This window comes from Acipenser ruthenus, chromosome 2, assembly GCF_902713425.1.
Source record: "Acipenser ruthenus chromosome 2, fAciRut3.2 maternal haplotype, whole genome shotgun sequence".
NCBI lineage: Eukaryota > Metazoa > Chordata > Actinopteri > Acipenseriformes > Acipenseridae > Acipenser > Acipenser ruthenus.
Genome location: NC_081190.1, coordinates 66,276,284 through 66,381,398, shown reverse-complemented (window position 1 = coordinate 66,381,398; position 105,115 = coordinate 66,276,284). Strand labels below are relative to the sequence as shown.

The following is a 105,115-nucleotide window of genomic DNA, read 5'->3' as shown; positions in this document are numbered from 1 at the left end:
TTATTCAGCAGGTTTCATTTGACTTTATGAAGCAAAATTTGTTAATTCTATAGGGTGATGCAAAACTTTTGAATAGCTGTAGATTACTGCGTACACTCATATGAACACATGTTCATTTTTACTGTTGCTCAGTAAACCTCTGTTTATGTCATCAGTTTATTCTGTTTGTTTGGGTTACTGTTTGCAAAACAAATGTGAATTTTATTGTTCATAAATACTGTTCACAATAAAAAGATGTTTGTTATATTGTGTACATACAGTTTGAGTAACTGATTACAGTGACACATACACAAAAAAAATGATGGACAATAAAATAAACATTAATTTAATAGTAACAAAATAAACTAGTACTGTAATCAATAACACCATCTGCATGCAACATAACAAGCTAAGACTCGTTTTGTAAACACATACACATGAGTTATGAAAAATAAACATATTAGATAGGTAAAAAATAACAACAAATCTGTCTTGCAGTGAAGATAGTCAGTTATACAGAAGCCATGACAGTTCTGCACAAGCAGGACTTACAGTCGCACGCAAAGTTCCAAGCAGTATTTATATCATATGTAATAAACTATAACATCAAAAATATGGGTCAACTATATATATATATATATATATATATATATATATATATATATATATATATATATTAGCTCAAAGAGCCAGCTGCCCTATATTATATTATATATAATATATTATATATCTCACCATACAGTACAGACCATCGTAAATCAAAGCTATGTGTTTTTGGGGTTTTTTTTGCCAGTAATTGTGTACAGTTATAATTTAGCTAAATACAGTGAATTAGCAGTACAGCTATGGCCAAAAGTTTTGCATCTCCCTATATAAATTAAATCATTTTGCTTCATAGAGTCGAATGAAGCCTGCTAACATTGAATTACATACCTTTTTGTAGTTTTCCATACTTAATGAAGAACTGACAATAATTTAAAAAATTGACATTTTCGAAATCCAACATGAAATACTGTACTATTATTATGGCTTCAGGTAGACTTTTGCGATATCGTTCTGTAGTTTCTTTGATTATATGATGTTAAATAAAACATCTAAATTATGTTAATCTATTTATTTATTTATTTATTTATTTTTATGTCTCAATCAAAAAAAAAAAAAAAACAAGTAGGGGATGCAAAACTTTTGGCCATAGATGTACCTGAAACTCCTCGCGCAGACCGGGCTGTTCGACCGAACAAGCACAACACGTTCAACGGCAGGAAGGTGGAACAGCTTCGCCAAATCAGGTTGTCCAGTTCTCTTCAGTCTGTTCAGGCTCTCGAAATTATGCCTTTAGTATTGCATCTCCCAGCAGAGAAATCACATGACCTTAACACTGACCTATTATTGCCAGAGTGCTCGCTTTGCATCCCGCCACCAGATAGACAATCTGTCAGCTGTGATTTGCAAATTTGGATTTTGATTGACAGATTAAAGTGAGCTCAGAAAAAACTCAGGGCTGGGACCCTCCTGGACCCCCCTGAGTGTATTTCAGTTTTTCCAATTTTAGAAAATATAGACGATCCCTAACCCAGTGTACGTGAGAGGGCGGGACAGCTTGCGTCCAAACCATTACAATCAGGCAAAGGCCCGGGTGTCAGATTGTAACTTCGTTAAGAGAGTGGCACTGGGCACAACTCCAAAGAGAGCTATTAGTAGGGAAGGATCAGTGGGTACTTCCAGACCTGTACAGAGTGTCTCAAAAACAGAAGACCAGAATAGAACCAGCCTGTCACAGACTCAATACATATGTTTGAGTTAGGCAGGTTCTCGTCTGCACCTGTCACATGGTGATGGATGACCTCGACAGAGAAGCAGGTGGTTCGGAATTTACCTGAACAGGATTTTTGTAAAAAAAAAAACAGAGAAGCAAAAACTGAAGACAGTTTCTGTCCTTACATTATATTCTGCACTATATATATATATATATATATATATATATATATATATATATATATATATATATATATATATATATATATAATATATATATATATATATATATATATATATATATATATATATATATTATATATATATATATATATATATATATATACACACGCACACACACACACACACACACACACACGTCTGCACCTGTCACACACCCAGGAAGAATTTAGGCAATCTGAGAATTTAGGCAATTTATACAGATGTAACCAGTGTACGATTTTGAATTGTATTAGCCCATTTTGGGCATGTATTCTACTAAGAATGGATTCCCACACTTCATCTGGAAGCTCAAGGCCTATATCCTGCTCCCATGCAGTTTTTATTGATAATAGGGATGGGCAATGAAGACTGGATAATACCATACATTTTTTATATGATACCTCTACAGCTGGGATTGAAATTAAGCAAAGGATCATTATGGGATTCAGGGGGGAGGAGGAGAAACGTGGAGGTCATATTTCACGGATATTTCACGGATTTGAAGGTAAAGAAAAAAATGAGTTTGTGATAAATTACATTTTGAAAGGGTTGTTCAAATGAAGCAAAGGTACCTTCAATGTATAGGTCTTTGAGACAACGAGCCCCATCAAGATACCAGATTTAAAGGCTTTATTTTCAAGAGAGGGTGGAAATAAATGATTGGCTTTAGTTGTTGCAGACATTGAAAGTCATGGCAGACAGAAGTTCCTTCAAAATTGAATCCAGGTTCGAAGTGATTAACAAGTGCGTTAGTGCTCTACTGAGCGTGAGTGGACAGCAGATGAGGGATGTCTCGCTACCACCAAACTAATTTTTGTGGTGTGAGCGTGTAACCTCAAGGATCCTTGTGCCTAATGAAGGCATGGGAGGGATCTACCACATTGAGTAGGTAGAACTTGGTAAATGTATGCGGAGTAGCCCAGCTAGCCACAGTACAGATATCAGTCAATGAGGCACCTCTAAAGAGGGTCAGATGCAGCACTCTTGTCCTATCCACATAACATCTCAATGTCTGAACTGGGCAGAAGAAATTCAATCTCCAATCCTCCTCCGAAGAAAAAGGAGGGGGATGGAAAGCCTCTAGTTCCACTGATCGATTCAAGTGGAAAGCCGTAACCACCTTGGGGAGGAAAGCGGGGTTCATGTGTAACGACACCGTTTCCATTATCCTGCACCTGCATACAGGAACTGTGCACTGACAGAGCCTGTAGCTCACTAACCCACTTAAAGGAAGTGATGGCTTATAGAAAGAACTGTCAGCCCTTGTCTCTTAACCTTCTCTAAGAAGGCCGGGAGCAACAGTATTAGCGGGAATGCGTATAAGTGCACTCTGGGCCACTCGTGCGCTAGGGAGGGAGAACCACAAGGGGCAATGAGTCATTTCTGCCGTGGCAAAGAGATCGACTTGGGCCCTTCCATACCAATCTGAAATGCACTCTACCACCTGGGGGTGGAGTCGCCATTCTGACGGGTGAGTACCCTTCCTGGAGAGGAGGTCCGTCTCCCTGTCAGCCGATGGTGTCTATCGCGTTTGGGGTGTAGCCGAAAGGTATTGAGCCACGATTGGATGTTTCTGACACACCATTTAGTCTGTGGATCCCTGTTGAAATAGGGCTAGACAGCAGTGAATAGCGGCAACTCTGTGGTCTGACGGTTAGGCTCGCATTGTAAGGGAATCCAGCCGGAGACCCAAATAAACCGTACTTTGCACCGGTATTAATTGGCTCTTGACCTTGTTGAGGGAGAGAGGTGGGGGGGGGGGGGGGGGGGGGTAATTGAAGGAAATAACTTTTTGGCAACTAATGCAAGTTTCAATGTTTGGGGGGTTTGACATCCAAGGTTTCTATAATGAGTTATCTTTTACATACAGGAAAGTGGAGTCAGTGGTGAACAATATATGGCTTCATTAAATCATGTTATGCCATACGTCTGAGAAAATGCTTACAGATAAGTCTTCTATTAATGATGGATGACCTCGACAGAGAAGCAGGTGGTTCGGAACTTACCTGAACAGGATTTTTGTAAAAAAAACAGAGAAGCAAAAACTGAAGACAGTTTCTGTCCTTACATTATATTCTGCACTTTATATATATATATATATATATATATATATATATATATATATATATATATATATATATACACACACACACACACACACACACATATATATATACACACACAGTGCTTAAAGAAAGTCTACACCCCCTTGAACTTTTTCCGCATTTTGTTGTGTCAGTGCCTCAGAGTTTCAAATGATTGCATTTAAATGAGGTTTTTTTTTCCACTTATCCTCACACCATACTCCACACTGTTAAGGGGAAAAAAGTTTTTATTGAGAAAAAAATTATATATTAAAAATACAAAACTGAAAGATCATAACTGGATAAGTCTCCACCCCCCTGAGTTAATACTTGGTGGAAACACCTTTGGCAGCAATTACAGCTGTGAGTCTGTTGGGATAGGTCTCTACCAACTTTGCACACCTAGATTTGGCAATATTTGACCAGTCTTCTTTACAAAACTGTTCAAACTCTGTCAAGTCCCTTGGGGAGCATTGATGGACAGCAATCTTCAAGTTATGCCACAAATTTTCAATTGGATTTAGGTCGGGGCTCTGACTGGGCCACTCAGGGACATTTACCTTTTTGTTCCTTAGCCACTCCAGTGTAGCTTTGGCTGTGTGCTTTGGGCCGTTGTCATGCTGAAAGGTGAACTTCTGTCCCAGTTTCAGCTTTTTTGCAGAGGGCAGCAGTTTTTCCTAAAGGACTTCTCTGTACTTTGCTCCATTCATTTTCCCTTCTATCCTGACAAGTGCCCCAGTCCCTGCCGATGAGAAACATCCCCATAACATGATGCTGCCACCACCATGCTTCACAGTAGGGATGGTGTTCTTTGGGTGATGCGCTGTGTTGGGTTTGCACCAAACATAACGCTTTGCATTTAGGCCAAAAAGTTCCATTTTTGTTTCATCAGACCATAAAACATTTTGCAACATGGCTACAGAGTGTTTTTTTGCATACTTCAAACGGGATTCAAGGTGGGCTTTCTTGAGTAATGGCTTCCTTCTTGCCACCCTACCATACAGGCCAGATTTTGGCGTGCTGGGATATTGTTGTTACATGCACGCTTTGACCAGTCTTGGCCATAAAAGCCTGTAGCTCTTGCAAAGTTGCCATTGGCCTCTTGGTAGCCTCTCTGATCAGTCTCCTTCTTGCTCGGTCATCCAGTTTGGAGGGACGGCCTGATCTAGGCAGGGTCTTGGTGGTGCCATACACGTTCCTCTTCTTAATAATCGTCTTGACCGTGCTCCAAGGGATATTCAAGGCCTTTGATATTTTTTTATACCCATCCCCTGACCTGTGTCTTTCAACAACTTTGTCCCGGAGTTCCTTCTTGAGTCTTTGCTTTGAAATGCACTACCCAGCAGAGGGAACCTACAGGAACTGCTGAATATATCCGGAAATCATGTGAATCACTACAATTTGACACAGGTGGAAGCCACTTAACTTGGTGTGTGGTTTTAAGGCGATTGGTTACACCTGAGCTAATTTAAGATTGCTATTACAAGGGGGGTGGACACTTATCCAACCAAGCTATTTCAGTTTTTATTTTTAATTAATTTTCTACAAATTTCTAGAATATTTTTTTTCACTTGGAAGTTGTGGGGTAGGATGTGTAGATAAATGAAAAAATAAATAAATAAATAAATAAAAATATTTTAATGCATTTTAATTCCAGGCTATAAGGCAACAAAATGTGAACATTTTGAAAGGGGTGTAGACTTTCTATAGGTAATGTGTATATATATATATATATATATATATATATATATATATATATATATATATATATATATATATATATATAAAGAGTACGTGCAAATCTGACAATGGCCTCAGTGAGTACAAGGCCCTCTGGAGCTGGTTTACTTGGTGGCCTAGGCATTGTGTGTTTGAAGACAAATATGATTATAAAGAAGAAAAAAAAAACAAAGATAAATGGCAAATCTAAAGCAGCAATGTTTAACCGATTGATCTTGACTTATTAGGAAGAGAGTTCTGTAATAATTGTGGAGGATTGCAAAAGATTACGTAATAGTAAGGCGCTCCCTAGTGTCTCTTGCCCTCCTGTTTTTGTTGATTTTTTGTTAATTTAATATAAAACTTCTACCCCAAGAGGGGTTTACTCTGGCTCGACAGCGCCCTGTGCCCAGAAATGCCAGTTCCCTGTGTAAATAAATATTACGTTGTGAGACATATTAACCCGATACCTGGACTCTGTCATATTTGTTATTATTATTATTAGTTTATTTAGCAGATGCCTTTAGCCAAGGCAACTTACAGAAACTAGGGTGTGTGAACTATGTCACTTACAACGTCTCACCCGAAAGACGGAGGTTAAGTGGCTTGCTCAAGGTCTCACAGGGAGTGAGGGGATTTGAACCGGGGACCTCGTTACAAGCCCTTTTCTTTAACCACTGGACCACACAGCCACCTATGAATTGTTGAATACTCAGCTCCATCACTCTTGCACCTCCCACAAGGACATTAAAATAATAACTACATACCACAATTAAGTGTATTTATTTCTAAAATAATGTTTTTGTTTCATACAGCAACATACGTTCCACATTGTTACTGCACTGTACCCAATAAGTTCCCGTGGTGGGATGTTCACTATAATGGAGAATGTTCATTAAAAATAAAAATAAAAGGTCACAAAAAAACACATGCACACAGTAATAAGTATTCCACATTCTGCCCTTGTTCTGTTCAAAATCACAACATGGAGATATGTGGCAGGACGCAACAAAGATGCTTGAGTGTGCACGTTTTCTTTAACGTTCATCAAAATTGGGCCCGGTGTGTTCAGCTCCAGTTCCTGCGAGAACTACATGATCCATGACTTGAAAATGCACATGAGGTAGTTTAGGTGTAATGTTTCACAAGGCATTTGCATTGCGTTTAATAACAAAGGCACTTCTAGAATTACATTGTGTGCCTATATATACCTCCAAGCATTGAGTAATCTGTTCTAGAATGAAGCTAGCAAAGCTTGTATTCCACTCAATTTAATATCCGTCTTACAGCCATTGCGAATGACCTGGGCCTTGAGAAAGCTGATCACACCCATAACAAGTTTTTAAACCTGCACTTTAAAAAGAGCATCTGTAATATACGATCAGAAAGGACGATAAAAAAAATAAAAAAAAGTGCTCTCCTGACAAGTAAAACTACATTACATAATTTATTTGTCTTTTGTTTAAATATGACAATAAAAGCACAAGTAATACAATTCATTTTAACAAGTTGTACAAACAAAATCAAACAACTTTTTGCTAGCAATTTCAAATTTGTATTATTTTGGTACGTCCAAGTACTCAAGTATACAGCAACTATATAAACGATACATGCCCTGTTTAGTTTTGGGATTCCTCGTAGTGGGCGTATCCACTGGCATAGGTTCTCCCCAGATTAAGATCAGAGAAAGGTTCAGAGGCCTCAGTGTCAGACTCCTTATCATCTTCTTCCTCATCTTCATCATCATCATCATCGTCTTCGTCGTCTCCATACTCCTCGTCATCGTAATCCTCATCCCCTCCAGCCCCGCCTCCTGATGCCAGGTTCTTCCAGTAGGCATCATAACCTGAGGCACCATCTCCGTCATCCGCCCCACTCTGTCGTCCGAACTTCAGAGAGCGAGCTTTAGAGGGAATAAAAATAATATAAAAAAGGAGTAAGATATTGAGTAACAGTGTTATTACTGGACAACACTGGAGCTTAAGTAAGAAAATCAAAGGATTACAGCTGGGTACCAAACATTAAGACAATAACTCAAAGTGTACTGTCTCTATGCAGCTGTAGCTTCAAAAGTAACATGACCTCAATATATTAGGTTAGAGGTAAATGTCATGGTCAGCACACATTAAACAGTCAATGTTCATATAACACTGCTAATATGAAGTCATTATCTCAAATGGTTTCTGCGATACAAGGTATCTACACTGTGGCAGCAGCAGCTTTGCAAAAAACTAAAAATATAAAGCTGCCAGCTTAAATAGTTAATGAGATATTTGCTATTTGCAGTCATCATACAAACATCCTCTCACAAGGACAGAATGCTATTCACTCACTGGACATGCTGAGATCCTTGGTTTCCTGTGTTTCGTGCCCACACTTGGGGCAGGGTGGTTCTTTTCCCTTCTCTTGTTTAAACACTTTGCTGCGGATATGATCACCACAATAGCAAGCCTGCAGATAAAAGAAAAGAAAAAAGAAAAACAAAATCTTTCAATGTGGTTTAGACAGATCCTTGGCAAGATACTGATAAACACACTAATGCCAGCAATAACATGTTCCATATACAGTACATAATGCAAGTTTTAAAATGAAGGCTTACCAAAAATGGAGAAATACTACTGTAAATTACTTAAAGCACGGGTCTCCAATCTTGTGTTTTTTTGTTTTTTTAATTACAGTGAACATCTTAACCTCAGGAGATGAAAGTGAGGAGAAGTAAAAAAAAAAAAAAAAAAAAAAGGCTAAACAAAGTGGCAGGAATCTGGGATCCACTGCTGTGTTGGATTTTTTGCTCAGGAACCCAAATTGAATTAAGATTACACCTGAAATTAGAATGTATACCAAATAAGTGAACTTCAACTGATGGTTTCACAAACCCAGAGATGCCTATACTTGAGTGAACAAAACAGCACCTGCCAAGCAAAATGAGGTAAATATATATATATATTTTTTTTGGACGGTACAAAAACTTGATCTAAGTATGCAGTCAAATAAAAGTTGAGGTAAAATATATATTTAGTTTCAAGTTAAATATATTTACCTGTGCACAACGGCTGAAATAAATGTTGTACAGCATGTACTGTCTTTTAATGTTCTTGTTCCTTTGGATCTCAAATGCAACTTCAGCTTACATCAGAAAGTCACTCCCTTTTAATTGTTAAAGGTCAAAAAAGAACTATGTACACTTTCAGTTGTTCTTGTTAATTTCTATTTTTGTGACACCTTCCTTTCCCTCTTGGTTTTTTTTAGCTTTAATAATAACAAAATAATAATAATAATAATAATAATAATAATAATAATAATAATAATAATAATAATAATAATAATAATACCTAAACATTGAATCTACAAAAGAAGCCAGGGGTAAGCATGCGGACCAATAAAAAAAATGCAGACTTAGTTATTGTTGTATAAGACGTAAGCGTACTGTTAGTATATTTCTAACAGGAAAGCATTTATAATAAAAGCCACGACGGTGCTCACGGTTTGAAGGGGAGCGATACTTATGGATTATTCCAGGAGAGTGGGGGTCTACAGGCTTTGTCAACAATGCACGTGATCATCCCCCCCCCGTGTGTAGGCATTTTTGTACATTTCGCCACAATTCTGTTTTAAATCCTCCGTGTCTTAACCTTAATACATCTTTAAATGCCGCTAACAAGCCTACATCCTGATTGTAATCTCGTTTCCAATAGAAATGTAAGAATGTGTTGTCACTCACTAGTTGGGGTGGGTTTAAAGTATTGAGAACTAATCAATGTTAGATACAAGTCAGGAAGGCGGGACATTACCCACATTGGGACATTACCCACATTGGGAAATGTATATATTATTATTTTTGTAGTAGGTTTTATTTTTTTAAATGGGAAAAGGGTAAAGTCAACGTGAATAGATGAACCATTTCCACAGTTTTTACGGTGTTTTGCGGTGTTTATTGGCTATCCACCGATTTATTTAATTTTTGTATCAGAGATTTTTTTATCAGTAATGTACAAATTATATATATATATATATATATATATATATATATATGGCAAACAGAATTAGTAAAGGATCGGTCTTATTGCTTAAAACAAACACTTATTAAAACAGGTTATTTAAGAGCAGAGAAGAGTTCTTTATTTTTTAAAAAGGCATAGCAAAACCATAAAAAAATATATTTTAATACCAAGATGTAAGTTATTGGATTTCTCTCTACAGTTCATGTGACATTACACAAGTAAGCTTCCAATGTTGTTACTAATGATTATTACAGAGTTTGTACAAAAAAACATTTCTTTACTAAACTAAAAAAAAAAAACAGTATCTGTTCACAAAAAATATCTTCCTAAGAAACTTTGCTAAGGCTGCAAGTATCATTGCATAGTTCAGAAGCATGTCTGCAGTAGAAAAAAGCAAGGGCAAAAGGGCTGTGAAGATGGTAATTGACAGTAAGGTAGAAAATGAAGGAATGTTCTTGCATGAGGCTGGGCAAGAAAGCTGACTAGTACTAAGATTTGTTTTGTACAGGACGTGAATAACAAAGGTGGTCATATGAAAATGACCTTTTCCTTCACTTTGTTCATAGGAACACAAGGTAGTAGGGATGGGAATTTTAAACGTATAAACTCCAAAGAAGTGGTTAAACGTTGAATAATATGCTAGACGTATAATCGATCATGTGACAAATTTCACCAAAACACATATTTAATGTATTCATTTTAGTAATTTATCATCATATACAGCAGTCCGTTGCGTATCCGACTTCTGTACTGCCACAGTAAGGGCGGATATTATAAAAAGGAATGGGTTGGGCAATTGCCTCCATCTAGCTTTTGTAATTGGTGCAAGAGAAAGACACTGGGGTGGGTTTTATTCTCGGTCAATCTGGCGCTTCATTGGTGCACTCTGTTTTTTTGCTGTAGTAGGCGTGGTGTGGTACCAGCTCCACGGTGTAATAAAGTTAATGACAAGCATTTTTTCTGAAGTTTGTTATGTATTTTTAATAAAATGGCATATATAAACAAAGGAATGAAGCAAAGCCACATTTGGAAGTATTTTGAGGAACCGGACGAGAAAACCGTGGTATGTAAAAACAGTAAATATGCCAAATAAAATTGTCATACCACAAAAACACGTTCAGTGCTTCACCATTTGAAAGGAAAACATTCAGAAATTACTGTGGATGGACTTTAAAGAGGAATTTTTTTTTTTCAATATTAATTCAAAGAACGCATACGTGTAAATATATTATAGGCTTCAATTTACCAGTACAGTTTTACGCAAATTGTTTGTTTAAAAAAAAAAAAACCTTGATATTGTCAACAGAAGGGGATATTTAAAAAAATAAATAAAAAAAAAGTTGCAAAAAAAAAGTACAATAAGGAACGGACAGACAAGTACCTCCAGATATCCCCAGACTTGGAAAATGCAGTTTAGAAAAAAACTTCAACCAATTTTACGCTTTTTTTTTGACAGGGACCTATGTGACCTTAAAGCTTGTTAGATTGACCTGTCACTCTTTAAGAGATAATAACAATGGCTTAAATAAATTAAATATATTTAAAAAATAATAATAATAATATATAACATTGGAATCTGCATTTGATAGATTCTGTACATATGCAGCTGTGTTTTATTATTATTATTATAGGTTTTGTTCGTTTGATATAATAATATAATAAAATGTAAAAAAAAGTTTAGTTTAGTTTATTTTATTCACTTTGTTCCCACAGGGTCAGCACAGGTACATCTAAATAGTGCAGTACAAATAACAAAAGAAACATTTACGAAGATAAAAATAATACAAATGTTTTTTTTTTTGGTTTTTTTGTCTATTGATTTTTTAGTATACATGCAGGACAGATGCTATAAGACTGTTATATTAAAAAATATATATTATTAAAAATGTGTACGGATTAATCTACTGGTTAATCAACTAATCCACATAAATGAACGGATCAAAAATTGGAATGGAGTGACAGCCCTAATTTCAATTTATACTTTGGTGTGTATGTTTGTATTTAAGTCTTTACGATGCTGAAGCGTTATTTGCTTAGAAATGCTAACCAGGGCTGTCAATATACATCATAATATAATATAAATAGTGTGTGTGTATGTAGATATGGTTTAAATGCGGACACCTGCATAGCATTTAAACATTCATAAAAATGTACCAAAAGCATATCCTTAGAACACAGCATTAACTGTTGTAATTACGGTATTTGCAGTGTGGCATAACATGAAACGGTATCAATACCATAATGTAATGTACCTAAACTGCTGTACACCGCAAAACTGGACTCGCCCCTCTTCAGGTACAATAGGTACTTTTCTCTTACCTTACAGCGCAGACAAGAATGTTGCCCAAGGCGGTTACAGGAAATGCCTGTCATGAAGAAAATAACACCATGCACCTATTAAAGTTATTGCCATCCTTATCAAGCTAACACAAGTTAAACTCTTTCAGCTCCTCAGTTGTCAGACCAGGGTGTAAAAGTGAGGTTACGGCTAGCCTGCCAACACCCACACCCATAATACATCTTCTAGTTCACATCTTCAATATATCTTCATATCTATTTTATTATTAGTTGTATTTATTTAATCACATACACTTAAATGTTTCTGCTTCCAGAACCTGGCAGCTGGCTTGATGCTCGAACTGATCATCTTCGCACAGGAAGTTGTCGCAGAAAGAGCAGCGGAATATTCTTCCTCCTGTAGAGCATAAACAGATGCTAACGACAGTAACACATATTGGTTTCAATGCACCACACTGAAAAGAATCAACACTAAGCTATTCTCTACTGTAAGATCATTCTACTACATTTGACAGCAGTTTAAAATCTCTTGGATACAGGGCCATAACCAGAGCTGACATTCTACCAAGGTCAAACTTAGGTTTCAAGTCAGTGGTTTCTCTACCAGTCTACAGGCCCGGCGGCCTGACGGGTCAAAAAAGGCAGCCGCCGGGCCTACAAAATGGAAAAAAAAAAAATCATAATTGCGTGTGTGAAGTTAGTTTTCAGGTTTGTTTAAGCGGAACAGCCTCTGCAAGGCTCCTGCGTCGCCTCGCCTCTCCTCTCCACCCCCTACGTAACGCGACGCATTTGGTGATTACATCATGTGAATGACCCTGTGGTTGTACTGAAATATGATTGGCTGTAAAATTACGGCCGGTCTACTCATAGCCATCACCCACCATGGCTTCACATAAGGCTAGACTTAATCAGGCATGAACATAATAACAGTGTGTCAAAACAAAAACCAAGTCAAGCTGCAGAACCCATTTGCTGGATTATTAACCTCAGACTCCAGAAATGACATTGCGCAACTCCATTCAAAGCTTAAGAAAACAAAACAATAAAACTGTGTAGCATCTGTATCATGATGTCAAGTTTTCAAACTTTGTATATGAAATTCAAAACAAAACAATCAATGTTTGTCTTTCAATTAAATATACTTGAACATTTTGAAAGTAAAACACCCATCTGATTTACCATGCTCCCAGACTCCTCTTTCACATTCAATACAATCTGCATCTACAAGGGGGCAGATGCAGGCGTGTGTGCCAAGACATTTCTTTCCATGGCACACCCATGCCTCACAGAAGTCACAGACTGCCCCCTGGTGGGAAAAAAAGAGGATTTATAAGAAATTACCATTAAAAGATACATCACTTAACAAACCACTATAAACAACATTAACTTTACCCAAATAATAATAATAATAATAATAATAATAATAAAGGTGATTTTTTGGTTTGGTTTCATTTGCTAGTGTGGATACATCTGTTTAAAATATTTGTAGCATTGAAAATAATTATGCAATACAACACAAAAAAAAAATCCCCACAGCCACAATTTTCCTAAGGGGTTGAATTAATGTAACAAACATGAAGTTTGAATTTCAAACGGTTTCTTATATGTGCGCAGGGTTTACAACAAATGTAGCTTCAAAATGATTCATTATTAAACTTAAAATTAAGAAAATCATAAAATACAGCTGCGTACAAATGAGGACACCATCTAAAAAATGTGTGCTCCATTGTTGGCATGACCAGAGAAACACACTTTTCAGTGTTGTAAGTTGCCATGCAATTATGTAAACACATTCAAAGGTATTCATGTTTAGGTATTCGGTGAGATGGGATGAGGTTAAAAAAAAACAACAAAAAAACACATGGATGCAAATGAGCCCGGCTTTCTTGCATACAACCCCAACTGTGAAATGTACCCACTGGGCAATCACATGCACGACTGGAGTTTTTGAAAACTACACATGGAGTATAGGCAGATTAAAAAAATAAATAAAAAAGGGTTTTCAATAACATCAAAATACAATAATAAATAACCAATTTCTAAAGTCTTTCGGAGCTAAACCAATCAATATGTAGTGATGCCAGAACACTTACCACCATTGCTAGACCAGTGCTGTGTATCCCGGGGTGTCTTATCACACAATCGGAAGATTTCATCATGCATTTAGTTTTTCCTTTAAAAAAAAAAAAAAAAAAAAAACAACAACAATCAGAATACTGATTGTAGCATGTGCAAGCGACTAAAACTGAATTGAAACCAAATCATAAAATCAAATATCATAAAAGCACAGAAAGACTGCAACAAAGTTTGGTCAGACCCCTTTTCTCCCAGGACAGTAATTATCATCCTACAAGTCTTGAGCTACTTCTGGACTCAAAGTACTACATTTAATCAATTATACTGTAAATTAGAAACCGGACTTCATAATTCTTAAAAGCTAGCAGACAACATACATGTAAAGTGTTATTGAACAAGATGTAGAATGTTCAGTCAAACTCATTACTTACTGTTTCTTCCTATTGTGTGGGGTATATTCCTGCGATATGCTTTTATTTAAATATTTGCTAACTGAATACTTGGTGAAAAGAGAAATGTTGGAGTGTTCCTAACTACTAGTTTTAAAATGTGTCCAGCATTAAGGTAACATAATATTTTACTACCGGAGCTTTGCAGACCTAATTTATACAGAACCTTCAATGTACTTAATGGAATACAGTACATCTTGTATTAGCCTAAAAAATATTATAATAATCTTATAATAATCTTATAATAATAAGAAAAATATCAAAACACAGTAGCCAGTAATGTGTTTTGTTGTAAACTCTACAGCATATACAGTAACATTTTAAATGTACGCGTATGCTTGAACCTGTAAATCTATTTTTGCAGGTGCATTCATTACCGACAGGCCTCGTTGGTTATTTAAGTGACGTTTGTTATTTGACAACATATTAATTTCTGAATTGCTTCAAATAGTTTTCATGGGTAGTAGCAGATAATTAAACATTACGGTATCATTCTAATGGGTGGTACTGATTTTGTGCCACTGCAGGTGAAGTTAATGAGCTTTGCTGGATGAATTTAAATACTGTAAAGCCATAAATATTTGCAAGCCTTTTATTATGCGTTTTTCACTATGAAAATAAATAAATAAAACTGTAAACATTTTTGACACGAATATCGGCACTAACAATACATACTTCGTATATTGCAACAGGTCGGCAACATTTCTGGAGCAATATAATTTTTTTACGGATGTGATTCACCAAATATTTTGGTCGCAAATATTTATGGCTTTACAGTATCCGATTTATAATTACTTTCTTGTTCAAAGTATATGTAAATCACTGACTTATGAGAAATGTGTGAGAGAATGGATGATGTTAAATGTATATTTGTCTAGTTTGTGTTTCCTGGGTCCCTCTTGAAAACAAGCTAGCTGTGCCAAATTAATGAGGTTTTCTTGGTGTGTGTAGATTTAAAAATATAAATATACATACATAATGTAATTTCTGAACACCAGAAGATTAAAAGAAAATGGTTTACTTACCACACTGGGCACAGATTGGTAACTTCTGTACCGAGCTACAGAAGTAGCAAAAGGCTCTGTTTTTCTGCCGTCTTATTGTCAATGGAAGAAAGAAACAAGATAACAGTACAATAAGGAACGGACAGACAAATACCTCCAGATATCCCCAGACTTGGAAAATGCAGTTTAGAAAAAAACTTCAACCAATTTTACGCTTTTTTTTTTTTTGTCAGGGACCTATGTGACCTTAAAGCTTGTTAGATTGACCTGTCACTCTTCAAGAGATAATAACAATGGCTTAAATAAATTATATTATATATATATATATATATATATATATAATTAGAATTTTTATTTTTGATCAGTTAATTTATGGGCATTAGCTGATTAAAATCAGTAGATTAATCCGTGCACATTTTTAATAAAGGTAGCAACATTATAGTGGCTGTCCGGCATAGTAATACTAAAAAAAAAATCAATAGAATCTAAAAAAAATAAATAAAAAATAAGCCCAATGGGAATTCAGTCTTTTTTTAAAAACTTTGTATTATTTTTATTTTTGAAAATGTAACACATTTTCACAGAACAACCATTCTTTTGGGAAACCTGAAAACACAAGACAGCTGAGCTGGGTTTCCAACATCGGTTGTTTAATCTACCATTATAGCTAATTACTTGGCTTCCTTCTGTATTTCTGCATCTAGCAGAACCTGAGGCACCGAAGAGATTCAGCCGTTCTGAATCTTTACAGGTACCCGAGTATACTGTGGCCATTGACAAGTGACTGCTTAACATGCTGTCGCAGTCAGAAATCAGAGAAAGTAATTCTTGAGTATTGAGGGTAAAGACCATTGCACACTGGATCTGATCATGCATCCAATTTCAATGTGCCTCTAAGAAAAAGAAAAACGATCATCTACATTCCCTATCTATTGCACCTTGCACATTGAGTCCATAATTGTCGTACGACAGTGATGCGTCAATTTTGGAATCGAAACAAGTTTGATTTGATCGGATTTGACGTGCGTTAAATTACACTGACCAATGAAAAACGACTGGGAAGACACATGGATTCTTGCAGTTTCCTGAACAAAATGGAAAAACTAATTGTGTGTCACCAAACAAAAATTACTTTGATAAATCCAACAAAGACTGGAAAAAAAAAAGAAAACATATGGGAAGACATTGTTGTGGACTTGGGCATGAATGATAGGTATTATAAAACATAAAATTTGATAGTATACATAAACATGTGGATTTTGCGCAGTATAGATTATTATAAGCATATACTTTTTTATTTCAATTGTAGTTGAGGAAGCAAAGAAACAATGGCGTAACCTGCAAGACACATATCAGAGAAAGAAGCGTGACAGGGCAAGAGTGGTCAGAGCTTAAAAGTCTTAAGAGGGGCAGTAAATGAAAGTGATGGAATTTCTGGCTCCATACACAGAGAGTAGAAGGTCATTATGGTATTTTCGGCAGCTCATTGCTAGCTTCCCAACTTTTAGATACATTTATCACAGGAGCGAGTGTTAGAAATAAAATATTATACAGTTGAAGTCAAATGTTTACATACCCCAATGGAAATGTATAATTTCTCAGAAACAAAAAATTATAGGAAAAATCTTTTGTAGCAAAAGTTTTGCTTTTGTGGATGAGAAAAAAAAAAAGTTACAATTACAATTATTTATTTCAGCAATTTTTTTTCAAAACTCCAGAAATGCTAATTCAAAAGTATTCATACCCTGACAAGGAAAATGAAATGAATAGCTAGTTGAGGTACCTTTAGCAATAATAACCTCTTTTAAATGATTAGGATATTTGTTAATGAGCTTTTGGCATGATTCTTCAGTGATTTTTGGCCATTCATCAACACAAAATTGTTCCAGTTCATTCAAATTCTGAGGACTTCTCTTGTGCACAGCCTTCTTCAACTCATACCAAAGATTCTCAATTGGATTTAGATTGGGACTTTGACTATGCCATTCCAGAACCTTGATTTTATTCTTCTTTAACCATTCTGAAGTAGATTTTGATGTGTGCTTTGGATCGTTGTTGTGTTGGAGCATCCAGTTGAGCTTTAAACCAAGTTTTGTAGTGGAGGGTTTCAGATGATTGGCCAGTATCTTTTGGTATGCTATGGAATCCATTTGACCATGTATTGGAACTAAATTTCCTGTGCCATTAGAAGAAAAACAGCCCCACAGAAGGATATTACCACCACCATGCTTGACAGTAGGTATGGTGTTCTTTTCTTTGTACGCCTCACCAGACTTTCTCCAAATGTAACAACTATCAGCGTGACCAAATAGCTCGATTTTTGTTTCATCACTCCACAAAACCTTTGACCAAAACTCATATCCATCATTCAAATGTTGTTTTACAAACTTTAAGCGATTGTCCTTGTGACGTTTTCCCAAGAGTGTTTTTTTCCTTGGCCTGCGACCATTGCGACCTTCACCATGCAATACTCGACCTATGTTTGAAATGGAAACCCCAGTCCCACACATGCAGTCAATTCACTTTGAATATCTTTGGCTGTTAATCTCAGATTGTTATTAACCTCACAGTTCTTCTACTTGTTCTTGGTGAATGAACCTTCTTTATTCCAGACTGCGGGAGCGTTGTGACAGTACCACAAGTCTTGTGCTTCTTGATAAAAGAAACAACAGTTGAAACTGGGATACTCAAATGCTTGGAAATCATCTTGGATCCTTCTCCAGCTTTATGACAATAAATAATTTTCTGCCTAAGGTCTTCAGATAGCTCTTTACTTTTTCCCATATTGACTTATTGGTAATGACAGCAATCATCCTATGCCTAACCCTTTTATACTCTAAGAATATTCACCTACAATCTGGCATTTTCTAGACTTTTCTAGAATTAGGTTCTGCATTATCATATTGAAATTTCTAGCACCTTGTAGACAATACTATCATAGCATAACAGGTATGAATACTTTTGAATTAGCATTTTTGGAGTTTTGCAAAAAAAAATAAAATAAATAAAAAAATAAATGCTGAAATAAATAATTGTAGACTATTTCGTAACGTTTTTTCCTCATCCACAAAAGCAAAACTTTTGCTACAAAAGATTTTTCCTAAAATTATTTGTTTGAGAAATTTCTAGAAATTGTAAATTTCCACTGGGATATGTAAAATTGTGACTATTACTGTATACACACACACACAAGCATAACAACTTTCTTGTAAGTCCATTATTTGTTTGTAGTTGTTCTAGTGTTATGCATACAAGGATAGAAAATGCTTTGAAAGGGAGACAAATAATAATGAAACATACCTTTGGCACTTGTCACATTCCTGTAATGGAAAATAATAGCCTTTAGTCAATTAAATGTACACATTTCAGTAACACCAAGCACAAAAAAGTGATTATTTTACCAGATTCTGCTTGGTACACACCCCTGATTTAAAGTAAAATTCCTCCCATTTTGTTTATAAATATGAAAAATACATTTCAGTTAGGGGTGTTTTTTTGTTTGCATTTACAAAATGTGCACACTTATTTTTGCCTTGCTGCTTCTAGATACATTTGGAAGCAAAATCCACACAAATATGAACTTTTAAATTTTTATTTTTAAAATAAATGCAGAAAAGAATGGCCAAATCAAAACATTTTTGCCTTCAAGATGAACGGGATTTAAATCTAGATTAAGGTGTTGCAATTACAAAATAAACAGTGCATACTAGTAGAAACGTTGTCATCACAAAAACAACAATAGATAGATTGACTAGCCAATTTAACGTTTTAGTAAAGTAATAGAAATATTTATAGATATATATCTATCTCTGTATCCGATTTACATTCTTGCCTCCATCATACACTAACTTACTCATATATTTAGCGTAAATGAGTGAGTGGAAGGTTTTTCTTAACAAATAGTAGCATTTCTGCTTTTTCGCACATTAGCCTGTTTCTCTTCTCGTCCACGATATGCGAAGCTGCACTGAACAGCCGTTCACTGTCAACACTACTGCAGGGGGCAGGGGGCAGGGGGCAGGGAAACTTCCGTGCAGATTCAGCTAGAATGGGAAAACGACCCTTCTTTGAAGTATGGGTTCGCTCACGTACTTTTGTTTCTGAAGCATAACACTACTGCTTATAGCATCAGTTACTACCCCACCGGTACTTTCTTCCAATATCTCATCATACATCGAACACAGGTTGTGGCTGGGTTTTGTAGTGCCGTCATCTGCTTCCTTTGGTTTCTTCGAAGCAGGCTCCGTTGAGGTCTGTTCCGTTTCATTCCCCTTGGCTTGCATGTTTTCCAGGTGTGTCACCAGCATTTGTGTAGCCAGCAGCTTTATGTCATTACCAGTGAAGTACCTGTCCTTGTATCTTGGGTCCAGCAGGGTTGCAACGCAGTAGAGAGGTTCTGTTTCAATTTTCTGAAAGCGTGATTCCAAGGCTTCCAGCAAAGTGTGTTTCATAGTCTTTATTCCTTGGTCAAAAGCCTTTTTAAAGCTACAATGGAAGGGATGACCTCAGAAGCAGAGGCCAAGGATGAACTCAGTTCACGAGTTAGTTCTTCAAATGGTGCTAGAACTATCACTATTTTTTCCATCATCCCCCACTGCTGTACGGCGAGAGTTGTGGGGATTTCATGGTCAGCAGCATATGCTCCAAGCGCACGCTTCTGCTCCCAAAGGCTTTGCAGCATGTATTAAGTGCTGTTGCATCTTGTCTGTACGTCCTGCTGTAACCTCTTTGAAGGCATTCCGAGCAACGCCTGCACCCTTTGAAGACGAGAATACGCCAACGGAGAATGTTTAAAGTACCCAACAATTTTTCGTGACACTGCCAGTAAATCGGACACACTGCGCTGTGATAACAGTCCTTCGTTCACAACAAGCTGGAATGTATGTGCTACACAAGGTAAACTTGGTAAACTGAACTCTTGCATTGCCTTTGCTATGTTTCTTGCATTATCCCTGATAACAGCATGAACTTTTTCCTTCAGAATTTTCCATGCGGCAAACATATTTTCAAATGCTATTGAAATAGCCTCAGCTGTATGGGAAGTGCTGAACTCCTGTGCCTGTAGTACTGCCTTACGTAAATTGAAATTCACGTCTATCCATTGTGCAGTTAAACTCAGCATTGACATTGGCGACACATCAGAGCTCCAAATATCCGTCGTAAAGCTCTGTGCTGATACATGATCATCTTCAACCAGTGTCTGTGTTTGTTTTAAAAAACACTGTTGAGCTCAGGAAGTGAAGTCTCAGACATAAACTTTCTACTGGGCACTGTGTAATGAGGCGCCAGGCATTCAATGAGACGGCAAAATCCAGTATCTTGTACAACGGAAAATGACTATAAATTCCATTAAAGGGTTTGTAATTTCTTTAGCCCTGGCATCCCCACTTGCCAATTTTTGTGTACATTTAAGTGTTTCATGTAGGCGCGGCTTTTTCCTCCCCCTCCTTCTTTTCCGTAGTCTTTAAGTAGTTCTTGTATTCAGGGACATGGCGTGTCTCGAGGTGATGGATTAAGTTTGTTGTGTTGAAATCTTTACTGCTGTTGCCACCACGTGAAATATTTGCACCACATAGCTTGCAATCAGCTGTTTTGGAGTTCTTTACAGGCACTTTAAAAAAAAAATCCAAACTGTATTCCTTAGACATACTTACAACTGACAGAGAGCGCACCTTACACACTATAGCGAATATATTCGTGTCTCACGGTTTATACGTCACTGCATAAATATCGGTAAACATTATCGGCTATAAATAGCCGATAATGTTATTTCCCCCTTTATCGGTGCCGATCCGATAACCAACCGATGTATCGGTGCACCCCTAATTTCAGTGTGTACATGTAGATACTTTACGGGTAAACATACCATTGAAGCATTGGAAGGATGTTTTGCTAAGTCAACTTGGTCCCGGTTTGCTCGCATTTGTTTCTCTCGCTCTTTGCGGTTTTCTGCCTTTTTACGAGCACCAGTCTTCTTCTTCGGCATTTTTAAATCTGGTCTGACGAATGCAGCGATCAAAACTGCAAAGACAGAAACCACAACGGACATATTAAACAACAATATACGAACAAACAAACAAACAATTTCAATAGGTAAAAAATAAATATATAATAATAATAATAAAAAAAAAACTTACAATAAGGGCCCCCATGTTATGTTTTTCAATAGAAACATTTAAATTGGCAAGCCATTTTGGGTATGGACACCCTAAAATTGTCTACTCTGCCTCTGGAACAATGCCATAACTGTGATATGAGAGATATAGAAGAATATTCTCCGACACTTTAACTCATAAATAAATGAGGGGGGGTGGGGGGAGTAAAACAAAATATCATAGCCGTGTAACAAATTTTTATTTATTTTTTGTTCCTGGGTAGTAAGTGTTATTTCCTAATTGCTTATGCCTCAAAAGTATAGAAAATGGCTATTATTCCCCACAAACTTTGCTTTTGTGACCAGGACAGTGATATTTTGAAATTTACCTATTTTCCAGAACATTCCAGATAGATTCAGCGCTGAGTAAACTTGGGAGTAACTTCTAGAACTTTCTAGAACTTTCCAGTAATATAAATAGTAGTATAAATACAGGGGCCTTAAGCCCACCAGTTCAGTTTAGTTCCACCTGCCTAAGTGGATACATATCTGCATTTTTCTGAGACGGCATCAAGTGGCTGCAAGCATCCGGCAGACGCATTTTGCTATGTCTGCGGCCAATTTATCAAGACAAGAGCGAAAAAGTACTCCGTGGAAGCATCTGCTAAGATGTGTGAGGCCTACAAGGCATATTTCGGCATGCCTGTCGGGGATCAAAACAAACCCTGGGCACCTCATTTCACCTGCAAGCACTGCAAAAAAACTCTGGAAGGTAAGGGACAATTGTTGCTCGGAATTTTATGTTATAAAATTTGTTAAAATTTTTAAAATTGTAAAAGTTTTTAATTTTAAAATGTTTTACAATTTTCAATGTTACTGAAAAAATATATCATATATGAAAAATGTTGCGAGAATCTCTTACACATTAGTCATGGGTGAAATAAATGTATTTTTGTAGGATGGTACAGAGGGGAAAAGAGAGCCATGAAGTTCGCTATCCCAAGAATCGCCTGTAACCAGAATGAGTGGCGCCTCTTCATTGACAGCTCATCCACGAGCCTCAAAGCCGTGCTGCTCCATAATGGTAACAAGTACCTGTCTCTTCCCCTGGCTCACTCGGTGCACCTCAAAAGAGGATTACAACAGCATCAAGACCTTGCTGGACGCCTTGAAGTATGATGAGTACGGCTGGGAGGTCATAGGAGACTTCACAATGGTGGCATTCCTGATGGGTCTCCAAGGCGGTTTTACCAAGTTTCCCTGCTATCTTTGCCTTTGGGACAGCAGGGACACCAAGATGCACTACCACAGGCGGGACTGGCCACAGCGGACCGAGTTCTCTGTGGGGAGGAACAACGTCAAGTGGGAGCCACTGGTGGACCCCCGGAAGGTGCTGATGCCACCACTGCACATCAAATTGGGCCTTATGAAACAATTTGTCAGAGCTCTAGATAAGGAGTCGGCAGCCTTCAAGTACCTTCAAGACTTCTTCCCTAAGCTGTCTGAGACAAAGGTCAAAGCCGGTGTCTTCGTCAGACTACAGATAAAGAAGATCCTGGAGTGCAATGAATTCCCCAAGAAGCTCACTAGTAAGGAGAAAGCGGCTTGGAACAGCTTTGTCGCAGTGGTTCGGGGCTTCCTGGGCAATCACAATGCCGAAAACTATGTGGAGCTGGTTGAGACTCTGGTGAAGAACTACGGCACAATGGGCTGTAGGATGTCCCTCAAAGTCCATATCCTTGATGCTCATCTTGATAAATTCAAGGAAACATGGGAGCGTACTCAGAGGAGCAAGGCGAGCGCTTCCACCAGGATATACTGGACTTTGAACGCTGCTACCAAGGACAGTATAACGAGAACATGATGGGAGACTACATTTGGGGGCTGATTCGTGAAAGTGATTTACAGTATAATCGTAAATCTCGAAAAACTACTCACTTCTAAATCTTTTGTAGTCATTTTTGTATTACTTTAGTATAAATACATGTTAATTTGGATTCATATGTTGTTTTTTTTCACAAATTCGCCCGTTTTCTCATTGGAAATAGGTACATTTCAAAATATCACTGTCCTGGTCACAAAAGCAAAGTTTGTGGGGATTAATAGCCATTTTCTATACTTTTGAGGCATAAACAATTAGGAAATAACACTTACTACCCAGGAACAAAAATTGTGTTACATAGCGTTATGATACTCTTGGTAAAGAACGCTGTGTGTCAACTGGAAAGATGGTTCTCTGATACACATTAAATAAGGGGATTAAAATGTACCTGAGGCTAAACATGAAATCAAATGTTGGAATGTCAATAGTGAAGGGTCATGATTTATCACACTGCATATACAGTGCTTCCCCATGTATCTGAATCACCACAGGCCTTATGGAATCAAGTTTGCGTAGCATTTGAAATGAGAAATTGCCTGAATTCAGGGCTTGAATTTTCCAAGCTGCTCCCACATATGTGCAACTTTCAGTACGGGAAAATACGGTATTTTTCCCGCTCCCCTATTTTTCAGACAATTTAGAATGCCTAATTTAAACACATACATTACTCCAAGCAGTCCTGGCTTAAGCATTGTTTTGGCAGAAGCCGTCAAGACTCTGTCAATCGCACTAAGAGGAAAGTAAACTATTTAAGACCCTTGTGCTATTTTGCAAGAGCTGAGTTCGGGATTTGCAGTGTGGAGTAGTGGTTAGGGCTCTGGACTCTTAACCGGAGGGTTGTGGGTCCAATCCCAGGTGGGGGACACTGCTGCTGTACCCTTGAGCAAGGTACTTTACCTAGATTGCTCCAGTAATAACTCAACTGTATAAATGGGTAATTGTATGTAAAAATAATGTGTAAAAAATAATGTAATTGTATTTAAGAATAATGTGATATCGCCCTGGATAAGGGCATCTGCTAATAAATAAATAATAATTAGTTTTTTTGGGTGAAAAAAGCCTGGTTCTAGGGAGTGGAGTAGCCTTTTTGTTAAGAAAAAACAGAAGAAAATTAAATGTTTGCCTGTCTTTAAAGTTTTGGGTTATTTGCAACCTTGGTCACTACCTTACTGCATACATGCCAACAGTCCATATATGGTTGGGACAGTCCCGATTTCCTATCATATGTCCCATGTCCCGATGCATAGGAAGAAAGTCCCGATATTTACACAGAAAAAAATGAATTTATTCTGCACAGCAGAGTTAGTGAAAACCACACGCTGTGTTCTTCTGCTGATCACTAACTTACAGGTATACAAAGGTAAGAATGCTTCACTGTGTCTATGTTTACTGTTATGCTGGTCGTGTGTTGTTGTGTTGAGGTGATACGTCTATTATTATGATAGAGTGTTTTTTTGCGTATGACCCCTCCCATGTGTATGATGCGTAAACCCCACCACCCCCGGACAAGCGTCCCGCTGAACAGTTTACAAATATGTCAATGTACATTTTCAGCAACTTATTTAGGAACACTTATGATTATAAATTTAAATTGGAATGCAGCAGCCCCAACTACCCCAAGCGGTACACTATTAAAATGAATTGACACCTATATTGCTTTGACAAATTAAAGAAACGTCCTAACCAAGTTAAATGATTATTGGATTAGCGTGTATCTAGTAACACCAAGAGAGATGTACAGTACTATGTAGAACATATGGACGCTCTAAGTATTGAGCATATAGACGTTTTTAAAATTAATTTAAGTTTTTGATTCTGGAGATTAACGGTTAAGCAAATTGCTCAGGCTGAAACATTGCACGTTTTTAAGTGTGTACATTACACCATGAAACACACACAAACACATGTGTCTGTCAGTATTCTTAAATCTTTGGAAGCGGTTCCAACCAGCCACGTACTGCTGTATCTAATCCAGGCACTATAAATGAACACTATCATTTCGCACAATGCACGTTTTAATTTTTAAACCGAAAAACCGCGTTGACACTTTACATTAATAGTAAAAATAACATTGACACCTGATAACGAGATTTTGAGACTAAAATGCACAAAAATGAATAATACAACGAACACACACCTGCTTCAGCTTCCCTTCCTCTTCAGTGTTGGAAACAGGAAATTGCTATCTGTGTCCATCCAATTGATCAGCCTCCCCGCCTCACTAACTCATAGCACGGATTATTTAGTTCCGAACTAACCTAATGCTAACATTTCTAAAGTACCGCTGTCACGTCAATTTATGCTACCTATCAAGTGTTCATATTATGCGTACTGCGCATGCCCAGACTGTTTTCACCTTGCTCTGCACATGACCAGTTTTTTTTTTCCCCTCAAGACCGAGGTCGTTCATCAAAAACTGCTCCTTTTTTTTTTTTTTTGGATGAGAAAGTATGTGTTTTGTAAAGTTATATTTTACTCCACATGTAATAATTAGTTTTATATTAAATACAGACAACTGGTGTTAACGAACGGTAAAGTGTACTATAGAGCTAGGCACATTTATTTAAATATAAAAAGCAAAAGATAAAAAGGCAACTATATGTTGACTGCAAATTTTTTACATGGAAGCGTTTTCTACACCTTTGAAAATTGTTTTGTAAAGGTATTATTATTATTATTATTATTATTATTATTATTATTATTATTATTATTATTATAGCTATTTCCAGGTGTGAATTCAAATTCTGTTGTTGATTAGTTTAAAAATAAGTCATGTTAATTATATTCCATTATTTTAGTTCTGCTATATATTTTTTAGAATCTTTTCAAAGTACTCTCTATATAACCACCAAGATGGTTTAACTTCTGCATGTCATATTTTGCTACCGGTAGCAAATTTTGATGCAAATTGATGTAACACAGGTGTAGTGTTAAAAAGTGGTACACTGTCAGATTTTGGTACAGGTGCAATCAATTGCAATCTGATGGGTGTTTTCCTATTGTCAAACAGAAGTACATTTACCATTAATTATACATTATTTTTTTTACAAACTTAAACTGGAAAAGACTGGAAAATATGATCAATTCAATTTAAAAAGATGTAATAGACTGAAAACTGCACAACATACCAAATATGAATGGGCGCTTCCCTGCTTTCTTAGCAGAAGTTGTTTAGGCCTGCGCTAGCAAGCGCGGTGTGCTGCGTACCACTTTTTAGAGCGTACCTGAAAATAACACTACACCAGTAGTATAATTATATAATTCAGCCTAAATTCACTACTGTTGTCAGTGGGTGACTGATTGAATACTGTACTGTTTAATAGTTTAATTGGTTAAATGGTTAAATCCCATGTACAGGAAACAAAGTAACCGCTGATACTATTCCAGGACAACACTAGGGTGAAATGGATACACTGTTTGAAAATAAAGGAATGTATAAATGTATATATTGTATTATAAATTGCAATTACATTTCACTAATAACACTTACCTCGGATACAAACCAGCAAAGAAGCAGAAACAGGATACTTATTTGTACAGTGTAGGCTGTCCTACATTGTGAATACACTAACTGCAATACAAATATATAGCAACTGAATTAACTTCATCAGGATTCCCAGACAGGGCCTATACTTTTGATAACCCATTCACACTGCAACACGTATCAGCTGCTGAATGACTGATATTACTGATTACCTTTTTATTTCTATAGGTTACCAGTGCAGGGTTGCATTCATATTCTATAGCCTACTGCACAGCACCTAATACGGATTGCTATTCCAACTGTATAAGATTATTTATTCATCAGAATGTTGTTTTCCACCATTGGTTACCAATGCCATTGTACTCCAGGGGATGTCGCTGCATACCCACCGTTCATTCACAGTTTCTAGCCTAAGAATTTGTACAGAGACACCAGAGCAGTCTTGACAACAGCATCGACATCATGAAGCCCCTCCTGCAGCCACCAGTCCATAAACAACATTTCGTCTAGCAACCAGACTTGAATTCACGGGAGACCCGGCAGCAGCACCCAATCAATTAAGGATAACACTGGCCCGAGATTCCTCGTTGGAGCAGCGATCTGCCTTCTTCTTAATCGCCGGAAGAGAAAAAAAACCTTGAATACAGAGGGGAGGCTGGAGGCAGTCGAGTAGCGCTAAGGCTAGCAGACGGGAACATTAAGAAACCTCAGAACTATGGCAATGTCCCTAATCCAAGCCTGCCGCAGTCTGGCTCTCTCAACATGGCTGTTTTCCTTTTGTTTCGTGCATTTGCTCTGCCTAGACTTCACGGTGGCCGAGAAAGAAGAATGGTATACAGCTTTTGTGAATATTACTTATGTGGATCCCGTGAATTCAGAGATCAGAACAGAGAAAACGGAGTGCGGTCGGTACGGGGAACACTCTTTGAAACAGGATACTAAGGGGGTGGTGGTGATGCCTTCATCTACCCAAGACAGACTTGCTTGCGACCCCAACACTAAATTTGCAGTCCCTGCCAATGCCAAAAGCTGGGTAGCTCTTATACCCAAAGGGAACTGTACCTACAAGGACAAAATCCGCCATGCTACCAGTCAAAATGCGTCTGCAGTGGTCATCTTTAATGTGGGCTCCAGCAATGTGAACGAGACTATTACTATGCCACATGCAGGTAAGGACCGCGCCGCTGTTTATATTTTTTTCCAAAAATATGTTACACAAAACATTACACTTCTGCTCGCTATTATTCCACAGCATCCCGCGATTTATTGTCTACTCTTAAATGAACCAGGTGCACAAACGCACGCAATGATTAATAGTATGCACACTGTATATTAAAACTCAAAGAGAAGAAAGTGCTTGTCAAGTAATAGTAAAACAAGTTTTCATCTGAGGAATATGGGCACTTTGGTTTAAAATCTACGGGGGAAGTTTTTGATCCATGATTTAGTAGGCTGCTGTAGCAGAGAGAACACCATACATTTTCTAAATATGTAGGCCGCCTGTACATTACAAAAAAAACAAAAACACTTAAAATGAGTTACAAAGATTCTGCCATTTACTCGAGTTTATTATCATAAAAGTGACTCGCATGATCAATGTTATTATGGAAATACAGTACTGCAGAAGAAAAAGACTGGCTTCACATATGATGGATATTTTTAATTATACTTACTGTATTCCTGTGCAAAACAAATGCCATCCCTTTAAATTTACGAAATACCATTGCCAATCAAACCATATATTTATCCTTACCCGAGAAGTGATACCCAAATAAAAAAAAAAAAAACATGTTTCCACTCTTATTGGCATTCATGTTACCCCTTCTATTACGGTTGCTTTTTCTGATGGGTTTCAAATACAACATTGCAGGTTAAAAGTTAAAACTCCTGCTTTTTGGTACCTGTTTTTTCTGATGGTATCAGTCACATGGTCTTAGACCAGTGAATCTGCCACAGTCAGGAATACATTATTGAGCTGTTGCTTCCTGGCAGGGTACCTACTTTTCTTGAGTATTTAAAATATCTGCATTTAATAAAACACATTGAAAAACACATTTATTTTCAGCACTAGCGTCATCACTGGTAAACTGGTTAAGGTACTTGACTTACTTTGAAAGGCCTTTGATGAAACCTGTGATGAAATAGGGAGGTCTGCACTAAAAATATCACCATTTCATGATTACCTCTTGGTTCCAAAGCACTCGGGAAGGTATAATACTAGCAGCCATTAATTACTCACTGCTCTTGCCAACGCCATACTTATCTACTGCAATTTCTCATAGAAAGCCTTTTATCCTGGGGTCTGGATGAAATCACTTTACAACAAGTTTCTTTCTGTACTGTATATCTAATGTAATGGACTCCACACAAATGATCTAAATAGGTTATTATTGTAAGTTAAGCATGTTTTTGAAGTTTATAGATAACTGTATAGATTCTGGCTGCATATATAACATTCCTGCCTGTCCACTTTTCCAATAGTAAAGTTGCAAGTTATTGAGAGTGCAACTATCTGAGAGTATACCTGTGTGCTCATTTTGTAGAATAATGTGCTGCTTGTTACTATACGTTGGACACGTCTGCAGACTTGATCCTTCATGACCTGCTTGCGACCAGATATGTTTTGCTTTCCAGAGGAGACTGTCATGATGAACACGTTGGTCAATGTAGCGACTACTTTTGAGGGACAAGCTGGTTGCTTGGGGACCCTCATACCCCTTGTGCAGTCACTAGGGTCCTTTGGCTTCCCTGTGATTGTTGCTGAACAGTTGTACACAACTCTCAAACAGCTTATGTAGGTCTACTGTAGTCCACATACATGGTTGACTAGGGGATTTTCTCATTTTACTTATTCTAAGTGGTTTGGTCTGTCATCATTCAGGCATTCAACATGCATGTAGACAAGCAGACTTTTCTGACAGGTGTGGTAGAAGGATCATAGATCACAGCACGTGTTGTGCTGTATGGTGTACAATGAGGGCTTTGTTTCTCTTGCTGTAAAACAGTGGTTATCACAGCTGTGTCCTTAGTTATTGAATGGAGCAGTCCAGAGCCTTGTTCCATCCAGGTATTTGGTTACATACTTTAATTGAAAAACTAGGTGTTCAATTTATTAATTAAGTACCTGGTTGGAACAAGATCTTAAATTGGAATGAATTCAAAAGCCACAAGTGAGTGCTGCTGCACTAAAGCAGTGGTGCAGAGTAAAGGCCATTTTATCCCAGATGTTTGTTACAACCAGACCCTTATATATTGCAATTGAACCAATTACTTCTCTATTTGTGTATTAATCCATTAAGTATCTAATTTGTATTATTTAAAACCTGATGGGAAATGGACCTTGAAGACTGCAGTTGTGCACTTCTGCTTTAAAGTGATCAGTAGTAGGGTCTGTAAGGCAGTTTTTTCCAAAAGTGAAGAATCAGAGGGAAGAACAAAACGTGATACTGCAACCGTGAAAAATCTGTATTCTGTCTTTCCTTTCACCAAATATTCACTGGACATGAGCGAGGGCTGCAAGGAGGAAGAAACCTTGTGAATTGATAATAGGAGAGATGTGCTTTGTGACTTAGATGAGAAAGGAGATTCCCCTTGGCTTGCGGAGAGCCGCACTCGTGGAGGTGAGACAGAACCGATCGGCCTCCAAAGCTAGGAAGCAACTGATACTTCCCCCAAGGGGAATCTACAGGTGAGAAAATGGGAAGATGATCAGTTTCTCAGTCTAGTGTTTTAGGTTTCATTCTCTAAGGCAGTACTAGTACTGTGGAATGTGCAATGAAAGTCGGAGGAGGGTCACATTTGTATCCAATTGCGTATCATGTAGAGATTCCAATCTAGCTGTGGGCGTTTAGAAGACTGAGATATATTGCAGGAAGCCATTCAACTTTTACAAGTATATATATAGTGTTTTAAATTATTTTTTGTTTTATTATTAGTTTTACTTGTTTAGTTGTAGTTTTATATTGTTTTTAGCGAAAGCTAAACATGGAAACGTACGTGGTCTTTCTGTAATGAGCAACGGGAGTGAAGTTGGTTCGGAGGATTTCGATACCAGCGACAGTGATGCTGACTAATCACTCAGTGAGGATGTGGAGCCAAGAACAGTACAAACGGTACAAACAAAAGAGCATGCAGCTACTTTACAGGTAAGCCAGCTGCAAACGGGACGCTATTTGGTTTGAAATGGCAGTGTTGTGACAAAATACTATCAAAACACAGCACTGGGTACAAGGCAATAGAGCAGGCGTCTGCGGCAGCCAGATCCATCACAATGCCTGCGCAAAGTAGCCCTGTACACGCATTTGTGCCTATCCCTCCAACACAAGCGAAGCAGAGACCGCAAAAAAAGGTGCAGGGTCTGAAAATGAAAACAAAAGAAAAGACACAAGAAAAATGTGCAGTGGATGCAAAGGCAGCCCCGGGTTCTGTTGTATTGAACATTTCAATAAATGGCACAGAGCAAGTCGATAATGGTACACGTTTTGATGTTGTTTGATTTTTATTTGATAATTACTGTTCACTGATTATTATTATTATTATTATTATTATTATTATTATTATTATTATTATTATTATTATTATTATTATAAGCAGCGTTTTTGTTTTCATTGTTCAAAAAAAATAAGGTATTTTTATCTCTCTATTGAACATGGGTATGTAGTACAGGAGCATAAAGGGTTAATGAAAAACACAGTTTAGGTCATTTATTTGTGTTTTATTCATCATATTAACATTATATAGCAATTGCAGTTTTGAAAACATTATTATTATTATTTTCAAAATCTGGTACCTGTGAAGGGGTTTCAGTTTTACATCTGGGGTTGAAGAGGTTAATCGTGGAATCTTCAGATAGATATTTTAGACCGTGAAAAAAGTGAATGAGCCCTGTGAAGCAATACACAGCCAGAACTCACTTTTGATTAAATGCTGGTTAACATTACTTTTGGCTGCAGAGGTTGCTGCCCCATATGGAATGATTAGTGGGTATAGGATATGAAGTCATCGTAGAACAGAGAAAGCTAACTCAGGTGTGTGCAATTCATATTGACCGACGCCTGGGACAACAAGATTTGTGTGAGGGACAAGAGTTTTGCTGTCATACTTTGCCCGTTCGACAAACAGTTTTTATTTATTTATTTTTCCTATGTTTGTTCTGTTGCTAGAAAAACACTCCAGGTATATTTCTAGAGAGCCACGTACGTTTCTGAAAACTGAATTGTGGAAGACTAGCACCTTCACTCAATCAAACATTTTAAAAAGTGTTTACATCCCATCCCTATCACTTCTGATTGGCTAGCTGTGGAAAAAGCTGATCTTCTATTGGTTACAAAGAAACCCAGAAATGACTGCCAGGAGAGCCTCTGGCAAGGCATGGACTAATCCTTTAAACTTAAGGTATTATTTACGTTTTTTTGAAAATGAGCAAATAAGTTATACTGCTTTCTTAATACATGAACCTGACATTTAAATGCAGCAATCTAGTAAAGTTACAAAAAAAACCCCACCATAGTCGCCATGGCATTGGCAGATTAGAAAAAAACGCGTTGTGTAATTTATAAAATTAATTCTACTTTGTGGTCAGGTGTGTTGTTGGGGTGTTTACTGTTTAGACGCATTCCAAGAGAAACTTTCCTAGGCAAAAAATGTAATAATGTTTTGTCTTTTCGATTTTAGTGTTGCTATCCTAGTTTGCCATTTACCGTATTTCCATATTTGGTAGATTTAAACGGTATATTAACACTAGAACCGCCGCGGTTATACACATACCTAAAACTGCCGCTGGCAGTCATTATGACGGTTACATTTTAAACAACATTAATATTAAAATGAAAGACAAACTATCGGATATAACTCAAAAGTTTTATTCAAGTACATCATATCAAACATCTGCCCAGCCAAAATGCCATATTTAAATAAACAATTAAACATAAAAGGGTTTATTTTCTAACTTACCACATATAAAGCACTACTTCGAAAAATGAAAAACTATAATAAAATAAACATTTCAAAAGAAACTAGTGTGTAAACAGGTATATGTACATACAAAACTGTAAAAATGAAAGTAGTTTTTAATTTTAAAATGAAAGTAACATGTTTTCTTGTGTGTGTGTGGCAAAGTGGTTGCTGATTATGTACAGGTGCAGAGGTGATGCAGTGCAGGAATAAACAGACAGAGATTTGTAATCTGGTATGGAAAAAGATCGGTTTTATTTTAGTTAGAATCCAGGTCTGGTGACCAAATAATAAACTCTGGTTATACACAGTGATGCGTAAAACACGGAGAACTGTAACAGGGATTGCAGCCCTAAACAATAAACACAGTATCTCTCCCACAATGTACAACCACGGTCACCAGTCCTGGGTGCGTGCTGTAGTGCTCATGGTGGGTGCTACAGTTTAAAGAGTTACAAATAGTGCAGTGCTGTTCCGGGTTCAGTGCTGGCTCTTGGCGACAGCTCCGGTATGTTTTAGCCGTCTATAAACACTGCAGCTTCTACCTCGTTTACCTTCCAGGTCAATACATTCCCGCACCGGAGTCTTGCCTTTTTCCAGGCTGACTGACTTCCCGACCCAGGGAATGAACTGTCAGGCCAACCCGTCCAAAGCCTTTCCCTTTCACTACTTAGTGCCCTCACAGGTCGAGAGGGAGATTTACAACCAGAACTCATTATATTTCCGTTACAGTGTGTCACTCTGTGCAGCACAGAATCCAGGTTGAGCTGCTGCAGCCTGCTGCTTTGCAGTTTTCTGATCGAAATGTTTCTGCTGAAGCACTGTGGCTAGGATGAAATCTCTCCTACTGATACTTTCCCTGGTGCATTCTTTGTACAAAATGAAGGAATTGATGGCTGCCAGGTCCAGTAGAGATAACAACAGGCTTGTATGTAAAAATAAAATAGAATATTGTAGGTTATATTCAAAGTAAAAACATGTATTGTAAAAGGCAGTCAAAATTACAGCTTTGGCATTTCTAGGTGGGTGGGATTATAACTTCCTTATTTTCATGATCCTGCCTTTCGAATGCCGTCAGAGTATTTAATACTTATATTTAGGAAAAGTCATAAACGGACAACCGCATATCTTTCAGACACGCAGAGTAATTTAACCATCAAAATGACTGCTGTGGCAGTTGAGCAATGATTTTGTATCTGTGAAGCAACAAACTAAAACACCTGTACATCAGGAGTTGAATTCAGCTTATAGACAAAGAGTGGGAAAAACACAGGCAGAAGCTATTTTTGTATTTGAATAATTCTAAGTATTGCTTATTATAGTTGTACTCGTAGCATGTTACTTAAATTTAATAGAAAATTTGTTCCAAACTGCACTAAAAGGAACATTTCCTTAAAGTATATTATACATTTGTTGAGGTGAGGTGGGGTCACAAGGAACCTTTTGTGTATCTTGAAGAATTTAGTGAACCAGTCAAGCTAAAAGGCAAGATCCGCCCCTGTTAATCACTAATTGATTGATTGTGTTCACTGTTAAATAAAATCCTGCATATTCTACTTTTTTGTATGTGTGTTTTGTGTGACTGGGAGGGGGCAAGTAGATTTTTAAGAAGGACAAGTAGATTAGCATTTTGTAGACTAGAATTTTGTCGCTTGGACAAGAAGTTTTTTTAAAAAAAATTGCACACCCCTGAAACTGTGGTAGAGAGAGCGAGGAGACACAAGGTGAAAATCCTGCCCTGAAGAATGATCCGAAAGGTGAAATTGAGATGTCCCAGGAGTGAAAGAAGGTGCCATTATGAACTAGTGCGGCTGGTCTGGCGGATTTGAATGAGGGAGAGAATGTGTTCCAGTTTATCAGGAGGGAGGCATGCTTCGAAGCGGAGAGGGCCCAAGGTTATCCTGGTCAAGGTGGAGGCAAAATAATGATTTAATTCCGCTGATAAAAACCCTGTATCATATAGCAATATTTTATTTTAGAATCTTGAGTTATCAATCTCAAAATCACAGTACCAATGCTGTAAACTGACAATAAAAAAATGTTGTAAAACTAGCTTGAAAAGTAGTGAAGGCAGCCCAGCCTGTTGCTTAGGAGGAGTGGGTGGATGGAGCGATGGCAACGGCCATATAGTCTTGAGCTGAAGTGAGGAGATTGGAAAGGGATGGAAAAGGTCAGCTGAGGGAACCAGACGTATTGTTGCCGAAGGTTGGAGAACGTAATAGGAGTGAGTACAGCGGATGTGAAGAATTTGCGTGAATTGCGAAATCGATGAATTTAAGTTGAATATGAGATTGCTGAATTGTGTAGGTTATCTTATGCGTGAACAGAGAAAGACAGAATGAAATCCTGGTTGCAGGGTGCAGGGCAGATCCGATTTTGCGTGTGGAAAGCAGACCGGCTGGTTGTGAAGGAGGCGTGAGGAGATGGAGCAAGGGCAGCGGCCATGTAATCTTGAGCGAGCGTGAGGAGATTGCGAAAGGACGAATTGTCAAATATCGGATTGCTGAATTGCGTAAATGATCTTTTGCGTGAACAAGGAAAGACAGAATTAAATCCTGCTTTGGGGGGGGGGGGGGTGCAGGGCAGATGTGAAGCCAAGAGGAGCCCTTGCTCCTGCCCACCGAACCACACACAAGGTTACAATAAGGTGACAAGTTTATACTTTTACACGGAGCAGACCATTGACTTAACTCGTGACGCAAAAAAACACATTCCTTCCTTGGAGTAAGTAGCGGGGTTCCGAAAAATATAGCGTTAGTGTGACAGTGTGGTGACTAGTGTGATAATAATAACAATAATAACAATAAACACACTGTTGTTATTCCAAAAGTTAAATTTACACAAAAATAAATCAAGTCACCCCTATACCAGCAGTGGTATAGGGGAATTACAATACGATGGGTTGCAGTCCCAAACAAAACGACACTCCTTCACCACGATCCTCCGTGCATGAAACTGTGCTCTGTATTCCAGGTGAAAATAGTGCAAGTGTCCGTGCTGTGCTGTGCTGTGCAGTACGGCTGTGATCTGTGCTGAGCTGGCTCCATGGCTGCAGCTCTGGATCTCCTCCTTACTCCTCTGCAACAGACAAAAACAAACAGAGACAAGACAAAAACGTACATGCTCCGGCTGGCAATTGCGTCCCCTTTGTACTACCTGACTCCTGCCTGCAATCCCGGCGCCAGGGTTTCTCCAATTGCTGCCTGCCCCGTAGCTGATCGCAAGGGAGTCATTTCATGCAGCTATGCGCTTCCACCAAGATGTCTGACATCCGGTTTCTGCCTGCTGTCGAGTTAACCTGTCTAGGGGGAAGCATACCACCAACATTACACAATGCCGTTTCTGGTCGGGAGGGAGATTTACAGCTTAGATTCCTTCTCTCTCTCTCTGTCACAGTTACACGTCCCCACGTGTTGCTAGAACTGTTTAAATAACGTACCTGTAATTTTTCTTTTCAATGTTAACATCCTGACCGCTTTTTACACTTATAACTTTAAAGTCTGTTTCAAAGCTCTTTTTAAAATGTCTGCTCTAGTGCACTGATAGTATAAGAATTATACATTGTAATAAAATACACAAACTGCGAAACAGTAGGAAAGCCTATAGTAAAGGTATATCACATTGGTACACCGCTGATATGCTAACATCTAACACCTTGCAAACATTAGTGTTGTTTTAACATTATTATTATTATTATTATTATTATTATTATTATTATCGATAACTAAACTAAATGTACGCGTATAATGCTACAAACATTTGTGAAACTAAAAATTGAGGGATGACCTACTGTACGTACGTGCACAGAATTGCCATACTATATGCAAAATGAATATCATTTATATATGACATTTTCCAGCAGAAAGACATTGTCAGTACAAAATCTATTTTCCATGCTGGGGAAGAAAATTGAAAAAGCTCAGCCACGGGCACGCCCCCGTTAAATCTCACTCTGCTAACATACTTTGTAAAAAATATTTTCTAAATAAAATGAAGGCAAGAGAAAGGCAGACAAAAATCAAGGACATCCTAGCGACTAAATAATTATAGACCGTTTTGTACCGCGTGGTGGCAGGTGACTTCTGAGTCACGAGGCACAATTACAAACCCGTTTCATCTAATCAATCTGCCATGCAAAAAAAAGAGCTTCATTAATGTATTTTTTGATTTCTTCTAGCACAGTAAAGGAAATGGATGAAATCAGGTAATTCTGTATGGTTTTTGACATCCTAGTAAATACGGTTACTTATTTCCATTTGAGCAGCAAGTAACTCCTTTCTGTAAGTTCACTATGTCCTGCGGAATTTTGTATTTTGCATAAAACAGCTGCATTTAAATATATTGTGTGGAAACTCCCAAATATATATATGGGACAAACTCCCAAATATATATATGGGAGTTTGTAATGGAGCCTTGCCTCCTCCGAAGAGCCAGAACTGCTGTTGTTATAGGGATGTTGAATCTAGGAGTTTCATTGCAGGGTTTATTTGGGATTAAGAATAATGGAATAATCTTTACATATCAGAATAAAGCTACACTACCCATATAAACGTTCACACCTTATACAATGCTGATTACTGCCCATTTCTGTATTGTTTATTTATTTACGGCGGTAAGATCACTGCTTATTGCAATATCACAGAAGATATAGGCCTAAATCCTAGTAAAAAATGTAACTCAATAAGCCTATTAATTTATATGTTACTTTCACAACAAGAAAAGCTGCCTTTCCCTCATCTGTACAATTGATTACCTATCAATGGCAGTTAACTTCCTCATTGGGTGATTCGAAGAAAATGAACCTGTCAGACAAGGCACTGATATTTTATACTGCCATACAGCTGATCTTTCCTCAGCCTCTACTTTAAGAGCTACTGATGTGCTCACAAGTTTAATCAGAGGTTAGATCATGCCAAGGACTACAGTTCACAGCAGTGATGATGCATGTCTAAAGAAACAAGAAAAGTCAAATCAAAATATTATTTTAAAAGGACTTTTCAACCACCTACTAAAAGAGCAACTTTTGGACTTTAAATAGTCTGTAGCTACAGTAATTGATCTATGTACATGTGCTAACTATACAAAAATAAACAGGTTGATAAAGGGGTTAGTTAAAAAGTGTGCAGTTAAAGAAGTTTGACAGTTACAGTATTACAGATGAAAGAAAGGTAAGACAAATAATTGGCCCACCTACCCAAGACTCCGCCCCTGCTGGGTTCGATAATCTGGAATGCACATGGAGTATTCTATCCTTTACAGATTAGCAATACCCTAGAATCTAGAATGACACAAAGGTTCTACCTCGAAGCTTGGTCTGTTGAATCATTTATGCCAACATTTTTTTTTTTTTTTGTAAAGAATAACATAGAACCTCCCAAACTTTAAAAGTACACAAGATACATGGAGTCCTTATGCAGTGTTGCAGAATAAAATATATTATATGGACGAGTTGGTACAGCTGTTGATGTTTATGCTGCGTGACTTTGTATTTCCTTTTCCCTGCTGTTATCAATTGATACGATACCCAGTTCAACCTTGAGACTGTTTCCTTAGAGATGGGCATTTTGAAGATCTCCATAGAAACACTATACTTGAATCGTGTGTTTTTAAGTATTGCTTAACATTGTCCAGCACACTGCAAACATTTTCTCCATCCTTGTTTTTTTTTTTTTTTTTATGCCCTGTTGCAAATGAAAACCCCAGGGTGAAATGGGAGTTGTGTGTATCCACTGCCAAAAGGGAGAGACACAGGAAAGCTGACAGCTGGCAGGGCTACACACAGGCACCCGATATTTTTTTTTTTAAATACTTTACCTACAAAAAATGTTCTTGTTGTAATTAAATGTGGCCGCTCCTACAGTACCAGCAACAGTAATAAAGTAGTGTGGGGTAGAGCAGAGGAAATCATGTGACTGTTCTGGTGATAGTACACTAGTTGTTTACACTCCACTTTGTGTAGACGAGCCAAAGACAAAAATGCTAAATAAAACTGTGGGAGAAAACACAGCTATAGAACAAGTTTACATTGAATCACAACCAATTCTCAGCTGCAATTCCCTGTAAACTAAACACAGCTGGCAGCGTGTCACAGCTGGACTGTCCAGCTCTCCTGCAGCCGCACAACGTGTCCAAGAAGCCAGTGACGGTATGTTGACCCTGTTACTGTACATCCTGATATAGAGGCACCTGGACATGCTGGACATTGGTCACAAATTGGCTTGAATTTTGTTTTTGTTGTTGTGTTAATTCAAACTCTATTCCCCAAAATGTTAAATGTTTCTTTCCCTAAGAGGAATGTGTGCTAGAAATGATCGATTTCAAGATACGCTATGCTTTATTTAGATAAAACATTCATCACTGAAAATGCTATAGTATGACCTTGAACTTTTAAGTAATGTTTTCTGTATTTGTTAATTCGGTGCCTGTTGGTCCCTATTTAGCAACGTTTGCAAACCTCGAAGGCAATCGTAAAACATTTTTGTGGACAGTTCGCGCACCAGAATCAGGCACACGTGTGGGCAAACAGACTTTGCTTACCTATGTGATTTAGCAAACATGTTTTAGTGTCCACCCGACAAGTCAGCATTAGCGCTGGGCATGGGCTGAACTTTAGGGGAGTGTCCTCATTTACATACAAATGTAGCGATTTAGCAAACCATCAACAGTGTTAGCGTTTACGTATCAATTGACATGTGAGAACCAGGTCTAAACTGTGCGCAAATTACATGTTCGACTAAATGCTGCTGAAACTACCAGGGAAACAGGCAAAGAAAAGAGAAAGAGGGAAAAAGAGAAGTAAAATAAATATGGAGTGCGCACTGGATTTCTACATGGCCAGACAAAGAGAGAGGAGGAGGAGGAGACGTCCCCAAATATTTAGAAGTCATCTGTCTTTTCTGAGCCTGTCTGACACACAATGTATACAGCAATTGATATATACTGTGCAGGGTTTTTAGCAGCCATGAGGATTTGCAGAGAGCTGTTTCCTTGACAGTGGATCTATTGCTTAATATTATAAGAGATTAAAAAAGTTTGTCTCCACTAGCCCCTTATTTATTGAATCTTGAAGTCAGCAATTTGTCTTAAATATAGTACATTTCAAATGCATTAAAAAAAGGAAATTACAATGCTGTAAAGTGTAACCAGAATGCTATCCCCTTTTATACATTCTCCTGAAAATACACAGCTACAGAACCAACAGGCTTCTGATGGTACTGTACATTTACTGTAATCAACAACTACAGTAACATGTTTGTAATTGCCTGCCTTGTATCCTATGCATACACAATAATCTGTTGCATAGATGCTTCATTCTTTCATTACAAATGAATGGGATGAGCATGTTTTATCTGACAGTGTATATGTATGTGTACACATTTTCTGCTGTGTAATGAAGTATAGATCAGTATAGTGTTCTGTTATTTGAAACTTTAACCTTGTTGTTTCTTGTCAAACACTGGCACAGCAACTTAAAGCTTATAAATGTGACTGAACAATCTGGCGTGTTTTATTTTGCCAGTAGTAGTGGTTATACCAGCAGGTTATATAACTCTACCATTTGTTGTTATGGCAAGTGTACATTACTGAGTTTTATTTTTCATGTATATACAGCTTGATACTACAAAATCTCTTACTTCTAAATTGCTGGGTTCTTATTTATCTATTTATTTATTTACCTTTATTTAACCAGCAAAGGCCCATTTAGATTAAAATCTGCTTTCAAGGGAGACCTGGCATACAATACAAAAAAAAAATAATAATAATGAAATCAGCTACAATATATGTATAAAAATATCACTTGTCTATCTAGCTGTCTATCAATCGATATGAAGATGGACCTTTTGTGGTCTTGAAAACTATATATATTTTTTTACATATTTAGCTAATACTATTAAAAATTGTTTTTTTATTTGGGCTGCTCCAGAGAGTTGATTGCAGATTAATTTTTTTAATTTAATCTAATTTAATAAAAAATAAAATCAACCAATAGGAGGTCAGCATTTTCTCCACAGCAGTCCAATCATAAGTGAGTGGCTGGACATAAACAGTTGACGGTCTTGAGTAGGTTTAACCAATGGGAGAGTCCATGAGCTGCCCCTTGTTATGCAGGTGTCGAATCATGAGTGAGCAGAGGCGGGACATACACCGTTGAAGGTATTCCCCATTTCAGTTGAATGTCTTGTGAGTTTAACCAATGGGAAAGTCAAAGATCTGCCCTGGTTTTGCAGCTGTCCAATCATTAGTGAGCAGAGGCGGGACATATATATGATAGGGTGCACAGTGTAAGAATAGCTGACTTTTGCACGATATTGCTAATATTATACTGTAACACTCAACATTTTTTGGACAAACCCGGATTGATGATCAACTGGATAAGCAGAAGCGTAGGGACAATACATCACAATGAGCAAGTAATAAAAAATCCTGAGGTTCTTAAACACTCGATTAATTTTGAGTACGAAGCTGTAATGGTAGATTAAACAACCGACGATGGAAAGGCAGCTCAGCAGTGGCCCGAAAGAACAGCTGTTCTGTGAAAATGTGTTACATTTGCTAAAAAAAAAAAAATAATAAAAATGCTTTAAAAAGAGCCAAATTCCCATTGGGCTTTATTTTTTATTTTATTTTTTTAGATTCTATTGATTTTTTAGTATTACTATGCAGGACACCAACTATAAGATTGTTACCTTTATTACAAATGTGTACGGATTCATCTATTGATCTAATCAACCAATGCTCATAAATTAACCAATCAAAATTTGTAATCGAGTGACAGCCCTATTGTTTATACATATTACAGTATGTGGATCAACACGACTTCATGCATGGTTAAGAAAAGGTCTTTTTGCGTCATTTGTCGCATATTGGTCCCACCTACAAAATCCAAGTGCTGTTTGCTGCTGACAATTACATTGTGGTGTACAGTTTGAGTTAATTACTACTGTCAACCTGGTGCATTGAGTCTGATGTTCGCTTTTATAATGTTATGCTCTTGTTGCAAGGATGTATTAAAAAACAGCAAGGCAGAATTGGAAACCAAACAATGTGACCCTCAATGCTAAAACTATAACTTTTGGAAGAAGAAAGTTTGCAGAATCAATGTATTTGTAATTAGATTGAAAATGCAGTAAACCTCTAAATTGTATATGAGTATTACTGTATTATAGTGGTGCTGTACTTAATCTGAAACAAATACCGTCTCCCAGGAGAAACAATTTACCGTGAAAAATAATGTTAAATAATCCAATAAAAGTTCAATTTAGTGGGTGGTTTTAAAATTATAATTTTGAATGATGCTCCTATATTCCTGCACATCTAGTACAGTATGCTCTAGCAGGGTTGCTGAATGTTCACGCCCACTCTCGTGTGCTACAGTACCAAATTCGACTGTGTGTGTGTATTCTACACGTCATGTTGGTAAATTACATTACTAATGCTAACTAAGATTTTTTTTTAAATAAACAAATAAATAAATAAACTTTTCCTAAATTACCAAAAATATTTAATGAAACAAAATAAAATCACTCAAAACGAGAGGCATATTTTACATTATCCCAATAAACAAACAGTGCTGTGTCTAAGATGTCCTCTTTACAACACACAGTAATGCTCACACAGGATTTCTCACCCTCTCTTTTAGTATTAAAAACTATAGTAGTCCAGAAAATGAAAAGTACAGTGATCTTAATAATAGGGTATGTGTGGTACTGTACTGTAGCTTACAGTAAGTGCCCTGCTTCTTGTACATTTATAACAACTGTCAATCGCTGAGTAATTGTGACATTTTAGCAGAGTCTATAACAACTGGCTGTGGTATACTGTAGTAAATAAATACACAGTACTCTGCCCTAGCATGCCAATTCAGACATAGAGTATACTATAATTTTTGTTTTAGTTTCATAATTTGGATTTAATTGTCTTTACTTGTAAAGTCCCCTGCTTAGTTATACTGCCAAAAAAAAACTTTGGAAAATCCATAAACCAACATGGACAAATCATTTGATCAATGGACAAATCATTGTCATTTAGCTGCAGTTTGTTTTTGTATTGCTTGCTGACTGTAATGCTATTACGGTCCCTTCTGTACCTAGTCTAATCTACTGTACCTAGCCTTGTTTTGTGCAAAGATTGGCTTTTTTAAATACTTACCAGACTAGGTTACAAATGTCTGTTAGAAACTGCAACCTCCACAGTGCACCTGACTGAACTCCAAGAACCTGTGTGTGATAACCTTTTCTAAACAAGTGATTTATTGCCCACTGTTCTGGACGTTGCTATTCAGTTTATTCAGAACTAAATATCTTACTATTCAAATTTTTATTTTGTTAAGTTTCCTTATTTGACGGCAAAATCTGAGCCTAGTGCATTATCTTTAGCTGTAGTTAAGAAATGACATATACAATAACCCGGGAGTACACACTGGAAATAGACAGAACTGATCTTGGGTTTAATAATTCATATACATTTTAACCTGTCTGTTACGTGTAGTTCATCCATGTTGTGGTAAACCGTGAATATAAAATAGTGCAGCACAGCAATATTGTACTGTTTTAAACACATAAATATACTGTATAAAGACACACTTGTCATTTACTTCTCCAATCAACTGAACAAAGAGTGTTCTGAGAGGGACGTGACGATTGGGTATTATTTTACAGAGGTAAAACTCGACTGGGGATCTTTGCGACTTGCCAGCGCATCTTTGATGAACTACTGTACAGTACGAAGCCATTTGGATAATGCCTATATCAAGAGGCATTTATATTCAGTTGTTGAGCTTCTTCTGCTGTTTGTTCTGCACATGTGCTCTTTTGGCTCCCATCCAACAAAAGACACAGCTCAGCAGTAAATGAGTAATCTGTTTAAAAAAAAAAAAAAAAGATCTACGTTGAAAATGTGTGCTAGTTTATAATAAATTGGAAAGATTTGTTTTAAAAATATATGTACTCTATGGGCCCGATTTTCCCTTCTCTGCAAGTGCAGTGTAACATGCGCTATGACGGAAAATACAATAATACGGTCTGCCAGCACTTGCCCACATTCGCCTGACGTGCCTAATTCTCCCCTGAGGGGTTTGCACATGGGCAAGAGTTGTGCGCCTGGCAGTGTTTGCCTGTGGTCTAATGAGGCAAAGTGGGAGGAGTTTGAGGTATCATTTGCCAAAAGCTGTAAAGCTAACTGCAGCACTAGTTTTTATGCGAGAGGTACATTCCTGACCAACTGCAGACATTGCAGGCATGAGTCAGTCATGTTTTTCAAGATGTTTACATTAAGTGAATGGTGCATTGTTAAAATTGGCCGGTGATTATATACGTTTCCCTGAAACTAGATACCAGCAACAGCAAAATAGGTATATTTCTTTAATATTGCTGGTTTTCCAACCTTTTTCAATGTACGGACCACCTTGGTGTTTGGATTTTTTCCACCTACCACTTGCCATGCATTTTTTCACAACAGCATTTTGAAACTAATTTGTATGTGTATATGTATATGTATAAGTACATGTAGAAAGTAAAGGATGTATATAACTAACTTGCGTACTAAATTACCTCAATATGTTAGTTGTAAAATCAGGATGTAAGCTTTTTCTTATCAGTGGATATACCGATGTGGGCAGTTTCTTAAGTCCGGCCAAGGCCTGACTTCATGCAATTAATTTTGAGAAAGTGCTTACAGTCGAAGTTTCTTATTAATTAAAAAGTAACTGCGGCTGGATAGAAGGGACACTCGGAAGCTTTATCTATTAGTTGTCAAGGTCTGTTGAAGGAAGGTTTTTTGGGGTAGAGAGAAGCCAAGTTTGTTAAACACACTTATAAATGAAAAGAGACAAGTTTATTAAATACACACTGAAAAGTATGTTTTACTGGTAAGAAGGAAATATGTTTTAGACCAAGGCTGGAGTAGTTAAACAGAACAGGTGTTATATATTAAAAACATCTCTGTCTAAAAGCTGTCAAAACAGACCAAATATTTAGATTTAATTAAGTCTTCTGGCGCACAAAGCAGAGAAAAAGTTCTATAAAAGTTGAGGCAAGACTACAGTCAAGTCTCATTCTGCTTAGTAGCACAAGCTGTTTGGTCCATTCTCTGAAGATCTCTGAAAACTGGTTGCTGTTTGGTCGTATTCAGAAGCCTCTGCCTTTTGAAGAGTTGTTGTCTGTACTTATATTGTACACAAAACTTCCATATATTGGGAGGTAAGCATAATCTTGAATTTATATCTCACTTCTATTGAAGCATTGCTATAGGGATAGGAATTATATTTTAGCTTTAGAGAGCGACATATTAGGGGTTTTTAGCGGTGGGCATTTATTAGCGTTTTGCATGTCTAGCCCAAGGGCAAAATATGTTATTGTGGCGACCGCCACATAAATGATGTTAAAAATACATCATCATCTGTTCTTTAATTAGAATGGATTATACCTGGCCAGGTTAGAATAAATTGTTCATTTCTGCCTTGTTTATTAGCCTATCTCCCGTTTGGCTTAGTTGTCCAGGCTTGGGGGGGATTCATCGGGGTTCATTTTATTTCTTTTTTCTATGTGAAGGCTCTTATATTCTGCCAGCTACGGTAATTGTTTTAATTCAAGCCACCTGGTTTCATTGATAAAAGAGCGTATTGTGGGAAATGAGGGGATGGCCTGAAAGGAGAGCTGAGTGTCGTTTGCAGATTTGTTGCGGTTTCTTTTTTGCTTTTTAAATTATTTAAGCCTATCTAGAAACGATGTAACATTTTTTTTATGTAGTGTCACTGAGCTAATTGTCGCGAATACAGCTTTGGAATACCGTTCGTTTTATATGGATTATTTGAAACTGAAGAAAACAGATCGATTTACGTCCCAGGAACAACGCGCAGCCGGTCCTCGGACACACGGCAGGAAGGGGTGAGACGGTCTGTTAAAACTTTTCCTTTTTTGTGCTGGACAATGCTGGATTACAATTGTTTTTTTTTCTTCATAGTACTATGAGTGTTTATTTTGATACTTTATTTTTCTCTGGAATATGTTTTTTTGCAAGTTTGTTTGTTTTGAAGCACGTTTGACTTTGTTTTTTGGATTGGCTTTGTTTGGTTTGTCTTTCTGCAATAAGGAACTTTATAACCGCATTGATTTACATGGACTGGTTAATTTTGGTTAATACTACTTCATTGTGTTTCAAGCTGTTTTTGCGAATCGGTTTTACCAGTAATACCCAGGGTTAACAGGGTCATTTTGACTGTTTACTGTATTACTTGTTGTTTCACTGCCAAAATATTTATATCAGTGTATACACTATGCATTCTATTGTGCTATGAGGTTTCTTAGAGCAATGTTTAAGGTATATTTTGCTTCCTTTGTATCGACATTGTACTGTTCTACAGTTTTTTGCCACTATAAAAAGGTTACTGAAGATTATGACACTCTTACCCACGAACTTTTGGTCCCATTATTTGCTGTCAATCAGTCTTTAATTATCTGTTTTTGAAAACAGTTAGTCTTGGCTTGTGTCTTAAAAGTCTGGTTGTTACAGAATTGGTGGCCCGTACGGGGACCTGGGTTACGTTTAGAGTGGTGTGTTATTGTTTACAGACTTTTTTAATTGGGATTTAAAAAAAAAAAAAAAAAAAAAGTAAAATGTCTGTATTAGGAAGTGAAACATTAACTCTTGAGCATTTTGATTTTGCTGCGGCTCCGTTTGTAACCAGACGTGAACCAGTGTCGGAACTGATTGATTCCCTAGATGAGCTTTACTTAGATAATTTAGAACGAGCAGAAGGAGAGTTGGAAGATAACCTGTCCCAATTGGAAAATGAAGGGGTGTTAGATCAGGCCCTTAATTTATCAGTTGATGTAGATCAAGTGCGGGAGAAGCTTGATGATTTAAGCAAACATTTTAAGGAGTCCCAGGAAAGTCAGATTAATAGAGAAGAGTCATTAAGAGGCTATATAGATCAGAGATTTGAGAATGTAGAGAATTATGTAAAATCTGCCCTTGCTAAGCTGGAGAGGTCTGTGGTGAAATGTTTGCGTCGTAGAGAAGAAATATGGCAGGAGGAAATGAAGCAATTAAAGAGACAGGCTAGTACACCCTGCGTGTCATTTGGATCATCGTTAGCATTTCCTCGAACCCAGCCGGTGGCTTCACATGCCAGAGAGGAGGAACGTCAATCTACGTCATCGATAGTACAAAGAGAGAACACCAGTATGATGGCTGGTAAGCTCCCTATTCGAATTAATTTCCCAGAGTTCGGTGAGAAGACTGAAGAGAAAGATGCGATTGGATACATTGAAAGGTGTGAAGAGTTTTTAGCTCTGCGTCCTTTGTCAGATCTTGAAATAATTGCTACCCTCTCTTCGGTTCTTAAGGGTCCAGCCAAGAGTTGGTGGTTGGCCGAACGTCAGACCATAAAGAATTGGGGTCAGTTTAAAACTATGTTCCTGAGAGCATTTCTACCTGCCGATTTTCAAACCATGATTGAAGACAAGCTCCGTGACAGAGTGCAAGCGCCAGGGGAAAGCATACAAGACTTTGCCTACGATTATCGCGCTCTCTGTATAAAGTGGAAGGCGGATATGGAAGAAACAGAAGTAATACGCAGGATATTAAATAATTGCAATCCAAAGATGGCCAGCTCACTGCGTGGTACTGTCACTTCTGTTGCTGAGCTCGTAAAAGTTGGAACAATGGTAGAGAGAGAGTGGTCGTTTCAAAAGGAATATTGGGTTAAAGTCAACAACCAGTCAACTGAACGTTCAGACAAGAGGGGAGCTAAAGGTTTTATGAAAAAGCAAACTGAAATAGGAGTGATACCTGTTGCTTTATCACGAGGCCCATGTTCAGATAAAGCCATCGTGTCTGTCTGTATGGACAGAGAACAATGTTCTTCTGATATACCTGCCACTCTGGATGAAATTGCAGAGGCTCAGGCACGTGATATTTCTATCAACACGTTGCTAAAGGAAGGACAGTCACGACAAGGTGGGAAACAAGAACGCATTTCCTTTGTGGAGACTCAAGGACTAGTATATAGGAAAGCACCCATGGGTGATGGTGGAGTGCGATACCAGCTGGTGGTACCAACTTCGATGAGGCCAGCATTTCTGCAGTATTACCATGATAATCCACTCGGAGGACATCTAGGACGGATGAAAACTTTACTCCGCATTCTGAAAGTGGCGTGGTGGCCGTCTGTGCGCAGCGACACCTGGAAGCATTTAAAACAATGCATGATTTGTCAGGAATATAAGCCGTCCAATGTGAAGCCGGCTGGGTTGCTTCAATCTACCCATGTTTCGGAGCCTGCAGAAATGATGGGCGTTGATTTGATGGGTCCATTCCCAAGAAGCAAAAAAGGCAATACGTTTCTTCTAGTAGTCATTGACTATTATTCGAGGTGGGTGGAAATGTTTGCTTTGAAGGACAGTAAAACCATGAAAATTGCTCGCATTCTTATTAATGAAATTTTTACGAGATGGGGAACACCTCGTTTTTTGGTTTCTGATCGGGGACCTCAATTCACAAGTCAGCTTCTAGTTGATGTCTGTAGGACCTGGAGGGTTATTAAAAAGTTGACCACAGCTTACCATCCTCAAACCAACCTTACGGAACGGGCTAACCGCACAATCAAGAGTATGATCGCCTCCTATGTAGGGGAAAACCATCAATGTTGGGATGAGTTCCTGTCAGAATTCCGTTTTGCTATTAACTCCGCCAAACAGGAAACCACGGGTTACTCTCCAGCTGAGCTTGCGGTCGGGCGTTGTCTTAAAGGGCCTCTTGACCGTCTCATTTCTGTGCCGCCTTTGCCTGGTTCAAAACAGTATTCTGTTTTGGAGCGCCAGCATCAATTAGCAGAAGAGGTGAGAAAGCATGTGCAGGGAGCTCAGGCCAAGCAGGCTAAATACTACAATGTTAATAGGAAGCAGACAAGTTATCAGGACAATGATTATGTCTGGGTTAGAGCACACCCGCAGTCAGAAGCAGCAAGTAAATTTTCAGCTAAACTGGCACCTAGATGATTGGGCCCAGTTAAGATAATAAAAAAATTGGGCCCAGTAAACTATGAAATACAGTGGATGAACCCAACTCAGAAGGTTGATGTGGTGAATGTGGTTAATTTAAAACCATATTTCGGGGCAGATCCCTCTGTACCCCCGGTGGGGGGGGGGGGACTATGTGGCGACCGCCACATAAATGATGTTAAAAATACATCATCATCTGTTCTTTAATTAGAATGGATTATACCTGGCCAGGTTAGAATAAATTGTTCATTTCTGCCTTGTTTATTAGCCTATCTCCCGTTTGGCTTAGTTGTCCAGGCTTGGGGGGGATTCATTGGGGTTCATTTTATTTCTTTTTTCTATGTGAAGGCTCTTATATTCTGCCAGCTACGGTAATTGTTTTAATTCAAGCCACCTGGTTTCATTGATAAAAGAGCGTATTGTGGGAAATGAGGGGATGGCCTGAAAGGAGAGCTGAGTGTCGTTTGCAGATTTGTTGCGGTTTCTTTTTTGCTTTTTAAATTATTTAAGCCTATCTAGAAACGATGTAACATTTTTTTTATGTAGTGTCACTGAGCTAATTGTCGCGAATACAGCTTTGGAATACCGTTCGTTTTATATGGATTATTTGAAACTGAAGAAAACAGATCGATTTACGTCCCAGGAACAACGCGCAGCCGGTCCTCGGACACACGGCAGGAAGGGGTGAGACGGTCTGTTAAAACTTTTCCTTTTTTGTGCTGGACAATGCTGGATTACAATTGTTTTTTTTTCTTCATAGTACTATGAGTGTTTATTCTGATACTTTATTTTTCTCTGGAATATGTTTTTTTGCAAGTTTGTTTTGTTTTGAAGCACGTTTGACTTTGTTTTTTGGATTGGCTTTGTTTGGTTTGTCTTTCTGCAATAAGGAACTTTATAACCGCATTGATTTACATGGACTGGTTAATTTTGGTTAATACTACTTCATTGTGTTTCAAGCTGTTTTTGCGAATCGGTTTTACCAGTAATACCCAGGGTTAACAGGGTCATTTTGACTGTTTACTGTATTACTTGTTGTTTCACTGCCAAAATATTTATATCAGTGTATACACTATGCATTCTATTGTGCTATGAGGTTTCTTAGAGCAATGTTTAAGGTATATTTTGCTTCCTTTGTATCGACATTGTACTGTTCTACAGTTTTTTGCCACTATAAAAAGGTTACTGAAGATTATGACACTCTTACCCACGAACTTTTGGTCCCATTATTTGCTGTCAATCAGTCTTTAATTATCTGTTTTTGAAAACAGTTAGTCTTGGCTTGTGTCTTAAAAGTCTGGTTGTTACATTATAACCATAATTATTTGAAGTATTAACGCTGTTAAGTTTGTACAAGGTACTGGACCTCCCAGATTGCCTATTAGCTGGGATCTGACGTGGTCTGTAACCTCTCGATCCATTTTTAAGCATTTAATAAACCAAAGGAGTACTCATTATGCTCTGAATCGTTGAAACTTCAAATTGAATGGGTCTGTGTGATTATTCTTGATTAAAGGCTGTCTAAGGCATCACACTGTAAGCCAGTACACAAACTATGCACTTCAGGGTTTGAACCATCTATATATCTCCCTGTTAGCCTCCTCTGGGTTCTCAAGAACCAAAGTAGAGCTCAAAGTGGCATACTACTCGTGGATGTTTGTTAGACATTAGTGAAAACAGATTAAATGCCATTATTCAACAGGAGACTGACTGATATTCCAAATGATCCAGTAGCAGCTCCAGCAAGTGCCAGAAATGTACGCAACATTATTGCCGATCACTTTGAAAATTAATATTGATATCTTTTGCTTAACAATTGAAAATCAAGGGTGGGTTCATTCTTGTTAAATATATATAAAATGTGAAACTTTAAACATACAAACAAGTATTGAAACAAAGATGTAATGCAATTGTACTGCACTGTATGCAACGCTAAGATGCATACAGTGCAGTACTAGTTATTAAATGATGCACTGTTAAGTTTATTTTTTTTTGGCTTTTTTAATTGATGAAGCAGCACTGTTTAATACTTTTCTTTTAAATTTGAATTAATACAACTAATTTGTAAAAGCCAATGCAGCTGGAACTATTGTCTATGGTACGGCAACACACACACACACACAACAGGTAAACAAGCAATGGTGGAATACAGCAGGGAGGGAATAACACACAGCATGCAAACAGACAGGGAATACAGTACATAACACAAATGCACAGATCGCTACTATATCTATATTTGATGTATTTTGACAGTGCATTTACATTTGCTGAACCAATTGTTTAGAAATTTTGAAAAACTAAATAGTTTCTAGCAGTTTAACTAAAAACAAAACACTAAAATTATTAATGGAATAAAATGTTGCAAACAAAGGTTATTTCGAAACTAAACCTGTGTATCTTTCTTTATTTATCGGTGTTGAGCATGTAGGGAAAAAATCTATTGTAAAAAAGATATTTTAAAGTGTGTCTTTTTTATCACTGAAATGGATGCAGCAGTGTTTATTAACAATATTAGCATTTTTTTTTTTTTTTCAAACATTTTATAGGCCACTAAATCCACATTAATCCACGATTAATGTGGATCACGGACCACGCATAGCAAAAACACAACCTTTTTTGTATCACGTCACGCGTGATGTTTCAAAAGGGATACAGTTCTCGGCCTGTATCCTACAGGTCTGTAGGATTCAACTTGACTTAACTTGTAGGTTGTAAGATTCAACTTGACTGTTTATGTAACACAGGCATGGATCTATTACAATTTTGTACTTGTCATAAATTACTTTAAATACTATTGAAAGTTTTTTTGTTTTGTTTGTTTGTTTTAATAAATATATCATTGAGGTTTTATAGGAAACCACCATGAACACACATACATATATATATATATATATATATATATATATATATATATATATATATATATTTATATATATATATATAATGTGTATATATATATATATATATATATATATATATATATATATATATATATATATATATATATATATATATATATATATATAATTAGCCCAAATATGAGGCAATGTTTTTATTTTTTTATGAAAATAAGATTTGAAAATACAAGTCAAGGCTGTTGCGAAAGTGCGTATTGTGTACAGTATACAGTAGTGAAAATGGATAGAACTAACTGCAGTGATCATGTGGAAAAGAGTGGATTGAAAAGGGGTCAAGTATCAAAGGGATTACAAAGAAGTTATGATGCAATTTTTAAGATCGTGGTTATCAGAAAAGCTGATTCATCCAGCAATTGTCGTGCTGCTGAAAAATTTGTGTCACCTAAAACAACACAGACGGGGACAAAAAAACTGCTATTGAACACCCTCTCAGAGGAAATCGTTCTGTGGGCTGTGGGTTGTCTGTGTTTCTTAATTTCCTTGCTTACCCAACGAGTAAGCAAGTTATAGTATTTGTTACATTACTATTCTTGACAGAAACTTACAGTCATAATATCGGCACTAACCCTTTCAGGACCAAGCATTTTTCAGTGGGTTGCTCCCCCAGGACCAGGCACTTTTTGGCTGTAGTTATGACCCTAGAGACCTTACAATACTTCCTGAAAGTTCTGTTGAAATATATTGATGTTTGGGCAGATTACAAGACGCTGTTTCACCTGAGTGATTGCAATGACATAATACAGATTTATTCTCAGGGTCTTTATAAACAATAATGGACACTACTCTCGATTTTATTTTCTCAAAATAAATATTTATAAATAAAATAAGTTACTAATTTCATCATTATCACTAATAAGGAAAAAAAATGTACCTGATACATTTAGTTCATGAAATAGTATATGCTTATATCCACTCGTTTCTTGATATTTATAAATGTTGTAAAAACATGTATATTAAAACACATGAGACAGAATAAATGTTCTAATATAAGTATAAGTCAAATATATCAGATTTACAGTGTTCCCCCTTTTTTATTTGCTCTAAACAAGTTCCTGCTGTCACAGACGTTTCTGGCACGTCACTTTTGTGCTGTTAGTCATTAGATCCTTTTGCATGGAAGGCCTCGGTTGCAAGGGTGCGCGGTTCTTTGATGAACCCAGATTCAGTTAAAATGTGTTTGCCCACTGACGATGTGAATGGGAATGTAGAGATGGGAGCCCAGCTAACAAGATTTAAGTTTTTGCAGGTATCAGGCTTTTAAAGACTTGTCGCCCACACCTGTGAGCAGAAACTGACCCAAGACTGTCACAGCTACTGGAAGCAGGCCGACCTTTGGGACACAAATTGAACATTTGTGAAACTGCTACAAATATTGTAGTGACTGTAATGTATTTTAAAAGAATTAGGATTCTATATTCCTGTTTATTATCGTTTGACAATAGAAAAATGTTGTTAGTGAATGTGTAAGGTCAGGCCGACCTGCTGAAAGTTCCAAACCTCCCTTATCAGGCTTTTTTAATTCGGCTCAGAACCTCAAACATTCCGATCCAGCGAGAATGCAAACTCTATAGAGCACAGTTATTATGAGAAACAATTGAACTAAAATAGGTTTGTGGTTCTACTATAGTCAGTAAGTAAAGTTAAACGGTTATACAAATACAATAATTATTGTTGAAAGAACATATTACAGTTAAAAATGAGAGAACTAACTGACACTGTCAGAATATTGTAATAATTGTACTGTGTTTTAAAGAATATAAAACCAGCATAAATAATATTGCAGCAAATTGTGAACAGGTTACAATGCTTTGAACTAAGAAAACTGAACTGAAAGTGTTAATGTTAGGAAAAAAGCTTGTCTGTTTGCTCTCAGGTTATTAAACAGCAACTATGTACATTGCAGTATGTTTCATATTATTTTTATTCATAAAACAAAATAACCTTTTACATAAAATCAAATATATTAATTTCCGCAGAATTAAGGTAAAATGATCTGCAGAATTTGAAAAAAAGTCCCTGCAGATTCTGTCTGGACCTGCTAAATGGAAGGTGCTTTAAGAAAGACAGGAGTATGTACCTCATTATATTAAGAAAATAATGAGAACTTAGTTATACAAATTAGGATGTAAGCATTTTTGCTTATCCGAAAAGATACCAGTTTGAGGCTCTCTTGAATCCGGCCAAAAAATGACTTCATGCTGTGAATTTGGAAAAGTACTTATAGTAGAGTTTCATATTAATTAGAAAAACTAGCCTTGGCAGGTAAACAGGGTGTCTGAAAACTGCTTGTGCAGGAGATTTTTTAGAAACAGAGAGAAGTCAGGCTTAGTCCAAGCATGGTACAGTTAATATGATACTTTTATATTTACCATGTGCATTATAGCCTGAATTTAAATGAAAATAACCGGACTGGCCACTGTATGCTTAGTGGTTTTATTCAAAGGCTCAGTAATAAACCCCTACAGTCTTTGTCCAAAAACACATCTATACATGAAGCAAATCTAACCTATTTAACCTCTCTCTCTCTCTCTCTCTCTCTCTCTCTCTCTCTCTCTCTCTCTCTCTCTCTCTCTCTCTCTTCAATTCAAATTGGCTTTATTGGCATGACAATAAAAAGAATTGTTGCCACATACATGGCATATCCGACTAAAATATATAAAGACAAAGAAAACGTGTGTGTGTATATATATATGTGTGTGTGTGTGTGTGTGTGTGTGTGTATATATATATATATATATATATATATATATATATATATATACACACTGTATATATAGGGAGAGAGAGCCCCATGTTTTTCGCAAATACGAAATAACGCGAAATGTAACATATAAAACAACATGCAAATATAAAAAGAAATAGCACGAACAATTATTATAAAACAGAGTGACATTTTTAAATTGTGAGGTTTATACAGAAAATACTTTAAATAAATACTTGCAATCGTAGTTATCAAGGCTTAGCTGTTACCATAGACACGGTCTGAAGGGAAACGGAAGCTCGGACTAGCACTTTCGCAGATGTATAATTTGAAGCGAGTCGTCTGGGAATTAAAATTGTGATGGAAGAGAAGAGACGTGTGTTTCTAAAATGGCTAAAACACGCATAACAATTAAACGGGATGTATGCAGCTGATGATGACAAAATAAGGATGTGCAGATTTTGCAACTGTTGGCTGGAATGGGAGTGGAAAGATACCGTTGTTGGCATCATTAGCTGTTTATTGCTTTTGGCTTGTTGCTTGTACAGTTTTGTATTAGTATGCTAATTATTTGTTTTATTTCAAGTTGTGCAAACTTTGCACTGGAGCAAATGCTGTTTTGGTTTTGAATGGATTTGAATGAATGAATCTGCTTTGCTTAGTGTTTAAATACTGAGAAACCCCAAGCTTGTTGTATACTGCTTCAGTGCAATGGAATTGAAATACAAATCCTATCTTTTTTTTATGGGTAGATTGCTGTATGTGTAATTATTATGACAGCCCCACAATAGTAGGGCAGTGTAAATATATATTTTTATTTTATCTTGTTGTATTTTTATAGAGGGTATGGGCAGTATTCACTGTAAATAGGCAGTTGATTAAAAAGAGTGGGGGACTGTATATTACCGTTGCTGCTGCTAATGAGAAATTATGGTAACTAAATTATTTTTCAGTGGAGGTCTGTTTGTCAAAATGTTAAAAAAAAAAAAGAAAAAAATCAGATAATGTTTAATAAAAAATATGTATGTAGTTAAAACATGATGTATACTGTACCATTATTGATATAGGCCTACATCTATTTGAGTTGTTTTATTAATGTGTATCTGTAATAAAACGACATTTGTGAAAAATAAAATGAAAAATTATAAAATAAAAATAAAGAATTTGGGTAATTTCACAGGGCTAAATAAAGGCACCTTAGAAGGCCTTTATTAGCATACATGTGAAACTTTTAAATCACTTTACTATTGAAGTGTGGCCTTCATGGCTGTGTATACTTTGGTTAAGTGTTAGCTTTTTAAGGGATTAAAAACTCTGGTCAGTGGTTCATGCCTTTGTAATTAGCGGACCTCATATGCACGGTTGGCGATTGTTTTTAATAGATATATATATATATATATTTTTTTTAAATCAGATTTTTTTTCCTCCAAATTATAGATAATGAATAGCACCATAGTTGTAGCTCTCCCTCCCAAATACTGTTGAACATTCTTAGGTTGTTGCAAATGGTGGTTTGTGAATAGTTACATACCAAACCAAATTACGCAATCTTAAATTAATACATAAATATAGCAACGTATTTATCATTGTGGCATCCTGTAAACTATAATATGTTTTGCCTTAGAAAAAGGCTTTCTGGAGTTTCATCACGGCCATTATTATTATATCATTCACATCATTATTGCATCACGCATTGTCATGTTAACTACATTTTAATGTGCATAAAATGAAAATCCTCTTTCACACTTAACTAGGTCTTGTCTTTTACACTCAGAATGATACATCCTTTATCAGTGTCATGTTTTCAATGATGATTTTTTTTTTTTTTTTAATAAATTTAGTCGTTGCCAATTATTTTTATTATTATCACCCCAATTTGGAAATGGCCAATTATTTTTAGGCTCAGCTCACCGCTACCACCCCTGCGCTGACTCGGGAGGGTGAAGACGAACACACACTGTCCTCCGAAGCGTGTGCCGTCAGCCGACCGCTTTTTTTTACACCATGTAGCCACCCAAGAGCTGCAGCGTCGGAGGACAACACAGCTCTCGGGCAGCTTACAGGCAAGCCCGCAGGTGCCTGGCCAGACTACAGGGGTCGCCGGTGCGTGGTGAGCCGAGGACACCTTGGCCGACCTAACCCTCCCTCCCGGGCGGCAAAGGAATAGCCTGGACTCGAACTCGACAATGATTATTTTATATATACAGTGGATTTCCGTTTATCTGCGTGCTGGGGGGGGGGATAGATCCACAGATGTGTGAAATCCGCAGATAAATGAGGTGTAATGGCGTGTGACTAGAATGCATGATAAAATACAGAAATTAGTAATGTACACCAAATTAGCGTTTACTGGAGATGTATGCAATACAATATATTACAAAGACAGAAGAATGTTTTAAAATGTTTACTTTGACAATGTTACTCCTAGCAAAATCAAAACCCCCAACCCCATTTCTCTAGCTTTTTCTGTTACCAAATAAAATAATAATAATAATAATAATACAAAATAAATAAAAAATACTTCAAAGCTACAACATCAGAAGACATTTTATGACGGAAATAAGCTATTCAGTCCATCAAAGTTCACAATTTTCCTAAAAACTAAGCGGGACATGTATGACGATCGACCAACGTAGCGCTAAATTGTGGAGTGTTAAGTAGCGCTCGGCCGCAGAACACATTTTATCCCATGCCGAATGTATTAACTGGCCCAAAATTAATGAGGCACGGCGTAAGATTGGCGCATTTAAATGCAAAAATTCCGCTGCACTGGTGCTCTGAAACCCTCAAAATGGGTTACGGTAGCACAGACTAATAGACTAATCTGAAAAATAGCACCTCCCCTCCTAATGGGCTACCTCAATTGAACAATAGGTAGGTCATTTGGAGAGCCAATGACCCTCTTGACTTTATATTATATTATTATTATACGACTGATAAAACCAGATATACATAATGAAAAGTATATAATGAACCAAGTTTATTAGATGACCAATACAAACAATTGTACATAATGAAATAGCCGGTATCGAGCTATAATTTCATCCTCAGGGAGATCAAAAAAGGTAATGCAGACTTCTCAGTACTTCCTCTATTCCTGGGTTGTTCAGGAATAGAGAGCAAGACTCTCCGTCGTAAGAAATGCCACTGAAAATTCAGGAAATCATGAATTTCACGGAATTGTGTATTTGACTGCCTATCGTGAAAAACATGCATTTTCCTTGCAGTATTTTACATCACTGTACTCTTCACCTCACCTGTTCATGTCATGCTTTTATCAAGTAGAAGGAGCGCTACAGTAGCTGTACACGGTCCAACATCAATGCTGTGCATTTGGTTACTACGGCAACGGGGTCAAACAAATACCGGCTTCATGATTGGTGAATTTCTCATACTGGACAATGACATTTCTACATACAACTAATGTACAGTGTGTGTATAAAGAAAAACACAAAAGCTTCGGTTTTGTCATTTGAGGTTTACAGTTAACGTTACTTCCGTTTTTAATATTTTGGGATTGGAGGCAGCAAAATATTCTATGGGAATTACACGGTCATTTTAAATAATGTGTCAAAAAGGTGTCAAAAAGGTTTAAAGGTTTACAAAACTCGAAAATGTTGTTGAATTTGTCATTCAGAGTTGTTTTTAAAAAAAAAACTATTATCTGCTTTTTATACATAGCCTTCTAATACATAAAACAAGCTGTTATTAGACTATATTACATTTTTAAGAATTTTTAAAAACGGAATACTTTAGTTACGTTTTATATTAGGCTAGCTATCTGATTGAGTATCAATAAAAACATGAATATATTCATAAATGTATTTTATATTTATATCTTGTTAAAAATGTACATTGATTTAAATGGCGTCATTAGGAGGAGATAATGGCCTAATAATCATGAACAACGGGATCTCCCAGATACTTGTAACTCTTTTAACTAGGGGTTTCAACATAATGCTGGAGTAAATCACATACACAAAAAATAGAGAAACACCTTTAAGCGCTACCTTTCCTTTTTTTGTTGTTGTTCAAACACAGCTCCCCTCGTGTATTCACAACTATACTGCATGTATTGTGCATCACAGTTCACACGGAAGGAGGGTTCTGAACATAAACAAGGCTCTGCTAGCCTCTCTTGCCTATAACGGTAATCACAGCGTTATAATACTCGGCAAAAAAAGTTTAGCACCACATTTTTTCCTTGCATAATAGGTTTGTTGGTACATGACCAAGGTAGTCCTGGCTGAATTTTTTTTCAATGTGAACGCCCTTCATTTATCAACATCTGTGGTTGGTACATTCAAGTTAATTTAAGTTCTTACATCTAATAACCACTGGTGCTAAACTTTTTTTTTGTTGTTGAGTGTATACGAAGATCTACAATGTACTGCCTGCTTCTTTCAATTGCCATATACTACTGAGCGCAGCCTCAGCACTGCGTGGAATACATGCATGTTTTGTTTTATCACTGGGCCCCACAGTGGGGTACTGTCTGGTAGTAGTTTGTTGCATGTTCAGGTTTAAGTAAATTGAAAGACCCTCAACATTTTTGAATACAGCCCCTAGTAGAGTTAATTTATTTGACCTGCCTGGTACTGTAGCAAACATGCCTTTAGAATGCTCCTAAATAGACTTGCAGTTGAAGTGAGTCACAACCCCTCCCCCTCCCCCCAATAAATAGGTAAGTTAGGTAGGTTAACCACAAACCAGTTCACTTGGTGATACGGCGTGCTACATATTGTACCACATGTGAGGGTGGTGGTTTTTCAAGCCTTTGTCTACACGCCGGCAGTATGAATCACAGATTGATGTCAGGCAGTTTTTGTTCAGTTTTTTTTTTTTTTTTTTCTATTTAGGATTATTTATCTCCAAGGAAAGGCCAACTGTCACTGCACTTACTGTAGCATTGTCAACAGTTGATGTCAAACTTGAGGTCTACAGTTTGACAGATATGTCAACTTCATTCATTTATGTATTTTCAACAAATTGTCTTTTTTTTTAACAATTATTTGTATTCATTTTCCAATTACTCCCAATTTTTGGAATGTCCAATTATTATTCAACCTGGCTCACCGCTGCAACCCCCAAACTAACTCGTGAGAGAGGAAGGTGAACACTCGCGTCCTCCAAAACGAGTGCCGTCAGCCGTCTGCTTTTTTTTGTTCTGCAAGCCCGCCATGCAGCCATATTCAAAACTTACAGCGTCGGAGGACCACGCAGTTCTGAATTGCGTACAGGCCGGCCTGCAGGCGCCCGGCCAGCCACAGGGGTCGCTGGTGTGCGGTGAGCCAAGGACTCCCCAGCCAACCTAACCCCTACCCTGCCTGGTCAGTGCGTGGCCAATTGTGTGGCTCCCCTGGGAACTCCTGTCCACAGTCGGCAGTGGCATAGCTTGGATTCAAACCGGCGATTTCCAAGTTATAGGGCGCATCCTGCACTCTGGACGGAGTGCCTTTACCGGATGTGCCACTCTGGAGCCCAACAAATTGTCTTATGGTCAAAATGCAGCAGTTTTTTCTTTTGTTTGGTCACATTCTATCGCCTGATTAAGTGATTGTGTTTATTATAATTTTTTAATGGAAACAATGTGGGGTAACAGAATCTTATTTCTAAGTAACCAGCTTAAAACCAAGGGGGCCAGGCTGTGAAATCCATGTTACAGAAAGTTAATGAGGTTGGTGTTGAGCTACTGTACCTCAAGTGGCAAAACAGCAAATCTGGCCTGCGTTCTCCCCTCCTCTGTACTTTATCAGGTAGCACTTCAGTCATCAGCACTGTCATGCACAACTTAATGAGCACCCAAAAAAAAAATCCTCCTGTTCTCCCCAGGCTTTGTGAAATGTACAGCACAAGAATAATTGAATGATCTACAAAGACTTAAATGTAAAGCCAGGCATGAAATACATATAACCAACAATATACAATTATTTGTCTATTTACTGTACTCCAAATCTACTGGCATGATTTTTTCCCCCTGAAAGACAAAAGAACAATTACAGTTCTTAAACTAAAAAGAAACAACTACAGCATTTTACACGCCCCTCAATTTAAATGTCTTAGTGGTCAGTCAGAAATTTGACAATATAATTTAATATATTTTATTTTTTTTAGAGGTTGTTACAAAAGAAAATGTTACCTTCAGGCTGGTGGACAAAAAAGACACAGCTTCTAATAATTAACCCAAGTACTGGGGTCTACCCTACTGTGTGTATCAGAAGTTAGGTGCTTGTACCGCTTTCTATCTCCTATTTATGACTGGAGCAGACCTAACAAGGCGCCAATTGAAGGTTTTTCAGCAAAAAATCTCTGGTATTTGACCTTGTTTAAGAGAACAGAAAGCCAATTTCGCTTGAAGGATTTACCCAGCAGCATCTGAAATGATTTAGTGTCTTTCAATTTATTCAGAGCTTGTTGCATCTTCTATCTGTCATAATACGCACAGAACACTTTGTTTCAAGTGAGCCTGGTAATGTAAATCAACCAAGTCTTGCTGTGTTTGCCATCCTGTGTTTACCAGGTTTCCGTGATCACATGACCTCAAAACCATGTCCTTATGGTCCGTCTCTCTTGTGTGCTTTTATTTAATATCCCGGCAACAGGGATATACTGGAGTCTGCCATACATAAATACTTTTGTCCATCTGTACAGTACAGTATGTCACACTTATATTTTTGCCTAGATTTGGAGGACCGCTTATTAATTGTGATGAAACTTGGTATTAACACTTTTTATTAAGTTATTGAAAGTATCAGATTTTGGGGATATATATAGTGGTGTGCCACATTTTACGTTATTCCACATGCGCTAAATCAGTCATTTCTTTATTATTTATTTATTTATTTATTTACATTTAACAGGATAGCAATCTTGAGGTAAAGGTACAGTACATATGAGGGCGTACTGTACAAAGCTGTACAAAACTAAGGAGAAACAAAATTATTACAACAGGCAAAGATTTTGCTACGAAAGTACAGTATAAGTGCAACAAAGCTGATCACTATTGGGGCACCACACTACTGTGCTAACAGTCCCATCTTCTCCATAGGTCTGTGCTGCACAGAATGTTAGGGAAATCTGACTAAAATAACCTCTGCTTTTCATAGGGTCCCACTGGGCAGATGCCTCATTCTCCTTGTTTGCAGTCCATTTGGGGATCATTGTTTTAAAGGGATTACTTCAACAGGATTTGCAGTTTGAGCAAAGTCAAGAGCTTGTTCCTGAAGCACCATTCATATTGCATCGCAAGTCTGAAAAAAAACATCCATCTCTGCTTTTAACTGATCCTACATTTGTATACACTGCTACGGTGCCTATGGTCTGTGTATAGCCCCAATTTGTTCTTATTTTAATAAATAAATGATCGAATTAGATAAGATTTGTAAGGAAGTGTGTCTTTTTAAATAATAGAATTCTGTAATGTCTCCTTCTTGTAACAAGAGTCCTGCCTGTCAAACCTTTATTACTGCTGTATGCACAGTAATAAAGGGGATGATTTACTACAGTGACGGTCTGTATTACTGGCTCCATTTCTCCTATTGTTTGTGCCGAATGAGTTGTCTGTGGTGTGTGGTTGGAGGGATTGCTTCGGGGACCCTGCTCGGCGCTTTGTAAGGGTATCAGGATTAGTGTCTGCCAGCTGTGTTTTAAATATAGAATCAGAATATGGTGTCACAGACACTTTGTCTGATTTAGCTGGTTCCACCCAAGTTCAGCTGAAGTCTGGATAGAGAGAATATGTTAATATTCACAGGTTTTTCAGTACAGCCATTTTACCAAGGCTTTCTGACACTTGTTCAGTAACCAGGCTGCTTAAAGGACAGTAGGTTGCATAAAATGTGCTACACATGTACAATATATTTACATTTAATAGCATTTCTAAATGCTTAATAATCAACTAAAGAAAAGATCTGCATTTTTTTCCACGGCAGTCTAATCATAAGTGAGCGGAGGCGGGACATAAACAGTTGAAGGTATTCTCTGCCTCAGCTGATGGTGTTGAGTAAGTGTAACCAATGGGAGAGTCAAAGATCTGCCCTGGTTTTGCAGCTGCCCAATCATAAGTCAGCAGAGGTGGGACATAAATATGCTAGGCCCTAAGCGGTGTAACAATAGCTGAATTTTGCACATTGTTAATTGCACAATTTTGTTATAGAGCGTTATTGAGAATTATATTGAGAAGTAATATTTAGATGTATTTTTACAAATTAAAAAACAAATGTCGTCAGACAACGGAGGCATCGTAGTCGATTTGGTTATGAATCAATTTTCAAGAACGTTTCAGAAAAAAATGGAGATTGTTAAAAAAGGGAAGTATATACCACAAATACCCGAACCGACACAGGAAGAGAAAGGATATTGTAGCAATCTTGGTTCCCGCAGACAGGCACATCACACTGGGCGAGGCAATCCACACACAGGCGGAGGGCAGGCGCGAACCCGGGACCTCTCGCACTAAAGCATAGCACAGATACCGCTGTACAAAAGAGTCGGCTCCTTTGCAAGGAGCGTATATCGGGCTTATGTCTTTGTGTGTGATTACGTCACCTACCAGCCCTACTGCTGCCTTCCCCCGTGCACGCTACACTCTCCCCTGCCAGCCTCAAGTCCGCCCCGGACTTGCTCACCAGTCTACAGTCCGACGAGTGCGTACCGGGGTACCTGCGTCCACTTCTGACACCAATGTAGCGATCTTGGTTCCCGCAGACAGGCGCATCACACTGGGCGAGGCAAACCCGGGACCTCTCACACTAAAGCATATCGCCGATACCGCTGTACAAAAGAGCCGGCTCCTTTGCAAGGAGCGTATATCGGGCTTATGTCTTTGTGTGTGATTACGTCACCTACCAGCCCTACTGCTGCCTTCCCCCGTGCACGCTACAATATATATACTTGCCACTTCCAACATTCAAATTATGAACGGTATCCGTGGCTTACCGGTAGCTGTCAATTAAAAAAAGAATACTGCTGGAACAGTCTTTTGTTCAGTACAGAAATGGCTACGGCAATCTAGGATGCCTGTTGAAGTCAGCACAAAAACATGAGCGTTCCCAACGTCACTTGCGAGCCACTGTAACACTCAAAACTTTTGGACAAACCCGGACTGATGTTCAAATGGATGAGCAGAAGTGTAGGGATACAATACATCACAATGAGCAAGCAAGAACTGGCTTTCAGAGGGCACGATAAGGCACCAGTTCCTCAAATAGAGGTAATTATGTGGAATTACATTATCTGATACTTTCTATGACAGCAAGTTAAGCAATCACTTGTCAATAGCCACAGTATTCTCGGGTACCTGTACAAGATTCAGAACGACTTAATCTCTTCTGTGTCTCAGGTTTTGCTAGATGCAATAAAAAAGAGAAGCACAGGAAGCCAGGTACGTAGCTGTAATGGTAATCGCAGCTCAGCTGTCTTATGTTTTCAGGTATGTGACTGACAGTGACCCGAATGAATGGTTGTTCTGTGAAAATGTGTTACATTTACTAAAAAAAAATAATAATAAAAATGCTTTTAAAAAGACTAAATTCCCTTTGAGCTTATTTTGTTTTAGATTCTATTGATTTTTTAGTATTACTATGCAGGACAGCCACTATAAGATCATTACCTTTTATTAAAAATGTGGATGACGATTAATCAATTAATGCCCATAAATTAACCGATCAAAAATTTGAATCGAGTATATCGGTCATTTACCATTTATAATGTATCTGTTTGTATTATCTATATTGTGTGCATCTTCCATTTTATTTTTCTAAAACTGTTTTAACAGTCATGGTAATGAGTAAAAAAGATGTACTATATTGACAGCCCTGTAATATGACTGTATGTATTGTAACAGCACAATTATGAGTAACAGCGAAGACCATTGAAATATCATATAGGACAAATGACCTACAGCAGATGTCTTTGGATTGCATGGTTAATCCCCGGACAGGTTGGACTTTGACCACAGGGGTGGGAGGTAACTGTCTCCGTGCCTAGAAAATGGAGGTGCAGTAATGCTTCTCATTTGAAACAGAACTACCCTGAGGTGGTTTCTGTTTCAGATCAATCATTCTTAGAAAGCAATAGTAGGAAGTCTGCATGCAGTGCATTTTGTCCTCTTAAGTTGTTATTATTATTATTATTATTATTATTATTATTATTATTATTATTATTATTATTATTTATTTCTTAGCTGACACCCTTATCCAGGGCGACTTACAATTGTTACAAGATATCACATTATTTTTACATACAATTACCCATTTATACAGTTGGGTTTTTACTGGAGCAATCTAGGTGAGGTACCTTGCTCAAGGGTACAGCAGCAGTGTCCCCCCCTCCTGGGATTGAACCCACAACCCTCCGGTCAAGAGTCCAGAGCCCTAACCACTACTCCACACTGCTGCCCACTGGCATGCACTGTAGTAAACAAATACACCACTTTCTTTTTGCTGGCTTGTACTGTATTTAAATTACCTTGGAACAGTATACTGTGTGTTCACAATACCTTGTTACGTTTCATCTTGAGGGGAGTCTCCATCCTCCAACAAAATGGTTGCCCGTCTCCTGGTGCCTGCATTTGCCGGGTTTCATATTTAAACTGTAAACCATTTTGTCAAGACGATAAAGCTACTCTTTACCAAAACATTCACAAATAAATACAGTAAATGTGTTTTTTTTTTTTTTTCTTTGGTACCATTTCCCTTCGAGTAAACCCAGGTTCACTGGTTTGAATACTTAAGTATGTATTTAATGGGAAGCAACAGTAGTAGGGTTGTTTTACAGTGTATGCCATTTTTCTCGTTTCAATGCACAATTTAAGGTTTGTTGGGTAAGGCAGGAGAGGAGTGCCTGCTGTCAATGTACCTTTGTGATTCAACAGCATACCCAGCCTATACAGCTTACTCTCAATATGTAAATCATTTTAAGCCTGTAAAATATAATGCAGAAGAAAATTACATTTCTACTGTTCACTCAAAAACTGATTGAACCTGAACTGCAGGAATTTAAGTACAGAGAGTCTACTCACTAGGCACTTGTTGCTTGACTCTGGACTCTTGACCGGAGGGTCGTGGGTTCAATCCCCGATGGGGACACTGCTGCTGTACCTACTTTACCTAGATTGCTCCAGTAAAAACCCAACTGTATAAATGGGTAATTGTATGTAAAAATAATGTGATATCTTGTAACCATTGTAAGTCGCCCTGGATAAGGGTGTCTGCTAAGAAATAAATAATAATAATAATAATTTTTGTATTACAGTGAAATTAACCAGATTTTTTTTTTCTTCTCCATAGGTACAGGAAACATTGTGGCGATCATGATTCCTGAACCCAAGGGAAGGGAGATAATGATCCTGCTTGAGAAGAATGTGACTGTAATGATGTACATTAGCATCGGGACTCGGAATCTCCAGAAATATGTCAGCCGAACCTCTGTGGTTTTTGTGTCCATCTCGTTCATTGTGCTCATGATCATCTCGCTAGCCTGGCTTGTCTTCTACTACATCCAGAGGTTTAGATATGCCAATGCACGAGACAGGAACCAGGTAAGAATTGCATTATTTAGTCTTTTAATATTTAAAATGTACCCGAATACCAATAAATGACAGCATTTGTTAAAACACAATTACAATGCAATACAACTGCCACCTTCTTTACATTATTCAAATGTTATGCATTAAAAACATTTCTTGCACAGAAACATCACAATATTTAGAAAGTGAAGACACTGGTAGTCGCTGTACAGTCTCAACTCGAAATATATATATATATATATATATATATTTAGATTTACTGTACATTAGTGCAGTCCATATTCATCTGGAGTGGAGTACTGTAATATAGGCAATGTACAGTATTTAAGGGTGCTGTCTTGAACTCATTTGTCCAGCTAGCTCAGCAGTCACTAGCACATTACCAGCCAACTTCTTTAGGACCAACAGCAATATACAATAGACATATAGGTAAGGGACTCTACATTTTGGCTAAGCACATTAATGCCCCTTTTAAAGTTCTCCTAAAATAATAATTCAGTGTGAAGATCAAATGTTGGGCTTCTATATTTGCAATGCCTTGAGAGTAACACTGCCTGGCCAGGTATCGGAGCCCCTTAACACTAGAAGGAACGGAGATATACTTATACCTAGAAGCCCCACAGCAGTCTTTCTGACGGCTGTATTCAAAACACTGTAAATAGTATAACGAAAGGAGAAACAGTCGGATGTAATTTTATTTTTTTATTTTGTTTTATTGAGTACGTCACATAAACATCTGAACAACCAAAATTATATATATATATATATATATATATATATATATATATTATATAATGAAGAATTATTTTACAAATCAAAACAAGAAAGTGTAAATAAATAAACATCTGAACAGACATTGGTTTGCAACATACATATTTATAAAACTGAAACGATAGCAATACATTTGAGTTTTCAAAAGCAATTGGTTTATTAACTGAACAACATAGATAAATAAACTTAGAAGAAACCATGTTACAGATGCGCACAGCACAAGAAGTTATAAAAAAAGTCTAACTTCTTTTTCTTTTTTTAGACAAAAGGGTATTCCTTTACCTTGAGTCTAAGAATGTTCACAATCAACACAGATAATGCGGTTGCCCACACCGTCTTTCTGCACAGGGCACAGCTGTGTGAAGTTTTATTTTTATTGCACTTGCCAACCTGGCATTGGCGTCTCTTGTGGCTCTCAGTGGGGTTACCAACTTCAGCTGTGGGTACATGCTTGGCAGTCTCCCTCTGTTCCAAATGCTTCTTGCGAAGTTCCTGTGCTAACTGTAAAGTATATTCTGTCCTTGGTAAATTATTCTATGTGCATTCTTTGTAAAGTACCCAGGAGTTGATGGCTGCTCGGTCCAATACATTGTAAAACACCTGAACAGGCCACCGTCGGGAGCCAGCTTTCATGGAATACTTCTGTGCCATCTGATCTGATCCAAAACTCCATATTTTGTTGTGTTGTAATGTGAGAATATTTAATACATACCGACAGAAAGGTACACGAACGCACAGCCCCATATGTGTTACATGACTGGAGAAAATTGCATTTTAAAACCAAAAACCGCCAAAATGACTGCCGCGGGGCTTCTTGTGTTAAGTGTTTGTGAAGCTGGAGCCAGTTTGACCTTCTGGGTTGTGGCAGCAAGTGAAGCCCTGCTTGATTTCACAGTGCATGATGGACTGCCAGGTTCTAGTGAGCTTGACCTTTTCTCTGGTGGTCATCAGATTTCTGGTTCAAGGGTAGGAGTGCTGTAACAGAAAAGCTCTGTAACCAAGCTTTGACGTGCAAGTCTCTGCTTTCTGGTTGCCTTCTAGTTTAGCTGAGGTCAAAGCTGTTCACAAAAAACAACAGAACATCCCTTTGAACAATATGTAGCCTGTCCTCACTTACAGTACAGTGCTTTTAAACAGAACTGTGTTTTCCACCAATGTCTAAAGTTAAAATTGAACCCATTTAGCAAATACTACATACAGTATTACTACCTAATACAATATGTTCTGTGGTAGTTAATAGTATTTTTGCCACTTCTACTGTTTGGAATATTCTAGTATTTTCTATATGGGAAGCAACAGTAGTGCGGTTATTTTTATATGCCATTTTTCAGTACAATAGTTTCAAACAAAACTGTATTTTCTATCAAGACAACAAACTTATATTAAAGATGCTTCCTTGACAGAGATATTTCCTTTTCTTCTCATTCTTGTTGCATAGCAACAACCTTTTTAATGCTTTTCTCATACAAAACATATTTGATGTTGGCTCTTCAAAAACCATAAACAATTATGACATTGTGATGTGCTGTATAAGTTAGTTCTGAGTTATTTCAGAAGTTAGAACGCTGGGATGCAGTGCAGGAGGTCACAGGCTAAAATCAAAGCGTGTGAACTCCCGAGGAAATATTTTACTGGAACAGCCCCTTGATTTTTCCCAAGGGAAATGGGGACAACAAATTATATATCACTAAAGATAAGTTTATAATGTGGAAATATGGGAAAAATCAGATCATTAGTTGTTCACTGACTGCTGTTGATGACGATAGTATTAAAATGCCAAAAAAACCCCATTTTAGGACACTTGTAAGCTGTGGGTTTCTAAAATCAAAAGTGCAATAGTCGGCTATGGAGATTGAAGTGATTCATTATCCTTTACCCAATTTCACCCAATATTAACCTCCCCTGAGTTCAGAGGGTGGTTTGGGTACACTGCCTTCCAAGTCTATCATGTTTTTTTTTTCCATTAGGGTGAGATTTCCTAAATTAAGTAACAGTACTAGCAATACAACACAATTCACTAATCTTTTATTGTCTAGAAACATTCAGAAGCACTTTACCCAGCAAAATCAATGAAAACAATCATCTGTCTAATTGGAAGGCAGATAAAGAGCATCTTGATGTGGGTACTTTTCCTAACTAAGTTGTTGTTATTGTTGTTCACTTTGTATATCATCTTCTGTTTCGGTCATCATATCCTGATAGCTTTTTAAACTCAAAGTGTAAAGTGGCTTCAGTTGAGCTGTTATGTCTAGTCTATAAAAGGTTAGGGATTCAATCCATCTCTTCTTCACTTGCAAACAAGCTTGGGAATCTGACACTGAGAGTGGCAGCCTATTGTAAACACTGTACAGTAATTCGGCATTACTACAGAAGTAGGCATGGATAAAGGATTTGCACTGGCATAACATTGAATTCAATAACTTCACTTCTCTACTGCTAGAATGAAGGACACCAGTGTTTTTCTTTAAACTGATTTTACTGATTTTAATGCAGTCCTTATCTAAATGCCAGTATTCTAGTGTTGTAATGTTCTGGGAGTTCAACAGTGTGGAATTCATGTCTTTTCAGAGGCGACTTGGAGATGCAGCAAAAAAAGCCATCAGTAAACTTCAAGTCCGAACCATTAGGAAGGGGGACAAGGTAAAATACCACTTCTCTGATCAGTACTGTATTTTTCTGCTGTGTTTATTGGCACACAAGTAGATGTGACCTTGCCGTTAACCCTGGTAGCTCAGTAAAAAATCTCATATTAAAAAATTTGTGTGACCTTGCTTGGTAAAAGTAACGCTAGAGCATTTTGTTTTGTTTTTCTTCAGGAAACAGAACAACATTATGATAACTGTGCAGTTTGCATTGAAGGGTACAAACCAAATGATGTGGTCCGAATTTTACCATGTCGGTAAGAAATTTGCTTAAGATTTGATCATTGTTTAGTTACTATTTCCAGTTATTATAACACCTTTTCATTTAAGTGTTATGTGGTCTGGTATTAAGTGTAAATGATGAGCACAGTTAAGGTCTTCACACACCGGATACGATGTGATTTGTCCTGCGACACTACCTTTCACACCAGTGGCGACAGGCGTCCGCATTGTGATAAGCGACTCTCCCAATTGTATCATCAGCTGGAAAAAATCACATGTATGATACGCCCGTTATACATCTAATAAAAATGTAGAATACATAATTGCTTTTCAGAATACTTTTCAGTAAAGGTAATCAAATCATACACACCAGCTATATCCAGTTCCCTGGAAATGGACTGCCAGATGTTCTCCCTGATTGCTGTGTCTTAATAATTTTTGTGTCCTTTATTGTACAGCTCCGGGTATTTTGATACTGCAAGAACTATCTTTTCTTCTGCCATTGTTTACTGAAGGTGCGCACGGGAAGCTGTTCCTCATTGGTCAGTTTCCTAGTTGCTGTGCAACAAAATCACAAAAATAGACATCAATCCTATTTTTTTTTTTTTTTTTTTTTTTTTTTAAGCATTGCTTCAGTGACGTTTCAGTGTCACCCGTGGCATCACAGGCAGTGTGAACTGCTGATATAAAAAATACATGTTTTGTTTTTTTGTCGTGGTGCAGGGTGTTGTATGACACATTCGCTTGTCGCATCTCATCCGGTGTGTAGAGGCCTTTAGTCCTAATAAATAAGGTAACAAAACCAGCACAATAGTGTTAATTTAAAAAGTGAATGCTTAAAAATATATTCCTGTAATACCTGAGTCCACTTGCTTTAAATTCAGATTATTTAATACATTTTTACAACCAATATTCTCCTCCAGTTCCAGTGGCCTCCATTTGAATTGACCACATTCCTGCTCTGTAATCCCTTAGGGGTTTTGCTAGGATATGAAAGTTTCCTTGATTTGGATCCTTTCACTATGCTGTGTAGTAGCCTGCCTTAAAATATGCTTTGAATTACAGTAATTAGGTCAATTCTTTCCATTCATGTTTTAACTGTTCACTCGGTTTAGTTGTAATAGACCAATGTTTTATATGATTCTTTCAGTCATTCCATTACCGGAGTTTAGTGAAAATGAACCCTTTCTCTGCCACGCTGTTTTTACTTCTGGGTATGTCAATGACAAACCTTTTCACGTACTTTGATATGACATTCCCCTAACGTAACACTACCCGGAACAGTTTGGATTTCTTCACAAAAGCTCTGAGATGCATAGAAAGTCACAGCAGTAAACAGTTAAGTGATGAATCTTAAAGGCGTGGTTACATGTTGCGATATTCAAGAAACTTTTATCTCTTTAAAGCACCCAGCTATCTAATCAGATCAATAGCTAATAAGATCACTGACATGTATCATGTAACATTCTTTTATTAGACCACTAAGTACAATCCAAAGAGAAACCACCACCAGATCCAATGTTTAGGGGACTGTGGCAAAGTGGTTTGCAGTGCGCAGGTGTAGAGGTGATGCGGTGCTTAGTAATAATGAACACAAAGACAGTTCACAGCTCCGTGCCTGCAACACTTAAATAATAAAGAACGGACTCTACACAACAACATATATCGCTGTGTTCGTAAACCGGATTTCAGTCCCGAAATAATAAAGCACAAAATAAACACACACGCAAACACAGCACATTCACAAAGTCCAGAATAAGTGCCGTTGGTGCAGGTGGTGAAATATAGTGGTGAAGTGTAGTCCGGGTTTATTACTGGCGTTTAGCCATCTATCAATGACAAACAAAACAATTACTAGAATTGACAAAACAAACAAACACTTACGGTTAGTACACTGGTTTTCCCTTGATGGTCTGCTCGTAACCATAACACAAGGAACAAATCGATCGGCCACATCCCGATATACCTTCAGTCACGCCCCCTTTGGTAGCGAGTGCAATCACGTCTCCTCCAATCCATGACTGACACATCGCCTACCACAGTAAGGCTCTGACGTCTAATATTGTGGCTTCGCCCCCTTTTTGAATGGCCGACTTCCGACTGACCCTGGAATGAACTGTCAAACCATCCAGTCCAGGGCACACTGTTCCTGTTATACCGTGCCCTCAGAGGTTGGGAGGGAGATTGTTGACTCAGATTCATTCGCTGTCTGTCACAGGGACATATTAGGACATTATGACGAATAAAACTAATAATAATAATAATAATAACTAGAACTGCCAGGCAGTTTTACGGCTTCCCAGGCCCAGTACCAGTACCAAACACTTAAGCAATTACTGGAAGAAGCGGGTTTAGTTTTTGGTATTTGACAAGTTTGAAATCAGTAACTTCACCAGTTCTCCAGAAGAAGATTTTGAAAGTTTCTTCCAAAAAATGCGTCGGGTGGCCATTTTGGTTCACGCACAAACACCATTTTTAAAAAAGTAAATTGTACTGACACAGACATGATGGTTTTCAGGTTTGGAGTTAATCAAGTAAACCGTTTTTTAACTGAAGCAGTTTTAAATTTAATTTGAAAAAATAACACAATTTTGCCATATTTTAATTCTATTGTCACCGGGATGATGCCTACCAAGTAGGGAGTAAGTTGATTAAATGGTTTTCGAGCAGAAGCAGTTTGTTGTTTGGTGCGCGTTTTGGCGAATTTGGTGGCAGCCAGTTTGATAGAAAAATTTATCACAGCAACTTCTGCTTTGCAAAGTTGAAGCAGGTTTGGTTACTGATGATATATGCCAAGTGTCAGATCAATCACTTCACCAGTTCCCAAGAAGATTTTGAAAGGTTTTTCCAAAAAATGCGTCAGGCGCCATCTTGGTTGACGCAGGAGTGCAGTTTAATTTTTTTTGCATCTGAACTGTAATTTACACGGGATGATACCTGCCAAGTTTCATGTTGATTGGTTATACCGCGTGCGAGCAGGAGCAGTTTGAAGTTGATAAAAGAGTCTATAAAAGAGCAACAATTGGGATGCCTGGGTTGTCTGATCTTGACCCGAAGCAAGCGCTGAAGCTGTCTTTGCCAGTGCTTGTTTTATACCAAACTTTGTTTATCTGTGAACTTTGCTTTTGCTGAAACGGATGCAACTAGTTTGCCGGTTTGGACTGATACATGACAACGACACGGAACTGAAAAACAGCTGGACCTGCCATGCCCTTTGGGATTTGTTTGCCTGCACTGCCTGTTCTACAAGGTTTTCCCCTTCGCGTCATTATTATTTCTCCCATCTTTTTTCATTCCTTTGGATTGTTTGTCTGTATCCTTAACTGAATTTTTGTGTTGAATCTCTCACAGACTAGTGGGGGCCCTGTTTTGTGTAAATAAACACATATTGTTTTGTTCAACTTTTGTGGTGATTTATTTAGTGTCTGCCATCCTGTTCACAAGTGGTACCAGAAGTGGGGCAAGGTGCTGAATACTGCAATTGATCCAAATGCTGACAACCCGGGAGCTCAACCTGGTGCAGACTTAGCCATGGTTACACAGTATTTATATATCCTCGCTACAGCAACAACAAGCCATGTTCCAGGATGTGATGACACGCTGGTCTACTTCACTGCGTACCGCCAGACCAAGCCAGGTTCTACAGAAGATGACATCTGCGGACGATGTTGAGAGTTATCTGTTTGCCTTTGAACACACAGAGTGCAAACACTGGCTCCGGGAAGAATGGGCCAGTATCTTAGCTCCGTTCCTTTGTGGTGAGGCACAGAAAGCGTACTTTGATTTGGATGCCGGGTCAGCCACAGACTATGAGAACTTGCCAGGCTCGGGGTGACCACCGGGGTTCGGGCTCATCAGTTTCACGACTGGAAGTATAGCTCTGATCGACCCCCTCGCTCTCCGCTGTTTGAGCTGCTGCACCTGGATAAGAAGTGGTTACAGCCCAAGACCAGTTCGCCTGGTCGGACAAATTTGTGAGAAGCCTGCCTCCTTCAGCCAGGGAGCGAGTTGGTGAGGCAGACCCGGGGACCCTGGATGAGTTGGTGGCCGCCTTGGAGAGATACTTATCAGCTCAGGCGCTGGTGCGCCTGCCCTGGCCCAACCAGAGGAAGACCAGCCCAGACTTATTAAAGCCCCGACCAGACCCCAGCCGCAGGAGAGGACACCAGACATCTCCTCGACAAGCAACCGAGGAGAGGATACCACCAAACCGGTCCTCAAGGCCAGACTCAACTACATCTGCCCCGGACATCAATGGAATGATCAGATGCTTCAGATGTGGGGAACTCTGACACATTGCCCGTCAGTGTCAACTGGGAAGCCTGGAGCCCATGGACGTTGACGTTGCCTATAGCACCGCATGTTACCACGCTGGCCCGGTGAGTTGTGATCCTTTTATTATCTCTGTAAAGGTGGAGGGTCAGGAAACCTTACATAATAAACACTGGGTCTCCAATAGTCGGTGGGGCTTCTGGCAAATACTGTAAAGAAACGATCCGGGCACTATACAAAATCAAATTATTATTATTAGTAGTAGTAATAATAATAATAATAATAATAATAGGTTGTGATGACCCGTACTATTTTAACAGTAAAGCAGGAGACTGAGAGATAACAATTATTAACAAATGTATTATACTTGATAATAAACAAGGTCCCTCTCCGGGCCAGTACCACGCCACGTAAAATAACAAATGCCAAACCTCAATGAGACGGCTGCACTCAGCAAACGTATGCTTGCAGCGCAGAAGAAAATCTCTCGCTGATGTTGTCTTGTCTAAATGATACACCAAAGGTTATTGATTACTGTGCCAATTACGTTGTGAATAAGAAGCAATTACAAGCGAATACGTTGTCATGACTAATATAAAATGACTACACCCCAACGTAAGAAATACGTAGCTCGTGTCATTTTTTTTTAGAACACGTACCAATTAAAATTTGTACATGTAGTCATTTCTGTGCTCTGATTGGTCCAAATGAGTATGTGTAGCGAATATTTGAAACCTTTACTACACTATGCGTTTTTGACCCAGATGTTCTTCTGTATATGTAGTCGTGGCTTGCATGTGGTGTATTTAGCAGCACCGAGACATTTACTTTCCAACTTAAGTTGCATAAAAATATTTTTATTAATAAGCAAAAATAAACCGGAGCATACATGCAGTCTATATATCCAGCATTTAAATGAAAAATATGCATTTTGGCTGGCTTATAAAAATGACACAAAAAGGTCCCGCATTCATACAACTTGAACATGTGACCGAATCTTTTTTTGTTGGTTGGTTTGTTTGTTTGTTTGCTTTTATGATAAATTAACGTTTTGTTCACTAAATTGTTCTGTGGCACAAATCTGTGACAAGAAGAATGTCTTTACATACACATAAAGTGAACATATGCATAAAGAGATTCACCAAACAAACAAAAATATTATCGAGGTCCTACTATTCTATACGTTGTAAAACAAAGCCAGCAACACATTTGTATTCTATGTGACACATCCCAACATTACCAAGCTTATTGTTTTGAAGATTATGAACCATATCTGTTCATCGGACTGTTTTAAAAGGAAAAACTAAAAAGTCTTGCGTCTTGCCATGGCACATGACCTTGTTCTGTGTATAATTATGCATAAGTAAATTAAGTCAGAGACGGCTCAAACACTCACCCATGAATGCGTCACAGTCTTCAATGGCGTTTACGATAAAGGTGAAAAATAGATTTGCAGAACGGCATCGGTAGTTATACAAGGTAAGTGATGACTTGAAAATAATAACACGGATAATAATAATAATAATAATAATAATAATAATAATAATAATAATAGTGATTATGTATGCTTAACAACAATGTTAATAATAATAATAATAATAATAATAATAATAATGTTGCACTTTAAAATACTTAAAGAAGTTAATAAAAAGGATCAATGAAGGAATTTATAAAGAAACACAATTGAGATAGCAGTAAGTTGTATATATATATAAATGTATAACAAAAATCATTTTGTTGAAAATATCGTTTCAGCTATACTATTGTCTATCTGTCTTCTGACAGCTGGAGATGTACCGGGCTTCAAATCAGACTACGACTACTGGTACCACGAAGAAAAAAATAGTAATACATACGAGTACAACTGTACAATTACTAATATATGATAGCAATAAAACTGTTGGACATATAGGGATGTTGAATAATTGTGATCTATAGATTTTACAAGTCCAACCTTTATTTTACAACAGTTGCCGGAGGTTAGGGTGGTAACCTTTTATCAAAACAAGGCAGTTTTGTAATGGGACAGCCCATCTCTAGTGTGTCCAAAAGGAATGCATGGGCGGGCTCATGTATTTATTTCCAAGTCTTTTGGATTGTTTTCAAATCACGTCTGGTGTGGATTGACAGACGGTGACTTTGCGCGCTCGCGTCGCTCTGTCCAGTGTGGATCAGCTTTGCCAGATCTGAAAAGTGGAAGTATCGTATTGGAACCTCAAAATGATCGTATTTTAAGAAAAATTATCGTACAAAATTAAGAATATACAACGTGTTATTTTTCCATCCTTAATCTATGACATCATATTGCCTTATAAACTGTATCACAAGCACTGCTCTGAACTACTTGACACCGCCCACTGATCACAAGCACCTTTTGTTTAACTCTTTGTTCTACTGCCAAGCACTGAGATTCATTATTATGCTTTTTCTACTTGTGTTTCATTTCGCTGTTCAATTCTATGTATTGTAATTCTGCCCCTTATATGCTTTGGTTGCCCACACTGTATATTTTGCTTCATTTAAAAACTACTGCATTAGGTACTTAGTGTTGCACGATGTAATTTATTTACAGTTATCCGTGAGTTTACAATGTTCCATTGTAATATTGTATATAATGCAATTACATTACAATGCTAACTATAAGTCGCTTTGGTTAAAGATGACAACATACTACTACTACTACTACTACTACTACTACTAATAATAATAATGATAATGATAATGATAATAATGATAATAATAATAAATAATATAATTGTACTCACCAACTTTAATCTCTGTCGAATTCCACTTCGGAATCGCTGTCCTGTACTGCTTGTGAAGGTCCTGCAGATGTTAAATGCGTGGGATTTTTTATTTTTTTTGTCTGTATAAATTTGAGGAAGTAATGGAGCGCAGCATATTATCAGTAGGCTTGAATTTAACGCATCCACCAGACAGGTTTACACACTGGGAGGTGAGCAGCAGACCATTTGATGGTGTCAGTGATGAGTCTGTTGCATGGCTTTGTTTTAATTAGATTAAGTTGTGAAAACACCCGTTTGCAAGAAGCATTTGATTGAGGGAATGTCAAGGACAAATGTTGCCAGCTCCTTCAGCATTCTCCTTTCTCCGAGATCCTCCGAAACCAGTACATTGTACCAAAACTTGTCAACAACTATTTCTTTAAAGTTCTCTGGTAGTTTGAACAAGGGCATTTGTATCCACTGCTCATCGATGAGCTGGAGTAAATCGGTGTTTTCAGGATCCAGGATTCATGGTACTTCTTGTAGTAGTGTCAACAAGGAGGGGTACCGCGATCGTGAGCCCAGATCTGTGGCCACCGATGGGGTGAGGCATTCAGTGTGAGTGAGGACTGGGTCATCAAAGTTGAAGCGTTTCTTTATTTCAAGGCAAGCAGTCACGAGGAAGCGCTGACAGCGAAATTGAAAATCAAAAAAGTCGTTCTGGTAGCGACTTTAATTTTCTTGTGTAAGGAGCTTGACACCCAGGTACATATTGCATCTGCAGGATCCAGTTGGCTGAGTGGTGTCATTAGGGCATAATTTCTTTCAATGTAAGACTGGAGAATGTCCCTATAAGTTTCATCCATTTTGCTGCGCAGAGTAGTAATCACAACTTTTTTTCGCTTTGAAAGTTCTCATTTAAATTTGTAAACTTTGGAAGACTCCATTCCAGGAAGCAGTAGTAAAGGTGAAGTGAGGCATCGTTAAGACAGTTGTAGATGTTTTCTGCTGCATTCAATTTAGCTTCCAGCCACTGTGAAGTGAAGAGCAGGCAGAGGGCATCCCACTGGCTAGATAGCCGCTTGACGACTTGCTGTAGTGACAGCCAACCTGTTTGTGAGGGCTTCAGCAGTTTGTGGGGTTCAACACTGCAAAACTCTTGAAATTCTTGGAGCTGGGCTGCACGTTTTGAGCTGTTCTTAAAAAAACATCTCTTGCTAAATCCTCACATCTGTGAGGAAGCTGCATGCATGCTTCACTGGCGCAAAGATGCAATGAATGGCAATTGCAACGTTCCATTAAGATGCCGGGAAAATCATTGTGCAGACAACTGGCGTCAACCCATCATTGTGTTGCATCCGTTACAGCCGAACCCAACAATGTCTGCAAGAGGTACACCTGCATTACTGATGGATTTGATCGTTTCCTCATATAGACGTTCTGCTGTGGCTCCCGTGTGTAGCATTCCAATTTTGGCCTGAAAATCTGAGCTACCTTCCAGAAGCGGCACTGAACTGACTTTGTTACATCATCGAAGAAACGCATGACAATACAGAGCGTTTTCACATTGCCAGTGTCGTTCGTCTCGTCTATTAGAATGCTGAATTTCTGCAAGGTCCTCAAAATAACAATCACCAATGACATGCTTTGTGATAGCAGTAGCCTTTGTGCGGCCAAGACTGAGATTTTGCGCTACTTTTGAGTCCTTAAAAATGTCTTTCAGCACATCAGTCAAATGATCAGCGGCTCACATGGCTATATTATGCTCAGACAAAAATCCAGCAAGCTTCAGCTCTGCCATTTTGACAGCAGTTTCTAAGTTAACTTTGTCAGTACTCACTTGCATACACTGTGTGATTGACTTTTGAGTTGGAGCCAAACATTTTGATTTTTGTTGGTGTTTCTTTGATTTGGCATGGTTTTTCAGGACAGTATGTTCTGCAGTGAGTTGTATATTACAACAACGGCACCTTGCTCGTGTTGTGTTGCCAACTACAGGCTGTAACCATCCAGCAAATAAAGGATCAGCCTCCCATTAGTTAACGGTAGCACTGTGGCCGGTGTTTTGTTTTTTCACACTTCCTTTTTTTCTCAGGGGGATCCGCCTTGCTGTCAGAGTTAGAGTAGTCAGTATTCATGTTGCTACCTACTAGCTTTCAAATGTAATATATATATATATATATATATATATATATATATATATATATATATATATATATATATATATATATATATATATATATATAAATATAAATATATATAAATATAAATATAAATAAATAAATAAATAAATAAATAAATAAATAAAGATATTTTACTGTGCTTAGTTGTCACACGTCTCCACCGCCTCGAGGTAGCGAGGTGCACTTCATTGACGACACACAAAGTGCTTTGAAAAAGCTGCACTTTTGTGCAGCCGCTGAAGCCCGTGGCTGAATGACGTGGTGACGTAGAAGGTCATAATCTGCGCAGCAGACTGAGAAAACTCTTCGGAAATTTAAACTGGAAATCGAAGGTCGAGTACTTTTTGGACTTGCCAGAATTATCGTACATATGGCCATTTTTGCAATTATCGATCGTACATCGTACAAGGGTTGAAATAATCGTACAAATATGATAATTATCGTACGTCTGGCAACACTGGTGTGGATGCAGCTTAAGCCAGTTGCTAAGCAAATGACGCATTGATGCAACTCACACGTATTACGTAGTGTACAAAATTGATGATTGGTCAGTTGCAATGTCTTTGCCCGCCTCCTGAAAGCTGTTTTCTTTATGTAGAAAGAGAGTAGTGAGTGATTGACATTATTTAAAACATGTTGCCAAAACCAACTTTTATTGGTTTAAAAAAAATAATCTTCTAAATAAGTCTTCAGGGGTGTTTTTTTCTATTATTATTGGTTAAAAACGAAAACTTCAAGCCCTAATTATACATTTCACAATTTATTAATCAAATTAAAAACATCTCTTAATAATTAAAAGCAGATAAGTGGTGATGAAGGTCAAGTCATTTTTTTAAATTATACAATTATAATTTAAGTTATACAATTCATTTTTTAAAAGTTGAAACGGCTCTTTTAAGCATTAAAAGCTGGTAAACGACGATGAAAATCAGTTAATTGTGTCAATCCTCATTACATAATTAGGACATAGTAAACTTTTCAATTATTCTTTTGCAGTTATTTATCCAAATAGTAACATATCTTTAATATTTAAAAACAGATTACCCTGTTTTCTTAATGTCACAATTAGAAAATACCAAAGCAAGAGTACCAAGACGTTAAAAAAATACTTTTAAATCAAGTTCATCAATTAGTTTTTGAATATTGCCTTCTCTCTGAGAAAGCTTCATGTTCATGAAATTTGATTTCAGTGTTACTGTAACTTCAATAAAAACTGACTGTGTGTGTGTTTGTATAAATATATATAAATACATGGATGAAGGCTATATTTGCATCCTGAGCCATTTGAAAAAAAAGGCATAATACCACAGTAGTGAGGTCAAAAAGTGATAATTCCTCTAGAGGAAAATATACTTGAACTTTGACCCACTCAACTCCTTGAGACCATTGGTAATTTATGACGTCACAGAAACCCTGAATGGAATTATTTTTGTGTAACTCACTGAAGCCCATATATATATATATATATATATATATATATATATATATATATATATATATATATATATATATAATATTTTAAAAAAAAAGTGTAAAAAAAATAATGTAATTGTATGTAAAAATAAAGTGATATCTTGTAACAATTGTAAGTCGCCCTGGATAAGGGTGTCTGCTAAGAAAAAAAAAAAAAAATAATAATAATAATAATCTTGTACATAAGGTGAGTGCTTTCGGTTATTGATAATTCAATGCTTTTGGCCCACTGAATATGAATCATGATGTTACCATGTTGCATGTTTCCATTACATGATTCAAAATGAATTTGTTTAACTAGGGAGCAGTGCCAATATTTGGCTACAGCATGTGTGCTCTGCTTGAAAATGAGCTAATTAAACAATATTACTCGGTTCACTTCCGTGTCAGTTTCCCACTTCTTCTCATTAGCAGTGATAAAAACACATGCATCTGGGATGGATAATTGCATTCAGCACTAAAATTCAATTTACACAGGTACCATATACAATTACAGCAAATGTAATTTTGTAAATCAGCTGTTAGAGAATTCATGCAATTACTAAGGTTCAGCAAATTTGGTTATTCTTCCAAACAAAATTTGACTAAGAAAAAGTGTTAGAAGTTAGAACATTTCACACAGATACATATGAATGAGGGTTATGCCTTTGGAAGTGGTTGGATGGTAAACTGACTCTGTTATTTATTGACAGGCATCTCTTCCATAAGAACTGTGTAGATCCATGGCTTCAGGATCATCGCACATGCCCAATGTGCAAGATGAACATTCTCAAAGCATTAGGAATTCCAGTAAGTAAACACACTTAAGTGGATGCTTTTCTCTTGTTGCCTTTTACCCATCAGTGAAAAATAAAATAATGGTTTGTGTAGAATTCTCAACAATATTTGAAGTAGGAAATAATATTCAAGTCATTATTCACTGCATTTTTAGGGACCTTCTTTCTTTTTTTCACGGCTTTAATATTGTTTGGGAGTCCTGCAGCCTTTGCAGCCGAACAAACTGAGACTTGACAGCCAAGAAATTAAATATTCAATAAAGAAAATCAATTCTCCTGGAGTGCTGCCTACTTTAAAAAATATATATATTTATGTGATTTGGTTGGTTTTAATTATTTATTTATTTATTTATTTATTTGTTTGTTTGTTTGTTTTTATCAAAGTCCTTGCTAGAAAACTAAAACAGCTTGTGGGCCTTTTTTGTTCTCCACTTGGGCAACCAATCTTCTCCTCCTGGTTCCCTGTTGCTGTTGATACACTTACTGCTTTTAGAAAGCATGCATCGCATGATTTACAATTCCCTGCAGCAGCAGGCTAGCGTATCATGAGGTAACTCTGCCTCGTGCCTCAGAGCAACCCTAGATAGAGATGCTCTCATGATAACACCCCTCTGTGGAGCCTGATTGCTTGAAAAACGAGGGCCTTCAATGTCACAACTCTTGCATTGTTGTTTTTGTGGTTGTTTTTAGAAGCCCTTTGTGTTTACTGTAAGGTTATCTACTTAGAAGTTATAGAAATTTGACATCCAGGAAATTATGAATGAGAGGTTGTGTCCAGTGTTGTTGTTGTTGTTGTTGCTTGCACTAGGACATTGCTGTAAAGCATAACCTGCTCCCTGTAGCTGTTTTTCCCAGCTCTTTCTAAAGCACAGGCCCCTCTACAGAAATGTTTGTGGTGAAACTGACATCACAAAGTATGTGCAAGAGGCACTTTTTTACACAGAGAATTGTGAGGGTCTGGAACCAACTCCCCAGTAATGTTGTTGAAGCGGATACCCTAGGATCTTTCAAGAAGCTGCTTGATGAGATTCTGGGATCAATAAGCTACTAACAACCAAACGAGCAAGATTGGCCGAATGGCCTCCTCTCGTTTGTAAACTTTATGTGATTTGACACGTAGCACAGTAGACCTCCTGTGTGCATTTAATTATAGGACATGTTGCAAATTGACCTACAACACATTCTTTTGAGCTGCTGTAACTGATCATACAGTACGTGTCTGATAAATGTGCGTGGACAAACTGCAAAGTCACAGCATTCTTTAACATTTCATTCATTTCTTTTTTTGCCTTTCCTCTCTGTAGCCAAATGCAGACTGTGTTGACGATATCCCACCAGATTATGAGGGATCGATAGGGGGACCCCCAACGAATCGGATAACTGGGACCAGTGAGTTAACGGTCAACGAGAGCTCAGTGGTCCTGGATCCAGCGATCCGTGCTGTGGGGCTCCCACAGGTCTTCCAGGACAGCGGACCCACACCACAGGCTGGAGAGATCATCATTACCACAAGCAGTAAGTGCTCTCTGGTCTGCATGATTTATTTATAGGTAGCTTGCATCCCAAGGCTAATGCAGCTTCGCAGAGCACTGATAAGAGATAGCAGGCCAGCATTTTTACAGTCATCCCTATAACAGTTAACCGTGTATGGGATCAGAGCCAGTGATGTTTTGCATAATGATCCTTGATTGCTTTTACTGCTGGTGGTATCCATCTCTGTTCTATTAAAATCCATGGGAGTGAGGGTTTAAATCTAGCCTCTTTATGCCCAGTCTATTCAGAATACTCTGTTTCCACTGTGGGATCCAATCCATGGTCTCAAGTCTTAGCAACTGGTGCTTGTTTATCTCAGCACATGTAGGGTGTATGCTGGTTATATCAATGAGAATAAGAACTATTAAGAGACTTGTGGTGCAACAAGCCCACAAGTGTTAATTATTACTTAAAGATTCATTACTTAATAGATTTTCCATTTCTTCAGTTCTGAATCATTTAAGTTGTTGTTTTGAATTGAAGGATTTGGGGTGTGGGGAGAGTTTAACACAGTTGTAAAAAAAAAAAAAAAAAAAGAAAAACACTGCCCATATGTGCAAGTGAAAGCTGAGTATTTTGACACCAGGCTGGTAAATGTCAGTGTTTGCTTATATTGGCACAGTCCTTTTTCTTGGTGGCGGAGTTAGAATTCCAGTCTGCAACCATGTAATTAATGACTTGCCTTTAGACAAGATATAAAACATCCGTGCTGCAAAGAGCATTGAATGCAGTCTTTTTAATAGTATAGCCTTCTCTCTGCTTGGCTTTCCATATGAACCTGGCTTGCTTTAGACAATGTATTCCTTCTGTAAGATGTATAAGAAAGGTACAATATTGTAGTCCAGGACTTTTTGGTTCTCACTTTTGAAATGACAGGGAATTTTAATTTATTTTCGATATGTACATTTACTTTTGTTTATTCAGGAACACACTCCAGTACATACTGTTGAGATTTGCCATACTATTTTCAGGTGATTTCTTGAAGACCACATCAACAAAACCGTGGCACGGTCATATTTTGATGATACATTTCGATATACCTTCTACCTCCCTTGTTAAGAGAGAGACTGTCTCGGTTAACCTAATTTTAACAAGCTGCTTCAAAGCTGTAAAAACCAAGGTTTAAATAATACATTTTCATGAGAGATTTGTATGAATGTTGAAATGGTAGAGGCAAGTCCTGCCATGGTTATTCCTCCTTTAAATTAAGGCCCTGTCCACACTATCTTGAGAACCGTACTAAAAACCTTTCTAATTAATCCAGCTCAAAGCGTCCACACTAAAGTACCGTTTCATGTTTGGGGGGGGGTTGGGGGGGTTGGGGGGGGGTCGAAGCCATGTTTTCCCAAGTTAGTTCGTACTTTGTGAATGTTTGGCCAATCGCTGTGCTGACAGAAATAGTATCTACAGGTATGAACATGACATCAGCACAAAACAAGACAGGTTAATTTGTCTTGAAATCATAAAAAGAAAAGAAAATTGACAGAACTGGGTGGTGCAAGCCATCAGGAGACGTGTCAAAAATCACACTATACATTTACATCAATGCATTCCATATAAGTTTACCAACTAAAGCATCACCATTTTCTGTCAGATATTTACGATTAAGATTGTCGGCGTTAGGCAGTGTTTTAGCTGATGGACAGACAGTACTGTCGCACAAAGTCACCAATACATACCTCTCTGCAATAAACAGTGGCTGTCCAGCAGAGCACAGCGCTGTGACAAACTCATTAACACAGTCATTCTGCGCTCTCTTTTTATTAAAGCGTGTGTAAAAGCTTCATAAATGGATTGCTTGTCTCTCAGTTCACTTTCTTGTTTTAGTTTAATGTGTTGCTTATTTTTCAGTATGTTCTTTTATTGTCAGCACGAACATGTACCTCAGTGCAGCAGTATTTGCAGCGCTATGCATCCTCTGCCTCATCTGACCCACTTCTGCTATTTTTGCTTTTTGTATAATTCGAAACATTCATTTTTTTTTCAATATTCATAAACTGATTCATGTTTTCTCCCATTTCTCATCCACTAAAAATATTTTGATCAAGCTAGTAGTTACTACGCCCAGCAATTGCCACAATAATCAGACTTTGATTGGCCAACATAATCAGGTGATAATGTGTTTGTGAAGTGACAGAGAACCACGTTTGAATGTTATTTGATCCTCTGACGTCTACGTCTGCTGTATCCTAGGATACAGTATAGGTCTGCTTATTACAATGTCAGAGTCAAAATAAAACATTTTAATCAAAATATTGTGTATTTCCTAAAAAATAGTACCGGGAAAATATTGAATAGACAAAAAGTGGGTATAAATCAGTAAAAACCGACGTCCAGTTAAAAAAAAATCTTGTAATTTTTCGGTAAAATTCGGAATAAACCGCTAACGCAGAACACTATATATTCACTAACCAGTGGCAGGAAACCTAGCGTGTGGGGAAAAAAGCTTGTGGAAAAAGTACTGCATTCAAGTCATTTAAATATAATGAATAATGTTAATGTTTGGAATTGTATGCAAATTATGTCACATAATACAGCGAGGGAGGTATTTGATATGCAAACCATATTCACTTAAGGGCGCTAACTTTACTAGGCGCCTCAGTGTGTGTTAAAAGTACCGCTTATTGAAACCAGGAGGTGTCACAGAACCAGCAGAAGAGCTGCACAGGAGAGCGAGAAGAAGAGTCAGGGAGAGAGTATTTCGGACCAGGCAGACGTTACTAGGGCTGTGTGAGGAGGAGGTAATAACTAGATACAGATTGAGCACAGATCATACTAGCCTTATATGAATGGCCCCGGGAAATTCACAATATCACAAATTTCACAGAAACCGTGTATTTGACTGCCTACAGTGAAAAATATGTTATTTTCCTTACAGTATTTTACTTTTCACCTCCCATGTTGATTTCATACTGTAACAGCAGGTCCCGAGGCGGGCTTGTGAGATGGGCGGGGCCGGCACGTTGACTGCTTGTTAACAGCCTGGAAGAGCGCACCCCGTGGGTCGGGGGCGTGGTCAGCGCGATGGAGTGAATGGGAGAACTCAGCCTGTACATTTCCATCCAGCGAGGTTACCAGCGGTCAGGCTGGGCCCCCGCCCCCTTTCATCTAGAGTGTTCCGATCCCCAGACTGAGGCACCTGGGCTGGGGGATTTCCAGACAGCTGTCATTCTGGAGCCTTCCAGCAGGGTGAGGTGTCTGTTCTGGATTGGATGGAACGGACACCGCCTCCCTCCAGCTCTCCTATAAAAGGAGCTGAGAGCTGGATCCTGGGGTCAGACTGAGAAAAGGAGAATAGAGCAAAGAGAGAGCTAAAGAGAAAGAGCCAGAGAGAGAAAGAGCTAAAGAGAATAGAAAGCTGACTTGTAAAAGCGTGAGCTGTGGCTGACAGCAGCTTTGTTAAAGCGATAATTAAGGCTAAAATAAATAAAGTTTAGCCTTGAAACCTTGTCTTGCATCCTTCTTGACAATGCCACAACACTTTTATCAAGTAGAAACTGCGCTACAGTAGCTGTATACGGTCCGGCTCAATGCATGCATTTGGTTACTACGGCAACGGGATCAAACAAATACTGGCTTCATGAGTGGTGAATTCCTCATACTGTACAGCAAGTCAGAGGTGGGAAGTGTAAATTGATTGTTTAGATATTGTTGATTTATTAGCTTGCAGTGTATGATTAACATTAAAAATGCAGACATCTGACAAATCAAAATAAGCTAAATTCATTTCAACAAAAGATCGCTTTCAGAGCTACGAAAATTGGACATTGCATGCAGATGGTGGAATTGTGTTCTGCTCTACTTGTAATGTGTCTTTGGATCATCTAAGAAAAGGTACTATTGACAAGCACTTGACAGCGCAGTACACAAAAACAAGAAAATCAAACTTGAAGTTCAGGCTAAACAATTACCGAACAAGCAGGTCACGATCACAGGATTGTTTAAAAAGAGCACAGAGTGGAGAAACACGTAATGCCAACACGTTTGAATTAGTGGAAGCCTTTAGTGCAACGAAAATACTGATACAACGGCTGGTCATTGAAATATCAGTTTTTTTAATGAAAAAAATCCTGAATTGTGGAGCTGTGCCTAACAGTGACAAACTCAGACGAGAGTATCTCCCTAAAGTGTACAAAGAATATTTAAATGGCAAAATGAAGGATTCTGAGTCTGTTTGCGTTGTATGCGATGAGGACACTGATAACCAAGGCAACTGTGTTTTGTACATTATTTTCATCCCACAGAGCTTTACAACTACTAATTCAGAGGAACTTACTGCTTACTTAGTAGATACACTGCATATTGACTCTAACCACACAACAGTAATAGATCAGGATATCATTAAGACGCTTGTGGAGAATGGCATTGATTTTAATTGTGTGTCTGCCTTTGTAATAATAGACAATGTAACACAGGGAGAAACACTAACTGTTTACGTCTATGCTTAGTCATGTACAATGTTGTTTATTATTATTATTATTATTATTATTATTATTATTATTATTATTTTAGGTTGATAGGCTCCAGTGGCATATTTATTTATTTATTGCATTTTATATAGCGCTTTTTATACAAAAGTATCGCAAAGCACCGTACAGTACATAGCAGCATGTTATATCATTTACTAATAATGTGACGGTATCTGTGGTTTTAAAACTTCATAACAAATTATTTCTGTTTTTATAAAGAAAAACACAAAAGCTTCAGTTTTGTCTTTTCAGGTTTGCAGTCGCACACCAGCGACCCTTATGGACTGGCCGGGAGCCTGCAGGCCTGCCTGTAAGTTGCCCACGCTCTGGGCAACTTGCAGGCAGACCTGCAGGCTCCCGGCCAGTCCACAAGGGTCGCTGGTGCGCGGTGAGCCGAGGACACCCTGGCCGACCTAAGCCCTCCCCCACCCAGGCGGCGCTCGGCCAATTGTGCGCCGCTACCTGGCAGCTCCCGTCCACGGTTGGCAGTGGAATAGCCTGGACTCGAACCGGTGAGCTCCAGGCTATAGGGCGCATCCTGCACTCCACCCGGAGCGCCTTTACCGGATGCGCCACTCGGGAGCCCAATTTCAGTGTGCTTTACACACAACATACGACTTTGTCTCATTAGAAACAAACTGAGACAGACATCTCATGAGATTGGAAGCTGTCAGACAAACCATTCATATTGTTATTAGTATAGCAGTTGTAGTATGAGTGGTAGTGTATTAGTGTTTTGTAATGCAGCGCTCCCTAGTTATTTCAAAATTCGATAATTTACAAATTCGGTTCATTCACGGTTATGCCATGTCAAATTGTCAGGTTCTATGCTTTACTGAATTAGGAGATTCACTAATTCATTTTATGATGTGTAAGTCAGATAGTGAAAAAGGAGGCAGCACTGTCTAAGATAAAAGGTAAAAAATTACAGTCCACCATGTTTCAAAATAAAAGCCAAAGCTCAAGCTTTGTTATGTTTTTATTGTATTCACTTTACAATGTAAAACAATGATCTTGTATTGGTAATTATAATTTATTAAAAACAAAACTATGTGGTTTTCATTTAAGAATTGTGATTTTAAGTGTGTTTTTGCAATTCTAGTGAACTGAAATTGCAGTTAGAATATATACAAAGCACACTGTAGTTAGTATAGCTGTGTGCATCAAAAGAATGCATAATCACTGCACTGAAACATAAGTTTGCTTTATGTTTATACATGAAAACAAAAATAAGATTTCATCACTGAATATTAGTAAGCTGCAGATTAAAGATGTATGTGTGTAACCCTAACACTTTTGAGAATCAATACATCTACAGTGCACAAGGAAAGGTACTGACATCTGTTTATTAAAACTCTGCTTTTAATGTATTGTGTGATGGAAATTCCCAGTGAAGCAAAACTTTGTTAATTAAAAAGTGTGTGTGTGTGTGTGTGTGTGTATATATATATATATATATATATATATATATATATATATATATATATATATATATATATATATATGTGTATATATATATATATGTGTGTGTGTGTGTGTATGTGTGTATATATATATGTGTGTGGCCCCCAAATGGCAGTTTCTGTGAGAAGTTAAAAGGCTTAAAGGAAAGTGTTCATGCTTCAGGACATTGAAAGTGCAGGGACTAGCCTGACAATGTAATGCTGTTGAATGAAACATTCTCTTTTTTTCTTGCCAAAAGCTGCAGTGCTGCTATGTTTTAAAATTGTTCTGCCTAAAAAAGTCATCATAGCAACAGCCTCTCCCACATTACTGCGATCATTTGTTGAAATTCAAAATTAACGACTGCAGCTGTTAGCGAAAGCAAAAGAGAAAGGTACGCTTTACTAATAATTCTGTTCAAGCGTTTAAAAGTGCTTAGCTTATAAGATCTATTTACGTCACAGCAACTAAGCAAATAGCCAGTGTCATTTTAACTAATTAAGAAGTTACTGAGTCGAAGAGGGGAACGAAAAGCTAAACTCGCGCCACCGGTAGTTTTTATTCTCTTTTTGAGCTGGTACAACACTAAAAGGATACTTGCTATTGCTTTGTGACCGAGCGAATGAATCCTAGTCAACAATCTCCCTCCCGATCTGTGAGGGTGTGGTATAACAGGAACAGAGTGCCTCGTACTGGTTGGTCTGGCAGATCATTCCAGGGTCAATCGGAAGCCAGCCATCCAGGAAGGGGGCGGAGTCACAATGCCCGAAGTCATCGCCTTAAAGCGGTACGGGATGTGTCAGTCATAGATTGGAGGAGACGTGACTGAACTAGCTATCGCAGGGGGCGTGACTAAGGGTGTAATAGGGGGTGTGACGATGTAATCTGTTCCTTTTGATGTGCTTATGAGAATGACCGAGAAAGGAATCGTGAGTGTTAAGTGTTTTGTTTGTTTGTGGAAACTAACTGTCTGTGTTTGTCACTGTTAGACGGCTAACACGAACTGGGAGCTGTCACTACAGGCCAGCATCAAGCCCGGACTACACTGCACGACTGTCATTGTAATTACCTAGCACCGCACCTGCACTCAGAGCACTCACTGTTAGGAGAAGTGACCGTGTCTGTGTTGTGTGGTGTTCTTTGTATTATTATTTCGGGACTAAACCCCATGGTTTATATGCTGGCAATACACATTGTTGTGTAGAGCCAACATTATTATTTAACGGTCTCAAGCAGAAAAGAAAGAAACTAAAGAACTGTTCTGAACTGTGAACTTTGTGTCTGTCGTTGTTGGAGCACCTGCATCAGCTGTACACCTGAGCACTGCAAACCAGTCGATCACATGCTTATACTTGTATATTAATAAAAATCATCAAGGTAATCATCACTCTTCCAGTAACCAAACAATGAGCGTTAAAACCTATTTACGAACTTCCCTGACCAATCCTTGTCTGAGTGATCTGCTTGTAATGGCAACTGAAAAATCATTGGTAAAAAAAAAACAAAAAAACTTTGTTTTGATGTCCTGGTTGATATCTTTGCAAAAATGAAGCCTAGACGATATCCGCTGCTTCACTACGTTTATTCATGCCATGCCAGAGAGTTTTTTTTTTTTGTTTGTTTGTTGCAGAGTTTTATTATTATGGAGAGGGGCCCCTAAATGCATTCTTTGCCCCCGCCCCCCCAAGCCTTTTGTGAAGTGACGCCCCAGCTTGTCCCCTTGGCTGACTTAACTTGTTAGAAATATATTTTGTATATATATTTTTTTGTTAAATCTATTTATATATGTAACAAAAAAAAAAAACACTTGGGGAAAGGCTGTGTTGACTAGAAATGCTGTTAAATATTTTATGTAAAGTAATTTCCATTATGAATATTTTCTATGGTACACTGGATTGTGCATTTAGCAGTTTTCTGATGCAACTCCAGTTGTCTCCCACACAGCTCTTCATTTTCTGGATTGGGTCTAAATTTAGCACTGTGTAGATGAATTTAGGCATCCTGAATGAGTGTTTTTAATATCACTAATAAAGGATCAGTTGAGTCAATCCGGCTTTTGTCAAAGGAAGCTCTGATTGCAGAGCCATATACAGCAAGAAGTACAAACACTGACACCTTGTGGCTTGAGCTAACCAGAGCAGTCTGTGGAGTCTAAATTCAGTTAAATAGGGTTAAAACATACAACTTGAACAAAATTAGTTAAATACGAGAATAAATGTAATGGAAACTGTAAAATCAGATAAGCCCTTGAAATTGACATCCTGTAAAATACTGCATAGCACGGTTGAAGACATTAGCCAAAACTGTTATTTTAATTTCTAGTTCAACAGCAAGGTTACAGACGAAAAAAAGTATTCTCTTTATTTCAAGCGCTACTTTTATTATTTAGGCACTGTCAAGTACAGGGTTATATCCAGTGAAATAAGTAACGAATAGCAAGTAGACACAGTGTTTGTATATTTAACTATATTGGTTCCTGTTAAGAGCTCCTCTTACCACAGGATGAAGGTGTTATAAATACTGCATCAGTTGTCTCATAAACCAAAACTCACTCTGCAGCCTTAAGCACTTCTCATAGTCATGCTACTTTCACAATTCAGACACCTAGCTTTAATTATTTTAATGCAATGAATCATATGTATTTACGTAAGTGGCATATATATATATATATATATATATATATATATATATATATATATATATATATATATATATATAATATATATATATAATATATATATATATATATATATATATAATATATATATATATATATATATATTTTTTTTTTTTGCACTCTGTGAATCATGAAGACTAGACAAAGCAGGGCTTGGCAGTCCAGTCCAGGATTGTATTTCCAAGTTTTTAGTTGAATCTTTGTTCATCCATGACTAGGGTGTGGACATTTTAACCCTTTGCTCGCTAAGTGCCTCTGTAAGCCTGGAAAGATGTTCATGCCACAAGTCCAGTGGTATCCCAAATATTATTAGTTTGCTACCAATGCAGAATGTCTGGGTCAGACCTTTGTTCTTCTTGTTCTTTGGATATGTGAATGCCTGTATTAAACTGCAGCAGGAGGTCTGGGCATTGTAAAGCAAGGGGAGGTTTAGATTGGTTTATCAGGCCTTTGTTTGCTGAAAACCTGTATGATGTACATCAGCAGTTCAATCCACGTAAACCACTGCCAATATTTTGAGATTAATTAGAGGAAAACTAATTTTAAATGCACAGAGGTAGTAGTATCGAAATAATGATACTGTGTTTTTTTTTTCCTTGTTTACTTTATCCTGAGGTAAATTTTAGTGCTTTCCTACATTCTAATAGTTTTTACAAGTTATTAAATAAATATCCTGCTTTTTAGATTTATTTTTTTGGTAAATGTAAGCAATGGGTGATCAGAACTGAATTTCTAACCAGATATCGCCAGAATCCAATATTGGGAACCTAAGCTGTCTCTAATCAATTCTGTAACCACCTGTATTACATCACTACATGGGGTCATTGTAGTGGGATACGGCATTATTAGAATTCCAATGGCATTTTCCATGACAATGTTTTGAAGTAAACACAGATTACTGAATGACAACCTTTACTAAATGTTAAATACACTTTTGTCAAAGCATCCGTTGGTGTTGTAGCCCCCGGCCAGCTTTTACGTAAATTACTCCTTAGTAGTTTCATATTAAAAATTAATAATTTATTGCTCCAGAGGCATTGGCAACTGCAAATTCTGTGCTTAGTTTTTTCAATCCTACCAGTTTTTTTTTTTCACTTTAATATGTGGTACTTTGTGTTCATTAAAGAAAACACTGTGGCCCCTTGTAACAGGCACCATTTATTCAGAATACAAAGCATTATGTTTTTCTTTCATAATCTTTAATCTGGGTCTTTTAATCAATTGACATTTAGTCTTGTGAGGGACCTTCGCTAGAGTAATACAGCTTGCATTGTGATTGTGGTGAAAGACATTGGAAGAGGAGTAAATTGATGTTCTGTGTATAAGGTTGCCCAAAGGCTTCTTTTACTTTATATTTTGCATTATAAAAACAAGAGCACACAAAACATCTTTCTGTCTGTTTAAAACAATTTTCATGTCTTCTGAATGCATTGCATTGCATCACTAAATGATGCAAGCTAATACAGTGTATTCCTGATGTATTCCTAATGTCTGCTGTTCCCTTTCAAGTAGGGAATATTAACCATTACAAAATGGGTGTTTCCCTTTAAGACACCCGAACTGAAAAACTCTATACCAAAGATTCCTGCCAGAGTAGGAAGGAGCTGCTGAGGCTCTGCCCTACAACCATAAACAGCAGCCCTTCAATCATTGTAGTGAGCCCTACAATCATCGTAGTGAGCCCTACAATCATCGCCATTTTCTTTTTTCAGCCGTGCTGATTACTCCTGAGACACATAAGTGTATCTTTCTTCTCTATATACCTATTGTTAGCGCTGTTTAGCCTGCTTAATCGCATATAATCGCTGAAGTAAAATATTATTTCGAGCTGTTTTTCTGTTATTAGTCTGTGCTGGTTACGTCCCAATGCGGCCTTGTGTGCCGTGGGAAGCCTGCGGCTCGATTTACCTGTTCCTTCCCGGGATCCTAGTACGTTAGACTGACTCGCTCCAGTTGGAGTACATAAAAAATTATTTTCTCTAAATTTTATTGTGTATTTATTACATGTAAATAAGTATAAGAATATTTTGTGGACCGTGTGGTTTCACTTTTGTTTCCGCCAGTGTGTATATATGTTTTTCTGTTTTTCATTCTTACAGAGGTAAGTATTGAAAAATTCAGAGCAGCTATTGTAGGCGTTCCTACTAGCAGCTTGATGCTGTTTTAGTCCTGCTTCTGCAGTGCTATTACAAAGGCTTTTTGAAGCAGGCTTTTTCTATTTTCAAGCGCTAATTTAGAATTAGTCAGTGGCTGACTTGCAGGTGGGCATCCCTATTGATTCACCACATACAGTAACTGCGACTCGTCGCCCCCGATCCTTAGGGACCGAGGTTACTGTTTTGGTGCAGGCTGCTGCTGGTTTGGTGTTCGCACTGACTGCGCAGTTTAACCAGTGGCATTCCTGCTAACTTGCCACTTGCTGTAACTGCGATTTATCGTCCCCCGATCTCGCTTGCGAGTTTGAGGTTACTGCTTCGGTACCGAGCGTCTGTACCGAGTGCATCGAGTCGGCGCCGAGTGTCAGTGCCGAGCATCGGCACCGAGTACACGTGTAGGTACCGAGTGCCTAGTGCACCAAGTACAGTGCGCAGGTACTAATATATAGTACCCCCTCTCCAAAAAAAAAAAAAAAAAAAAATCGATCCTGTTCGGCAGGCAGGGGGCAGATCTGGGAAGCGGTTTCGAGCCAGCAAGCAATCCTTGCGGAACTTCTGAGAGAGTGCTCAGCTACACCGCCACTGCCAGTAGTGTCAACAACCGCTCCACAACCATAAGCGGTCTGACATGCCAGTGGCACAGCTCTCGCTTTCGGCCGAAAAGCAGCGAGCAGCGAGCGACTGCAGTGTTACAGGTGCCCTGGCCTGCAGCACAGACTAAAAGGCACTCTATTTATGATGAGCAGCCAACAGTTACCCCTGCTGCCCCTCCGATCCACCCGGACTCCCTGTACGAGTTACAGTCCACCTGGGAACATCCTGTCCTGGCTGCTGCAGTTTCCCGTTCAATGGATGCACTGTACAGGGTTTCTGGTGCTGACAAGCTGGGTCTTACCCACTTTCCACCAGTAGAGGGCCCCATTGCTTCACTTGTTCAGCCTGCTAACTTGTCCTTGCTTTCCAAGGACACAGCATGTCCAAACAAGCCATGCAGAGTGACTGAGGTCATTCTCAAGAAAGCATAAACAGCTAATACTTTCTCTGCTAGACTGGGAAGCTACAACAGCATCCTTGTAGCTTACCAGGCTAACCTTATCGGGTCCATTGCTGACACCTGCAAGCCCTCGTCTCTCCAGTTAGATGAGTTGCGCTTGATCTCAAGGAACCTGCTCAGGCTGTCCAAGCTTAGTGGATAAGCTATAGGCAGGAACCTAGCAGTGTTGATGGCTGCACACAGACAGCTTTGGCTCTCCCAGGCACGGGTGCTGGATGGAGAAAAGCCCTGTGACTTTTGCTACATTGCTGCTGCTACAACTGAACAACTCCAATAAACTAAAATAAAAACCGCTTCAGCAAGTAGATATTTAATTTGCTTTGTGTTATTGTGGAATGCGTGTGTATATGGTAACAGTACGATATTAATGCTTTGTTTTTAATTGTTTTGTATATTTTGTTTGTGATGTGTATCGTGCAGTATGACAAAATTAACAGTAATTCTAAGGGAAATTGCCTATATGTATATGCCTTTTTATACTGCAGCTAAGGGTTAAACTCAGATTATTCTTTAGTAATGTGCGGTCCACTATATGCATTAGATTAAACTAAACTAGTTTTCTGGATATGCGGCCTGTGATAAGTTTGGTTGCGCACCTTTGCCCAAGGCTATAGGGCGCATCCTGCACTCCACGTGGAGCGCCTTTACTGGATGCGCCACTCGGGAGCCCCTTGGCCCCTTGGTGCGCTTTTAAGCACCTTGTGCCTAGACAACAAACACAGGCTGCGCCACAGGCAAAGCAACAGCCCTAGGATATTGCTGCCACAAGCCCAGAGCTCTTTCTCTAGGAGCCACCTGGACTACTGGAACCAGTGCACCACAGACCCCTGGGTTCTCAACACGGTGCAAATTGGTTATTCTCTCCAATTCCAACGTGGCCCCCCTCCTTTCCGGGGCGTGGCAATAACAACTGTCATGGACCCGCAAGCCCAGGTGGCACAGTTTTGCTGCAAAAGTGGGCCATTTGCATAGTCGACCACCCCAAAAAGATCGAGGGGTTCTACTTCAGGTATTTTTCTAGTGCCAAAAGGGGATGGCGGCCTCAGACCGATCCTCGATCTAAGACAGGTGAACCTGTACCTGAGCCAGAGACGGTTCAAGATGCTGACTATGCAACGGCTGTTGCAGTCCATCAGGCCAGGCGATTGGTTCACCTTGGCGGACCTAAAGGATGCCTATTTCCACATTCCCATGAAACAAATGCACAGAAAATACCTGGGCTTTCAGGGCTTAGCGTACCAGTTCTGTGTTCTCCCTTTCTGCCTTTCTCTAGCGCCACGCGTGTTCACAAAGTGCATGGAAGCTATTCTGGCCCCGGTGAGACTCAAACGCATCAGAGTCCTCAACTATCTGGACGACTGGCTCATCTGTGCAGGGTCTCCAGTACAAGCGCGGGAGCACACAGAACTCGTCACCAGCCACCTACATTGGTTAGGCCTGAAAGTGAACGAAGCACAGAGTCAACTGGCACCCGCCCAGATAGTCACCTATCTAGGGGTGCACTTGGACTCGGAGTTCATGTTGTCCACCCTGTTGGAGGACAGAGTGGAGAGAGTAACCGCCTGCCTAGAGTTGTTTCAACTCGGCAGAGCACTTCCAGTAGTGGTTTTCCAGAGGCTTCTGGGTTTGATGGCAGCAGCATTGAATACCCTCCCCCTGCATCTTTTACATATGCGCCCTCTGCAGCTCTGGTTCAACCTCACGGTTCATCAACCGGTGTTGAACCGCAACAAGCTCATAACAGTGTCTAATCACTATCTACAGGCGCTTTCTTGGTGGAAACAGTTCATCTACGCCTAGGTGAAGTGCTGGGCAGCGTCACCAGGAGAGAGAGCTTTCGAAGGGGGTCCCCAGCAGTGCAGAGTGGAGACTCCATCCCGCCAGAGGCTCGCAACCTCGGGAATCTTTGGTATAGAGTTTTCAGTTCGGGTGTGTTAAATGGAAACACCTATTAATATTCCTATTTCAGGGAACCAGGGTTATGATAATAACCCAACGATTTTGTCTAGAAAAACAATTATTTTGAGTCATTGAAAGGCAAATTCTATGTTAGGGTGCATCATTTATGTGATGCAATGCAATGTCATATGTTCCATGAACAGTTGAAGCCCTTTACAATAACCATATGTGAATGGGTGAGGCAAAAACTTTTTTTTTTTTTTTTTTTTTTTTTAACCTCGGGAGACATCCAGCTTCAAGTCCAGATCTGCCCCATTGGGGTGACCTTGTTAAGATATCACTGGCTGAGCACGTTAAGACTAAGAATAATATTTAAATCTAAACTAACAACCCTACTAAGTATGTCTCATGGATATTGCACCTTTTAAATGCTTACAGTATATCACAACATGAACACAGAATGAAGTATTACACAGATGAAACCATTAAGTGAAACTTTTTATAGTTTTACCTAGATTATACATGGTGTCACAGTTACTAAGTTTGCTCAAGATTTTCACCCAAATAGGGTCAGTTAAGAGTGACTCCCATTATAAATCTAGCTCTTTCATAAGTCATGACCCCCTTCATGAATATGTGAACACCTCCATAAGCTAAATAAAAAAAATATCTATGGTCATAGTTCCCAAGTGTGACACAAACTTCCTTAGGGTTGGCATGTTTGTTTTTTTAATTATTATTATTTTGGCTGTAAATGAAGACAAAGCTGTGAACATACTGGGGCAGTAAGAAAATGAAACTGACAGTGGAAATGATGCTCTGTACTGAGGATAGAGGTTAGGCTGAACTAACCAATTAAAAGGAGTCGCAACTCCAGGTTAGAAACTGTTACTGAAGTCACTTTCTTTTTGGATTTTGGATGATAATTGTGTTATGCATCTTAAATGTTAAATCAGATGTAGGAAGATCACAAATTTGTTCTTCATTCTTGTGTGTTCTTTTTCTTTTTCTTCACCAGGTGACCAGGAACCAGCGGTGAGCAGCGATTCAGACACCTCGTTGATTATGGGTGTGGAAGTGGGGATCTCGGACGTGGAGATCTCCACTGACCAGGACAATGAGGAGGTTAAGTCCTGAAATGTCTCAGATGAGATCTGTGGTATTCAGACCAGGCAATTTCTACCAGAGAATTACAAAAATAAAAATTAAAAAATTAAATAAAGCGCCACAGACTGCAATGCACTGCATTCGGTCAAGGAAAGCAATAGCAACACCCTTCTAAACACAACCTCATCAACACTGAGATATTGTTTCCACAAATACATTTTACATAATTTCAATCATAATACTTCAACCGGCTGGCAAATATGAAACAGCGTACGTGTTATTTATGCTATTTTTATTTTTTGTGTTATTCCTCACATTGAGCCACTAGTTACTTCATGAAGATATGTCTTTACAGCTTCCCCACCCTCTGGTTCGCTCCTAAGGGATATAATCCTCAAATTAAAAGAATTGCTTCCCAGACATCACTGCCAAAACATTCCAGTGAGTTAACCGGACACTACAGTGTTTGTTTGGTTTTTTTAGTTTTCCAGGATAATGTTACCTATGCGTACATTGTCAAAAACAAGAACATTGTTGCACAGAAAATTCCATAAATTCGGACCAGTATCAACTGATATCCCTCCCTCCCTCACCCTAGTATAAACCTCAGATATTGGATATCATAAAGCATATTGATAGTGCAGATTGTATTTGATCTCCTGGGAGAAGCAAGAATTGCACTTCTTCAAGAGTTCTGTGGACTCGGTTCACTGTCTGATCCCTATTTTGGAGGAAAAAGAAGATTGTGTCAACAGAGGGCAAAGTAGTTCTTCACAACATTCAACTTTGGTTCTCAAGCACTGTACTGTACAGCATGTGTGTGCATAAGATTACCCTCATTTCAGGATCTAATCTAAGGCATCTCTGGGACATCTGCTTGAAAGAAAAATGATTCTGAGAAGGCAATGCGGGAGAGAACCAAGCTGGAAAGATTTTTTTTTTTGAGTGATTTTCCATACAAGGACACAACACTCAAATCCCAAACTGTATTCAATGATAATGCACAGTTTTGCTGAGCTTTACTGACAGTGGACTACATGCCTGCCTGGTACAGCTGACCCAGCCATGCTTTGCCTTTGTAGGAACGTCCATTTGCCACCACGCAATAACATTAGGCGGACACATATTCCCTCAGCGCTGTTGTGGAAGAAGGCATTTGCTAAACATGCTGGCTGCAAAATGATATATAACCCTACATTTCCAAAAACTAAAAAACACTTTTTTTTTTTTTTTATAGCATATCGTGTTATGTTTTGTACTGGCGATATCAGGACAGATGTAAAAGCCAAATTAAATGAGGTCCCTGGTTAAGGGATTATCCCAGTCCACTGTTAGATTGGACTCCCTCATGCCCACTCTGATTTCATCAGCACTCAAAGAAAGCCATCGAAACTCAAGTGGATCATAAGTACTGACAGGCTGTATGGTCCATTGGGCCTCTCCATATTTTAATGGACTTTAACAAAGGGAGTATTGTTTAGCTTACAATCATCTGGCTCTGCAGTATCACTCATCTTACACTCTTCCAGGGAGGAAACGGACTAGATGCGACATGGATCCCATTTTCAGGCCTGGCATAAGAATTGATTCGAGAGAGCTTAGGCTCCCAGTATTGGATCCTGGCGTTGTCTGGTTAGAAATTCAGTTCTGATCACCAATTGCTTACATTTACCAAATTGATGGTCGTACTTTTTTTATAATGATGTTTCAACTGGGGCAGAAAAGACAACAGTTGAGATTCCTTGTAAGAACCATTTCATTAGTTATAGGGGAGGTTCATCCATAATAATCTAGCAGGGCCCAGCACTGAATGTCAGTTGGTTTCAATTTCAGCAGTCAGTGTATTGGGCCCAGAGCACTTCTTGGATAGAATGGAAAATGTTATATCAAATACAGTATGGCACTTGTTTCAAGAGCACATTTTTATTTCTGGACTGGTAGAAACTGTCAGGTTTCTTTTGTATTGTACATCACGCAAAAAAACCCCGAAAAAAGGTATTTGATTACATTTATTTTGTTAAGTTATACATTTATTTTTCTAAACGAGAGAAGATAAATCTTGTATACATAATTAAAGTGTAATTTGGTACATTGAGTAATTATTGAATGTACATATCACCTTTTAAAATGAATGAAAAAACTGCATTTTATTTCACTCTCTTTGTGTGTGTGTGCCATCGTCGAAGATGCAGCTTAATGTTGAGGAACCCAGAGCAATCAGTCGGTATACAGGAACTAAAAGAGCATAATTGAGAATCAATTTCTTAAATGTTACAGGGGCAGCATAAAATAACACATTTAAAAGTAAAATTGTACTTCATCATTACACTGATGAAGGCACTAGCCAAATATTGTTAACTTAACATTCTTTTATGATTTACCTTTATCTTGTAAGAATGCACATTTATGATTTGCTACCCCAATTCGACAAGTGCTTTAAAGATGGTCCTCTCTTGTGCTTACCACTGATCTAACAGATATCCAGTGAGAGACTGGAACAACTTTACTGCTAAAAATAGGGCTGTGCTGGTTTGATTATGTGACACATAAAAAAAAAAAAAAAGTCGACAGACAATTGAAATGGAACTTTTTGCATTTTATACTGTATTTGTACTGTACTGTAAGTTTATACAAAGTCATCACAAGAGCATTGCTGGCTGTAAACAGTGCAGTGAGGCTCTGGAGAGAACCTCTACACAGAAATATAAGTATGAATGAAATGCAGCACTCTGATTAAATGTGATGGTGATATATATATATATTCAATATTGCACCCCCCAAGAGTTTAATAACAGAACAGTCAAATATTTAAAATGTGCCTATCGTGTGGTGCGCAGGCCTGTTGTGTTAAAGTCATCGTAGCCTCTAAACTGTATTTAACGTGCCCTGTTTGGCACCAATGTACTGCAATACACTCCTGAAGCAAAATCACTGGCCAATCCCATCACCCCCAATGTGGAATAAAAGTATTGCAACAAAAAAATAAATAAATAAATAACCTGCCAAATATATGTGCAATGTGGAAAAAACAAACCAAAGCTTACACAGGGTTTAATATTCATTTTTATGTTGGCTTTAAATATCTTTAATTTGTTGTTTATTATTATTGTATCTTAGATACTGTAAGGCTTTGTACAAAGTGTTCAAGGTAGTATTACACAGCTGTGCCTGTGGTTGTGTTACATGAGGACACAGCAAACATATGTGCGGAAGATGCAGGTCATCCCATCATAAACAGTTCTACTACTGGAATTGGGAGCAGTTCACAACAAAGTCGCCTGTAGAGTAGATCTGGCATTGTCTCACAGTTCCGTGTTCTGTATGCTGTTAAGCAGCCTCCAGTTAAGTAATAACCTGATTGCATTAAACCAGTTCTGATACTGTAATGACTGTGGACCTGCGCATCTGCAAAGGATTCCATAGTTCCACTCTCCACTTGATTCAGGGATATTCATTGACTCACCCATAGCTAATGTTTTACTAAAGATCATTCATGTACTGCAGGAGCAGCTATAGAAAGGGGTGCTAAAAAGGCCTGATTGTTGAACTGTGTAAGTGGCATGAAGATGCATCCTGTAGATTTCAGATGGACATTTGCACTTTGTATTAGCCTATACCAAGTTAAATTGACAATAAATACCATAATTGAATACAAGGTATATTGATTCCACTTAACACTTGGAAGCATCTGAACCACTACCATCAGGTAATGAGGCAGAGACTTATTGATTCAAACAGCAGCCTACCAGTATCAGTACTTATACAGATCGTAACTGTTCGTTTTTTTTAAATAAATAAACAGAATAGACTTTGTCGCAATCGGTTGATTTCTTTGTCCAATTTTTCCACTATTAATTAACCCTCTATGATGTACCGTTTTATTTCCTGTGTCGGATGCGACCAGATATTTTGTTATTTTTTGTATTGATTTAAAATGAGTAAAAACGCCAATTGTCACACCAACTGTTCACTCATGGGCATGCCATTTCATTGTGATACTATTATTCCGTTCAACCAAACATTTTGTCTCCACCTGATAATGACTCTTGAATGTTCTGTAGCAGTTAGACTGGAGGTGTGCACTGCTGTCCACATTTCGCTCGGTCAGTCAGTTAGAGTTTGCTAGTTCATACTTCCATGAGTTCAAAATGTGACTGTTGTCAACAAGAGAAACTCAAGCTTCTTTTTGCTACATAGGTCTCACGTGTGCAGTTTTGAAATAAAACACACATTTATAACAGTCACAATTTGAAAAATCAAAATGCTGAAATTTATTTTTCTTATGATCTCTCAGTGCCTACCCCCTTTACAGTTCCAATCGGTATTATTTTTCATGAATTAAATGGCTTTTTTAAATAAGTTTTTTATATGGCTGATAAAATGTATTGTGTTCATTCTTATGTTCATTCAATATGTTTGCAGTTCTGTTCTACCAACATATACCTGAATTCACATGAAAAGCATGTAACAGCAGTTTACTGTAATCAGTTGACAATTCTGTAACTTTAAAGTCCTGTATGCACGTAAATAGCAAACAGTGGTGAAAGCCTAAACCTAGTACCAGATTAAATCAATGTATTTTATAAGTGTTATATGTAAATTGTGGTTTAGGTTACTAAGGGCCATCTGTGTTTATTCTCCAGGCACACTTACCCCGGCCTTGCTTCACTCTTATAATAACCACCCTTGAGTGATATAAAAACAAAATGCATAGCTTCTTATTTTTATCTAAATGCAAAGATATTCTAGTTTTGTGAACATTTCTAGCCAAGTGGCAAAAGTATTACATGGTGATGTTTCCTTTTGTATACTTTCACATTCAATAATTTAGCATTGTGCCAGCTGCTAAAAAATCTGTGCTTAACTAACACACTTGTGAATTTGTAAAGTAAAAACTATTCTTCTTGTAATTATTTTTATGTACAGTATTCTGCGTTTCAGCTGGGGTTTTTTTTTTTTTACTGGATGTATATAGCTTCCAATAATGCACTTTAAAAAAACAAACAAATGGGCATCAGAGAATGTTACTTTGTTTCAAAGGGAGATGTCTAGAAGTAAACAAGCTACATTATTGTATTTTGCTTTACAGTAGATGCTAAGAACTAAAACTGTCAAAAAAGGGGGACGGGGATAGTGATACTAAAATGTGGAAAACACTATCCATCGGAATAATGTTTTAGTATATAGAAGATACTGTAAATATGTGCAGCTGTGTTGAAATAATGCTCTAGTAAGATGTTGCAACTGTAAAACATTGTGAGTTCTAATAAATTTTATTGCAAGATTTCCATACCACTGTGAATCTGTTTATTGTCTTTTGAAATTCAGAAGTTTCTATTAGCCTGGTATTTTCATCCACATCATTGTTGTTGGCAGGGTTTTTCATAAGTCCTAACTATGTTTCTTAAATGATCGACCATGAGCTGTTTATTATAAAAAGGGGTTTTGACTCTGGGTTTTATTTTTTTTAGCCTTTTCCTGTCAAAAATATAAATAAATTCAATTTAGCATTTAAAACATTGGTTTAATCCTATTCTTATTCTTGGCTAGCAATAGGTTGTTGAATGCAGCCTTTGCTAGCAGCCCCACAATGGAGGGTGAGTGCCCACTCACACGAACATGAGTACGACTGGAGGGTATCTCTGAATTCAGACCTTTATCCTAGAACAGATTTTATGGCTAGACATAATGCTATAATTACGATGTTACGTGTGGTTTTAATCAGGATGTTTCCTTTTAATAGAATATTCAGAGCATGTGACTATTGAATAATAAATGTAATCACATTATTGGCATGACAAGTTTAACAAGTATTGTCAAAGATACAATGCATTAACACAAGGAACAAACATTACAATTATATTTGTGAGCCTGGCTAGTCTATTATGTGTCTCTGGCCCTGTGGCAGGACACTACAAACTCTGCAGCTATTACTGCTCCCTCTCCTCTCCCCCAGTAAGACCTGCAGTTTCTCCTCTTGGCTCTGGAACTGAAAGCCCTCTATTCTGTCTGCCAGTCTGAGGCAGTATCTCTCTCTCTCTCTCAGCTCTCTGTATCTCGCACAGTGGAGGATGAAGAGGGTCCCAGTTTCAATCTCTCCATTGGCACTGGGTATAGAGTCGCTCCTCTCTGGGTCTCTGTTGTGCTCTCTGCCTGCCCATTTCAATAGCTAGTTTGTGGTCACTGATTCTGTATTTAGTTAATAGGTGTTTATTTTGGGGTTTCTTGATAATAATGAGATACTCTGCCAGGGTGTATTCTCTGTTAAGAGAACTGTTGAGGTGGAGTTATTGGTGTTTTAATCTGTTCTCTCCAGTAGGGGGTGTAGTTTTTTTATCGGGGCAGAGCCTAGTGTTTTTTTTTTATTCAGTGCCAGTGCTCTCCTAGTTAATGCCAGTTTTGGAGGAGAGGGATGCCATGTAGGAGTGTAAATCTGGTTTAAATGCACTGCCTTAGACTGATTCCAGTGCTTGGAAGTGGAGGGAGTTTGGGCTGCTTTCTTTTAGGTGGAACCAGAATTGAGTTATTCTTTTCTGTGTGGGGATTGGCAGAGGGACTCTCCCCAGCTCTGCTTGCAGCCATTGTTTGGGATTTTCTGTGTGTGTGCAGGACCTCTTTACAGAGCAGAAGGTGTGTGATTTCTGTGAGGGTTTTATCCCACTTTGAGTAATCTGCACTCATGGTTGTACCCCAGACTTCCCTCCCATAGAGCAGGAGTGGCTGTCAAACAGCTTGAGTAATAATGCTGTAGGAGGATTAAATGTAGCCAGTGGCTTTTGTTTTTTTTTGTAATTGTGTAGTATGCTCTGAGAGCTTTCTCTTTTAGTGTTTTGATTGCCAGATTATAACCTCCTGATGCACTGGATGTGAGGCCAAGGTAGCTGTATGAGAGGCTGTGGTCTATTTCTGTGTTGTTAAATTTATTTATTTTTTCTGTTTTTTTGGGGCTTTTTATGGAACACCATGATTTTGGTCTTGTTCAGGTTGACCTATAGAGCCCATGTTTTACAGTAGGCCTCCAGCAGTGTCAAGTTGTGCTGCAGACCCTCCTGTGTGAAGGACAGAAAGACCAGGTCATCTGCGTACAGCAGGCACTTCACCTCAGTGTGGCCGAGGGACAGGGCTCGGGTGGGCGCCTTTTCAAACAGACCGGGCAGATCATTGATATGAATGTTGAAGAGAGTGGGACTGAGGCTACAGCCCTGTCTCACTCCTCTCTCCTGCCTAAAGGGACCTGTCTGTTTGCCATTAATCTTTACTTTACACTGTATCGCTGAGTACATAGATTGAATTGTGTCGGACACTTTTCCACCAATCCCTGACTGTAGCAGTTTGAGGTACAGTCCAGGTTGCCACAGAGAATCAAACGCTTTCTTGAAATGAATAAAGCAGGCGAATATCTTGCCTGTGTTGGTGTTGTGTATGTGTTTGCTGATCAGTGTGTTTAGAGTAAAGATGTGGTCATAGTGCAGTGTTCTGGAAGGAATCCAATCTGGCTCTTATTTATAATGTCTTGACTCATTTGGAATTGGGATATTCTGTGATTTTATGATGCTACATAATAGT

General features: G+C 38.1%; 2 protein-coding genes across 5 annotated transcripts; one reads left to right on the top strand and one right to left on the bottom strand.

Annotated features, from left to right (window-relative positions):
- Window positions 1-6,526: 6,526 nt before the first annotated feature.
- Window positions 6,527-27,459, bottom strand: znf330 (zinc finger protein 330). 3 transcript variants are annotated; one of them, XM_058999289.1, is made up of 10 exons: window positions 27,437-27,459; window positions 21,454-21,608; window positions 18,888-18,907; window positions 15,609-15,679; window positions 14,152-14,231; window positions 13,238-13,364; window positions 12,351-12,455; window positions 12,080-12,126; window positions 8,093-8,210; window positions 6,527-7,662 (listed from the first exon to the last, which is right to left on the bottom strand). In XM_058999289.1, the coding sequence occupies exons 1-10, from the start codon at window positions 27,441-27,443 to the stop codon at window positions 7,379-7,381; spliced, it is 1,014 nt and encodes a 337-aa protein (XP_058855272.1). In that variant the 5' UTR covers window positions 27,444-27,459; the 3' UTR covers window positions 6,527-7,378. The 3 variants fall into 3 exon arrangements, with proteins under 3 accessions (XP_058855272.1, XP_033869778.2, XP_058855274.1); XM_034013887.3 differs by lacking the exon at window positions 27,437-27,459 and adding an exon at window positions 25,701-25,867; XM_058999291.1 differs by lacking the exon at window positions 27,437-27,459 and adding an exon at window positions 22,777-22,798.
- A 38-nt stretch (window positions 27,460-27,497) lies between these two features.
- rnf150a (ring finger protein 150a) lies at window positions 27,498-102,841 on the top strand. 2 transcript variants are annotated; one of them, XM_058999288.1, is made up of 7 exons: window positions 27,498-28,216; window positions 65,908-66,158; window positions 69,486-69,557; window positions 69,734-69,816; window positions 81,128-81,224; window positions 82,516-82,726; window positions 85,666-86,133. In XM_058999288.1, the coding sequence occupies exons 1-7, from the start codon at window positions 27,763-27,765 to the stop codon at window positions 85,686-85,688; spliced, it is 1,191 nt and encodes a 396-aa protein (XP_058855271.1). In that variant the 5' UTR covers window positions 27,498-27,762; the 3' UTR covers window positions 85,689-86,133. The 2 variants fall into 2 exon arrangements, with proteins under 2 accessions (XP_058855271.1, XP_033869152.3); XM_034013261.3 differs by lacking the exon at window positions 85,666-86,133 and adding an exon at window positions 97,461-102,841 and having other exon boundaries at window positions 27,499-28,216.
- Window positions 102,842-105,115: the final 2,274 nt, after the last annotated feature.

Bases quoted from the DNA above. Each gene is read 5' to 3' on its own strand.
- znf330 (XM_058999289.1), bottom strand. The intron at 15,680-18,887 runs GTATGTTTCATT...ATTGACAATAAG, and splicing joins GAATGTGACAAGTGCCAAAG to ACGGCAGAAAAACAGAGCCT. The intron at 14,232-15,608 runs GTAAGTAAACCA...TTTTTTTTAAAG, and splicing joins ACCAATCTGTGCCCAGTGTG to GAAAAACTAAATGCATGATG.
- rnf150a (XM_034013261.3), top strand. From the start codon at position 27,763: ATGGCAATGTCCCTAATCCAAGCCTGCCGCAGTCTGGCTCTCTCAACA. The intron at 28,217-65,907 runs GTAAGGACCGCG...TCTTCTCCATAG, and splicing joins TATTACTATGCCACATGCAG to GTACAGGAAACATTGTGGCG. The intron at 81,225-82,515 runs GTAAGTAAACAC...TCCTCTCTGTAG, and splicing joins TCAAAGCATTAGGAATTCCA to CCAAATGCAGACTGTGTTGA.